The sequence below is a fragment of the Cryptomeria japonica genome, chromosome 9, assembly GCF_030272615.1.
Source record: "Cryptomeria japonica chromosome 9, Sugi_1.0, whole genome shotgun sequence".
Classification (NCBI taxonomy): domain Eukaryota; kingdom Viridiplantae; phylum Streptophyta; class Pinopsida; order Cupressales; family Cupressaceae; genus Cryptomeria; species Cryptomeria japonica.
The window spans coordinates 352,598,539-352,742,717 of NC_081413.1; the positions used below are offsets into that span (position 1 = coordinate 352,598,539).

Consider the following 144,179-nt stretch of genomic DNA (forward strand, 5'->3'; position numbering starts at 1 on the left):
AAGATCAAAAGCTAATGATGAATAGAATGATGGATGCATATATGGGCCCTAGGTACAAGGCCTGATGTGGTACTCATGTAAAAAGCTCTCATAATTAGAGAAAAGGAGAAAACCACATGGGAAAAAAACTCCTTTCCAAAAGAAATAAATTGAAATAATTGCATTAGTGAAAGAAGGATAGAAAGAGGTCTCAGTGTGATCCTCCAAGGATCAATTCTATCACATAAGTAAAATAGATGCCACCAAAAGAGAGATGATATGAGGATAGGAATCCTCCCATATAGAAGTAGCTCCTATCACAAAGGTGAAATCCTAAAGATAGAAAACAATCCATTAGTGATTATAGGAGCCCTTCCCATAAAATAGAAGAATTAGGAATCCAAATCCGAATGATGTGTGCCTCTAAAAATTACTCAATTGTACTCATGTGAAAAAGAGACAATAACAATCCATAGAACTGTAAAGACTCATGTAGAACAAGATCCATTAACGATGAAGATGGCATGACAATGCTAATATGGATATCATGAAAGAGAAGATGAATTCATCAAGATAATATTTCAAATCTACAATTCAATTCTATAAATTGGGACTCCATAAACAAGGATGATATGTCTACAAGATATGAATCCCAAGTAGCTATGTCTAGAAGAAGATAGATGAATTGTTGTACTAAATGAATGGGGGTCATGGTTATGGTGATATCAAGCTAATGAGGAATCATATATAATGAATAAAGAGAATCAATGTGATGAGTAGGAATTGGGATAAAAGCCTCTAATTCATTGGGGCATGCAAAGCTTGTGATATACTCAAGATTCTATAAAGTATCATCATAATAGAGTATTTAGTTTGCATGTGCAAGGGGAATGAGACAATATATAGAAATATCATTTAAGATTGAAGAGATATGAGTGTTTCCATGGATCTCCCAATGAAAATGAATATTTGATAAAGCATACATATTGTCAAGATCAACACTAGAAAAAATCAATCCTACAACATGGTGAATGATAATACTCTAAGTTGTTCTACCCTCAATGTGTTTGTTTAGGTACGAGTCCATACAAATAAGAAAAAATATTTAGCCACCTAAGATGTGTTAGGATGTCATTTCACCAAGACTCATAATTATACTCTTCAAGAATGACAACCAAGGATAAACAAAAACCCCATTATAACTCATTGAATTAAAAAACTAGAGACCAATAACCTTAGTGTATGGAAATCATATAAAATGAACTCGTCTCATACAAATAGATCCTCTCTAGATGCCAAAACGTCTAATTATTTGATCAAAATTTGAAAACAAAAAAATGAATGAAATATACCTAGGATAGCTTTAGAGAAAAGCGCAAGAATAGATATGAATAACTTTAAATAACATTTCCAATGTTGTAAGAAGCATTAAAATTGGAGATACTAGAAAATTTAATGAGATTAGAAGTAGAAATTGAAGATTTGAATTTGAATGAGAATAATAAGAACCATCAATGAAACCTGTGAATAAGATGTGCACCACTGAAAAGTGCTCAAAACTAACTTTTCAATGATATCTTATTTGCCAATTTGAACTCTATATATTAAAGTTATAACAAAATGAAAAAAAAAAATGGCCTCTTTATACCAAATGGGGCCCAAGAGGGATGAGAGATATCAACATCAATACCACTGGGAGCCAAGAGGGATGAGAGATATAAACATCAATACCACTAATGATTGAAAATATTCTCCTATCACAAAAAAATAGCCATTTTGAGAAAAATGTTCATTGTCAAAATATTCCTTACTTGTGCCAAAATATGCTTAAGATATGCATTGGTTACTAGTAAAGTTGCCAATGATAGAATAATCTTGCACGATTCCTCTATTGGACGTGGATGCTAGATTTTTTTGATAATTAAAAAAAAAGACAACTATCTATGGATTGAGGTGGTTGCTTGCTACTTTGAGGTTGCTAGTTTTCGCAAATAAAAGGGCTTCAATCGACTTGCTAATGGGCCACCACCAAAAGTACACTCACATTAACATAGGAAAACATAGGGGGGTTGCTTGGTACAAACCTTCTACAACTTCCAAGATCTTATAAAAAAGCTCCTTTTTATTGAAAATCTAGAAAATGTTTAAAATTTTTAAAAAACAAACCCCACCATACTAGCACTTATGAGCACGGATAATGGTGGCAAGGGTCGTTACAAGGCCATATGGTCATATGGATTTCTATGCACATATACGTCGCCTAAAAAGTCTACTTTTTAAAGAGTTTTGATTTCAATGATTTGATTGATATTTTTAATGTTTTTGGTCATTTTGGATCAAATGATTATGTCTATTTTCCTTTGGGATGAGACAATTTCACTAAAGGATGGATCTCTTATAAAATAAACATGAATTCATAAATTTGGTGCTTTGATACCATGTTGGAGTTGATAGTTAATCCCATAGCTCCCAGAATCACTTGCAACCTAATTTCCTATCATATTTGAACATAAGAAGCCATGATCGATGTGCTATGCAACCTTCAGAGAATTGATATAGGAGAAATATAGTAGCGGGATTAATCTAAATAACCTAGATACATTACAATGAATGCTTATAAAATCATAAAGATAGATCTCTAGATTGAAACCTAGGTGAGGATAAAATTAGAGCATGACAATGTTCTTGTGCTATGTAATGAGACAATGTGACCTATGATGTCATGGAAATGGGGACAAGGCAACAACAAAGTTCAATGTTAATAAGTTAGTTTCAACCATAAAACCAAAACAAAGAACTAAAAACCATTCCAAACATATCAAAAGAGATTTCAAAAAAGCGTGAAAGAAGTTTAACAAAACAGAAGAAAGGAGAAGAGCCTCCCTAAGATACTTCCACGATGCCTTTTGATGCTTCTCCCTTGTTTCTCCCCTCTCCAAGTTCCAAACTAGTGTAACTCTTAGCAACTTTTTGCACTATGGATTCTTATGGAGGTTCAAGATTGAAATGTTTACTCTAAAATGCTATGCAAATGTGAATAAAAGCTAATATTAGATGCTATGATGCTAAAATGATTTATTTTAGGCCAAAATAACAAGATATTAGTGATTTATGCTAAATGTTCTCTAAAATTCTCTATAACTTAGATGCATTCAAGTTTTTTAGGATCTGGATTATGAAGAAATGGGCTCTATTTATAGGAAAAATGGAGCAATGGATGGTTGAGATTGACTAATCTCAACAAAGGTTAGAATTGAATGATATTCAATCCATGTGATGGCTTTCAACCCAATCCCAGGATGACAAGTGTCCATATAAGATAGATTGAAAGGAGAGGGAATAAGCATTACATGCTTGACATGACCTAAGAGTTAACTTGGGAGTTAAGATCAAGGTTAGGTTGAGTGAATAAATTCTTTATTCAAATAATAAAGCTTTTATCCAATGGATAAACACTTGTGCAAAGGCAAAAGGGATAACCATGGTCAAAGCAATAAATGCTTGAGGAGACATATGAGTGCAAGTTGAATTAACCATAAATGGTTATGTAAGAGCCATTAATGGTCATGTAAGAGCCATTAGTGGTTTTGGAAGACTTTAGAGGTTAGATTGTTGAACACACAAAGCATTAAATGCTTTTCAAAGACTTTGAAGTCTTTGAGAAGTGACTCCAAGTTGCTTAGGAATGTGACAATAATTAGGGGATGAATTAGGTTAATTAGGAAGGGTTTAGAAGAATCTAGAAGGGGTTTTGGGAATGCAAGTGGATTTGGCGGGTGAGGGAAAATAGGATTTTAATTAAAATAAAATTCATTTATTTCAATAAATGTGTGCAAGTTGGATTTGTAGGAAAATGCAAGTCGGGGGGATAAATGATTTAAATAAATGTTTTATTTGATTTATTTAAAAGAGGAAAAGGGGATTAAATGAAATAAATATGATTTATTCATTTAATTGATTTGTGAATTTGGTTGAATGAATGAATTAAACTAAATTGAATAATTTATTTAATTAATAGGAGAATGCTTGAAGATGAATTAATTAAATATTAATTTAATTAATTGATGGCTAGTGGGTTTTAAATCAAATAAATAGGAAATATTCATTTAATTAAACTGGACAAATTTATGTGACTACAACCTGTAATTAGCTTTATCTAATAATAAAAAAACACTCATAAATTTAGCTTAAGGGTAATAAAGTAATAGGGGACCTAAGTAATTAATGATTGATTACTTAATTACTAACATGAGATCCTAATTACTCTAACCCACAACTCATAACCCAATCAGTTTATTATGAGGTGAAGCCAAAAACAAATAAGAGTTTAGAAAGAAAAGACCAAACAACCCTACTATAGGCATAATAGATGTCAAGCTTAATGGCATGACCTTATCCTTAGAAGAAACCATGGAATGAAAAAACAATAATAATACCATCCAAAAGTTGTCATCCTTGCACCAACCATCCTTGCTCAAGAGAAATAAGAGGATCCAAGCATTTATTTAATATTTGTGCAATGGGTTTTGAAATTATCTCACGAGAAATACTATAGAGAGAAATAGGTTGAAATAAATACAAAGAGGAGGCTCCCTCTTTCTTAGAATAAGATTTAAGAAAGTAGCGTTAATGAATTTGAGCATTTTCTTATCTCAAGTTGTGATTCTCTAACCACTTCTAATAGATTAAAATTTAAAATGTCCCAAAAAATCTTAAAGAATTTTATAGTAAAATTGTTACATCCAATATCTTTACCATTTCTCATTTGGAACATGACTTTTTTTAGCTCTTCAAAAATATGGAAGCCATACTATACCTATTTATGTCTTTAGAGACCAAGGAGGGGATGCAATCAAGAAAGAGCCTTTCTTCTTTGAAGGCCAAGGAATGTTTTTAGCTAAATAAAGAGGAAAATATGAGATATATTTTTAGCTACTTTTGAAGATCCATTTTCTCTTGGAAAACATTTCCAAAAGAAATTTTGTTCAACTTGTTGAGCTTTTATTTCACAAATTAAATCCTCTTAATAAATGAATACATCATAGTCCCTTAAGAAGGTTTCCCTTCAATTTAACAATTCTACACATGGTTTGAAAAGATGAATCTAGAAACCATGTGAGTTGAAAATTAAAAGGGGGATATTTTGAAATAGAAAAAGACTAAAGAGAATTTGATTGGACAATGATCACATCCTTCCCATCCAAGAATATTTAAAATGGAATCCCAACTATCAACAATCTAGTGATACAAATAAGGAATCTATCCAATCATTCTAAAATTGAGTCAACTCCACATCTTTTGTTAATCTAGGTGAAGGTACCATTTATTGGCACCACATCAACCAAATTAATTGATGCTATATTATCTCTTAATAGAGAAGAATAAATTCCAAGACGATGAATACCTCTTTTTTCTCATTCAAATTAGTTATATAATTGAAATACCTTGTTAATATCCAAGAGAGAGATGAAACTAGAGATTGAACAAATCAAATGTGTGCCCAAGAAAATATTACCTACAAGCTCCAAGGGCACATACACATTTTTGAGCAAAATAGTTTCTTCTCAATCAAAGGAGGATCCCACCAATGAAATTGAATTTATGCTCGAAGCTCCAGACTAGGGTAATGCTGTGAGGGTTTCAAAGGCAAGCTACTCCCCAAGAATTTCCAAGAGCCCCAATACATAAAAATATCACATTTCTAAATTTTATGAGAAATTCCAGCCATATCTTTCACACACAACTTTTTTTCTTGGATAAAAAGTATATTAAACCTATGTTCATGGATAAGATTTTGAGAAACATGTTTTTGAGGGAACCTACTTAAACCCCTAGCATTGTGAGATAACACAACCATTTCAAATTGTTATAAAAATGAGTGTCAATAATTCTAATGACACTTGATTGTACAAATGATTCACCAATTAGCTTAACCTTATCTTTATTCCTTCTTTCTTCCCACTTTTGAACCCTTATTAGGACCTCATTTATTAGTAGTTTTTGTTGAGCCCCTAATATTGACGAAAATCTTGTTCATCTCATCTTTTGCTCTAAATCAAGAATATTCTCTAGAATTTCATTATCCTCCTTTGACTCTCTTTAAGTCAATTCTAATTGGATAAGATCCTCCCCAAATACTTGTAAATTCAAATATTCCTAAATCCCAATATCATTTTCAATGAGTTTAGGATTAAAATTCTTACCTACCAAAGAAGGATCTTACAACATGGGAGGATGAATAGAATAAAAAATATCAAAATATTACTTAAATCCACCTCATGCACCTCTTAATTAGTCTTGATGAAATCATGATCCATTGTGGTCATCTCCTAAAATATTTCTAAAACATCAAAAAGGTTGCTTGAATTCCCCATAGAGAAACTTTTTTATTTATGAATAATCGTTTTCCCTTTGTTACATGACCTCACCAAAATAAAACCATTTGAGTCAGGTTGGTCATTAGTAACTAGAGTTTTGCCTTTTGCATTTTCATTTGTTGTGATCTTATTTGCACCCATATGGGGAGATGAATGTATCAAAATATGTTTTGGGAAATTTCTTTAGAGAAAACATCTAAATTAAAGGGCCACATAATTCACTTGTTGAATCAAGTTCATATTCCCTGGCAAAGTTCCCAATGAATCAAGCAAATGGTTATTGAAATCAATCTCAATATAGATATGGGGATATGTAGTTAATTTTTCTCTCAAGAGCTTGATGAGAAGGACAAAGGGGCTTCCCAAGAACAATAGCTATAGAGTGAATAATATAATGTATCTAAAATTCCATGGACATCTAAGAAGACAAACCCACATAGGGATTCAAGCGGGGAGCTCTTCTATTAGATCAAATTCAACATGCCAAGGCTTGATAAATAAACTAGATTGATTATGAAAATGCATTCCTCCTTCAAAATCCTTATGTATATTAACCATTCTAGTAAACAAAAAAGAAGTCATTTGTTGCTAGAACAACTTCCAGATCTTCCTCAAGTTGCCATGCATTATGAACTAGTTCTCTAAGAAAGGCATAATGGTTTAAGAATCCATGAACTCACAAAAAAGAGCATGTTATAATAAGTATATTATATCTTCACAACAATATCTGAATTTATAACCACAATGGGTCATTCAACACTCTAAATAAAACATGTGTTTGATCTAGAGCCAATCTCCATTTTTATTACAGATCTAGCATCGTGCATGAGGAAATTAATAACATTAATATGATCAAATATTAAAATATCCTCAATGTACAAACCACATATTTGAGAGAAAGAGGTAGGGGTCCACTTGGACCTCCTCCAGAACCATCCATTTGAAAACTTACACAAAAAAATTAGAAGGATACCATTCAAAGGAGGGCAAAAAGATTACCTAGGCAACCCACATCCTAGCATAGTAAACCTAGCCAAACCCCTATCATATCCAAAATAATACTCATAATATAAAAGAAGCAATAAAAGCATAGATAATACACCAAATCGTAAACCAAAAGATGCCAAATTTCCCACACATGCATGTAGAGGCATACTATAACATGTAGTAAGCAAAAAGAGGGTTGAATCATTCTATATACTTGAAAACTGATAATATTTTTATATTTTTACTTATTTGGGCTTGTATAATTACATCATTTGATATATCTTTATTATTTCATCTCTATTAATTGCACTTTGTTGCCCCCATATTTGTCCTACATAAAATTTGAACTTCAAATCGATCTCAATGTCAAGTAAAGGTCCAATGAGTGTTTACGCGTAAGTAATGAACGCATTGTCCAAGGTCATTACTAGTTAAAATCCAAAAAATGGAAGAATTTTGAGAATTACCACAAATTGAGGGAAATCGCTTGACAATCAGGATCTAAACGTCATTTTATATCGTGTGGCCAACTTTCACCTGAACCCAGTTCATACTTTGTCATATTTTAAACTTTCAATTTTTGGTGTCTGTTGCTCCCAAATGATTAAAATATCTCATTTAAGGCTTCTTCATGAGGTGTAAATAATTGTGTAGACCTTTTTCCCTTACATTAACGTGTGTTTCGAATTTCAGGACCTAACTCCCTACCGTTTGAAAGTTATGTCATTTTTCTCCAGCCAAAGCGATATATTTAAAATATTTAAATTATTTCTCAAATGATAATTTAATATTTTAAAGTATTTCAATATGTTTGGTCATTTGCGATAAGAAAAACATCTTCAGACATCGATGGCATTCCTCCTTGATTCATTCTCAATGAAAAATGGTTTCCAAGGTGTAAAGGATAGCTCGTTGAAGCACAAGGTTAGAAATGCTCACTTTTTGAGCATTCTTAACCTCATTTCTTAACCTTTTGCCAAAAATGTTAGAAATGCTCACTTTTTGAGCATTTCTAACCCATATTTCTAACCTTTCACAAAAGGTTAGATAAGCTTACTTTTTGATCATTTCTAACCTCATATCTTAACCTTGCGGGTCCCACTTTGTCAAAGAAGGTTAGAAATGCTCAAAAAGTGAGCATTCTTAACCTTTTTGAATAAGAGTTTAAAATAAAAAAAAGAGAGAGCTTCAACTGGCAGGTTATGAACATTCATCAATGTACTGAAAGAAGCATGGACATATCGAAAATGGAATATAGATGCGAAGTCTGAAAGGCGTAGATTGTCAGAATGAATGAATGCCTTTAGCTGAGGTTGAGTTAATCTACCGCGATGTTCATCATAGCATAGAGGATCAAAGAACTTTGTCAGGCGTGGAGTTGCAACTGCTTGGTATGATTGATATGCAAAATATAGGGGCGTAGCTACTGTTTTGAGAAAATATACATAAACTATTTTGGGAGACCACCACAGTCCATGTGATAATGCAAGCATAGACCAAGGAATTTACTCTTTGACAAGCCATCACAAAGGAAGAGAATGTCACCAGCGAATGCATACCATGGCAGCCCAGACAATGCATGTGAACCATTTGACATAATTCTTGAAAGAAATGTGGTCTCATGGAATGCGATGAATATAGGATATGCATGGAATGGAGTTTATGAGGAAGCTCTCAAAGTGTTTGGATTAATGCCGCTCACAGGTGTTTAACTGTTTGGAAGACCACCTCAAGGAGATATGGAACACGTCAAATGCAAATCATGGGAGCCTTGACGTGGCATGTGAATTGTTTGATAGAATATCGTGGTAGATAAGAATGTACCGGGGAAGCATAGAAAATGCGTTTGATAATGCATGTTAACTGTTTGGCATAAGTTCCTCAAAGAATACCGAGATTATCAGCAGTGCACATACACTATTTGGCATCATCCCTCACAGTTATGTGGTCTCAAGGCATGATAATGTGACAAGGTGTGTGAACTAAACGTTGTTTCCAGCAGAGCTGGTCTTTGATATCATTTTTTTATGCTGCTGCAAATCGTGGGAAAGGTGGAATGCACAGACAACGCACGTGAATAGTTTGACATAATTCCTCAAAGAAATGTGGTCTCATGAAGTGCGATGATTGTTGGATGTCTACCAAATGTAGACCGTGGGCATAGGGAGAGCGCGAACATCGCACGTGAATAGTTTGACAGGTGGATCAAATGGTATAGGTGCAGTCATGGCTAGGAAATTTGTGGCAGAAGGTGCTTATGTGTATGTTGTTGACATCGATGAAGAGGGAGGGGTTAAAGTTTTTCAAGAGCTCAATGGGAATGCTTCATTTGTGAAGTGTGAAGTGGCAATAGAGACCCATGTGAAAGGGGTCGTAGATCAAGCGATGGAGGAGAAGGGGCATCTAGATATCATGATGAACAATGCAAGTATATTGCATGCTCATGGTAATTCCATCGTACAGGTCTCTGTTGAGACTTGGGAAAGAGTGATAGCTCTGAATGTTACAGGAGCTATGTTAGGAATGAAGCATGCTGCAAGGGTCATGATTCCACGCAACTCTAGTTCCATACTCTTCAATTGCAGTGTTTTGGGACTGATGAAGACTGATAATGCCTCTCATGGTTACATGGCTTCCAAGAATGCTCTGTTGGGGTTTGATGAAGAGTGGTGTAGCGGAGTTGGCAAAGGAAGGAATATGTGTGAATGTTGTGTCATCCTTTGGGATTGTGACAAAGATGATTGAGGAGTGGCTAATGTGTGGGGTGATTTGCGATGACAAGTATTTTTCCCAAGATGCTTGTTGAGATATGAAAGGTGACAATGAAAATGAAGGAAAGAGAATTAGTCATACCTAATGCAAGCTTTCCCATTATTATTCAAGAAGGCATTATGTTCATAGAAAGGAAAGGTGCTTAGCAAATGCAGTTAGAATGTATGATTCGGGCATGTATTGGAAAAAGACATAATGGTCATCTTGACAAATCAAGTAACTTGCACTTTCTTTGGAAATATTGGTTTTAGGTTACCATTTTGGTAAAGGTGACTTTTTGTCACTCATTGTAACTAAAGGTTAGGAAGTTGACTTTTTCTGTGCATAAGTGTGTAAGTTACTAACTCTTTGAAATTCACGCAGAAAAGAGTTAGTTATTAACCCAGGATAGAGTTAGGTACTAAGGTGGTTATTCTGGGAAGCCTATAAATACAAGGCTATTGGTAATCTAAGGGGGGGGAGACTTTTTACAAAAGGGGAAAACTCTGTTGGAATTCCAAGAGAAACTTGTAATGACATTTTGATTTGCACTATGTATAGAAAGGATTTTGGACTTGTATATTTCCAAAAGGATATTGAAGAATACGTCTTAGTTCGTATGTTCTAAATGTATTCACGTGTTATTATTGCCGATTTCTCGTATGTCAAATTGGTAGTCTTTTTTATGCATATGTGATTTGTACAATTGATGTGATGATGCACAAGCAACCTTTGGTATCTCAGTTTGAATGTGTCGAAGTATCTTATCTCTGCGTATGTTGAGATTTGTCATTCTTCTTTGTCATCATCTCATGGCTAAGCATATTGCATTACAAACTCCCCTCGTAATTTGTTGCAAATGTTGAGAAATCTCAGTTGATGGTCGTATGTCTATTGTTGGGGTTTCTATCTTTATTTCCTTTTAGTTCTATGTTTTCTCCTTTATGTACTTTCAGGTTAAAAGTACACGAAAATCCTAAACACCCCTATCATACGAGGGAGCTGCCCCTCTCAAACACAGAGGAAGATCGTGTTTCACAGAACGATCTCTCCAACTGTTGGAATGTTTGTCACTGCTTATCGGGCAAACAAGGTTAGTTTCAAGTAAATGACCGCAGTGACAAATCTGTTTACCAACAGATTTTTGGCGACTATGCTGGGGAGTGACATACCAGTGTGCTTTGTTCCTCAGATATTGCAAGGTACCTGCTTCAAAATGAAGGTTGGCAACTGTTTGAAATATCGAATTTAGAACAATGGTTTGGTACAAAGGAAAGTTGGAAAGTGACAGTGAAAGTGATGATGAATATTAGATATATCCAAAGAGACCAGTTCCTGATGAGCCCATACAAGTCGACTTCTTGAAGAAATTTTATGGTGGCATGCAGTTTAGTCCTGATAAGATTCATCTCTCCTTATGTCAAGTGTTGCAAGACATTGAAGAAAAAGATGGAAAGGAGATTGGTTTTCTCGCTTGCCATCATTTACCCAAGTTAACAATCAAGAAAGATGAAGACAAAAGTGACCTTTCTCCTGTACAAATTGTTGAACTGAATCAAAGTCATGATGAACCTACACAAGTCAACTTCTTGAAGAGATTCAATAGTGGAAAGGAACTTGATCCTCATAAAATTAATCCTTCTCTACTTCATACTCTACAAAAGATTGAGGAAAAAGATGGAAGAGAGAACGAAATTTTTGCTCATGATTGTATTCTTGAATCAACAATGGATAATAACGATGATTCTCATTCTCCTTCACCTATTTCTCAACAAAATCAGGTTCTCACTAATTCACATATAAAGTTTTTGAAAAGCTTCTATGGAAATATGAAACTTGATCATGCCAAAATACATCCTTCTTTGCTCCAAACATTGCAAGAGGTTGAACAAAAAGAAGAGGGAAGAAATTATTTTCTTGAAGATGTGTGCACTCCTGATGAGATGTCTTGTGATCCAAATTTTGAAAAAGATTCATCACATTATGCATGTGTTAAGGAAGATAAAGCCGTATTAGCTCACAAGGATACATGTCAAAATAAAGATCAAGATGAAGTGTGTGAGGAAGAAAAAGAAGACTGTGTTCCTATATGTCATGAGCATTATGAAGATCACCATGGTAAGGAGGAAGTCTTCCATGAACCTGAAAACAAAGAGTTTGAAGGAAGAATAAATGATTTCAAGACTTCCATACAGCCCAAGCTTCAGGAAAATGGTGAAGAGGAAAGGTATAAACATGAATCTCCTATAGTTATCATTCCAAGTTGGTGTATCAATTCTTCTGACGATGACTTTTTATGTGGAGAGGATATTCCCATTCATCCATCACTAACAGTTGAAGATGAAAACTTTTCTGTGGAAAATAAAGGTATGAAACCCAATGGACAATCTTGTATGGATTTGACCAATGGAGAAGCAATCATAGGTAAAATTTTGCAGACATATTCTCTATCTTAAAAAACGGAGACTTTAAGTGAACTCCTAGATCAACCTCTAGTGAAAAAAGATGAACCATCAAGCATTCACTCTTTATCATATATGCCACCTGAGTATGAAGTTTTCAAATTTCATGAAGAGTGTGATGAAGAGGAATCATTGGGACAAGAGAACACAAAAATTAATACAAACGTCTATGAGTGGGTTGAAAATGAAATCCATGTAGGAATATCAACAAATGTCCCTATCTCGATGGAATTGCAATCTATGCCTTATGAAGTTTCCAAGGTTCAAAGCAATCCTCGTTTTGAATCTTTAAATCAAGAAGACTCCCCTATCAAAGAGGATAGTTTTGGGAACTATACCAGGAATGCAAAGATAAATGAGGTAATGGATGATCTAATGAAGGAAGCCCATGAAGTTGATTCTCATAACGATTGTATTCCAGATTGGTGTTTGAAGGCTTCAAATGATGACTTCTTCTATGGTGAAAGTGTGTGCCACAATCCTTTGTTTTCAGATGAGTGTATTTCTACAAGTATTTTTCAAGCTGTCAGTCATGAACAAGATTCGATGGATGTGTCAACTCAAATTTCTTCACATTACAAGTTATATGAAGGTTGTCCAATTCGTGGATTAATTTATTGCAAACTAGACTATCAGAGGGGTCTTCAGATAGAGGATATAGGTATACTTGGGAATATTCCACAAATTGCCAATAATGTTCAAAATGGTACCCAAATCTTTCAAGAGAGCTCACAGATTTATGATGAGATATGGTTGTTTGGTTCATCTCTCAAATATATTTCTCATCTTCTACATGTTGATCTTGCCAGCCTGCTGAGCTTACAGGTATCACATGGATGCACTCCACTGTTCCGCAAAGGTGCCTATTTCTCTCAGTCTGTGAATGGTTTTGTATGATAATCCCGGAGAAGTTTGAGGTGGGATTTGCCTACCATGTACATACTTTAGTTAGAATTTTTGTTGTGTTCATCCCATTTTTGGTTTGTGTCTGGTTTCTCCAGCTATTCCCTATGTTGTTTCCTCTTTGACTCTGTTGCCCAATGGATAGTGCACTAGTCTGCGAACCAGAGATTTTGAGTTCATCTTGCGTCCTTTGCAGTCCTTGTCCCCAGTCAGAGCCAGCTGTTTCCCCCATATTTGTCCTATATAAAATTTGAACTTCAAATTGATCTCAATGTCGAGTAAAGGTCCAATGAGTGTTTACGCGTAAGTAATGAACGCATTGTCCAAGGTCATTACTAGTTAAAATCCAAAAAATGGAAGAATTTTGAGAATTACCACAAATTGAGGGAAATCACATGACAATCAGGATCTAAGCGTCATTTTATATCGTGTGGCCAATTTTCACTTGAACCCAGTTCATACTTTGTCATATTTTAAACTTTCAATTTTTGGTGTCTGTTGCTCCCAAATGATTAAAATATCTCATTTAAGGCTTCGTCATGAGGTGTAAATAATTGTGTGGACCATTTTCCCTTACATTAACGTGTGTTTCGAATTTCAGGACCTAACTCCCTACCGTTTGAAAATTATGTCATTGTTCTCCAGCCAAAGCGATATATTTAAAATATTTAAATTATTTCTCAAATGATAATTTAATATTTTAAATTATTTCAATATGTTTGGTCATTTGCGATAAGAAAATCATCTTCAGACATCGGTGGCATTCCTCCTTGATTCATTCTCAATGAAAAATGGTTTCCAAGGTGTAAAGGATAGCTCGTTGAAGCACAAGGTTAGAAATGCTCACTTTTTGAGCATTTCTAACCCATATTTCTAACCTTTCACAAAAGGTTAGAAATGCTCACTTTTTTATCATTTCTAACCTCATATCTTAACCTTGCGGGTCCCACTTTGTCAAAGAAGGTTAGAAATGCTCAAAAAGTGAGCATTCTTAACCTTTTTGAATAAGAGTTTTAAAAACAAAAAAAAGAGAGCTTCAACTGGCAGGTTATGAACATTCATCAATGTACTGAAAGAAGCACGGACATACTGAAAATGGAATATAGATGCGAAGTCTGAAAGGCGTAGATTGTCAGAATGAATGAATGCATTTAGCTGAGGTTGAGTCAATCTACCGCGATGTTCATCATAGCATAGAGGATCAAAGAACTTTTTCAGGCGTGGAGTTGCAGCTGCTTGGTATGATTGATATGCAAAATATAGGGGCGTAGCTGCTGTTTTGAGAAAATGTACATAAACTGTTTTGGGAGACCACCACAGTCCATGTGATAATGCAAGCATAGACCAAGGAATTTACTCTTTGACAAGACATCACAAAGGAAGAGAATGTCACCAGCGAATGCAAACCATGGTAGCCCAGACAATGCATGTGAACCATTTGACATAATTCTTGAAAGAAATGTGGTCTCATGGAATGCGATGAATACAGGATATTAATGGAATGGAGTTTGTGAGGAAGCTCTCAAAGTGTTTGGATTAATGCCGCTCACAGGTGTTTAACTGTTTGGAAGACCGCCTCAAGGAGATATGGAACACGTCAAATGCAAATCTTGGGAGCCTTGACGTGGCATGTGAACTATTTGACAGAATATCGTGGCAGATAAGAATGCACCGGGGAAGCATAGGAAATGCGTTTGACAATGCATGTTAACTGTTTGGCATAAGTTCCTCAAAGAATACCGAGATTATCAACAATGCACATAGGCGTCATCCCTCATAGTTACATGGTCTCAAGGCATGATAATGTGACAAGGTGTGTGAACTAAACGTTGTTTCCAGCAGAGCTGGTCTTTGATATCATTTTTTTTATGCTGCTGCAAATTGTGGGAAATGTGGAATGCACAGACAACGCACGTGAATAGTTTGACATAATTCCTCAAAGAAATGTGGTCTCATGAAGTGCAATGATTGCTGGATGTCTACCAAATGTAGACCGTGGGCATAGGGAGAGCGCGGACAACGCACGTGAACAGTTTGATAGGTGGATCAAATGGTATAGGTGCAGCCGCGGCTAGGAAATTTGTGGCAGAAGGTGCTTATGTGTACGTTGTTGACATCGATGAAGAGGGAGGGGTTAAAGTTTGTCAAGAGCTCGATGGGAATGCTTCATTTGTGAAGTGTGAAGTGGCAATAGAGACCCATGTGAAAGGGGTTGTAGATCGAGCAATGGAGGAGAAGGGGCATCTAGATATCATGATGAATAATGTAGGTATATTGCACGCTCATGGTAATTCCATCATACAGGTCTCTGTTGAGACTTGGGAAAGAGTGATAGCTGTGAATGTTACAAGAGCTATGTTAGGAATGAAGCATGCTGCAAGGGTCATGATTCCATGCAACTCTAGTTCCATACTCTTCAATTGCAGTGTTTTGGGACTGATGAAGACTGATAATGCCTCTCATGGTTACATGGCTTCCAAGAATGCTCTGTTGGGGTTTGATGAAGAATGGTGCAGTGGAGTTGGCAAAGGAAGGAATATGTGTGAATGCTGTGTCATCCTTTGGGATTGTGACAAAGATGATTGAGGAGTGGCTAATGTGTGGGGTGATTTGCGATGACAAGTATTTTTCCCAAGATGCTTGTTGAGATATGAAAGGTGACAATGAAAATGAAGGAAAGAGAATTAGCCATACCTAATGCAAGCTTTCCCATTATTATTCAAGAAGGCATTATGTTCATAGAAAGGAAAGGTGCTTAACAAATGCAGTTAGAATGTATGATTCGGGCATGTATTGGAAAAAGACATAATGGTCATCTTGACAAATCAAGTAACTTGCACTTTCTTTGGAAATATTGGTTTTAGGTTACCATTTTGGTAAAGGTGACTTTTTGTCACTCATTGTAACTAAAGGTTAGGAAGTTGACTTTTTCTGTGCATAAGTGTGTAAGTTACTAACTCTTTGAAATTCACGCAGAAAAGAGTTAGTTATTAACCCAGGATAGAGTTAGTTACTAAGGTGGTTATTCTGGGAAGCCTATAAATACAAGGCTATTGGTAATCTTAGGGGGGGGGAGACATTTTATAGAGGGGAAAACTCTGCTGGAATTCCAGGAGAAACTTGTAATGACATTTTGATTTGCACTATGTATAGAAAGGATTTTGGACTTGTATATTTCCAAAAGGATAATGAAGAATACGTCTTAGTTCGTATGTTCTAAATGTATTCATGTGTTATTATTGCTGATTTCTCATATGTCAAATTGGTAGTCTTTTTTATGCATATGTGATTTGTACAATTGATGTGATGATGCACACGCAACCTTTGGTATCTCAGTTTGAATGTGTCAAAGTATCTTATCTCTGCGTATGTTGAGATTTGTCATTCTTCTTTGTCGTCATCTCATGGCTAAGCATATTGTGTTACAAACTCCCCTCGTAATTTGTTGCGAATGTTGAGAAATCTCAGTTGATGGTCGTATGTCTATTGTTGGGGTTTCTATCTTTATTTCCTTTTAGTTCTATGTTTTCTCCTTTATGTACTTTCAGGTTAAAAGTACACGAAAATCCTAAACACCCCTATCATACGAGGGAGCTGCCCCTCTCAAACACAGAGGAAGATCGTGTTTCATAGAATGATCTCTCCAACTGTTGGAACATTTGTCACTGCTTATCGGGCAAACAGGGTCAGTTTCAGGTAAATGTACGCAGTGACAAATCTGTTTACCAACACACTTAATGCATGCAATTAATTGGAGGGTCAAAATATTATCATTGCAATCCTTTATTGATTATGTTTATAATGATTAACTTATGGTCATGTTGATCATAACTTCTCAAGTAGTTCCTTATTAGATACTCATGGTAATATCCTATGATTATTGAGGTAGAGCTATTTAATATTATGTTAGCTACCATAAGTAGTATAATATTAGCTACTATAAGTAGTATCCTACATCTACTCCTTATAGCACCTTATCTTTATCCCATTTTGTTTTAGTTTTTATGCTTTTTGTTTGTAGATAATTTAGCAGTTATGTTCATGCTTATTTTAGATGCTTTTGATAGATGTCACTAATTAGACATTTTTCCTCTTATGCTACCAATTTTTTAGGTGGAGCACTCATTTCAAGAAATCATGTACTAAGAAGTGACGTACACATCATTTGTTATGAGTTCCTATCATTTACTTTCAAACAAGCTACATTTTATGTAGGCAAAAAGATACATTTCACATAAAAGTTGGTAATGACATGGGGTTTGGACTTGGTCCTTAATTTATTCATTCCTACAACAAGATCAAATTCATAGTTTATAAAAAAGGACACAATTTAGTTGTGTGATTTGTGGAAATGTCACTCAATCTATCAAATTTAAATATAAAATCTTGTGTTGAGATGTTTCCTTTTATTTGATTGTTATGAGCTAAAATGAAGTGGAAATATTTGAAAGCGCGTTGGGGTGTTATATCTAATAACACATCCTAATTCATTAGAACATTTAGTGAACATTTATAGAACAACCAACATCTAGTAAGAAATATTTATTATTCAATGCATTATATTTAAAACACCGATATTTGCATAACATCTTAGACATACTACATGAACAATTACTATTTTTTAATCTTTGTGTTGAATCACTATCATTAGGGGTTTGACCAATCAAAGATATATTCTTGACCATTGAACAACTCTTAAGCACACAACCAAGTTTTTATATAGGTATATAAGTCAAAGTGAGCATGTTTTAGATTTGAGAATTATAAATGTTTCTATTTGCATTGTTAGATCAAGTTTGCACATAAGAATTGGATCCACACTTTTACAAGATCATTTACATACTTACAAAAGTGACCTAAAAAGTTAGAGGTAGACTTTATTGAATTTTATACGTTCAACTTCTATTATATTTAATTCTTTGGTGTAGCGGTGAGCCAAGTAAAGATATTTGGTGGGGTATGAATCATCATTAGAATAAGAGCTAAACTATTTATTTAGCTATTTCAAATTTGGAGTTACCTTAACGCTTAAGTTAGATATCCCTATAAATTATTCCTTGGAATTATTTCTACAACTATAAGAATCATCATTCTCATTCCTAGAGTGGGATGAATAGATCATTTTTACTAATCGATGATTGATATTTGTGCTTATTCAATTCATTTTCTCTAAGGATAATTTGTAAAATTGCTATTTCTCATTCATGGGATAATAGATAATAATATAAAATGAAGGAAAAGAAAAATGGTGACCTTCTCCAAAGGAATTTTGGAAATTAAATATGCATGGGAACTCTTCAATAAATTTTTTAAAGAAAGATTGATTTTTATTGTGTAAGAAAACTAACAATGAAGTAGAATGGAATAAAATAATATTATGGCTTACCTTGTTAAAGGATAAAGGGTGTAGAAAGTTACCAATTGAAGGGCATTCAATGAGCATAATTAGAGGTTTACAAAAACATATTTTCTGAATTGAAAACTTTGCTAGTTATTGAAAGAAGCAATAATCCTAAATAAGAATTTTTATTCAAGCTCCTTTGCTTGTCGCTTTTTTGACGGTGATGGGGCAATAGATATGCTTGCTAATAAAGGAATCAACTTGTTATCTTTGATGCCCCTTGTTACCTTTAAGATGTCAGAGTTGAATTCTTTAAAAGAGATCATTAATCAAGAAAAGTTGCCATAATCATCATTTTTAAATGTTGTTTGTACTCATTGATTGGTTGTCTCTCACAAAGTCAAGCATCAAATTTTTGGTTTGAGTCTTGGGTTAGATACTTATGTCAATTCAAGAGGAGTTATGTGTGATGCATTGATATCTATAACACTTTCTTTCTCTTCCCGTAGTAGATGAATATAGTTTTTTTTGTGGTGGATAGTGATTTGTGGTTGGTTGGTTTAAAAATAGTGAGGTTCATGGTTAGGTGTTTCTTGTTATTTCATGGTTGCTCATAACAAATTGGTTGGTGGTAACATGGATCCGTTCTAACGAGGTCCAATGATTAACCATTGACTATGAAATATTTTTTGGCTTGTACGTTTCATCTTTCTTAAAATGGTTCAAAGCATTTCAAGCAAGCAAAACATATCATGCATTGCCTACACTCTTTTACAATTATTATTACTTTTGTGATAAGTATGCACATGTATTTCCTTGTGAAGAAGTGAGGAGGTGGTTGGAGATTCTACTCCTCTCAAAAAATGTGATAGTAGCAAAGGAGGACTTGGAAGTTGCTATATAGGATGAAGGTATCAGGTAAGGCTAAGCAATTTTGGCAGGTGTTGGATTGGATGAGAAAGAATTAGTTATGATCAAGATTGAGCTATGTGAGGTAACTATGGACATTGATATTTTAATAACATTTTGTTGGGGCTTGTGTTCTATAGTAAAGTTTTTTCTAGTTTCTCACAATAAGGGTATGTTGGAGGTTTTTAGTGCTTATACCTTGCCTTAGCTTTTGATTGATCGGTTGTAGAGGGCCACCAAATGATCATAAATTATCCATGGAATTAAATTTGAGGGGTTTGGGTAGTTTGCAAAGAGTGCTAATATTAAGTAGTTTGCAAAGAGTGCTAATATTAAACAAAAGTCTATGGTTGTGGTGATTGATAGCTAGAATAGCCAGTGATGAAGGAGTTGAAAATGATGTAGGTGTTTCATAACTTCCTTAACAAGATTGTAGATTATTGAACTCATATTTTTTTTTGCTTTCAAATAACTCTTGATTGCAAATTTTTATTATTTTTGACCTACTACAACCTACACAAATTATTCATATATATATATATAATATAATTATAATATCTTTTATTAGTTTGTAGCCCTTTATTATTATTATCTAATTATATATTTATTTAAATAAATAAAAGATGTTATCTATTTCTCTTCACACTAGTTAAAAACAAATAGTTAGTAGTGAATTGTAGAAGCTAATGCCCCCTCCCCTCCCGAAAAACTAAAATGTAGAAGGTTCTCAAGGGCTAGTAGGGTGCGTCGAGCAGGAGTAATGGATTACAATATTGGTGCCATTAAGGTGTTTGCCCGTCAGTTGAAGAATGCTCGTCCCATTTCTCCATCAACATCAATAACAGGACCTGCCATGACGCTCGGCACTCTTCTATTTCAGCGAGTGTGGCTGCAGGTATCATCAATATTTCTTAGTACTTCATTTCTTATATTTCATGCTACTTCACGATAACTACACTTGATGAAAACCAATCATTATACCAAATTTGCTTAACTGGATTTCCCATATAGAAAACAGGAAGATTCAAGTTTGTACTGCTAAATTGAAACTTAATTAACTTGAAAAACTTAACTGAGAGTAGAAACACAAGTTCGCTGTCATAACTACCTTCATCTGCATTTTCATCACCATTCTCATTGGCTGGTTGAAGAAGTTGCAATTCTGCAGTTCCTTGGGCAAGGATATGGAGACTTTGAATCTGTTATTTGACTCAGCAAAGATTCTGGCAAATTAAAAAAATGTAAAGTTACACATAATTTCGAATGGTAAGTAGGAGATATTTTCCACAGCAAGTCAAATTAGGATAATATTATCAAGATTTAATTGTGTTGTTTTCGAGTGAAATTCATTGACCTATGCGTCATGAATAGTGTGGTTCACAAGAAGAGAATGAATGGTACACTTAGCATTCATTGTATCTAGGTGATGCTCATAGAGGTGAAGTATTAGACCTTCCTGGGAGATCACCCATCCTGGTACTACAACTCTTTTCAAATTCATATATGAATTTAAAATATAAATTTGATTTTCTAAAATTGAGATTTGAAATTTATATTTGTAAAAGAAAATAAACTTTCTTAGGGTGATTTGGGCTAAACCAATGGAATGCATACAAATAAGTTTAGATTATCTTGGGTCTAATAGGTGTATAGACCAGACCTGTGGATTAGGCTGTTTAGAATTGAATGCCAAGGTATGAAAGTAAACGGGGAGGAAGATAAATTACTTAGCTCAATGACCAAAGAATAAATGCTGTTTGGTGAAGAATTGGAACTTTGACTCTTTCTGCCCTAAAATATGCAATCTAGCTGTCAGTGAAATGCCTCCAATCCTGCGTTGAATCTGTGCTTTGTTTGGGTTGAAGTCCACATGTCTAGATCTAGTCTACAATTGCAGATTCATTTTTGTGTTGAGATTTGACCCATGCTCTGCTATTTGCCTGATTGATCTTTGTCTGCCCTGCTCTTTTTTGATATATGATGACAGGCAATATTTAGAAATACCTTTAAGTGATTGCTGTTGTGTCGCAACGGGACATGTTCTCTTAGCTCAACTCCTAGAAAACTTAGGCACAAGATTGAAAACAACAAGCAAGCCTCCTAGAATGATGTATGCAGATTTGTTACTCATTTTAGTGCACCATATTCAAGTATTTCACTATTGATTGCTCCTTTAATTCTCCATAGAGGATGAGAGAGGATGAATGACAAATGGGAGATGTGGAATGAATACAAATGAATGCCATTAAATTATAGTTCACATATTTGAACTTGTCATACCCTAAACTTTTTACTCTGCAAAAACTTGGCAACTTAAAAAAATACTTAAATTCCTTAAAAAAACTAATTTTATACCAAAGGGGTATAGTTTTGATCTGCATTATAGGTAGGGTTGACATTATAAGTTATAAATTGCAAATCTCAAAATATTTGTAAAAAATTGCTTATAAAACAAAAAAAATGTCTATAACGTTCGTAAAAGTTTCCGTTAATGTTAGTAAACATCTGTAAAACATATGTAAAAACATTGTGAGGACATCATGGGAGCTTGGGAAGTCTGCAAAAATGAAGGGTACACATGTGAAGGCTGAATTTTTTCAGTATTTTAGGCACGTCTTTTGCAGGAGTCCCTATGTTTTTTTCTGTATTTTTTGAGTCTTGGTGTTAAGACTTGTCAACTATGCATGCAAGTTTGGCACCAAAACTTGCCAAAAAAATATTGCCGAGTACTCTATGAGTTTGTAAACTATGCTTTAAATGCATGAACATATCATCAAATCACACGTGTGATAAGTTGGCCCAAGAAAAGAAAATATTAGGTGATAGCGAGTCAAAATATGAATTTGATTTTGTAAAGCTAGAGGTCAAGTCCGCAACTATGTGGTTAATCTCAGTGGAAATGACCCTGGGTGGGAGAATGGTCGTGGCTATGTGCATAATGGAATATTTAGGTATGTTTGGAGTCATAATTGTTGTTATAGATTGAAGATGTATTGGTATATGTGTAGATTTGGGTATGTGTATGGAATCTTGAGATGACGGATTTGAGCCTAGGTGGGAAAATAGTTGTGATTGTATGGGTAATGAATATGTGGGTATGCATGCAATCATAAATCATGATAAATAGAAAATGTATTAGTGTATGTGCAAATGTGGGTATATATAGAAAAATGTGTATGTTTGAGTAGGTGAAGGCTAAAAAAATGAGCTTAGCTTTACACAAGTTTGCACTATTTGTTGTTATGTACATGTAACAACACATTCCTTTAAAATGGGTACAAAACAAAATGAGAAATGGTTTAAGTATGCAAATTTTATTGTTACAATGCATCTCAAAGTATGTAGTGCTCACAAACATGCATTGTCATGACCCCATCCTAAATCAGAGGACACATCCTTGGGAAAATTGTCTTAAGACTTCATGATTTTCCTAGAAATGTGGGTGCAAGACAACGATCTACAACAGCATGGAAGCAGGGAATCTAACCAATAATAGAGTGGATTACAAATAATTAAGATCGAGTGAAGTTTAGATGGGTTAATCTCCAAAGAGGTGCGATCAGCTAGAGGTTAGTTAATGATGATAGCCTTTCTGACTAACAGAGGACAGGAAACAAAAGTGGTAAAGCATGACATAATAATGATAGGAAGTTCATAATTAAAATAGGGCTTTCGATTACAACCACATTGACAATAATTCAAAAGAAGCAGAATTGGAATCCTTATTCACTGTTACCCAAAGTTTGTTTTACAAAAGGAAATTGATCCTTCTAAGGATCGGGCTTTTATCTTTAGACAGATCCATTTTTGTTAATCTCTCACGGACTGCTCTGCTACATTTAGATCTGCACACTCCTTCCGTCGATCTCTCAAGGCTCTTCCTTCTTCTCTTCAATCAGCTTGCTGTACACCGATTCCACAAACCTGTCCTTTCCTTTTGTGATGGTTGAACCCCTCCATACTGCATTTCTCTCCCTTTTATCACCGGCTCTGTAACTGATCGGTTGTGCTTGGTCCCAGATTGGTTATGGTCGATTGAATAACTGTCAACCAACCCATTCAGGGACCAATAGTCTGCCTTCCTGCTAGCGTGGAGATACGAAGTCTGTTCCATGCCCCACCAAGGTTAAAATCACACTCATTATGGAGAGTGAGTGCAAACAAACTAAGAGAAACTAATCAACTTCAAACAAAAATAAAAATCTTGCTTAACATAACAAACAAACACACCAAAAAGATAAACCAAAATTTGAAAGAGCGATGCTCCTGCATCAGGCTCCCCTGCACAAAAGGATTTATGAGCTCCTGCTCATGAGTTCAGCAATAGAATGACCCAACTTGGCGATTTTTGGTTCAGTTAACCAAGAAACATCCTCCAAGGGATGATTTCTTCACTTTACCGGATACGGGAAATATTCTTGCTTGCGGGTCTTCTTCAATAGCTGTCTATCAAGAATGCATTCAATATCTAGCGGAGCTGTTTGGACCACATGTGGATCCTCATGAATGTTGGACTTTGCCTCTGCTGCATCTTCATCTTCAGCCAGCTTGGCAATTTTTGGTTCAGTTAACCAAGAAGCATCCTCCAAGGGATGATTTTTCCACTTTACCAGATATGGGAAATATTCTTGCTTGCAGGTCTTCTTCAACAACTGTCTATCAAGAATGCATTCAATATCTAGTGGAGCTATTTGGACCACTTGTGGATCCTCATGAATGTTGGAGTCTACCTCTGCTGCATCGTCATCTTCAACACCTTGGTAAGGATATAAATCTTCAACATTAAAAATAGGAGAAACTCCCATGCTTGAAGGAAGGGCAATCTCATACGCATTGGCAGAAAACTTTCTGAGGATTTTACAGGGACCAATCTTCTTCATTTTCAGTTTATTGTAATCACCCGTAGGAAATCTCTCCTTCCTAAGGTGAGCCAACACAAGATCACCTACCTGCAAAATGCATCTCTCTCTGCTTCTTGTCAACATACTGTTTGTAGTGCTGATTGTCTTTCTCTATGTTCATTTTAACCTCCTCATGAAGGTCATGAATGACTTTAGGAAAGTCTTCCCCATCTACACTTCTCTTCTCATTATCACCAAGATTTTTAAGTTTAAAGACACCCCTTGGATGCACACCATATAAAATGATTGAAACCGGTATTCCTATTTGTGGAATCATTATAGGCTAACTCAGCTTGTGCTAATGCCAAACCCCAATTTCCAGGTGTATTCCCAACAAGGAACCTCAACATATTTTCCAAAGTCCTACTAACCACCTCAGTTTGGCCATCTGTTTGGGGGCGATAGGCTGAACTAAAACTAAGCCGTGTTCCCAACTCTTCCCAAGAGTCCTCCAAAAATGTCCCACAAACTTGGTGTCTCAGATATGATACTTCTTGGAATACCATGCAATCTTACCACTTCCTTGAAAAACAAGTTAGGAATATTGATAGCATCACTAGTCCTCTTACATGGAATGAAATGATCCGTTTTAGAGAACCTATCCACAACTATGGATATAGAATCATTGCCCCTTTGAGTTTGAGGCAAACCCAAAACAAAATCCCACGGTCTAGATGGAATTGGTAATGGCTGATACAAACCAGTATTTTGGCTCCTTCCTTTTGCATGTTGACAAATTCTACATCTTTCTACATACTTCCTGACATCTGTTTGCATCTTTGGCCAATAGTAATGGGTGCTCAACTGCAAATAAGTTTTATCTTGCCCAAAATGTCCAGCTAGGCTGCCATAGTGCTTCTCCTTCAGTAAATTGTCTCTCATGGATCCTCTAGGTATGCACAGTTTGGTTCCTTTGAACAACAACCCTTTCTAGAGCATAAAATCAGTTCAAGAACCTCTATCACGGGTGATAGGACTGCTGCACACTTCATATGCTTCTCTGAAATCTGTATCATCTACATACAACTCTTTCAAACTATCAAATCCCAGGCTATCAGCCTGAATTTCATGAAACAACAAGTTACTTGTACTTAAAGCATTAGCAACCTTATTTGTTTGTCCACTCTTATGCTTCAATACAAAATTCAAGATTTGAAGATACTCTACCCTTATAGCATGCCTTCGATTTAATTTATGTTGGCTGTTTATAAACTACAAATCATGATTATCTGTTTAAACAATGAACTCCTTAGGAAGCAAGTAATGCCTCCATTTCTTCAATGCTTGAACCAATGAATAAAACTCAAGATCATAGGCAAAATATTTCTTCTTAGCATCATTCAATTCTCCACTAAAATATGCCATTGCTTTATTTTTATGACTAAGAACAGCTCCTATTGCCAATCCACTAGCATCATACTCAACTTGAAATACTTTATTGAAATCGGGCAACGTAAGTATAGGCTGCTCACTCACCTTTTGTTTAAGAAATCTGAAACTTCTTTCAGCCTCCAATGTCCATTCAAATTGCTTCTTTAGACCCCTTAATTGTTTCAAGCATTGGTGCAACTACATGATTGAAATTGTTAAGGAACTTCTTGTAGAAACTAGCAAGACCATGAAAACTTCGTACCTATAATGCACACTTTGGTGTTGTCCAATCAATAATGGTCCGAACTTTTTCCTTGTCCATCTTCAATCCATCCTTGGACACTACAAAGCCCAAATAGATCAACTTGGTCTGCCAAAACACACATTTCTTCAAATTAATCTGCAATTTCTCCTAATACAAACTTGCCATCACCATCCTCAAATGCTTTTCCTTTGACGTGCTAAACACCAAGATATCATCAAGATACAGTGTACACAATGACAAACTTTCCTAAGAATGGTTTTAAAACCTCATTCATAAATCTCAAGAAAGTTCTAGGGCATTAGAAAGTCCAAAGGGCATAGCCAGCCATTCATAGAGTCCATCATTAGTTTTAAATGCTGTTTTCCACTCATCTCCAATTCTTATCCTAATATATGATAACCATTTTTCAGATCTATCTAAAATACATTGACCCACTCAAACAATTCATCAATTCTTCAATTCTTGGAATTGGAGATCTATATCTAATAGTTATTTTATTAATGTCCCTAGAGTTTGTACCTATTCTCCATTCACCACCTTTCTTAGGAACTAGAACTGTAGGCACAAAACAAGGGCTACAACTCTCCCTCATCAACCCCTTTTTGAGCAATTCTTCTACTTGCTTTCTAATCTCCCCATTCTCCTTGGGAGTCAATCTATATGCAGCCTTGTTTGGAAGGCTAGTCCCTTGAATCAAATCCATATGATGGCTAATGCTCCTCATAGGAGGCAACTCATCAGGCAACTTTGCTGTAACAATGTCTTTATGCTCCTCTAGGATTTCTTATAGCTCCTGAAGCAATTCATCCAACTTTGCTGATGTAAGAACAACCTCGGGCTTGAACACCAAAGCATATCCCTTCTTGTCATCCTTCATGGTGTGTAAAAACTTCTTCCCACTCACCAACATTATTGTATTGCTGCTGCTACTACTGCTGTCTCCTTCTTGTTCTTGCATAGGCAACAAGGTATGCTTGATACCGTCCTCCTCAAAAGTGTAGGTGTTATCTCTTCCATTATGTATCTCCTTGTCAAATTGCCAAGGTCTACCAAGCAAAACACACACACATCCATGGGCATAACATCACTTAACACACTATCCTTATAACTACCAATCTGAAATTCAACAAGAGCTTGTTCATCTACCAATAATTGATGCCCTTTCTGTAGCCAAGAAACTCTATAAGGAGAAGGATGTTTAGCTTTCTTAAGGCCTAACTTATCTACCATCTCTATAACCACAAGATTATACATACTACCACTGTCAATGATTAATTTGTAGCACTTACCTTTTGCCTTACACTTGGTTTTAAATAGAGCTCTTCTTTGAACTGGTTCTTGACTCTCCTTGGGTGTCTTCAACAACACTCTTTTAAACAGCAACGACTCTCTCGATTCCGATTCTTCTTTATGATGGACAAGTGACCCCACACTCTATTGGTTTGCTTGCACTATTTGATTGCTCTTTTCAAACTTTGTATGCCCTCCTTGTGAAGATTCTGGACATTCCCAACTTTTGTGGCCAGCATATTGCTTACATTTAAAACATTTACCGGCAAATCCTTTGCCCCTTCCCTGAAAACCACCTCTTACATATGATCTTCTTCCCTTATTTTGATAGCCTCCTCTTTTAGTATTGGCTTTCCCACTGGAGCTAACAGCCCCTTCTTCTTGATGATGTTGCTGTCCTCTCCCTCTAAATCCTCTTCCTCTCTTTTTTTCCTGCTGGTTTTGCTTCCTCAATAATTTTTCTTCTGCCTTGATGCTCAAATTGGTAAGCCTCTTCAAGAGTTCTAGCAGATAAAAAGACTCAACTCATCCTGCAAATAATACTTTAACCCGTTCAAATACCTTGCTACTTTCTCCATGTCCTCTTCCCTATGTCCTGACCAAATCACCAACTTATAAAACTCTTTGGTATAATCTTTTACCTACATATCCTTTTGTTTAAGGTTCTGCAATCTTTTGAAAAGATTAGTTTGATAGTCTCTCGGAAGGAACTTAGCCTTTAACTTTGCAACCATTTGATCCCAAGAAGTAATTTTCTCCTTATTCTTCTTCCGCCTCTTTGATTGAACATGATCGCACCACAAAGCAGTACAAGCAAACTTGACCTTCCTTTCTTTTGCAACTCCTTCATATTCAAAATATTTGTCAAGGTCATTGATCCAATCAATGAGTTCTTCGCCAGTCAAACTTCCAAAATATGTAGGGACCTCAATTGTTGGTTTGGCTCCCACATTTAATACTGTTTTCAACAATCTCTCTTCAAACCCCTTTGGTTATGCCAAAACATCTTCATTAGCAGCTTGAGGTTCCTCTTCATTTTCAACCTCACTAATCATCGAGTTCTACTCCTTTTTGTTGGGCTTGTTCCATGGCATCCATCCTTGCTGCCAGGTTTTGCAACATCTCCAGAACTCCTTCATGTCCTCTTCGGCTTCCTCCTCTAACACCTCCTCTTCTCATTCTTCTTGGTGGCATTTTGCCCACACCTCAGTCACCAATCACAACCTGGTTTTGCTTCCTCAATAATTTCTCTTCTGCCTTGATGGCGAATTGGTAAGCCTCTTCAAGAGTTCTAGCGGATAAAAAGACTCAACTCATCCTGCAAATAATACTTTAACCCGTTCAAATACCTTGCTACTTTCTCCATGTCCTCTTCCCTATGTCCTGACCAAATCACCAACTTATAAAACTCTTTGGTATAATCTTTTACCTACATATCCTTTTGTTTAAGGTTCTGCAATCTTTTGAAAAGATTAGTTTGATAGTCTTTCGGAAGGAACTTAGCCTTTAACTTTGTAACCATTTGATCCCAAGAAGTAATTTTCTCCTTATTCTTCTTCCGCCTCTTTGATTGAACATGATCGCACCACAAAGTAGTGTGGCCTTTGAGTTTGGTACAAGCAAACGTGACCTTCCTTTCTTTTGCAACTCCTTCATATTCAAAATATTTGTCAAGGTCATTGATCCAATCAACGAGTTCTTCGCCATTCAAACTTCCAAAATATGTAGGGACCTCAATTTTTGGTTTGGCTCCCACATTTAATACTGTTTTCAACATTCTCTCTTCAAACCCCTTTGGTTCTGCCAAAACATCTTCACTAGCAGCTTGAGGTTCCTCTTCATTTTCAACCTCACTAATCATCGAGTTCTACTCCTTTTTGTTGGGCTTGTTCCATGGCATCCATCCTTGCTGCCAGGTTTTGCAACATCTCCAGAACTCCTTCATGTCTTCTTCGGCTTCCTCCTCTAACACCTCCTCTTCTCATTCTTCTTGGTGGCATTTTGCCCACACCTCATTCACCAATCACAACCTGGTTTTGCTTCCTCAATAATTTCTCTTCTGCCTTGATGGCAAATTGGTAAGCCTCTTCAAGAGTTCTAGGGAATAAAAAGACTTAACTCATCCTGCAAATAATACTTCAACCCGTTCAAATACCTTGCTACTTTCTCCATGTCCTCTTCCCTATGTCCTGACCAAATCACCAACTTATAAAACTCTTTGGTATAATCTTTTACTGACATATCCTTTTGTTTAAGGTTCTGCAATCTTTTGAAAAGATTAGTTTGATAGTCTCCCGGAGGGAACTTAGCCTTTAACTTTGCAACCATTCGTTCCCAAGAAGTAATTTTCTCCTTATTCTTCTTCCGCCTCTTTGATTGAACATAATTGCACCACATAGTGCGGCCTTTGAGTCTGGTACAAGCAAACTTGACCTTCCTTTCTTTTGCAACTCCTTCATATTCAAAATATTTGTCAAGGTCATTGATCCAATCAACAAGTTCTTCGCCATTCAAACTTCCAGAATATGTAGGGACCTCAATTTTTGGTTTGGATCCCACATTTAATACTGTTCTCAACATTCTCTCTTCAAACCCCTCTGGTTTTGCCAAAACATCTTCATTAGCAGCCTGAGGTTCCTCTTCATTTTCAATCTCACTAATCATCGAGTGCTACTCCTCTTTGTTGGGCTTGTTCCATGGCGTCCATCCTTGCTGCCAGGTTTTGCAACATCTCCAGAACTCCTTCATGTCCTCTTTGGCCTCCTCCTTTAACACCTCTTCTCATTCTTCTCGGTGGCATTCTGCCCACACCTCAGTGACCAATCACAATTTGGCTCTGATACCAATATGTTGACAGCCTTTCTGACTAACAAAGGACAAGAAACAGAAGTGGCAAAGCGTGACAAAATAATGATAGGAAGTTCAGAATTAAAAGAGGGCTTTCGATTACAATCGCATTGACAGCAATTCAGAAGAATTAGAATTAGAATCCTTATTCACTTTTACCCAAAGTTTGTTTTACAAAAGGAAATCGATCCTTCTAAGGATCGGGCTTTTATCTTTAGATAGATCCGTTTTTGTTAATCTCCCACAGACTGTTGTTCTACATTTCGATCTGCACACTCCTACCATCGACCCATCAAGGCTCCGCTTTCTTCTTCTCTTCAATTGGCTTGTTGTATGCCAATTCCACAAACCCGTCCTTTCCTTCTATGATGGTCGAACCCCTCCATACTGCATTCCTCTCCCTTTTATCATCGGCTTTGTAATTGATCAGTTGTGCTTGGTCCCAAATTGGTTATGGTCGGTCTATAACTGTCGGCTAACCCATTCAGGAACCAACAGTCTGCCTTCCGGCCCGTGTGGAGATAGGAAGTCTGTTTCGTTGTAATTTCCTCACTTTGAAATAGAATTTAATAATGAATAATTATAATAAAATTAAAATATTAAAAATTAAATTGCAATATAAAAGAATTTAAAAGTTAATGAATGGTCAAAAGACATAAAATGAAAAGTTGTGTCTCCCTCAAACATGAGATATAAAAGGGAGAAGAGAACCTCATTTGAGGGGGGATAATTTGGAATGAGAAGTGTAGATTTGATCTAAATAAGAAGTGCAGATTTGATTGTGAAAAGTTGTGTTCCTTTTACAACAGAGCATAGTTCAAAAACTTGGACTGGGCAAAAACTTAGTATATCCAAATTTGATTCGGACTTGGTGACTTGACTAAAACTTGGCAACTTACAAAAATACTTAAATTCCAAAAATTTGGCACGCACAAGTTTCTCCTACAGATTCACTGAGTACTTGCTGTGAGTCGCTCTGTAAACTTGCTGGAAACTCATGAGTTTGAGGTTGAATTTGGCAAAGAAAATTACTCACAAGTATTTGATGAGTTTTAAAAACTATGCAATAGAGTACAACATCAACTTAGAGATGCATCAGAATCCTAAAAACACTAATCGGTTGGTAAACTGTGGTCATGATTGACACAAACCCTAATTAGCATTGTGAGATTTTGCCAAGATCAAGAGCTCAATGAAAAGTACAAAATAGAGAGACAAAATATAGGACAAGAATAAACTGTATTCTCATCAATAGATAAATGATCAAAAGATCAATAGTTGTTCCATACAATGAATATGAGCCTGCATATATAGGCAAAGCTATATGGATATGTGAGCACACAAACATGACATGTGGCTCAATAAGAAACAAGGGTAGGTAAGAAATAGGTGTGGTAGGTAGGAGAAACAATATAATATTCCACATGAGGTCGATCACCCACTGAAGGTGGAATTATCACTCCACAATAAGTGGATATGATAGAGTAGTAACAAGATCACACAATAAATGGTGGAAATTCTCCTACACACACTATCCCAATGTGGCACAAACACCCAAGTGACTCATACCCAAACTACTATGAAATGCATTATCTTAAGTAAACTTAAGTAAGGTGTAATAATATCCAACATGAATAATTAATTACACCAACACCCCCCCTTAAGTGCAACTGCACTTAAGGGAATGCACTTAAGTCTACAATGCAACTAAGCAATGCAAGATGGGTCTCGGCTACGAGGCTATGTTAGGTACCCATGTACAAATGCAAATGCAAAACAAACTAATGCAATGAAATCTCTCACAAAGCGGGGAAAGAGAGAAAAACCCGATGGGAAAAAACCCTCCCCCAAAAGAGAGATGAAAACTAGATACAAAGAACTCTCATAGAAGTATGTGAAGGACAAAACCCCATGTGAGGAAAAAGTCCCCCCCATATGAGAGAAGAAGAGAAGCTAGGTAGCCCCCCCTTAATGTAGAATCTGCACCAATGGTAGAAGCTCGAGAATGAATGAAGAAACTGCTCCATGAACATCGAACAACATTCCTCCCCTTAGGAAGAAACAAAACCAAAGGTGTATCCATGAAGTCTCCCCAATCATGAAGGGAAGATGTAGGAAAAAAACTCATGATGAATGAAGTCTCTAAAAACTGCTTAAGTGTCCCCATGTCGATGCTGAAAAATACCCCCTCCAAAGGTGGTAAACTGCGCCACACTGCTGAAAAAGGCACTCCAAGATCTAGTGGAGATGAATGTAGAACAAGTCCCAAAGACTCACATGTCTCCTCTAAACATAAAGAGACCTCCTCCAACTGCTGTACATAAGAATCCACAATCATATCAACCTCAAAAGAATGATCATGTAGAGAATGAACAAGAGGGTCAGAGTGTGCCCTCGCAACAATCGAAGAAGGATCATCTTTTTCAAAGAGAAGATGAATATCATCAATGATGTCTCCCAAATCTGCAATGTAGGACTCCACAAACAAACCTGCAATGTCTGTCAAGTAGTCATCCCAAGAAACTGAAGCTAGAAAACAAGATATATCCTGCTGCACTGAATCACAATAAGGCAAAACTGTCGTACTATCCGCATCATTAGGTGGAATAGGTGATGTGATATCAATAGGAGGAGATGAAACACAAGGATCAAGAACGGGGTCACATGTGAGAATCCCCAAGTTCAAGTACCCAAAGTTCTCAAAATCTGAATCATCATATGTAGATTCATCATGTGAAGAATCATCCTCATCAACAAAATCTGAAAAGGAGTATAACCGAGATGCATGATCAACCACCCCAGTCGCAATGATAGTCTCTAATGAAAATTGACTCAGTTGTGAACTCCACAATCCTCTTAGTTGCGCCATGTGTGATTTGATAGATGGAAAGAAGATTGTTTGTCAAGTGGGGTACACACAACACATCATTGAAGGAGTTATCCCCAATAGCAATAGTTCCTTTCCCAATTACATCCTTGTATGTATGATTGCCCATCAAAATTTGCGGCATGGTGCAAGGCTCAAATGAAGTGAACATAGACTGAGAAGACGCCATATGATGAGAAGCCCCTGAATCTAGAAGCCATCTCCTTGAATCATGACTTGTAGTAGCACAAAGAGCTTTTCCTTTTTTTGTCCCAAAAGAGTGAGTCTTCCCACTTGTTGAAGCCATGAATGCTTGTCCTTTCCCCTTTGAATGTGAGGAAGTCGAAGTTGATGAATCCTCCTTGTAGGCTTTAGGCAAATCAATGTTGTGCTTTTTGAGGATATGTGTGAGCTCATCAATCTTCTTAGAATGGCAACGACACTCCTCATGACCAACCTTTTTACAATAGGCACAAGTAGGTCTCTCCCTCTCTGGTGAATTGTCCCTCTTGGAAGAGGATGAATCTCCTTGTTGTGGAGAAGGTGGTGCTTTTTCCTTAGGCTTTGATTGCCATTTCTTCTTGTTTGAGTTTTCCTTTCCTTGATTTCCTTTGTTCCCTTGATTTGCCACTAATGCTTGAGACTTAGAAGTCTTAAGAATGCCCATGCTTATCAACTTAGTTTGTTCCATCATTAACATTTCGGCGAAAGCATCAAATGTAAGCATTGTGTAGCTTGAACCCATTGTCATCCTATGGGTTTGGAAACTAGAAACAAATGCTGCATATTCTTGTGGAAGTTTGCTCATCAAATTGAAGGTCAATTGAGTATCCTTCTTATCAATGCCACAATCCTTGAGTTGTGCCCTCAACTCTTTTGCTTTAGTGACATAGTCTTGTATGGTATCAAAGTTCTTGGGATCTAACATGGTGAGATCACTATCAACCTGATATCCCCTAATCTCATCAACTTGACCATACAAATCTTGAAACTTTTGCCAAGCATCCTTTATTAAGGTACATTTCTCAATATGAAAGATGAGATCCTTTGATACATACTTTCTTAAGGTACCAATTGCCATGATATTCTTAGTGAGCCAATCCAAGTGAGCAACAGGATCAGCCTTAGGATCAGCGGGAGCAAAAATAGTTCCATCAATGTAATGAGTTAGTCCTTTTTCCATAAGTTTACTCCATGCATCAATTTTCCAAGTAGCATAATTATGAAGAGTTAAGAGAGGAAACTTAGGAGAACCCATAGCAGCAAAAAAGAAGGAACACAAGAGCACAAAAGCACAAGATACCCCCCTCCAAATTCACTCAATCAAAGTACCCCCTATTGGTGTTGGAAATAAGCCACACCGAACCGACGATGGACTGGTCCAAGAGGGGCCAGTAGCTCAGTGATGATTTTGACACTTTATATGTAGTGCGTGTACAATAGGCCACTTGCAAACAATGACAAGGTGGACTTCTGATTTTGTTTTACAACTGCCCCAATAGGCTCAGAACTACAATGCAAAAAACCTGAAAGATAGATCTATGCAATACAAGTGCCAAATTGGCCAAAAAAGACCATATGATGAAAGTACAATTTCTACTCAAAATCACTGCAAAGGAGTTCGTATGAGCCCAAACAGAGTCCCAAAAGTTTCAGAAACAAGGATTGGACAGGTACAGTCACCAAAAACTGAGATTTCTGAAAAATTTGTCCATCAAAATCAGAAAATAATGCCACCACGAGAAAGTATACGAAAAATTAGCCCATTTCAAAAAAAATTGCACCCAAAAAGGAGCAAAAATGAGCAAGATATGGCCTTCCAAAGTTGAACTGTAAAATCGAAAAGCTCAACGGGAGGGGGCTGATAAATTTTTAAAAAATGATGACGTTAGCAAATTGCGCGATTAAATTTGACGACCGTATGGCCGTCGCCAAAACTTCACCTCCCTGCCTGCGTGGATGTCTGTACAGTACAGACTTGACATGTGTCACAACCCGATTTGCTGAAAAAGATGACGTGGCAGACTGCGTACGGTACGGTCGCTGATGTGGCGGCCATGTGGACTGCTGATGTGGCAGTATGAAAGGCTGACTGGCAGTGTGATGTGACACCTGTATGCTGACTGTGTATGCTGAGTGGCGGTCGCGTGGATGCCGCGTGGATGTCGCGTGGCAGTTGACGCAAGTAAGCCGGAAGATCGGAGGATGTGGTGGGTGTTGCCGGACGGGGGAAAGAAGGTCATCGGTTACCGAGATAGTCGGCGAAGGAAGGGCACCGGCGACCGAGACAGCCGGATGCAGAAGCTGGCGGGAGACTGGTCGTTGCCGAGACGATAGGGCACAACAGCGGTCAGTGGAAGAAGATGGAGCAGTCGGCGGGAGTTCCGGGGCAGTGACTGGTGGGTATTACATCACTCGGAAAGGTGGGAGCCCGCACGCAGGTGGCTGAAATGCTGAGTATGACTCCTACAAAATAAATCTCGTTGACAGTATGGACGGCGGGGTGAAATAATCCCCCCAAAAATAATAATGTTGTGATTTTATTTTATATATTTTTTAAAAACTTTTTCAAAGCCGTTAAACCTTTCATAAATAAACTGCGAAATATAAAAATATAAAATGATATTTAAAAAAAAGTTTTCGCAGAAAATAATTTATTTTTTTTGTTCTTTTTTATTTTTTTATAATTTTTTTCTTTTCGAAAATCCATACCATACAGCGTAATACGCTGATTTTTTCCTCCAAGCCCCAAATTTGACTTTCACCCAATATAGGCGAATTTATAGTCAACATTCATGGAAAGGGCCACCTGAACGCGATGGTGAGGTCGGATCTAGTCTAGGACGCCTCCAAAAGATGCTGCTCCTCAGATCTGCCTCTTGACGCCGCAATAAGGCCTTTCAAAGATGAATCAATGACGCTCTAATGGCTCTGATACCATGTGAGATTTTGCCAAGATCAAGAGCTCAATGAAAAGTACAAAATAAAGAGACAAAATATAGGACAAGAATAAACTGTATTCTCATCAATAGATAAATGATCAAAAGATCATTAATTGTTCCATACAATGAATATGAGCCTGCATATATAGGCAAGGCTATATGGATATGCGAGCACACAAACATGACATGTGGCTCAATAAGAAACAAAGGTAGGTAGGAAATAGGTGTGGTAGGTAGGAGAAACAATATAATATTCCACATGAGGTGGATCACCCACTGAAAGTGGAATTATCACTCCACAATAAGTGGATATGATAGAGTAGTAACAAGATCATACCATAAAAGGTGGCAATTCTCCTACACACACTATCCCAATGTGGCACAAACACCCTAGTGTCTCATACCCAAACTACTATGAAATGCATTATCCTAAGTAAACTTAAGTAAGGTGTAATAATATCCGACATGAATAATTAATTACACCAAGCAGCACAAATTCACTATTTGGTAAATTATTATAAGTCTATGAGCTTGAGTCCACATACCACAGATGTTAAACTTATTGATTTAACCCCACACATCACCTCATAATAGATGTGTCTAGTTGATTTCAAGTGCCATTTATTTTCAACACCATCACATAAGCAGTACACCTGATCAATTGAGCAATGCTTATTCAATACAATGGGTTGCAATAAATTATAGGGATTTTGAGATCAAAACTTTCAAGAACCTTCGTGACATGTCACCACAAACACAGATTTTCTAGAACTTGAAGATTGTAGTTTTTTGAATCTGCGGTTCGTCTCAGGAGTGTATATTTATTATTTACCTTCTATACTGCTACTCAAACAGCATTCAGCTCATTATGAGATGGCTGTCAAAAAGATGATTATGCCATCTGACAATCCATCCTGATCCCGATCCCAGAAGAACTTCTATTAAACAGTCTTCTTTCTTTTCTAAACAAAAGAGGCCTTCCATCTTCTGTGTCTGCATGGGAAATACAGACTCATAGTGGATTCGTCTGAACAGGTTAGAAGACAGCACATCGATACTACAACTGCAATTGGACTCATCATATTGGATTTGGATCACCAGATCATCTTTACTTCTATACAGAACAATAATAGCACTTTTCACTGAAGATAATATCACCGTCCATCATTAATCTTGGGTGCATATAGATACAGAGACAAAACCTTTTCCATATTTTTTTTTGAGAATATGGTAATTGCATTGGCCTCATAAGACTTAAAATCCTGTACAAGTTTTCATAACATGTAGCATATTAAGTACTTATTGCATGTCATTTGATTTGATCTACAAAGAACATGCTAATGCCCAGGGCAATGCTGTTTGTTCTGTAATGTATCTGTTGATTACCTCATGATTGCCACATCTGAATTCATTTTCTTTTGGTTGTTTTGGATAAGGACATAATGACATACTCTGAGCAAAAAAATACATCAGCCGTTATATCGGTGTACTGTCTCATCGTATTAGGTCAGTAATTGAAATTTTTTGTTTAACTTGAATTATTTTGCTTTAGGATAACTTTGTTTTGTGTAGCTCTGATTTTATGAATAATGTTTTTTTTCATTTCAAATGCTAAATATCATCCTATTACTTTATTTATTCATCATCACATACATGTCACAAATATAGTTGTTCTGGCTTAATAAATGTGTCACCCAGGAATTATTTCTAGATATGCCACACTGTCACAGAGTTATAATTACGTGCACTATGAGATGTCTACTGTTATGCATTGCAGGGCATGCTGGTCGCATGTAGAGAGAACGGATGTTTTGTTCTAGATGATGGTAGTTCTATAATAGAGATATTTCTTCCAAAGGATTTTCTGCAGCAACAGTGGAAAATAGGTTGTTCTTATGTTTGGAAGCGTTTGATTACTTGTGGCCTACTGAGACATGAATTTTTTTTTTCAGCTTTGCAGAAAGTATTTATTATAATTAGCATCCATATATAATGCAACAGGTATGTATGTGATGGTAATTGGAGCATATTCGGTTGGTGGGAGTGGTTCGCCAGTGATCAAGGTTCTTACTAATATCTTGAACACCCTTCATTTTCTTTTTTTGAATTTCCAGTGCTATTATTTAAATGGAAGTGATTGACTAGTTAAATGATCATCATCAATGTTAGCAGAATGTCGTCGATTTAGCCGCTGATTAACCTTAGAGTAAGAAAGATACAGACACTTGAAAAACCACTGTACGTTTTCAATGTCAGACAAGGTTCCATAAATGCAATTCTGCAGGCCAGATTGACTTGATGTCTACAAGACTTCCTTTTTTTGTGTACAATTTAGATGCCTGCACTGTTAATATTGTCTATCAACAACTAAAGTTGTATGCCATCTGTCTTGTGTACTTTGTCATCTTCTGATTTGCTATTTTAGATGGACTAAAGGGTGAATCCCTTATTTGGTCTCATTTGGAGCTACCTGGGTGTCATGTCCCCATCTTTGATCCAAAAAGATAACAAACAAAGAACAATTGTGGGATCAGGACTGGCAGCCTTGATAACAAAAGTTGAGTATTTAAGAGTAGAAAATAATGAAGTATACATAGTATCAATAGTAGGTTATATAATAAACAAGAATGATAAGGCATAAAGACTTGCAAGCATCCAAGTAAAGCAAATAGAATAAGGTAAAGTAGTTTGATATGCTATCTTAAACAAGGTGTGAAGGTATTAAGAACATACGGCATACTGAAGCTATAATCGTCTCTTATGCATCAATCTAGCAAGGTATATGAAGAGACATGATATTGATAGACAATCAGCAAGGAAAAGGATTGAACAAGTATTGATCCCATAAGCATCGACAGTAAGCATCCGTTCATCCCATACATATTTTTGATGATGGTTTGAAAATATCAATCATGATGTGTTCAACAGATCAATAAAGGTAAGATCATTGAGAAAAGGTGACGTGGCTGAGATTATCAAATCAGGAGTTGTATATCAGTGATTTGGGTAATATGGGAGCAATCTATATCACATCGGGCACATATTTCCATATTAAAATATTAAGCCATTGATAATATAAACAAAAGAGTACAAGACGCTAAGCGATCAAGGTCAGATGTTTGGCAATAAGGAAGCTGCGATAAAAGATTATAAGAACGATTTATTACCCCAGATCGACTAAGGCATATGATGGAGGTGATTGATAAGCATCGATTAATGACCTAAAGCAATTACATACATTCAGCCTATAGCATGAAGAGAGGAATAGTGGCGACTAGTCAAAGGCTACGATTTGTCTCCAAAGGAATGCTTTAACCAAGACCAAGTATAATGATTAAGGGATATCGGTGTCCACTAAATCTTCTATTCACCGCCTATGAAGATAAAGGTAACTAAGGCATCGATTAGACCTGCATAAAGATAGCAAATAATAATAATTACGGAAGGGTGTGGTTTGAGTAATAAACTGATTTGTTTAAGTTGAAGAGAGGTGTCTCTTAACATCCAAATAATGTAACTATTCATTCAACAAGATATAAGATGGCAATCAAATCCCTTCCATCATAGCATCAGGGATTAGGACGGGAAGATAGGAGATATTAATAGTCAGCAAGATCATCCAGATTAGATCAGAACTGTTATTAAGTTACAGGCATTATCCTTTTTTTTGGTGGCATGCACGGTGATGTGCTCAATATGATGATTAAGATTTGTAGCCCGATAATGATCGTGTGCAGAATTTAATAATAATATAAATATAATTATTATAATTATTATAATATCTTTTAGAAACTGCTCTGCAGTAATACATAATAATTTATGTAATTAGTAATTAATAAATATGTAAATAATTTATAATAAATCAGAATAAGATTAATTATTTAGTACGGTAAACTAGCAAGTACTTGATAGACAAAAGAAAGAATATCATATATTTGATTCATGTTAAGATAGACTTGTCTCTTAGTCAAGTTACTTTAAGTCATAAGTACATAGAAATAGATTAATTATTGGTTAAAACAGGTCGAAACTGTTGTCCTCATTTTTGTTTTTCAAAAATGTGGGCAACCCCCTTGAATTTTTCTTCAAATTCACACTTTCGCATCTCTTATGCACATTTTTCAAGGTTGAAATCTATCTTGATTAATGTTCATTCAAGTGTGCATGTTCCTTTGGTTTTCCTTGTTAAGTTTTAGTTGTTTTAAGCCTTCATTTTGCGTTTCTTAGTGCAATTTCGGGTTTTAGAGGTCTCAGTGCAAGTTGGGGAACTTTTTAAGTGCATTGCAAGTGAAACTTATTCACTTGTAGTCGGGTCTTTAAGACCCGATTACAAGTGGATAGGGTCTTTTAAAGTGTTTTGGTATGTGCAATTGGACCCTTAGGACCTGATTGCACATAAAGTTCTTTTCTTTTATTAAATCATAAATCACTTGTAATTGGGTTACAAACCCCCGATTACAAGTTATTTCATGAAGAGGAAAGCTTTAATATATCTCAATCCACTTGTAGTCGGGGGTTTGTAACCTGATTACAAGTCTTTTTCTTTCTTTTAAGTTCACTTGTAATCAGAGGAAAATGGCCCAACTACAAGTGCTTATGGCGCTCAAACCAATATCGTTTTCCTTTGCGTTTGTATCAAGCTTTAAAAAGCCCGATTCTCATGTTCTTTGTCTGCGTTTTTGAAGGGATTCAATTAATGCTTTAGTCTTTGAATCCAAGGAGGAGTATTTTTCCTCTAAATCGCTTATTTAGTTCCTTGCACATGTTTCGGAAACGAAAATTGTTTCGGGGACTTGGGGATGGCCGGAAACGTTTCCAAGCTGTCCCCGATTTCCGAAATTTTTTGGAAACTGTCCTGGAAACTCGGAAATTGTTCTTTATTTTATGGTAATGCGGATAACTGGGATAAAAATTTATTACTCTAGTTTTAAGTGCAGCTTGCTCTTTATGCTCAGCATGTTAGTTCTCGCCAATATTGAAAGAACCTTATAGCCATTATAATATTAAGAAGATCAAGATCAAAAACTTATCTGCTTATTGTCAATTTGTCTAGTTTAAGTGGTTATATATATATATAGCTGTCCCTTGTCGTCCCCTGTTTTGGGAAAAAAACAACCATCCCGGAAACCCGTTTCCCTGTCCCCTTGTCCCCTCGTCCCAGAAACTCGAGGTAACATAGCATATTAGCCACTTGTAATCGAGTCTCTAAGACTCAACTACAAGAATTCATCATCACTTGCCTTTAAACTTTACCATTCCACTTGTAGTCGGATCTTGGAGACCCGATTACAAGTGTGAATTGTAAAGGTTCCATTGCTTGCAGTCGGCTTCGTGAGATCTGATTTTCTCCCTATCGGTGTCAAAGCTTATCCATAAAGCATCTTTGAGTTAGTCCAAGTTGTTTCATGATAAAATCCTTCCCAAGCTGTGGTGTGAGCATTGGTTTTCAAGGGTTTTGGCATCATGGAATCCCCAATAGCTGCTGAAGATGTTCTTACTCTTTTAAGTTTTCATCACAGTGTTGTAGATTCTTGTTCGATGATAGAAGAGCCAACATCTCCTCCAAACAAGAAAATGAAATACAAATATGGCAAATACCAGAATGAGATTGCTCCCACTCAAGTGGTCTCTCTCATTGATGAGATCCGAGACACAAAGATCGGACATGTGGACATGTTTGAGTTCTTGGAAAGAACAGAGGGTTCGCCAACACATGGGATGCAGTTGCTCCTGAACAACCAGATTCATTTGGTCTCATCTTTCCTAGTAGCTGCCCTAGAACTTGAGTTCGTGTTGGGGTGTGCGTCTCATTTTGATAAGTAGACTAGAACAATCAGAGATGACGATGGGAACATCATTATCAGGTTGGATGCAGAGACCATTGATAAGATTTTCAAAGTCCCCGCAGCTCCTGTGTATGTAGACATCACAATGAAAAGTACCCTGGATCATTATAACCAGAGAAGATTTGATTGTATCAAATACATCAATGCCAAGTGGCTTAATACTCCCAGGATTTGCTTTTCAAGATGACCCAAGTTGTATCACGACGACTTCATTGAAGAATTTGGCGACATGATCACTCTTCTCAGCAAAATAATGGGGTTGAAACACTCTAACGTGTTTGAAATCTGGATGTATAAGTATATTGTGATCATTTTCTGGGGAGAAGTCAACAACGACAACCTGTGTGAGCAGTTATCACAAGTTCCCACTACCCTTACTTTCTATATGAATTCGTACTTGGTGTATATCGTAGTGTCACTCAGACAATTTCCTGGTCTTTCTACCAAGGGTGATAGATTGCTAGTGCTAGTGTGGAAGTACTATTAGCAACTGACTCTGAGACCTAGCAGAATTCATTACAGAAGGGTGTAGGATGCATTCTTTGGACACTTCATGTGTCTTTTTGACAAAACACTCAAGAACAAGAGTCTTTGAGGTAGCTTGGAAGAAGGTGAATGAGTATGGGTGCTTATTTCTGCAGTTCCCAACTTTCACCTATATGAGAGTTGGATGCTTTGAAGGTCAATCGTACATGCTGCCAAGATACCCTACAGATAAGATCATCTTGATGGAGTTGGCAAGACAGCTGATGGCAGTTCACGCAATACAACTTGCCATCCGCAAGCTAGGTATCAACATTTCCTCCCATAATCCATTGTAGATTGGTCGGTATTCTTTGAACACCTTAGCAAGAGCCAAGCCAATGGAGACCAAACTTCAAGAAATCAAATTAAGGAAGTTCAAAGAGAGGAAAGATTTTGATTATTGAGGGATGAAAGACAAAATCAAGAAAGCCTTCACTCACGTTCATCGCCTCGAAGATGTATGGGTTGACCTTCGTACTGAAGAAGATATCAGAAGGATGGATTACAACAGACTTACCTTGGAGCAGATTGTAGATCTTGATTTGACCAAGATCCCAAAAAGAATGGTGGATGATGGTAAAATCCTTGACCCAGAGTATTGTTGATGTGTTTCTTATGCACATGCGAACACATAATAAAATACCAAGGTATCTTATCCTCTCTTGAACAAATTTATTCGAATGCTGAAGATTTGCCTAAGGATCAATTGAAATAACTCCAAGGTTTTGGTATGTAGGGTCTCTACTTGTGGATAAGCTCTTGTGGTGTGATGTGATTATGCTGGAATCACAGGGGGACTTACATTCGAATGCTTGAGCGTTTGATTCAAGTTAATGCATGAACAATAGACGCATAACAATTTGAAGTTAAGCTCATTCAATGCTAGTTGACCACGCAAGGCGCACTTACAATCAGCAAGAGGCTAGTGGTTTGGACTAGGCGGATTCCACGCGAGTGCATTCAGTAACTTCATTCATTCAATCTAATCATTTACCATCTAACATGAAGATTCAACAAGAAACCATGCATATTGCAAAGAAACAACACACTTCACCATACCTTCAATGAAAATGGAGTTCATTTACAATCAAGGCAACAATTTCCTGCCTTCTCTTCCTAATCTACTCTAATTGCTATTTATTCTCTATTGATCACTAGCTATTCTAACCTTTATTTACTCACTATTAACCAACTATTAACCTGTACAAATGAAGAGCCAGAGCTTTATATAGAGAGCTCTTTACATTTCAATGGCTCAGATTGATTTAGAATCAATGGCTAGGATTACAAGATGAAAACCCTAATTAGGGTTTGTTACAACAAACTCTCTTAGCCAATGAGAAAATTACATTTCATGAGTGTGGACCAATAGGAAACTGGGGTAGGTGCCTTGGAGTTTGTGCCATCACTGGTGAGAGGTACATTGAATCTAGACATGCTAATGTGGACTTATCTGACTGGAGGAACAGTGACTGGGATGCCACCTTGTCCCACACTTGCCTAGTCAAGTAACGTTGTATCTCTTTTGATACTTATTGTGGATGATGAGAAGCTAACTTTGATTAACTCTTCTGAAACTATATGCTTCTTCAACGTATCCTTGCACCAACCTTGGTTGATCCTCCTTCGTCCTTGATGTACTTGATGGATGAGGTACCTCTCCTTGACTCTCTTGTGTTTGATGAAGCTTCTTCACAGTCAAGTCACCTTTTCTAATAGCTCATCTTGCCTTGAAATGTTTATAAGATCCTTCTTTTGATATCTTGTGATCTCACTGAGGATACTTCTAACACTTGAAGTCCTTTGATTTTAGCAACACCCTGGGTACCTTCTCATGCATCTAAGTGTCCTTGATGATGATGAAACTTGAAGAGGTCACCCTTGCCCTAGCCTGATCTTCCTCCAACTTGATTTGATTGACCTTCAAAACAAACAAAAAATGGTGTAAGCACTTATGATATATTCATCCTAACATGGTATTTCTCACTTCAAACCATTAACAAGAAGGCATTAGGATCAATTTGCTTTGGATAACTTTGGAAGGATAGGCCCTATAATGAAATTTGCTCTGGATCCTCTCCAAGGACAGGCCCTATAATGAAATTCGCTCTGGACCCTCTGGAAGGGTCAGGAGTGAAATTTGATAAAGTTGTTTAATTTACCTTACATAGACTTCATTTTCAACCTTACATTACCAAGATCAAATCATTCGCCTCCAAAAATACTTGAGAGTAGGTTTCACTCAAGGGCCTAGGCAAAACACTAGACCTCCTAGGAATTTTGCTTTGGAGCCTTTGGAAGGGTCAAGAGCGAAATTGGCATTTTTGGACAAATTCTTGACACTTTGTGACCACAATTCACTCAAATGCATGCCTAAGGATTCCTCTAAGTTCAATCAACCTCAATCAACATTAGGCCTTGATACAAAATTGAGAGCAAAAGGAGGTTTCAAGAGAATTCGCTCTGGATCCTTTGGAAGGGTTAGGAGCGAAATTTGTCATTTAGTCTCAATTCCATCATTTCCTTTGCTCCAATCCACTTCTCAAGGCAAGTATACATCAATCATCTCTCAACCATGCCTTAGGAACCAAGATTTCAACCCCAAACAAGGAGCAAAATAGAGGTTTAGGAAATTTCGCTCTGGACCCTTTGGAAGGGTCAGGAGCGAAATTATTCCTTTGATGCCATTCATCTTCCATTCATCATTACTTTGCCTTGAACTCAACTTATCAAACCTCCTCTTATCACGATCAAGTCAATTCGCCATCGATTTAGCTTAAAACAAGGTCCTTTTAGTGCATTAGGCGAAATAGGGAGTCCTAGGAATTTCGCTCTGGACCCTTTGGAAGGGTCAGGAGCGAAATTTTCTTTTCTAGACTCTATTCATACTCAACTTACCTTGGACTTGTCTTTTCCACCCTTACCTTATCATACTGAAGCCAATTTGCTCTCAAAGTGATGTCCACTCAATGCTCTTGGTGAGGAATTAAGTCTTTTGGAGGATTTCGCTCTGGACCTTTTGGAAGGGTCAGGAGCAAAATTTGCACTCTTGGTCAAATTCCTAACTCTTTCAAGGGTTAAGGGCATTCATCTGGATCTCAAATTCACTTTAAGTCATTAATCCTCTTCCAATCGCCATGGGAACAAGGTTTATGATGTAAATTAGGAGCAAGGGAGGAGATCCCAAGGAAATTCGCTCTAGACCCTTTGGAAGGGTCAAGAGCGAAATTTTGATGGATTAGTCTTGGACATCAATCAAACATTCAAACTTCACCTTCACTCACGTTACCTTGGTCTTAGAACATGCTAACAAATCACCTAAGGAGGCGTCTAGTTCAAAATGTTGGATCAAAAGCACATCCTGACAATTTCGCTTAGGTACCTTTGGAAGGACAGGACCTAAAGAGGAATTTCGCTCTAGACCCTTTGGAAGGGTCAAGAGCGAAATTTGCTTCTTAGCTCAAATTCTCCAATTTTCCTCATATCACTTGGTTGCAACTCACTTCCAAAGGCATGGATAGATCATTTTTCATTCACTCAAGGTGTGGAATCAAGGATTTTAACCCATGTTAAAAGCAGGAGAGGTTTTTAGAGAAATTCGCTCTAGACCCTTTGGAGGGGTCAAGAGCGAATTTTGCAATAATGCTCAAATTCCAAATTTTCCATCAACTTTGCTCTTAGACTTGGCTTTTGGGTCCTCCCTCCATCTCAATCAAGTCCATTCGCCCTCAAGTCTACTTGAAATAGGATTTATTCAACTATTTGAGTGAGATAAGAGGACCCTTGAAGGATTTCACTCTAGACCCTTTGGCAGGGTCAGGAGCTAAATTGATGTTTTAGGCTCAATTTCCTCATCCCATCTCGTTCCAACTTGCTCACAAGGCATAGATAGGTCATTCCTCACTCAGTCAAGGCGTAGGAGCAAGCTTTTTTGATCTAAGTTAGGAGATCTAAGGAAATTCGCTCTGGACCCTTTGAGAGGGTCAAGAGTGAATTTTGCTTCTGAAGCTCAAATTCTTATCTTTCCAAGGCTAAGTGCATTCGGCTAGGTTTCAATTCATTCTCAAGGCCTAGATAGATTATCCTCTCATCAATCATGACTAGAAAGCAAGGTTTTGTCCAAAATAGGAGGGCAAAGAGAACTAAGGAAGAATTCGCTTCTATCCCTTTGCAAGGGTTAGGAGCGAATTTGACACTATCACTCAAATTCCTCATTCAACTCTCAAGTTTTCAAGTCTAGGCTTCGCTCTGGACCCTTTGAGATGGTCAGGAGCGAATTTTGCTTCTAAAGCTCAAATTCTTATCTTTCCAAGGCTAAGTGCATTCGGCTAGGTTTCAATTCATTCTCAAGGCCTAGATAGATCATCCTCTCATCAATCATGACTAGAAAGCAATGTTTTGTCCAAAATAGGAGGGCAAAGAGAACTAAGGAAGAATTCGCTCCTGTCCCTTTGGAAGGGTTAGGAGCGAATTTGACACTATCACTCAAATTCCTCATTCAACTCTTAAGTTTTCAAGTCTAGGCTTGGTTGCTAGGCATTTTCTAAGGATAAATAGGCCAGTTTCACATCAATCAATGCCTAGAAGTAAAAGAACTTCATCATTAACTGGACCAATCTTAAACCCTCAAAGGGAAGAATCTTTGAGAACACATACTCACAAACCTCCATTCACTTCCTCAACTCAATGACATAGGTCTCAAAAGGCAAGACTCCTAGCATGACACAAAGACTTCCTTAAACTCAATCAAGAATCGACCCTAGAAACAAGACCCAGGCCTAACCAAGGGGAGGCTTTCAAAGAGACCTTGACCTGGACCACCTACTGACCCACTTCAATTCAAGCAGACCTTGCTATCCTAATGATCTGTCTAGCAACTCTCCAATGCAAAGACTAATAGTCAAGAACCCAAAAGACCAAGCCAAGAAAACCGACCCTAGGAAGTAAAAAAGGAGGGGTCCCCATTTGCAATGGGGCGATGTGTGAATACGTCACAACAAGTATATAAAGCAAAGGGTTGCTGAAGCCCCTCTTCCTTCTCCTTAGTGGTCAAAGAAGGAATGTGATTCAATTCTTGATAGGTTTCAGCCCATTCTTGCAAACACCAATGCTTCACTGAAGAACAATAATGTGAAGACCATAAAGATTAAAGGTGGAGCAGAAGGTGATTCAGCTAGACCTATTGGGCAAAGATCTGAGGTCAAAATTAAGTCCAAAGAAGGTGCCTCCTCTTCTGGCACAAGAGTCAAATTGAGGGTCAGCAGAGCTTTGGTTATTCCTCCACCAGAAGTGTCACTAAAAGGAAAGGAAAAGCCAGAAGTGCAGATATAGGTTATTGATACTGACAATGATACTCATGAGGAGAATATGGCAGAATCACCTCCTTCTATAGGCTCAGATTCTCCTCATATAGCCCTTCCCCAATTATCATTGGATGTACCCATGTCTCCAATTGATACTGATGTGGATTCTTTCTCCACCGTTCATGTGGAACCTGTGGAACCAAGCACATCTGCTTGTGATAGCATAGAAGTACATGTTGATATCTCTCATGGTGGCTTAGAGAATGTCTTCGATGTGAATGCCTCTTATGTCATCTTGCCTAGTGTTTATTTACTTGAGGTTGATACTTCTGCCATGAGTTTTGATAAGTTCATGATGAAAGCAAGCCATTATTTGTCATCCGAACAAACGCTTGTTGTTGTTCAGATAGAGGCTCCTCCTAGAGTGACAATTGTGGTATAGGTTGAACTTGTTTCTTCTCAAACCACGTTTACAATCTCAGATGCGAACTCATTAGAACTACCCCCTTGGTTGAGTTCGATCACACCCAAAAGGAAAAAGTAGGTCTCTCCAAACATATTTGATTTTCAGCAGCTCAGGAAACCTAAACCAAGGGTCAGTAAGAAGGCGAAAACAGTCTCGCGGGTGGTGGTAGATAGCAATAAAATGAAATATGTAGAAGTGGTGGAGCCTCTTATTGAGAAACCACCGGAAGAAATGCAACTGTTAGACTACAGGCTCACGAGGGTGGAACTTGGGAAACAAACGCATTCTGGTCTTTTGCATGATGCCCAAGATTCAGTAACTTCGTTGGTCCAAAGCTTTGATGAGCTGTTAGGAAAGAAGAATGAGCTCAAAGAAAAGAATTCATAGCTCATCACGGTGATCCAAAAGATCACAAATTCTTCAGAACAGGTTGATCCCTTGACCTCCTCCACATCTGAAGAATCTATAAAACAGTTGGAGAAAGCTGCTCAAAAGGCTAAGGCAATTGATTCTTGGGTAGATCAGCTGATTAATCAGAATACTCAAGTGGTGAAGAAAGCATTGCATGTGTTGAGCAATGTAAGAGCAAAAAAATTGAAACTAAATTAGACCTTGGAAACTTTTAACCATAGTCTAGTTTCACTTGAAAAAGATTTGAAGATCTGGCATGAGATGGATCGTATCAAATTAGAAATCCTGTGTGGCAATATGGTAATACCTGGCAGAGAGAGATATATAGAATTTGATGAACTTTTGTTAAACAAGTCATTGGTTATCAAAGACCTCATCAAGGATATATACGGCCCACTTGAAATGAGTAATGAGGTGGAACATGATATACTCTCTAATTTTGACAAAATGTCCTACAATATTTTCAGTCATGATGGAAAGTTGCTTGCAGCAGATTCAATACTTACTGGATTAGCATCAAGTCTTCACTAGGAGCTTGAATCAGAACAGTTTATTGTGAATTCAATCCATAAGTTTGTGAACTATCAAGTGTTCGTCAATAAGATGCAGACCATCCTTGAAGAACACAGGGAGGCAACAATAAGATATTATGATGTTATCATTAAGACTGTTGCGGTTGCCAGAAATACAGTGGGTCCTAATCCGAGTGAGTTGTAGAAATCCATCAACGATCTCCAATCCCTCATGGCCAGAGATGGAAAAGAATAAGAAGTGTCTTTTGACGAGTGTTCCACGGATGTTGGGGACGGGGAGACGCGGGGACGGGGGGACAAAGGGAAAAAGTTTCGGGGACGGGTTTCGGGGACGGGGGGACTTGGGCCTGGGAAGGGGAAACGCGTTTCCGTGGAACACTGCTTTTGACACTTGCTTTTGTGTTTATGCATTTTGTTTTCAACAAGTTACATGTAATGTCAGGATTCATGATTGCAAGTGAACTTTCACTTGTAACCTTGTAAATTGTAACTACATGTAAACAAATTACAAGTTGGTTAGCAATAGAATTGTAATTTGAGTAAGTCATAGTTAGTTAGTTGTGGAAAAAGTCTTAGTTAGTTAGACTTCTCCCACATTTTGCTCTCACCCCTCTCCTATATATACATGAGGGTGCTCTATGTAATTTGTATCTTTTTGGCAAGCAAGAAAACTTTGCAGAATTTTGCACTCATAAAGACTTTGAGCTTTGTAGTTGTAAACTGTTTTCTCTCAAGTAATATCAAAGAGTTGGAATTTCAGACTTTGTGTTGAAGCCATATTTTGTGTCCTTTGTGTTCTTATGTCATATTGGGACATTCCTTTGTACTTGCTTGAAGTTGTGGAAAGCTGTTGAGAAGAACTTCACTCTAAATAACTGCAGACTTTGTTTTGCAAATATTGTAGGTTGAATTAGTTTAGTTTGTGATTAGGAGTTGAGAAGAGTTGCAAGACTTTGTGCTTGTAGTAATTCCCATTTAAAGCGACTTGAAGGTGCATCATATTCGTAGACTTTGTGCTGCCATATGCTATACGTTGTTCTTATTTCATCATTTTGAAAAGGGTAGATAGGATTTTAGAAACTCAAGACTTTGTGCTTGGTTGCTGCTTTCTTGTTCTAGAGGAGGTGACGAAAATCTTTGTGTTTTCAGGAAACTTCATTTCTTCTCTTGGTTTTGTTTAACAGTTGCTGTTATTATTTCTTCAAAATTGTTGTTTTTTTTCTGTGAAGAGAAAAGAACATAATCTTTTCTGAAAAAAGAGGAAAGGTTGCTGTCCTATCCATATTAGATTAAATCAGTTTTAGTTAAGTGTTAGAAAAGGGGGAGCCTTCCCTAAATTAGGAGAGTTTATACTCACGTTCTGTGGTTGAAACCACAATTTTACACATCCTCCCCGGTGTACAAAATTTTCAACCAACAAAAACCTAGTAGGGGACATTACATTGGGATAATTTCTACACATTCTTCATCCGTACCCAATGCAAGTACACTAGGATGCTTCTATGTGAATAAGGAATTTCCTGATTGTTGGAATTTTAAATAAACAAGTCCAAAACCAAATGTCTTATAAGGTGCAATTAAATAATTGCACCCCCTTAAGTGCAACTTAGGAGAAGTGTGAAATATGAAATGGGTGTGTAATGTCCCCATTTTTAGTAATATGGTTTTGTGATCTTTTGACCAATTTTTGAATTTTCTTGTAAGCTTCCAAGTGAGTTGGGGAGAACTCCAAACTTCTTGGAGGATGTAGGTTTAGTCTTTCTTAGTTTCCATTGTTGGCATCGAGCTCAGTTGGCTTTCTGGATTGTAGTGATGCTTTTAGAAGCATTTTCAGACTCTTGGGGTGTTCTCCAAACTTCTTGGAGAGCATGCCTATTTTTAGTAAGCCACCTGGTTGGCTCTGATCACCATCCTACATCTTCAATGTCTGTAATGTCCCTTTTTTAGGATATCTTGGAATACCAGGACAATTACTTTCAATTCCTCACACTTCACTATCTAACCTTTGCAATTGAGCTATGTACTGGAGAGTAAGAACAACATCACTTGCTATTTCTGATGTATACAATAATATATATGCTAAAAATGAATTGATTTGATTTGCACTAAGTGCAATGATCTCTTAGGATCTCTGCTATGTCAAATATGGCAATATGAATATGAAATGAGATATGATATTTCTTAAAGAAATATGTATTTTGCTGTCTCTAATATGACTCTTAATACATGCAAATGTATGACAGGTAATATCATTTAAAGTGATATAGCTGCTGTTTCTGATATGGATATAATCACTTGCAATGATTATATGATATGCTGTTTCTGATCTTGGCCATGAATATTTGCAATGACAATGGGGCTGTCTGTGATATAAATCTGATTGGTATATGCATCCAATTATGGGCCTTCAGCCTTGCTCACTCTGAGCTCTTCCAAACTGGAATAAGAAATAATATAAAAACACAATCGATGATGTTTGAATAATGGAGAATGCCTTCTTATATCTTGTTTGTTGGATTGACAAGTCATGTTGCCAAAGGATGTGTCATTCAATATCACCTTCCTTACTAATCACACCACTTCATTACCATTTGATTATCGATTAGACTTGCCTTCTAATTGCATCCTTTCATTATGATTATCCTCCTTACCATCTGTTGTCTTCTTAAGCATATTGCTTAGTATTCATATCAATGGCTTTTTTATTGATTAGACATAATTGCTGTTTGTGCTTCTCCCTGAAATATTGATTAGTCGATGATTAGTTAATATTCTTGGATGATCTGTGTTTGCATTAGTTTAGGGATCGACCATTAATGGATATTGCCATCGTCGCTGTCCCTTGATTCATAATGATCTCCACCATTAATGGATATTGCCATCTATCTTATGTATCATTATATTCTTCCATCGATGCTTGGCTATATACTCATCTTTATTATTAATTGATGTACCTAGTCTTCATCGATTTCCATGCAATGTATATGCTTCGATTAGATATCTCACTTGTACATGATGATCGATATCTTCAAGGCAATCTTCCTCATAGTCGATGGTCACTAGTCTTCATTCATCATCATCCTCTCATAAATCTTACCAAACTGTTTAGAATCAATATTCATGAACCTTATCATAAGTATGCAATATTTATAGTTGCTTACAAGTCTCCTCCCTTAGTGTATGTGATTGGTCTTCATATTAAAAGAATACATAATGATTATTGTCCTTCATAGGGTGATTCTTTTATTTCTGTATACTAATCGATACTCACTACTTGTTCTTATCCCTTATATTTCTAAGGGATAAGAATACATAATCGATACATAAGAATAAAGTGGATAGTAATCGATACTCACTACTTGTTCTTATCCCTTATATTTCTAAGGAAAATTGTCTAATTTATTAGACTTCAAAATTTTCCTAAATGCTTTTATCCTTCTTAGTATCCACTTTATTGATATTATGATATTAGTGAAAGGATGGGGACATCACAGTTTCCCCTTTTTGGAGATGCTTGTCCACAAGCATATCTAAAATTATCAAATTGATACCCGGGTCCCAAGGTTGGTGACACCATTTGCTTAGGGTATGATATTGTTGTTCCCTAATAGGGATGATCTCTTGAAAAACCATCAGGGAGTAGAACATTCCAATGTCAGACAAGTTCTTTAGAGGAATGTATTTTGTTGATCTCAAACTTTTTATTCATAGATTGTCTAATGTTCCATAATTTTTGATTCCCAAATGATTACGGGATTCCAAATCAACCTTATGAGAGCACCATTACTTTGATGTCGTGCTACTTTGATTACCACAATTTGTATTTGCTTCCCAATGATCCTAATGATCTTTTGGTAGTCACGTTCAAACTGAATTTATCGCTGTTAATTTTAGTCCTAGCTTGCATTAGAGGTTTGTTCAACCATAGAACCTTAACATAATTCCTAAATAAGTCAAGAGGAAAATCCCAATTGAATGTCCTTAAGTGTGGGTCAGAATATTTGTTCATTGCCTTTGGTATCTTAACTCTTAATAGCTTCAATGGCACTTTTCTTTGTTTGTTTTCCTCAAGGTGATGAGATTGAATACAAGAAGTAAATTCTAATTCACTTTTACTGTAGTCATTACTCATTTCCTTCACAACCATGGATGCTAAGTCTTCTTCAGGAGGTGAAAGAGAATTTTGGTTGATATCTTTATCACTAAGCACTTCCACAAAACTTGAATTATGATTTCGAGACATAACCTCTATTATGTTGTCCTCCATGTGTGATCCTTGAAACAATGTGAGGTCAACCCCACAATCCTTATGAATCTATGCACTTATCTCATTTGTGATAGACAAAATGCATGAAGGATCAATTGCTTCTACTTCCTTTCCTTGTATTTGTTTGCTAACTATATGCTGATCTTTTTGTTCATGAAAAACTTGATGATGACTTGGAGCTGTTATACTTTTCAAGCTTCTCCCCATTGGTGTATTGACCTTCAAGGCTTCTAATGATACTTGTTGTGAAACTCTTGATGCTTGTAGTTGGCATAAAATGCATATTGTTAAGTTTGATAATTTTGGTCACCCGACAGTGTACTAATTAATTGTATTAAGTGGGTTGTCACTCTCGGGTAGTTATGTGTCGGTTGGTTGACGGTTGTGTACCTCTCGGCAACCGTTGGGTCCTTTAAATATGTCGTGTACCACCAAGGAAGTAGTACAGTATAGTCGGGTCTATTGTAATTCTTGGCCGACCATTTTTGGTCTCTTCTCAATAATAATTGCATGTGCGAATAAAGATATATTTTACTGTCGTGTTTGGTATGCATTGTCATGTACATTATTATTTCTTGTATTTAATTTATCAGTTGTACCAACAAACATTTTGGTGCCGTTGCCTTAAAAGAAATTGGGTCAGCCTTGAGTGATTCATGTCCGTAGACCCCATTAAAGGTGAGAAGAGGCCACAGGGTGGTCAAGACCAACCGATTAGGTGATTCGCCGACCCTCGGCCGAAGGGAGCACAGAGACGAGTCGGAGCCTTGTAGTACTCAAAGTGTTGGGACGTTGGAGGTGGACGTGTAGAAGACGCGCATGTGTCTGAGAGTGCAAGGAAAGCACTGGAACGTAGCGGTTAGAACAGTCCACTGAAGTGTTGGGGACGTTGAAGGTGGACGTGTAGAGGATGCCTGTGTGGCTGAGAGTGCAGGAAAGCATCGGGATGTTGCGGTTGAAATAGTCCACTCAAGTCCGGCACACAAGGCGAATACACACGGTACCTTCTGAGTGAAAACAATGGTGAACACCCAGGAGAAACAAAAACTGCCGAAGTTCATGGGGGATGGATCAGAGGACCTTGCATGACATTGCAAAACATGTATAACCATTTGGGAGGCAAATGGCCAAGACGAATAGGATTAGTGGTTGAAGGTGTTTTCGGTCACCCTTTTGGGGATGACAATTGATTGGTATACCGACCTCGACGCCCAGTACAAAACAAGATGGAATAATCTGATGAAGGCCTTCGAAGATGAATTCAAACTCCTGAGGGATGACAACAAGATCGTGGCCGAAATCTATAATACCAAGCAAGGGAAAAATGAGAGTGTACGCGCTTACAACCGTAGGCTCAAAGAACCGTTGAACAAGATGGAGAACCAGCTAGCTGACGGGTTGAAGAAGAGGTGGTTCACGGAGGGACTGATACCCTCACTGTGCAAGAAGATGAAAGTAGTGCCTCCGTCCTCGTACGCCGATGCTTACAATCGGGCGATGGAGATTGAGAGTGAAAACAAAACCTCCTCCCTAGAGAAAAGGAAGACCGACGATGATGAGAGCACCAAAGGTAGCAGTGACGAAGAATCCAAAACCGTACGAGCCTTTCAACGGGATATGTTGAGAATGATGAAAGAATTGATGGCTGAGAAAGGAACCAGCAAAGAAGGTAATGAACTATGGTGTATTGAGTGCGAAAGTGAGGGGCACACGAAAGGTAATTGTCCTAGAAATATATTTTGTGAGATTTGTCAAGTGCTAAGGCATTCAATCAAGGAGTGCCCGTACAATTTGAAGATGAGAAGTACACAAGTACTCTTCACACAGGGAGAGTCCAGCCCATCGTAATCACAGAATGTATCACCAAGTGGCTATGGAAATCAACGAGGGCGAAACCAAATAAGAGGACGTCCTATCATACAATGCCGACAATGTAGTGAATGGGGACACTTTGCTAGAGATTGCTAGAACAAGAAAGACACCTTACAATTATTGTGCAAATGGTGTGGACCAGGTGACCATGAAGACACCAAATGTCCAAAGCAGAAAGGGGTAAATATGCTGGACGTCAAAGAGCTAGACGAGGAGGTACTCGCAATCACGAGGTTACAAAGCAAAAAAGTAGTGTACCCCGATCCCCATACGGAGAAGGAAAGACTTTGAGAGGCAAAGGCGAATGTTGAACGGGCGATGGCGGAGGAGCGAAGGGCCTCTCATGATGCCGCTAGTACTCCACCACGGTTGGAGTCCGAGAAAACTGTCATAAAACAAATGTTGCAAGCTACTGTACTAGTACGAGTATCTGACCTTCTATAGACTATGCCACAATTGACAATGGCCCTCACAAATATTGTCGGCAACATTCATCGGCTAGGAACGCCGCGAGCTAGTGGCAAAATCACTTGGCACATCTGCCAGGTGTTGATGATATAGTTTTAGTCGGAACCTTATAGAGCCGACTTGGCAAGATCAAATGTGTAATTGGCCTATCAGCCTTACACATTTGATCAAATCAATCAACCTTCTTAATCCTATTAATTAATCTTTATTCTGAAAGTACACAATCAAGATTAAGCAGATCAATAATGGATAATCGATAGACATACAAGCAGTGATTAATATATGTTCACAGCAATAATCATATCACAGATATAAATGCAGGAAACATATCGATTATTGTCGTTGGTTATCAATTGACATTAATTAATATATGTGATAAAGATTATTAATCTAAACAATTACTAATGAAGCAACTAAGGTAAGAAGCCGCTATCATCCGTGTGGGGTGACGACTCTTGGAAGAGTCGAACTCACACATATGTGATAAATAATTGTAAAACAAAGTTGTACAGATCAATCTTTACATTAGAGAGGACGAATTATTGATCGTGAATATTATATTGGTGATAAATAATTGTAAAACAAAGTTGTACAGATCAATCTTTACATTAGAGACGAACCACATATAATGCATAGTCGATATTTCCAGCACCATAAGCAAGATCAATTTGAATATCGACTGCAGCCTATCATATGATTGCAGATTGAATAAGTCATCAGATCAATAACAAGGAAATACAAACAGCATATATCGTGGTAGACAATCAGATAAAAACATATAATTATCAGTTCCAATAATATACATATTAGCAGACCGAAAGAATACTACAGCAGATCGGATATAATTCTGATAAGATCAAATTCATTCATCCATATAGATCGTATTTGGATTTCATTCATACACATCAGTAGATCGAATATAAGTCCGACTGAAGAATATATATCACTCATAGATATCAGAGTTTGATCAAGGTAAAAATAAAAATTTAAAATTGCCTGCCTATTATAATCTGATCTAAATTCAGCATGGTATCAGAGCCAGCATAAGAAAAAGATCAGATCAGATTTATATAGGCGAGACTATTCTCTATATATCCTCGAATTCTTCTACTCCCTTCTATACATCAAAATGGTGAATGGTGTTAGATTTGAGGATCGACTTGAAGGAGCATTAAACTTTGTATCTTGGAAGTTTAGAGTTATGCTTGCTTTGGGGGAAAACGAATTAGACGAATTAGTTTAGGATGCGGTACCGGAACCAAAGGAAGAGGATGAGAAGCTTCAATGGAAGAGAAAGAACAACAAAACAATGAAAATGTTGGTCGACTCCGTGAAAGATAACATTGTGCCAATCATCTCCAAGATGACGAAGGCATGTGACATGTTCAAAACATTAGAGGAGATGTATGAGATCAACAACACAAGTCAAGCTCTCTCACTGAAGCAACAACTTCACCACATCAAGATGACGAAAGGAGAATCCATCATGTCTTTCTTCGTGAGGATTACCGAATTGAGAGATCAACTCTCTACCATTGGACACACCATAAATAGCAAAGAATTAACCATGTTGGCTCTTAATGGTCTTCCTTCATCATGGGAGTCATTTATTCAAGGGATAAGCGCAAGATCAAAACTCCCTAAGTTTGATCGATTGAAGACAGACTGCATTCAAGAAGAGTCAAGATTGGCTACAAGAGGTATTGGCCAAAGCTCCACAAATGAAGATATTCATGTTCTTGCCGTGCACTCCTCAAAGAAGAAGGGTAAGAAAGGACACTCCAAAAGAGAGAAAGATAAGGAATCAAATGATGCTCCTACACACAAAAAAAGAAAGGACATTTCAGAAATCCAATGCTTCACATGTGACAAATATGGTCACTACGCAATGAAATGTCCAACCAGGACTACGCCTCAAGCTTCTATTGCGGATGTTGGTGAGACGATTCCACAAAAGGATTCAAATTGATTCATATTCTGATTTGAGAGAGATAAGTTTTCTTTTGGTTGAATAATGTTCATGAATTTTATTTTTAGGTTTTTTGTTAATTCATGCAATTACATTATGCATGTTATTTGTGAAAAAACTTTGTCAGTAGATGTTCGCTTATGACAAGTTGCATTTGGATATCTTGTGTTTTAAATTTCTTCAATTTACTATGAGAAATTTGTCCCCTACATTTAGGACATCTTTAGAATCAGTCTGTTGCTTTTTAGGCTATAGAGTTTTGAAGTTCTATTTGTGATGAAGAGATTGAAATTCAGGAGGAAAATGCAGAGGACTTTAGTGGAGATTCTGAGATTTTGCATTTCCATTTTTTATAAAACAAATATCTACCTGCAGAGGTGCAACAGTTCACTTGTGAAAGCCATAGAGGCACTTGTGCTGGTAATGATAGCATCTAGGGTTACAAAGCCCAGATTGAGACAAGAGGGCTCTCTTAGTGAGAGGGAGCATACTGAAAGGGGATTTTGCTCTAAATCTCAAGATGATCATATTCCTGCCTAGGGCTTGATCTTATGACAGTAGATCCATGGTGGTTTTGGATCTAGCACTTCCAACCATATGAGGATCATACCAGATAATAAGAGTCTCCTAAAGCAAGATATCTTCCATGATTGGGACCATGTGAGCAGGGGATGCTTCCATGACAGAGGGAGCAGCTAAGAGGATGTGCTTCTATTGATATCCGAGGATCTTGGTTATATTGGTTCAGAGGGGAGTGGACCATGTCAAGATGGTTTCTCTAATGATCAGTCAAAGGACTATGATTCATGAGATGGAGTCCCATTTATGTAGGCTGGAAGGCCTATATGCTGACTTTTAGGTCATGATATTTCTGGATAGATGAATACTTGGTGAGCTTGGAATACATCAAGAGTGATGCAGACTCCAACCTTGTACTTCATGAAAGGTCAAAGCATGTGGAGATCAACTATCACTATGTTAGAGACATGGTGGAAAGGTATGCTATTCACTAACGTATTCTTCTTTTCAAAAGATGTTTTAGAGTGTAAACTCTTGTGACTGCGTTTCTCTTTGAGAGAGACTTAAGGAGAAAGCCCTTATCTACACCCTCTGATATGGTTCATGGTGGATGTCATGTGTGTGACTCCATGACAATTTTGGTTCAGTGCTTGATGAGCCCCTGTGAACATTATTGTGAGGTGACGATCTCTCAATAGTGAACACTTGTACATCTGATCATTATCGTAAGGTGACGATCTTACGATATTGATTGATCATACCATTATGATGGATATCATGGGACGTGATATCTATGGATATGTCATAATGGTTTATATCTCTAGTAGTAATATCTATGGATATGCCATAATGGTGGATATCATGAGACGTGATATCCATGGATAAGCCATAATGGTGGATATTACATAAAGAGATATTCATGGTGAAATCCGTGGACATGCCATGTAGTAATATCTTTAGATATCTATGGTGGATATCATGTGAAGTGATATCCGTGGATAAGCCATAATGGTTGATATCACGCGAGGTGATATCTATGGATGAACCATAATGGTGGATATCACGTGAAGTGATATCTATGGATATGCCATAATGGTTGATATCACGTGAGGTGATATCTATGGATAAATCATAATGGTGGATATCACATGAGGTGATATCTATGGATATGCCATGATGGTTGATATCATGTGAGGTGATATCTTTCCTTTCCACATATGGATGTAGCCATTGTGGTCAATCATTACAAAGAGGTAATGTGACTAGTAGAGATCAAGAAGGATTCCTCCCTAGCTAAGAGGGAGTGTTGATGATATAGCTTTAGTCGGAACCTTATAGAGCCGACTCTGCAAGATCAAATGTGTAATTGGCCTATCGGCCTTACACATTTGATCAAATCAATCAACCTTCTTAATCCTATTATAAATCTTTATTCTGAAAGTACACAATCAAGATTAAGGAGATCAATAATGGATAATCGATAGACATACAAGCAGTGATTAATATATGTTCACAACAATAATCATATCGCAGATATAAATGCAGGAAACATATCGATTACTGCCGTTGGTTACTGATCGACATTAATTAATATATGTGATAAAGATTATTAATCTAAAAAATTTGTAATGAAGCGACTAAGGTAAGAAGTCGCTATCATCCGTGTGGGGTGACGACTCTTGGAAGAGTCAAACTCTCACATATTTGATAAATAATTGTAAAACAAAGTTGTACAGATCAATCTTTACATTAGAGAGGACGAATTGTTGATCGTGAATATTAGATTGGTGATAAATAATTGTAAAACAAAGTTGTACAGATCAATCTTTACATTAGAGACAAACCACATATAATGCACAGTCGATATTTCCAGCACCATAAGCAAGATCAATTTGAATATCGACTGCAGCCTATCATATGATTGCAGATTGAATAAGTCATCAGATCAATAACAAGGAAATACAAACAGCATATATTGTGGTAGACAATCAGATAAGAAACATATAATTATCAGTTCTAATAATATACATATTAGCAGACCGAAAGAATACTACAGCAGATCGGATATAATTCTGATAAGATCGAATTCATTCATCCATATAGATCGTATTTGGATTACATTCATAAACATCAGTAGGTCGAATATAAGTCTGACTGAAGAATATATATCACTCATAGTATCAGAGTTTGATCAAGGTAAAAATAAAATTTAAAATTGCCTGCCTATTATAATCTGATCTAAATTCAACACCAGGGACCAGCCAACAACAAAACCATTTGGAACATCAGCCGTGGATCTCATGCTGCTCACTGTGAGTATTAGTTGGGAGACAGCTGTAGTAGATATGGAGATCATGGGACGAAAGCCGACCAATACCATTGTGGACGGCGGCTCTGGAGTAAATGTATTGCCAAAAGAAACATGGAGGGGTCTAGGCAAAACAACTTTCTAGCCACCAACATTCCATCTTGTAGGTGCCGACCAACATGGTATCAAACCCTTGGGAACACTTATGGCACAAAAGGTTGTTATCGACACCCAACATTTCTTCCTTGACTTCATCATTATTCCATTGGAGTAAAAGGCCTATGATGCCCTCCTTGGAAGAGGTTGGCTGTTCATGGCAAAGGCAAATCATAATTGGAAGAACACACTCTCCATCGAGAGTAAAGGGCATAAGTATGTGATTGACTTGAGAAACCAGGTGGTGAGTGAAGAATTGGCATCCTCCAACTCAGAGTTTGAGGGTGGAGATTTTGGTATGGACGAAGAGAGGAAAGGCATGGAACCCAATGATGAAGGGGTGCTTGAACTGGAAGATTGCTTTGAAGATGAGACGAGTTCCCTGAATGGACTATTCCATTGGTAGATGGAAGATTGAGGTATTTTCGCCAACATGTAATTTCCTTGAAGCTACAACCCAAGGTGAAGTGAAACCAATGAAAACATGTAAAGTTAAGGACAATACATCTGACAATATGACGATGGAAAATGGAAGCAAGAAGAAAAGGGAATCAAAGAAAATTAAAATATTAGATGGCAAAATATGGAATTGGCCAATGCGAAAATATTTAATAATGGAGTTATTAAACTGGTACAGGAGGGGAGGAGTGAGGCTACACGAGGAGGAGATAAGGAACAAAATACTTAGCCATATGGGTTTGGTGGGAGCCCGCACGTGGGTAAGGAGTTGCATCTATTGAAAAAGTTGTACATGGCTAAGGAGATCAAACAAGTGTCATATAGAAGAGAGGGGCTCAACCCATACGTGAAAAATCATACACGAATAGAGAGAAGACACCGTACAAAAGAAGGAAGTTTGAATTGGAAGATGAGCTGTACGCGAGGGTTGTGAAGGAAGACCGAGGGCCAACCATTAATATTGTCTGGGGCAAGGAATTTGTATGGAGGACAACTGTACGGGTAGAAGCAACACTGGAGAGCAGTGGCACAACTATACCCACATGCAGCCATCGATGCTTGTTACCAGTTGTGCCGTTAGGACATCAGGTTGTACGAGCAGGAGGAGGCCGCACGGAGTTGGGGAGGCTGTACGAGGTGAAGCTGTATGCCACATGCATCAAGTTGAACATATTGTACAAGGAAGCATGAATGTCGTATGTGGAGGAGAAACAACATAGGGAGAGGGTGTTGTACGACTCGCACGAAGGTACGCTGCATGAACAAAAGAAAGGAAGATCGTACGCTACAGTGAAGAAGTCATGCATAGAAGTCAAGCCATACGTAGAGGTTAAGTCGTACGCAGAAGAAGTCACCACACAAACGAAGAATCAGTATGCTGTACGGGGTTGCGTACATGAACATCATCAACCCGTACATGAACAACATTGACAGGAGGCTGCCGTACGAATCCGTACGGATTTTGGAAGTCAAGGGGAAACCATACAAATCCGTACAACAGGGGCAACACATTGACAAGAGGCTGCCGTACACACCCATACGGATTTTGGAAGACAAGTGGAACCTGTACAAACTAGTACGAAAGGAGCGAGGTGTTGGCGGAAGGTGGTTGTACGAATCTGTACGGTGGGAGGTGATCGTAGGGAAGACAAATTCATCGTACGAACCCGTACGAGAGGATGACATTGGCAAAGGCGAGTTACCGTATGGAAAGAAGGGCATATGCAACTCAGAATCGCCGTACGAATCCATACAAAATCATCATCTTGGCAAGGTAGCATTGTTAGGAATCCGTATGGAAGAGTTGTACGAAACCGTATATGAAGAGCATCAAAACCGTGCAGATTCAGTTGTACGTAAGGACAAGCCTAGGCCGTACGGGACATCCATCAAACCGTACAGGCACATAGGTGTGCAGGTTGTACGTGTTATGTTTCAAACCGTACGCAATATGTATCAAGACGTATGTGGTCAGGCCGTATGGGAAGGACAGAAAAATTAGGTTGTGGGAGTGAAATCTGGATTTTTTTGGCTTCATCGACGATGTTTTTGGCGTCTTAAAAAATCATGTGCCCCATGGAGTTCTGTGTGGTTTTTAAGGTTGTAATTTGGTGTTGGCGGCGAGGGTGTTGCCCATCGACCCTGCCCTGTACTGCGATAGGGAGCACGCCTTGGGCGCTGCCTCGAGACCTTGCGAGGGGCGCTACCCCTTGACCTTGCTGGGGGTTCTGCCCCTAGACCTCTGCAAGGGGCACTGCCCCTTGACCTCGTTGGGGGCGTTGTCCCCAAACCCCCATTTAATTTGGTAGGTACATTACAAGTTGAGGTTGTCCAGTACAAGTCATTTCCTACACTCTTGTCATTAGTCTTTCTAGGTGTTACTTGATGTTTACTTGTCGTCTTGAAGACGACTTTTTCTTTTGGGGGGGGGATAATGTAGTTGGCATAAAACGCATATTGTTATGTTTGATAATTTTGGTTACCTGACAGTGTATTAATTAATTGTATTAAGTGGGTTGTCACTCTTGGGTAGTTATGTGTCGATTGGTTGACGGTTGTGTACCTCTCGGCAACCGTCAGGTCCTTTAAATATGTCGTGTACCACCAAGGAAGTAGTACATTATAGTCGGGTCTATTGTAATTCTTGGCCGACCATCTTTGGTCTCTTCTTTGTAATAATTGCATGTGCGAATAAAGATATATTTTCCAGTCGTGTCTAGTATGCATTGTCATGTACATTATTATTTCCTGTATTTAATTTATCAGTTGTACTAGCAAATAATGCCATTTTTGAATTGCAATCATTCATCTTTTGTTCTTCAAAGTATTCATGCTTTCTACTTTCCCTTCTTAGGTCCAAATGATGACTTCGTTGTTCTTTAGGTGAATACTTCACCCTTAGCTCTATATAGTCTTCTAGGGGCATATCATGATGCAATCCACTTTTCACCCAATCTTGTCGGATTTGCTCATGTAGATCCCTCATTGCTGGTTCATTGCTTTGATGTTTGGCTCCGGATGGGAATGTTAGCATTAATGAATTTGTTGTAGACATGTATTTAGTTGGAGTTTGAATGAATTGATTTCTATTGTCTCCTTTGTTGCCATTATTGTATATTGGTGTTAGCTTACTCAACAATTGATTTAATTTTTCTTGAGTGCTGCAATATTTTGTCATAGTTTGGATCAATCTTCAAATGATCTTCATCTTCTGCTCATTTAGAATGTTCTTCTCACAGGCTGGAAGGATTATAAGATTTGATACCACTTGTAATGTCCCTTTTTAGGATATCTTGGAATATCAGGACAATTGCATTCAATTCCTTACAGTTACACTATCTAATCTTTGCAATTGAACTATGTAATGGAGAGTAAGAACAATATCACTTGCTATTTCTGATATATACAATAATATATATGCTGAAAGTGAATTGATTTGATTTGCATTAAGTGCAATGGTCTCTTAGGATCTCTGCTGTGTCAAGTATGGCAATATGAATATGCAATGAGATAAGATATTGCTTAAAGCAATATATATTTTTCTGCCTCTAATATGACTCTTAATACATGCAAATGTATGACAAGTGATATCGCTTAAAGCGATATAGTTTCTGTTTCTGATATGGATATAATCACTTGCAACGATTATATGATATGCTGTTTTTGATTGCAATGATGATGGGGCTGTCTCTAATATAAATCTGATTGGTCTATGCACCCAATTATGGGCCTTCGGCCCTGCTCACTTTGATCTCTTCCAAACTGGAATAAGAAATATTATAAAAACACAATCGGTGATATTCGAATGATGGAGAATGCCTTCTTATATCTTGTTTGTTGGATTGACAAGTCACGTTGTCAAAGGATGTGTCTTATGTCCATTTGGTAGTACCAATGAATTTCCCAAGTATAATCATGCATGAAAAGCATAAGGTTGCACCAAATCAACTTAGAACTGCTTGGAAATCACCTCCAAGCAATCACCAATTGAAAATCCTCACTACCTTGATAAAGAATAGTTTGCCAACTTCCTTGAATGAGAGCAACCCATGAAATGAAATGACTGACTTGCAACCAATCAACAAGCTCACAACTGAAAATCCAAGCCATTCTTTGCCAAGGAACATTCCCAAGAGCATCAATGCTCCAATCCTTACTTAGAATCTTTCTCCAATCTACCTATAGATGAAGCAATGGAATCACATAGTGGCTGGTAAGAAAAAGAACAACACGTTTAAGTATGAAATTTTGATCCTTATCGCTCCAAAGGTCACTCCTATGACTCCCAATAATCTCTATCAATTCTTGTTGAGAATCCCAAGCATGGATGCCCAACCAAGAATAATCTCTTGCATACCTAGAAAGGTGCACACCAAAACTCCAAGTGCCATCCAAATCAACATGCTTATCAAAGGAATTGGTGAACCTTCTTTGGTAACCTCATGTAGCCCATCCATGAAGGCATCAACAACTAATGTGCAAGGAGCAACTGTTATCTTCAAAACCAACCCCCAAGAAAGATTAGTATGGTATGTAACATAACTCTACCCAAAGAGTGGATTGTCAATTATGTAGATGTTATATTTATGTCCTCCTTTCTCCAAAGCTATATAAGAAACAAGTTGGAAACTTCTTTGACTTCCTTCTGTTCTAAAATTTTCGGCAAGCTCAAGAACAAGGTTTGGAAACCTTTCAAAATATGAAATGTTGAAGTCTCCAAGAATCAATATATCCCATGAAGAATTTGCATTTCCAACTACATATGTAAGGCATGCCTTAGCATTACCACTCATCAACTTAAACAAAGTATGAAATGTCCCACTTGTTGGCCAACTTCCAAACTTAAGACCAAACCTCATGTCAGAATGAAGCAACTCAAAATGAATACCAACAAGGAAATATCTCTCAACTGAAATCATTAATTTGTATACCGTATTTACCTTCCAATTCCTCATGTTGTAAGCCATAATGATGCCTCCTAGTGTCATATCTCTCTCTATGCAATCTTTATCTGTCTTCTCCTTTGTATATTTCATTTCTAGTTGTCTCCCAAGAGGGTAACCAATCACCTCATTAATTGAAGTTCGATCATAACCAAGCTGAAAACCATACTTGAACTTAATTTTTGATTCTTCTCCTGGACCCCATACCTTGGTATTTTCACTAAGTGCAATGCTACAACCAAGGGTCTTTCCATCATCCAACTCAAAAAGAGAATTGTCAATTATCTTGTCAACGCCCATCTCAAACAATGGGTTATCAACAAATTGATTCTTCCAAGCACATTCAATAGAACTACTACTCTGATGAATGCCAAAATTAGAACTATCATATCTGTCATCAAAGTTTCCAAGGCTGTCCAAAATCTCCTCAGCATCTCCAGTATCATTTTCAGTAGTAAATTGTGGATCCAAATCATCAAAGTCACTAAAACTATGTTCAAATTTAGCTCCATGCAAAATTAAAACAGATTTTGTTTCAAGATCATCATCAAAAGAATTTCATCCCTTGTAAGATCCTCATCATACTTAGGTGCTAACACACCTAGATCCCAAGTGCTAAATGGTTGATTTCTTTGCAGAGAAGAAATGTGCTCATTGTCTTCCTCATGAATGGTAGCCTCAGTAAATAACTGTCTCTCCAACTCATTATTAACGCCATCATAGTCAATCCTATCCATGGGCTTGGTTTGAAAGTCAAACCAAAAGCCATCTATGCCATCATCACTGAAATAAGATTTGGAATCATCATTAGCTGGTAAAAACACATCATCATCTCTGTTCTCATTATGCCCATCATTTGGAGGTGTACGGATGGTCTTAAGTATTCCAACATTCGCACTAGTGTCATCAGTTTCATTGGAAAGTTCTAAATATGTAATTGTTGTGACCATTTCACACATCGCCCCATTAGAATGGGGACCCCCTCTTTTTGCTTTTGTTTCGCTTTCTCTCTGCTTGTTCTTCTCTCTGCTTTTAGGGTTTTGAGTGAGTGAGTTGCCTGTCTGGGCTAGGGCTAAACCTTAGGGGTTCCTTTTGGGCGTCATTCAGGCTGAGTCCAGCTAAATTTTGGAGAATTGTTAAGTGTCCTCCTGAAGAACTGAGATTGTTGAAATAAGGTAAGCCTTTCAGGGGAGTCGAATAGGTCTCAGGTTAGGTCTAATAAGGGTTTTAGGGTAAAATCCAATTTTGACTAGGTGTTAGCATTTTGAAAGAGAAATTGTGTGTTCTTGCCTGGGGAAGGTTTGATCAATTTTTGGAAAGTAAGATGATGCCTGAAACAGAGAAATCGCTCCTGACCCTTGCTGAGGGCCCAGGGCGAATTTTATCTTGAGTGCAATTTCTTGTTTTTGATGGACTTGCTAGCTGGTTCCTGGCCTTGAAAATGACCTGACTTTGCCTTGTGAAGTGGTTTGAGACTTAAATTTGAAGCAGTTTGGCCTAAAAGGGTAAAATCGCTCTTGACCCTTGCTGAGGGTCCAGTGCGAAAATATTGTTTAAGTCATATTTGTCACTGACTTTTCTAATGTGTTTTGTGCAGGGTCTCCTGGGAGGATGATTGGACATCACTAAAGGCGATTGAAGTTTTGAAGATAGGAAAAGTGATGATTTTTGGAGACTAAAGGTAAAATCGCTCCTGACCCTCAGAGAGGGCCCAGGGTGAAATTTTGATTTCCTTCATTTTGCAGTGGAAAGAGACCAAACTTTGAGCATGAAGGGGAAATAAATAACTTTCTCCACCCACCTGAAAGAGTTTTGACTTGAAATGATGGAAGACCTTGTTGAAAATAGGAAAATCGCTCCTGACCCTCAGAGAGGGCCCAGGGCGAAAAATCTTATGGAGATCATTTCTAGCCTTGTTTGGTCACTTTGAGATGTCAAAGGCATGGTGGAGGATGAAATGAGCATCATGAAGTATCCAGACTTGATTGAAGATGATGAGATGAAGGAATTTTGCCCAAGAAAGGTAAAATCGCTCTTGACCCTCAGAGAGGGTCCAGAGCGAAATTCTTTGCAAACATATTTTTTTGACTTTTTTTGGACATGAGAACTTATTCATAGCATGAAACAAGATGACATCTTCCTTAGCAAAGAAATTTTGAGATGAAAAGTGAAGCATTTTGGTCACAATAGCAAAAATCGCTCCTGACCCTCAGAGAGGGTCCAGAGCGAGATTTTCAAATGTGCATTTTTCTTGTAAGGTCAAAGTGATTTTGATGATTGGAATGGATGAAGGAAAGCATGTTTTACCCGTTGAATATAATTTGGATGATCAACAAAAGAGGCAATCAAGCCAAAAATGAAAAATCGCTCCTGACCCTCAGAGAGGGCCCAGGGCGAAAAACCTAATATATGATTTTTTCATCCAAGTTTGAGAAAAGACAAGCCTAGACATGAGCTTGAAATGATGTTTAGATTGCCTTGAAGTGAAAAAGGATCGTTAGGAGTGGAGATTTAGAAGGCAATTACAAAAATCGCTCCTGACCCTTGCCAAGGGTCCAGAGTGAATTTTCACGATTCTCTCCTTTGTTTGTGAAATTGAGACAAAATCTTGTATGGATAGGAAGAGGATGTGATGTTTTGTGCCTTAGAAGCAATTTGGAGTCCAAAGGATGGAGAAATATGCCTAAAACTAAAAAGTCGCTCCTGACCCTTGCTGAGGGTCCAAGGCGAAAATCACAAAAATTGCATGTTTATTTCAAAATTGTGCTAAGGCAAGGATAGGCTAAGGCGAAGAGACCTCCAAAAGCATGATGAATAATGTTTTGCTTTTGAAACTTGATGATTTTGGTCACAAAATGAAAAATCGCTCCTGACCCTTAGAGAGGGTCTAGGGCGAAAAACATCAAACTTGCACTTTTTCTCTCAAATTGGATGGAGCAAAGTCTGGAAGTCAGTGAGGAAGCCTATTTGAAATGTCTTGAAGAGATTTTGGATGTTGGGAAATGCTAATTTTGAGCAAAAAATGGAAAATCGCTCTTGACCCTTGCTGAGGGTCCAGGGCGAAATTGCCTTTAAAGATAGTATTTCCTTCAAAATTGTTGATGAATTAACTCTATAGTGCAAGGAAATGGATTTTAGAAGTGAGATTGAAGGGTCAACAATCAAGTTAAGGTGGATTCCAGCTTAAAATTGAAAAATCGCTCCTGACCCTCAGAGAGGGTCCAGGCCGAAATTGACATTTCCACCTATTTTCCTCATGAAAAGAGTCAAAATTTGAAGTGCAACGCCTTAATTGGATATCAATTTACCCTCCAGGAGATTTTCAAGTCAAGATGCGAAATATTCAAGGTTAAAATTAGAAAATCGCTCCTGACCCTCAGAGAGGGTCCAGGGCGAAATCATCATGAAGGTTTATTAAGCCTTGTTCTAAAAATTAATATTCTCCAAATTGCATTTGATCGCCAGAATTGCTAATTTTGAGGCATTTGGAAAATTAAAATTAAATTAGCATTAAATTAAAAGCATTATGGCATTTAATAAATTGATTTTAAGCCTTAGAAAATCGAAATTTATTTTGGAGGCATTTAAAATTAATTTTTATTAAATTAAAATTAAAAAATAAAGCGCTCAAGGCCTTATTTTGTTTTTATTAGCGAAGTCGGCCCCCTTTTTTGAGATTTTATTTATTTTTTACCTCCTTTTTGCCAAGTCGGCCTAGAGGAAGCAAAGTGGTGAGCGCTCTATATATTGGAGGAGTATTTTCACATTTCAAATCATTCAATCATTGCCTTAAGTGCGAAATTGGAGAGCTAATTGGAGGTGCGAAATAGAGTTGGTTTGGAGTGAATTCCTTTCAAGTGTTGAAGGCTAAAAAGAAGTGGAGTTTATTCTTTTTCAAGCTAGAGGAGGCGCAATTCATCCAAGAGAGGACTTTGATCTACACTTTGCCTAGCGAAATTCATCTATTTCTACATCATTTCCTAGAGTTTAATACTCAAGAGGAGGTATGGCGAAATCATCTTAACATCCTTGTTGAAGATTTGATTTTTAGATTTTTTTTAGAAAAATCTAAGTATTGCATGGTTAATTGGAAAATGATAACTCAAGATTTATCATGAAGTTTCCTAATTAAAATCTTAAATCTTCCTTTTAAGTCTAGATTTCTACACTTTAGGATATATTACTAATTGTGAAATGTTGTGTAGGTGTCAAGATGGCGACTCCAAAGGCGGGAGCATCTACTAGTCGCCCGGCTCTCATCAAGGAAGATCAGAAGGACGACGAATTGGAGACCAGGATCGTGTCCAAATGGAGTAATATCGGAGATAACAACTTGGGAAACTTCAATGTGAAGAAGTTTCGAGAGGTCCCCTACATTGGCAAGCCATCGCCTGTTGCGAATAAGATAATTGAAAGTGACATCATTAAGGCGGCAGGTTTCCCTCCAAGCAGTCAAGTGTCATGAGCTGATGATCGAGTGTGCCCGCCATTATGACTCACAATCAAGATCGATCGTATCCAAGGAAGGGAACACCTTAGCTTACCTTTCAGAGGAGGCTATAAGTGAGGCTCTTCATCTTCTAGAGCATAAAGATATGATTTACAAAAGTTTAGAAGGAGCCAAGTCAATGTATGAAGATGATCCCGACACCTGTCTGAATCTCATCAACAAGAATTGGTTGCTCAAAAGTTGTCCTCCCCTGAACAAGATTCCCAACACACCACATAGGATTGACTTCCAAGAGGAGTACAGAGATTTGATAACTTTGCTCAATCAAGTTATAGGGGCTCCTCAAGCCTTCTACTTCGAAAAGTGGATGTTCTTCTTCATTCAAGTGATAGTCCAAGGAAAAGGAATGCTTCATTGGGCCAGAATTATTAGCAATAGCCTGGATGTGCAGTTGAGAAGACTAAGGCCTACCAAATCATTCCATATGAGCTCATATGTCATATATGCCTTGATCAGGAGTTTCGAGTATGCAGGGCTACCTCACAGAGGAGTGATCGGAAGAGGACCCGGAGAAGTGAGAGTTTGTGACTCTTATGTTCATCTGCATCATCCACCTAGAAGTGACTACAAGTTAGTCAATGATACCTTCACGATGAACATCACTAGGATTTTGCAAGGTGGAATCCATAATCGACTATCTCTGGATGCACAAGAACTTGTGAAGAAGTATGGTGCATGGTTCATCCAGTTTCAAAAGTTTACATACATCAGAGTTCATGGGTGTCCTTCACCTCCCTACATGTTGCCGAGATATCTGACAGACAGGATAGTGCTACTTGAGGTAACCAGACAGTTGGCAGCTTGTGCAAAGGTATCCAGACACAAGCATGGAAATGGAGTCCCCGTACCTATCATATTGGGGAATTCAGTTGAGGTATGTCCTAATACTCAAGCTTCGGAGGATGCAGAGAAGGAATTAGCCTTGTATTCATTCACCTTCTTTGCCCCGCGGGAGAATTTTGATCCTTATGGTTATATGGAGGAGACAGTTGCTAGGAAGTACGGACATGAGTTTCAGGTGGAAGACTTTTGGATGAATCTCTCAAGTGATTTAGAAGTTAAAAGGAAGATGCATTCCAGATTGCCTTTAGATTTCATCAGGAAATGCAAAGTTTACAGAGTAGCTGATCAAGCCCAGGACAATGGCAGATACCTCCAGTCGTCCTATGACAAAGAAGATAAAAGAGTGAAGATAGATTGGAGCGAGCCTGAGATTTTTGAATTGAGAGCTTTGATGGCTCCGGTTTTATCATGTACTCGCAGATGGGTGGATGTATAACATCAGAAGTTGAGAGAGCAGAACGTATCAATGACTTTTACTTTGGAGACAAGGCCAGAAGAAGGAGAAGCAAGCATGAGTGAAGACACTGCTCATCCTAGAGGCGCAAAGAGGAAAGAAAGACCTGAGAAAAGAGAATCTTCCAAGAAGAAGCAGGAGGCCAATCGAGATCGCCCATCAAGCACATCTTCTCGACATGGAAAGAAGGCAAGTCAAGCTGAAGGTCAAGAGAAGATGATACCTGAGGTTGATGAATCTATGGAATTCATGGTGCAAAATGATAAGCCAGACAAGGGACAGACACCTCAGCATTCATCAAGTCAATCTCCCCGAATTGATGAGCTACAGGAAGATCAGAGAAATGATGATGAAGCGACATCCCCTCTTCGAGAGGACGAACCACTACCGAAGGAAATACAAGTTAGAGAAACAAGATCCGCCATCCCGGATTGGTTGAAAGAGAGACTGACAAGGGTGATTGTGATTGAAGAGGAAGAAGATGTAATTGATTTGGAAAGCCTTATAGGAAATTCTCAAGAGATAACGGAAAAGAAGAAGGCCACCAAGATGTCCAAGGTGATAAGAGATGAAGCAGGATCAAGGAAATTGCAATTAGCTACACCAGTGGTGGACAAGTATGAAGGTGAAATTCTTGCAGATGAGTATGACGTAGAAACATTTGAGCTTGGTCCACTCACTACTGAACAGGCAATGGATGAGGCAACCGATTCATTTGAAGCACTTAAGGACAAACTTAAGGAAGAAGTGGAAAAGAATAGGAAGTTTGAGAGAGAGGTCAGTGCTTGGAGAGGCTACTTTAGTCATCTCAATCAGCCCTTGAGACATCAGGATCCAGCAGTATCCCCTTTACAAGCACTTCCTCTTGAATCAATTGGCGAAGCAGAAAGGGTCAAAAGCTTGGTTCAGCTTATGAGCTCTTGGATTGATAAATCCCACATGGTAGCTGTTGAATTTACAACAAGAATGATGAAGACAATTCACCGAGCTATCCAGGTCCTTGAGATTATTCATAATCTAATGATAACTGTAGCCGCTTTCGCTCACACTAGAGATGTTATCATTCCTGTCTTGCAAGTAATAAGACAAACACCAAGACAGATCCTGGCACAAGAAAAGATAATGGATGGAGGAACTCATAACCTCCTACAGTGGTCAGCTCTGCTCCAGATGAAAGAGGTCCTTTTTGAAGACATCAGCACCAAATGCAATCAAGTTGAAGGTGTCATCCATCCAATTCAGGAAAAAGTGTTTGTAGTATTGTGTACCATCCTTGGCCAACGGATCGAGATTGAGACAGATGTGGACATCCAAGAGCTGGAGGATAGAGTCAAGGTCATCTTTTGCAAAGAGGAGAATGTCATCACAGATGAGCAACGAGACCTGATGTTCACTACCATGCTCCTGATTGAGAAGATCAAGGAACTCGAACCTGGATGGGAAATAGCTCTTCTCAATGCTTTTGATCAGGTCATTCACTAGGAGGAACGAATGAAGAATCTTCCGGAGATTCCTATTGCTGAGATTGAAGGAATTGTGTCTAATAGAATATTAAAATAATATTAATTTTAGTATTAATGCTCAATAGTGTATATTCTATTTTGGTTAGATCGTCTTCGATCTTCTCAGCAGTTTCTTATTAGAAACTTGCTATTCTTGTAAATATCCTTGTATTATTTATGAGCGTCTTGCTCATTCTGATATTGAATCAATTCTTTGAAATCCATTGCGTGTCTCGCATTGTTTTATGGTATTAGATCTATAGGAGAAATTTTTTCGAAATTTTTTTAATCCTAATTTCCAATTAGTGGAAATTTTCGAAATTATTTTCTGAAAAAAATTCATCAAAGTTTTTTGCCTATCTTCTGGGGTGGTATCGTCGGTTTTTTTTCTTTCCGCGACCTGTGTTCTCGATCTGCAGGGTCGTCCCGTGTTGCCGCGACCTGTGTTCTCAACCTGCAGGGTCGTCGCGTGTTGCCGCGACCTGTGTTCTCGACCTGCAGGATCGTCGCGTGTTGCGGCGACCTGTGTTCTCGACCTGCAGGGTCGTCGTGTGTTGTCGCGACCTGTGTTCTCGACTTGCAGGGTCGTCGCGTGTTGTCGCGACCTGTGTGCGACGTCGCGGACTTCGAACACACTTCGGCGTCGCCTCCACCGCCCCCGTGACCTGCAACAGACTTTGGCGTTGTGCGCGTCTGCAGGCTTCGGCGTCGCCACCTCCAGCGTCGCCACCTGCAACTCGCCCCCTCTGCAAACGCGTGATCTGCACCCCGCGACCTGCATCTTCGGCGACGACATTTTTCGATTCAGGTGTTAACTTTCAGTTTTTATTGAAAACCAATTTTTTCTTGCAGATTCGTGGTGGGTTTTTCGAACCCTATTCTGGGTAGTTGTCCGTTTTTTCTGGGTGTCTCGATTTTCGTGTCTCGATTTTCAAGCCCGCGGATTCAGATTCTGACAGCAGATTCCTTCTGGGTTTTTCGCACAAATTTGTGGGTTGTCTTTGGATTTTTCTGGGTCAGCCGAATTTTTTTTTGGGAAACGTGCAAATGGCTTCTCTCACCAATCTGATGTTAGAAGGCAGTCAACGCTTTAATGGTCACAATTACAACATCTGGAAATAACGTATGTTGACCATTTTTGAATATAGGCGTCTTGACCAGCTTGTGTTGGGAAAAGAGCTCAGTCCTGGTACACCTGGTGCAGATCAAGATAAGTTTGATGAACGCAATCGGGAGGCAGTTATGCTTCTCAAACTCTCAGTGACTGATGATCAGTTACCGCAGATTCCTTCCGGCAAGACAGCTTCCGACATCTGGAAGCATCTGAAGGAACTCCATGAGACATCCAACAAGAGCCGAGCATTCTTTCTAAAGAATCAGCTGTTCTCCATTATGATGGACGAATGTATGTCCTTATAGAAACACCTCACGAGGATTAAGGACATTCGAGATCAGCTCGAAGCTATTGGTCGGACTATGGAGGAAGAAGACATGGTAGTAATCACTCTAAAAAGTCTTCCGAAATCGTATGAACACTTCATTGAGACCCTCAATATTACTTCCACTAATGTTGATCTGAAGTTTTCAGAATTGTGCACCAAACTTCTATAGCAGGATCGCTGGAAACAGCAGTTTGGTAGTGGTACTACATCAGCCTCTTCAGAAAATGCCTTCACAGCCCAATCCTTTCACAAAGATAAAGGCAAATTTCAGTCCTCTCAGTCTTCTCAGCAGAAAGGCTCTTCTCAGACACAGGATGGAGCTAAGAAGAAGAATGTGCAGTGCAATTACTGTCACAAGTACGGCCATATGAAGAAAGATTGCCGTCAGAGGCTCGCTTCTGAACAAAAGAAGCAGGGAGGGTCACACCAGAAGGCGCATGTTGCTGAACATTCCGAGCAGAAAGAGTCTGCCTTTTATGCCTTTATGGCTAAGAGGTCTTCAGATCATGCCAGGTCTTCTGCTTGGTACATCGACTCTGGTGCATCACGTCACTTTTCTCATCGGCGTGACTGGTTTACAGACTTCTCACCTTTCAGTGATTCCGTTGTATTTGGCGGAGGTGAGGAGTATACAGTTGTTGGCAGAGGCACTGTTCAGATACAGTCTGGTGGCAGGACTCTCCTTTTTCTGAATGTATACTATGTTCCTGGAATGGAACTTAATCTGCTCTTTGTCAGCCAGATTATGAGGAATTCTCCTCAACTAGATGTGGTGTTCAGTGCTCACAAGTGCTCCATCATTGATCGGGAGACTCGTCTTACTATTGCTGTTGGTCTAGAGGATCATGGCCTATATAGGCTTCTTGACACTGGTGATTCTCCTGAAGTGGCTCTGGCAGCTCGTGTTTCTCCTCTTAGAACTTTGTGGCATCAGAGATATGGACATCTCAACATTCAGTATCTCTCTCAGCTCTCTAGGGAGGGACTTGTTTCAGGGTTACCTGATATTCAGACTCAGCATCTTGGAGTATGTGGCGCCTGTCAAGCTGGCAAACAGCATCGGACTTCATTCACACATGGAAAGTCTTGGCGCGCATCTAAGGTACTTCAATTACTTCATGCTGATATTTATGGTCCTATGAATACATCTTCTGTTACTGGTTGCAAATACTTTTTGCTTATTGTAGATGATTTTAGTAGAAAGATGTGGGTGTACTTTCTTAAACATAAATCAGATGTATTTAGTATCTTTCAAAAGTTTAAGTCCTTTGTTGAAAAAGAGTCTGGACATAGTATTATTACTCTTAGGACAGATAACGGGGGGGGAATTTTGTTCTTCTGCATTCTCCAACTTCTGTGATACCCATGGCATCAAACGCTAGTTGACTACACCCTACACTCCTCAACAAAATAGTGTTGTTGAGCGTCGCAATCGTACGGTTGTTGAGATGGCTCGCTCTATGTTACAACACAGGAGTGTTCCGAATAAGTATTGGGCTGAAGCAGTGTTTACTGCTGTCTACCTTCTTAACCGTTCTCCTACTCAGGTTGTTAAGGGGAAGACTCCAGAAGAGGTTTGGTCTGGTCGGAAACCTCAGATCAGCCACCTGAAGGTTTTTGGCTCTGTTGCCTATGTTTGGATTCCAGATGCTAAGCGCTCCAAGTTGGATTCCAAAAGTCAGAAACTCATGATGACAGGATACAGTGATCACCATAAGGCCTACAGACTGATAGATATAGACATTGAACGTCTTATCTTCAGTCGTGATGTTGTATTTGATGAAGACAGAGGATTCTTTCAGTCACCTTCTTCTGAGCAGAGTTCTAAGGATCAGCCTCATAGTGTTCTTATTCCATTAGGTTCGCCTGATGGGAGGGATGATGCAGAATCTATTTTCGATGATGCACTACCTGAGTTCCCTCCGGAGAATAATCCTCCTCTTGCTGCTCCTGTTCCTGATCTTGAGCCTCTTCCAGCTCCTCCAGATGTTCGCACTTCTACTCTCCGGCCAAAATGGTGGGCCAAGACCATTGGTGATCTCAAGGATACTGAGCTCATTGAGGGTAGAACCTCCCGTAATAAGAGCAAACAGCAGCATACAGTCAATTTTGCTCTCATGGCTAACATACACAGTGTTTTTGAGCCTTAGACATACTCAGAGGCTAAAGGTATACTTGAGTGGGAACAGGCTATGGAAGCTGAGTTCTAGAGTCTTCAGAAGAATCACACTTGGGCCCTTTCTGATCTTCCTTCAGGGAAGAAGCCCATTAGTTGCAAATGGGTGTACAAAGTAAAATACAAAGCTGATGGAACCTTAGACAAGTATAAGGCTCGCCTTGTTGCTCGTGGGTTCTCACAGAAAGAAGGCATTGACTATGAGGAGACTTTTGCTCCTACAGCCAAAATGAGTACCATACGGCTCGTTCTTGCCTTGGCAGCCCAGTTCAGTAAGAAAGTCCATCAGATGGACGTCAAGAGTGCTTTTTTGAATGGTGACTTACAGGAAGAAGTCTACATGACGCAACCCCCAGGCTTCAAGGTTGCTGGTCAAGAACAGAAGGCCTGTAGACTAGTCAAAGCACTCTATGGTCTGAAACAAGCTCCTCGGGCTTGGTACATGAAAATTGATAAGTACCTGACAAATCATGGTTTTCAGCGGAGTCCATCTGATGCAAACTTGTATATCAAGCATTCTAGTAATGATATTCTGTTTGTAGTTGTCTATGTGGATGACTTAATCATTACTGGCAGTTCAGCACATTTGATCACTGGGATCAAACAGGATTTGTGCCGCACCTTTGATATGACAGATTTGGGACTTCTACATTACTGCTTAGGAGTTGAAGTCTGGCAGACTGAGCACAGTATCTTTCTCTCTCAGTCCAAGTATGCCAGAAGTCTTGTGGACAGGTTCAGAATGCAGGATTGCAAACCTGCCTCTACTCCTATGGAACCCAGGCTCAAACTTTCAGCTCAGTCATCCTCACCAGTTGTGGATGAATCTCTGTTCAGGCAACTAGTGGGCAGCCTCATCTATCTTACTGCCACTAGACTTGACATCAGTTTTGCAGTGAGCTACATTTCACGCTTCATGACAGCTCCCAAGGCTGATCATTGGATAGCAGCGAAGCGTGTGCTGCGTTATGTGAGTGGCACTCCTGATTATGGACTTCTGTACACTCGGAGTTCTGATCCTATACTCAGTGGTTACACAGATTCTGACTGGGCAAGTTCTGTTGATGACTGTAAGTCTACAGCAGGGTATGTGTTTAGTTTGGGATCTGGTGCTGTCACATGGACTAGTAAGAAGCAGCAGGCGGTGGCTCTCTCCTCGACAGAAGCAGAGTATCGGGGAGCAGTTAAGGCATCTTGTGAGGCGGTTTGGCTTCGACGAATGCTTGCGGATATGCATGTCTCCCAGGAAGGTCCTACTCCCTTGTTCTGTGATAATCAGGGAGTGCTCAAACTCGCCAAGAATCCAGTCTTCCATGAAAGAACCAAGCATGTGGAAACTCATTGTCACTATATTCGACAATTGGTTGAAGACGGATCCATTCAGTTGCTGTATGTTCCTACCTCGGAGCAGCCAGCAAACATCTTCACCAAGCCCCTTGGTCCTGATAAATTTGTAAAATTCAGGGGGTCTATAGGTGTAGTTAATAGATTGAGCATTAAGGGAGGGTAATAGAATATTAAAATAATATTAATTTTAGTATTAATGCTCAATAGTGTATATTCTATTTTGGTTAGATCGTCTTCGATCTTCTCAGCAGTTTCTTATTAGAAACTTGCTATTCTTGTAAATATCCTTGTATTATTTATGAGCGTCTTGCTCATTCTGATATTGAATCAATTCTTTGAAATCCATTGCGTGTCTCGCATTGTTTTAGTGTCCAGATTCGTTGGATATGCTAAGAAAGAGCATAGGAAAGGGATCAAAGTTCTAGAAGAAAGGTTGTTATAGGATGATGTGGCATCTTAATTATCATTGGTCTATGTTTCCTCGACTTTTGTGCCAATTAAATATTTGGCTATGCATTTAATAATGTTCATCTAAAAAGGGAACTTTTTGTAACAAGCCCTAATTAGGGTTTAGGTGTCAAAATCTCAGCCATTGATCTTCTTTTGATCTGGGCCATTCATTGTAATTGAGGATGCTATATATACCCTCACTCATTTTCATTTTAATGATTAGAAATTAGAAGAAGATATTAGATATTAGATATTAGAGAGAGAGATTAGAAGAGCTTAGAGAGAAAGTTATTGTGTAGCAAGATTGAGTGGTGAAGAAAGAATTTTGAACAATTGTTGTCCATTTGGCTTTGAGATCAATAAAATATTGAAGTTATGGTGTTTTATTGCAATACTTGTGGCTATCTTCATGGTTGTTTATCTTCTTGAATCATTCTCAGTCGAAGTAGTATTTAAGTTTGAAGGACTAAGTGTTGTGCTTGATCTTTGGTGAGATTCATATCCAAACCACTAGCTTCTACAGATTGTAAGGATGCCTTGTGTGATCAACTGGAGATATTGAGATTGCTTGAACATTCGATCATTGTTGAAATATTGATATGTATCTTTATGATAGTATCTATATTCTTGATGATCTGAAAATCATTAATCACCTTAGAAGATCGCATCAATTCCAATAGAGTTGTAATTCCTTGGCAATACTGAAATTGGTAGAATCTTACTAAGTCTAGCTTACATTGAGTCATTCTTAGGATTAGATTAGAATTCATCTCTTGAAACCCCTATCTTTTGATCTTTTTTGGAAATTGTTAGTGTTGGGAAATTCCTGTTCTTGCAGTCGAGTGAGAGCAACACGGACCAGCTTTCTCAGAAAGTGTGTAAGAACCCTTGAAGAAACAACATTTACAACGACCACTGGTGCTTATCCACACGTAGAGATCCTACAACGAAGAACCTTGAAGTCACCCTGATTGATCCTTTTCGCGATATCTTCAGTATTCAGAGGCTTTACTCAAGAGAGGATAAGGTACCCTTGGGTATTTTATTCTTTGTTTGATAGTGTACAAAATACACGTCAACAGTAATCAAGGCTGCTTGTTTGTCTTTCCCTTCATGCCCAAACTCATCAACAATAACTGCATGCATGTCCAAGAAGTCTTCATGACTCTGTCATATAGTCTTAAATAATTTGCTTCAAACCTCCTTTTTTTTGCATCTCATTAGCTCTTGCATTAGAAGAATCTTTTTTATTTATTTCTGCTTTGTTTTTAAAGATGGATCTTAACCACTCACGATGTTCACACAAGTACTTTAAATTTTCGCAATTCCCTATATAACTTTGACAACTCTCACTTTATCTTTGATAAGTTTGCTTCAATTCTATCAGCCTTCTAGTTGTTGCTCTTCAAAAGTTGTCATCTACTTACTAGACCCTTCAGGATGACAAGATATGATGTTCTTATACCACTGTAATATGCAACCTAGTTTTGCCTTTTTTTTTTGTTTTTGTTTTATTTTTTGCAATGTTTTTGAGATGATAAATAAAATGTAGGCAATAAAGCAACTTGCAGCAATTTAACAACTCAAAATATTTACAAAACTTAGAAATGTATAAAGCTGTAAATTCTAGATTTTATTTATGATCTGAAAATACACCTTTTCTCAAAAAAAGAGCAACCCAGATCATTAAATAACATTACATATTTATTTCAAACATACCCAGAAAATGCAGTAATGATATAGCTTGAGTTGTTCTCAAAATATGCAATCTAGATGCGCCAAAAGTGGATGCTAATCTCCAAAAACTCCACCAAAATCCATGCATAGGATAAACAAGATAAAAGAGATCCAAATCACCTCCAAACAATAGCTGTTAATTAATTAAACCCTAACCACCCAACAAATAAAGAATATGGCCAACCACAAAGAGGTATGGCCAACATATGAGAGTACGACCAACCCCAAAGAAATAAGAACAACAACAAACTCCTCAATATCGATGTCTCTTAATCATATTTCGTAGTGAAACTCTGATAAAACTAAACAATAGAATCTTTAATTAGCTCGACTGTGTTTCTTGAATGAAAAACATCAAGAAATTCTCCAAATTATGTTTCTCAATAACATGGAGAATGTTGCTTGCAGGGGGTTTCATCCTCACAAACCAAAAAGGAATAATCTCCTCTGACAGAAATGACAATATCAAATATCAAACTCAACATACCAAACAAGCTCTCAATTTCCCTTTTTTAAGCCTTTTAGGGAACATTCCAGAAAATCTCTTTTAAGATCACTTTATTAATTTATTAAGCCTTTTAACTGTAAAAAGTGATTTAATTTACTTTTAAAACATTTTTGGCACTCAAAGTCACTTTTAAGTGTCCTGTCATTTAAAACTTTCAATTCTCTTTTTAACGAGCTATAACACTGAGGTGCCTGATAAATAAATTTAATTAAAAGGCAACCTTAGTGAAAATAATAAAATATAGCTTAATAATGTACCCAATTAGTGACAATGGTCAAAATGTATTGGAATTGAAATCTGAATGTGTAGGAGCACTCCCTCCTGTTGATGGTGTTTTTACACACTATGCAACACAGAATAAAATACTAAGTATTCTATCCTCTCTTGAATAAAGATTCCCAAATGCTAAGTTGCATGATTAAGTGAGACGACTCCAAGGTTCTCGAATGTCAGGTCTTGACATGCTCTTGGATAGACTTAGTTGTATCTGATGTGATATTGCTGGTTTCACAAGGTGGACTTACATTGAATGCTCGAATGATGCTGGAACGTAGGAATTAGCTTGATTAAAAAAAGGAAAAAGGATAGGGTTTAGGAAGGCTATTCTAACTCTAAGAATGTTAGAGCAATGGACAATCTTTGGTGGAATTCAAATAAGTCTTGCTTCGACATTCAATGAACATCTCCACAAGGCTAGTGCAATCTCCTAAGGATAGCTTTAAGATTCTCAAATCACCACCACAAGCATAAACACCATCAAGTTGATGCATATCAATGAAGAAGTGATAATTGAAGTTAAGCTTTAGCTAAATGATTCCAGTTGACCATGCAAGGCACTTTACCATCGACAAACTGTTAGTAGTACGGATATACGAATTTTACCATTGATCATACACAAAGTCTTCCATTCATCTAAACAACATAAAAATCAAATTGAGAATTAGAGACCATGCAAATTGTTGAATCTACACATAGAATTCACCATATCTTCAATGAAGTTTACATGCTTTTTGCAACAATGTCGTGGCAACAATCTTTGCCTTCTCTTTCTACTCTTGAAGTACTATTATTAAGTATTAACTTTACAAATGAAGAAGTGAGGCCTTATATAGTGCTCACATTACATTTAGTGGCTCAGATCAATTTGAGATCAATGACCAAGATCGAAAGATAGAAACCCTATTGCAAAGAATTTAATGCTTGACCAATGACAAAATTACATTTAATGGGACACATGTCCTTCTGTGAAAATTCGACCAATAAATGACGAGGGTAGGTACATCAAACTTTGTGCCCATGTGGTAGTTGTCTCTTTGTAAGATGAGTCAAGTTCATTGAATCTAGATGCCTTATCATGAAATGATGTGATTGGATGAATGATGACTGGGTGCCACCTCATCTTGCTCTTTGTAACTCATCGCAAGTGTGTGAATAAATGAGGCATATCTCTTGATACTCAACATTTCCAAGCTTGATCAATGAATGACTTAGCTCAAGTTGATCTTCTAACTTTGATTAACTCTTCTGAAACTGTCTCTTGTCTTGATCACTTGCATTTTGGAGCTTCCATCTGGCTATACTGACAATGATTCTTGGATTTCCGAAAGAAATTCAAGATTGTGAAAATTCTTCTTTGAGTGCTTGATGTCGATGCTATCCTTTGCCTTGATGATGCTTTTCATTACTCTTCATGATGATTGCTTGCATCAAAGCCTGTCATTGCCTTGGACGGATTGTTCTTGGCTAGGACTGTAATGTCCCCTACCTGATTAACATAATTAATCTATTTCAATCTACATATGACTTAAACTAAATTGTTTAGGAGACAAATCCGTTTTTACATGAATCAAATCTGTGCTATCCATAGTTCAATTAATTTATCAATTATTAATAAGTAAATTGTTCATCAACCATATTAGATAATAAAGGTTGTCTTCCATAACTCTTAATGCAATTACCAACCTTTGTTACTACTTCAGTTTTAAGGAAGGAGGATATGCGTGTTACCAAAGCGCTTAGAGACCAACTACAATAGGTTCCCTCAAAGTTTACAGATCCAAGCTCTTACCCTATCTTGGGACTATGCCCTCAAAGTTTACGGGACGCTGATCCCTACCCTATCTTGGGACTTAACCTATTGCTTGGATTTAGACTGCCCCTCTTTGGAACATCTCATTCCCATCTCCTTAAATACTAACAGTAATAGCAAGAATGAATAGTATATTCATCTTCTCTTTAATGTTTATTTAAGAGTTCTGTCTGATTTACAATCTATTATTGATATATATGTATATACTCTTTCTGATTATCATTATTAAATTTTTCTGATTTAGAAGACTGTTAAACTGCTTATCTTAATTATTTTATATATTAGTTTGCATTACATGTCAGATATTTCTGACTTATATTACTGTTTATATTGCTTAAAATAGACAACATATATACCTAATGAGAGCATCATATTATATGGATCAGCCAACGTACCAGGCTGTTCCCTTTTACCTTGGCAAGCAGATCTCAAATCTCAAATTGTAATTTTAATTTTCTGAGACACGATTCTCAGCCTTTTCCTTGTATTTTCCTTCCATGCCTTCAAACTTCATTTCTAATCTTTATTTATATCCTTCTAAGATATATGCCTTTTCAGATTAAGAGACGTATCTTTCTCTTTGTTGATAGTCACAATAATAATATAATCTCTAATGCAAATCGTACCCTTTTTTAAGGAAGACAATATTCTTTTTTTCCTTTAGGAATCGCACCATTTGGAGAGTATTTAAAGTCAAATCGCACCTTTTGGAAGTGCACATTGGTCAGCACATGGACCATGTCCTTTCACTTACTAATTCGATGCCTCTCTAATAACCACTTTTAACGCACTGCTGTATTCTTTAATACTTCTTTCTTGAATCGATCATGCTTTCGTAATATTTAGTCATTAATTTATTAAATATTTAGACATTAAATTAATTTATTAAATTAATATTTAGACACTAAATTATTTTTTTAAATATTAGGCATTGATTAAATATGAATACACTTAAGGCATGAAGCATACATGTAGAGCATAAAGCATGAAGTATGCACATGAAACATAAGATGTGAGTCATACACATGAATACGCATAAGGTGTAAAACACGCAAAACATGAATCATATATGTAAGACATGAAGTAATACGTAAATACACACAGGTACAAACATATATGCACATGGAGTAAACACTCTGAAAACACATCAGTCATGAAGTAAATATGTTTAAGATATGAAGCTTTTGAGAAAGGCATACATAAAACGCACATCGAATAAACATGTTGAAAATACATCAATCATGATATGAAGTATATTCAAGACATAAAGCACACGTGAAGAATACACGTAGACAATGGAGCTATCATGTTAATGCATGGTAGCTTATGCAAGATAAGATCTTCCTAACCTTCCTTGTTCTGTTATTTACATGCTTCATGTCTGATTTATATTGCATATGATTATCGGATTGTACAAACACTGCTTATCATTATGCCATCGGGCTAACAACCCGATAGCATATTAATGTCAATTGTTAATTGGCATTAATATGCTATCGGGGTATTAACCCGATAGCATATTAAATGCTATAAGTTATCGGGTTAAATTCGCCGATACATACTTGCTATCGGGTGCATAACCATTGACACCGATTCACATCTGTTATCGGGCTTAATTATATCGGGCATATTTGTTATCAGGTTTAATGAATACACCGCTTCATTTGGAATTAACATTGGTTAACAACTGCACCGGTTGGATTACATACATCGTGCACTTTGAATCATCGGTGTTTATATGAACCGATTCATTATATTGATCAGTCATTATATTATGTTATTACAATATGCTATCGGGGGTTTTGAACCAATAATCAGCATTGTGTTAATGGTATAATTACAAAGGCACCGATCAATTGGTGCATTGATCGGTCATGCCTAAAAGGCATGACCGGTCAATACACCAATTGACCGGTTGTCTAAATGATATATATGCCAATTGAATTCATTTGGAGAAGACATATAAAAACATTAAATGATCTCTCTCCTTCAGACCTGCAGATAAAAATCAGAATTATTAGACATTGACATAATTCCTCATATCCATATATAGCATACATAGTTCATAACTTGTTCTTTAATTGAAATTGAAATAACTTTACATATCATACTGAAGACACATCAGATATATAGCAAACACATAAATATCTGCAAACTATGGAGTATATATATGTGAAACATACGTTTGAGAGAAATATACCTAAGACATGTGAATACACTAAGGTATGAAGCATGCACTTAAGGCAAGAAGCGTGTACATAAAACATAAAGTATACACATAGGGCTTAGAGCATGCACATGGATATATGCAAACACAGAGCATACACACAAATACATTTATTGTTATATTCCTTCTTATCAACTAGAATGATTCATTGATTCGTGTTTACCTTGCAGGATGGCAGGATCAAGTCCCTGATACCATTTCTAATGTCCCCTACTAGATATAAGCCTATTTAGCAATAATTACCTAATTTCAATACATTCGTAACTCAAATCGCTTTGCTTAATTAAAAGACAATTTCTATCTAAACTTAATAATAGTAAATCTTAATCAAATACTTATCATAATGCTCAATTAATTAGTCATAATTTCATAAATCAGAGATAGGCCTTGAAGCTTACCTTATATTTGGAGAGTGGAGACTCAATTAAGATAATCTGCACCAACAAGGAAAGGCACACACCTACAAACATATTCATTCTTAACTAGTTATAATCTATTCTGCTGTCACAGGAGAGAGTAAATGAGGCATGAAAGGATTGCTTGGGTTTGTTGTCTACCGAGCCCAAGGAATGGTTGCTTCCAACCTCCTTGCTAGACTTGGTGGCCCGTATTGCTGCACTTTCAAGATTTTATACCCTTACACACATCTCCATCTTGGTGAGAGTGGTGTGGGAGGAGTAACTGGTTCCTTGACTCCATGGGTCCTTATGACCACATGTGAGCCCCTCGTCACCACTGGAATGCTCCCCCATCCTTCTCACACATGATGGTCTTAACAAACACAGTTTCTAATGAATTACATTATACTGATTGTATAATGCCTACTGTAAGAGTTAATGAATTTTCAGTACAGCAATGACTTTGATATAAACTGACAATACAGATTTTCTTGTATTCCATATTATTATTTGTGTAGTCTCTAATGTAACTAGACATAATCAAAGACTGATAGGAACCCCTCTATAATCATGACGTATGTAATGCAAGGGATATGTTGACTTACCAGTCGATAATAATGGATGGCTGACCTTTCACGGTGATTGCTGATTGTTTTCTATTACTGGCAATAGTCTCTGCCGCCTTCTATATTCCTTCCAACTACTTACTGTATTAACTTAAGAGTTCTTTCTGATTTACATTCGAATATCATTATTTGTCTGGTCAAACATCTTTTATATATATATATATATAATTTATGACTGCCATACGTATTGCAGTTTATATTAATATTACTATTATATTCTCCGTAAGAACATTATCAGGCGTCATATATTAAGCATACATATTAAACACATTCCCATGCACACCACCAAGAACAAGGATGTTACTACTTGTAACTAATAACAGTTCTGATCTGATCTGATCTGATCGATGGTGATTTACTAGAAGAGGATTGATGTTGTGTTCTCTGATTGAGTGTTGATTCCTTGATGATTCAATCTTCTTTTTTTTGTTCTATATTTATTGTTGAGTGCTGCCAGTATTCTGCCTAGGTGTCCTCCTTATTCCTGATTGCCAAACTTCCATACAAATCTCTTCTTAAGATGGAAGAGCCATAGTTCACGTCTCTTCCCTCTAGATTGGCGTCTCCCACTAGGTGACCTGTATCTTTGATTACCGTTGATTATTATTAACTTAACAAATCCTATCTTCCTCGTGTCTCTTTAATCAGGACACCCGCTTGTTGGAATATAATCCCATCTTCTTTATTAATGCTTGCCTTGATAAAGGCTATGCCTGAATATTTATATCGATGCAGAATTATCCTTTTCGATTTAGTAGCCTCAGAAAATCGGGAAGTTTCATAAATGAGATGATTCTCTGCTTAATGGTATTTCGTAATTTATTTATTTGTTTTCTATTTCCTGCCTGAAGACAAGTAAGGGGTTGTTAATAGGCGGGGCATGACATTTTAGCAAGAAGATTGGAGGATTTTACATTTGCAATTATGACTCTGCGTGACATCTTGAGGAAATATACCGAGGAATGGAGCTGTGGGAAAAATCCTCGTGTTAGTACTGCTATCCACTTTCCGATCAGCCTATACGTGACTTTAATTCTTGGGTCGTAGACGAGTTGGATGGCTTCTTCAAACTTGCAATGAGTACTTCATGGTTTTGTTTGGTTGGTAGAGGTGACTAGATCATAGGAGATGACTCTTCAATTAATTCCATATTCATATTCGCTATGTTTTCAGTGGTATTTCAGATTGATTGTTGTTGTCCTTATATTTTCACATTGGTTATGGTGACATCTTTTTATGAGCAGATTGATTATGAGCCTCGGCAGGCTTTAGGGCATCTGGTTGTGAGTGTTTTTCTAGACACAATTTATTTATTTATTGCTTCCACTCTAGTGAGTGACAGTCACTGCAAATACTTTATGGAGATGGTATGCATATCTTTAGGGATTATCAAAAATAGTAAACTCAACATACCATATGAGATCTTCATCCCCATATTTATAATCATTTTAGGGAACTTTATGTGTATACTAATCCTATGCAATTCTCTAAGTAAGCTTTAACACTTTATGTCTTCAACTTCTACTTTGAGAGCAAGGATAGACACCACAAATGCCATGAGTGGAAAAGCCAAAAACCTTCTTTATCTCTCACCAATCTATACCAAAATTCACTTCTATTTCCACAGTAAAGACAAGGGAAGTCTCACGCCATCAAAGAACAAACTAATGCCTAGAACACAATGTAGCCCAAAACTTCACATCAAAATTGGGAAGGGTTTCCATGCCAAGAAATAGAGCCTTAATTACACCCCAATGAAGTGCCAAACCCTCATGCCATTATAAGAAGATTTCATGCCAAGAAGAAGTGATATATCCACGCCAAGAAAGGTGTAATGCAAACCAAGTGAATATGTTTCTGTTGAATCCCCCAAACCCCAATGCCAAAATCTCGTACAATCCAAACATTGAAAGAAACATGTGAAAGCACTATGAAATACCTATGAGATATCTCAAACAAATGCCAACTAGAGTAGATCTTTCATTACCATAGCTAGTCTTCTTCAATAGGGTTTTTGTCGTCAAGAAAACAAAGATGGACAAAGTCCAAACCTCCAAAACCACGTAGGGTTTTCTTTGAGGATTATCAAAAATAGTAAACTCAACATACCATATGAGATCTTCATCCCCATATTTATAATCATTTTAGGGAACTTTATGTGTATACTAATCCTATGCAATTCTCTAAGTAAGCTTAAGTAAAGCGTAATTATATCCTAAAGATAAATAAAATATATTAATTACACCAACAAAACCAAATTGCTTTTCAAGTTTGAAGATGACTTAATTATGTAAAATAAATATTTATTTATGGTGCATTTTTGGAGATGTGTTTAGCCACATTAAATATGCATTTGACCCACTTCTAAAGTTGTATTGTAAGATGAGTTAGATATTTTAAGTTTGGGTTGCACATTAGAAAAAAATTAATATTAGGAAAGCTTAGTACCCAAAAGAAAATACTGGGGTCAATTGTTTGTGCTCAATTTTGAGACACATGATTTGAGTTTCTATGAGTTTTCCATAATACATGTTGTGGATGCAAGCTTTTGTCTTAAATTGTGTATATTTTTTGTTCAAAACTATACATAGTTTAAGCCAAAAGCTTGTATACGCTAACATATGGTTTTGTCATCCTGCACTTTTATTTGTGCGAGATTGGTTTTATAAAAGCAAACACGTTTAGTTTTCGGGTTGGTTGTCATTTGTATTGAGCTCTCTTGTAGAGTGTAAATGTGAAGCATAAATGAGATGTGTGGTTGCATGGTTACCCATTATGCTTGGACACATGGAGGATGCATTCAAGGAGCTTGATGTTTCAAAAATATTGAGATGTGTGGCTGCATGGTTACCCATTATGCTTGAACACATGGAGGATGCATTCACGGAGCTTGATGTTTCAAAAAAATATTAATGGGGAATTTGTAGGTGTATTGCAATGTTTTATTGCTAAATAACACAATGAGTGTGGAAGCTTTTAGAGGTTGGATTTTTCCCCTCATGAAAGTTTTCCTAGGGTATATATTGTGTAATCTTGTGATATGTTTTTGATCTTTGCATTTTAGTTATTTTGTATGCTTGTATGCATGGTTGTCTCTCACAAGGTTATGAGGAAACAATTTGATCAACTTTAATTTCCTAACAAGTGACATTTGGAACAAAGTTATCTAAAAAAAGATAGGTGCAAAGTTGAAGTCATGGCAACATTGGAGAGATTTTAGACATTTGAAGGTATGAGATGTGTTGTGTAGGTTGTGAGAGTTGTAGATATTTTAAGGTTTGGAGTTTGCAAATTTTTGGTTATTATGACAATTCTAGGTTTTGAAAAGACTTGATAAAAAAAAAACGAAGATTTTTCTAGGTGGTCATTGTAAGAATTTTGTGGAGGAAGTTATAGAAATGAGCTCTTGGAAAAAAAGATAGACCTTACAATTGGATCCAAGAGGCTCAAGACATTAAAAATGACATAAATTTTGATATATTGTTTTCACTAACGCACAACTTATGTACTACCGTCATTGCCAATGTATGACTTGCTTACGTCATATTGATGCCAACATCTTTTGGGCCCCTATCTAGCTCTCAAAGACTAATTTCTCCCATGAAGCATAACTTTCACATATAATATTGGATTTTTCATTTCTTATAGACATCTGAAATCTCTCTTATAACTACACAACAATATAAGTTTTCTCATCAAATTTTGTTGGTTCTGTCATAGTTTGGTGCATGAAGTTGATATTGTTCTAGAATGTTTAGCATGTCATATCTTTTACATATGAAGTAACATTTTTTATTTTGAATATAGATGATGGGGAGCATTAATAGTATAATACACAATGGATCAAGTTGTTTTTACTTGTATAAGTAGAGAGACTTGTACTTGTTTGATCACTTAAGGGCCTTCAAGATTCAAGGTGTGATTTTGTGAGCATCCAAATGAATTTGTGGGTGAAAAAATTGTGGGAGTGCATGTTTTTATTGTTGGCATTTGCATGAAGATTGCATTAATGAAATGTTGTATGTTGTCATTGATGTCAATTAACCGGTAATGATGTTGTTATAATGTTGTTTTGTAACCGGTAGGAAGGGCTAGTGAAGGGAACTGCAACCGGTAAGTGAGTTTGTGGAGGAAACCGATATTACTTGAGAAGAAATGAGATCAACCGGTAAACCCTACCTGTTGATATGATAAACCCTAACCGATGAAGTTTGGTGAATTGGTTGTATTGGTTTATGATCTGATGATGAGTGGTAATGATTATGACACGTATGCATGTTGTATGAGTAGAGTTTCAAATGGTTTTGGGCGCGTTGAGATAACAGTTTTTATCTTGGGAATGAGCAAGTATATTGCGTGTAATGCAAACCACGTGATGAGTTACAGAGTTCGATGAAGCGGTGATCAAGGAGTGGTCGAGGCTATCTTGAATGATGTGCAGAGATTGTTATGTAATCCAACGGTCATACTTGAACCGACTTGTTTGTAATCTCTATGAGAGAATTAGGTTTGTGTTGTGTTACCGACCTATTGATTTGTTTATAAGGTCGATGAGTTGTTTTGTTGAAGTGTTGGCGATTTGTAATTGAGAGTGAAAGTGTGGTTGCTGAACGGAATGATGTATCTGTAGTTTGTGTAAAGGCAGATAGGAGCATGAAAAGGATCTGAACAAGAAAGTGTAGTGCTATTCAAACAGATCAGCAAACCCGTGTTGTTTTCTAACTGGGTAAGCTCTAACATGCTTAGTGTTATTCAAATCCTCTAACCAAGTGGTCCATTAGCTTGGATTTCAAATCCTCTACCGAGGTTACTCCTCACAGTGTATTGCTTTTAATAGGGCATTATAGTCAATCCCTTAACTGGGTGGTCCCTAACAGGATATGTTCTTAACAGGTCTTTTTGTAAAGCTTTAACAGGCTTGGCTCCTAACAGGGCGAACTTCAGAAGAGTTCAGAATACTTGTGGTTAATCATCCCCACTGTGGTTTTTCCCATTTGGGTTTCCACGTCAAAAATATTGTGTCAAGTGGTGAATGTTTTTGTGGTTATGTTTACTATGGTTGAATTGCTTAACTGCTAAATCCACTTTGATGTGTTATGTTAACCGACAACAATTTGAAATGAGGTTTTACTTATGTCAGTAATTTATTTGGATGTTTGTGAGTTTCAAGTTGTTTTACTGTTAGTATGCTATAACAGTTAATCAGTTTAACTTGACAGTGATATTGCATTTTGTCAGTTTAGAGTTTGCTTTGAGAGGTTGATTCTTTGTTTGGTGAAAAATTTATATCAGTTTTCTATCTACTGATTCACCCCCCCCTCCTCTCAGTAGTTGACCGGATCCTTATTTTTTCATCATACCATCAATTGGTATCAGAGCATCTTAGGTCCTCTAAGGTCTAAGCCTAACAGTTTGAGGTAAGGATCTTGTAGAACACGATGAAGAAGGAAGGTTCAAAGTTTAATAGAGAGAACTACATGATATGGAGTGATAGAATGAAAATTTATATTAAGAGTCTAAGAAGTCAATACTGGGAACATGTTGGTACTCAATATGTTGCACCTAGTGGGATTATGATTGATGATCAGAAGAAAGAGCAACAAGAAAACAATCAAGCACTGAAGGCTATTATCAGTTCCGTCTGATGCAAAATATGTTGATGTCCATGGTCTAGAGACTGCTTATGAGGTATGGAAGAAACTTGAAGAGATTTATAGCGGTGATGGACATGTGAAGATTGCCAAAGAAGAGAGTCTAAGAGGAAAATTTGATGACATGCGGATGGCTGAAGGAGAGAATATACAACAATATGGTCAGAGGATAAAAGAGATAGTTGGTGAGATCAAGAGTGTTGGTGGTAAAGTGGAAGATGCCACAGTGGTTAGCAAGGTGTTGAGAACCCTTCTATCGATCTATGCTATCTGAGTTGCAGCCATTCAGGAGCTAAAGTCAATTGACAAAACTAAGGTAACCCTTGATTCCATCATTGGTAATCTTACTGCTTTTGAATTAAATGGTTATGATGGTAGTGTTCAGAAATCTGAATCTGCATTTAGAGCTTCAGTTTCTAACCCATCTATGAGGAAAAGTAGAGATCCCAGTCACAGTTATGAATCTAGATCCAACAGAGAAGTTGATGATGAAGACAGTTTGGTTGAGCTTGAAGCATTGCTGGCCAAGCGGTTGCCCAGAGGTACCGGTAAGTACAAAGGTAAATTATCTTTGAAATGTTTTACATGCAACAAGATTGGACACATTGCAGCTAACTGTCATAATGGTGACAATGAGCACAAGCGAGAAAAGTTCAACAAGTACAAAGGAAAAGGCAAGATAGATTGTCTTATTGCAATTGATGGTGGTATCACCGATGAGGAATCTGAGGGTGATGCTAATGAAGACATTGTTTTTGTAGCCATTAAAGAGGAGACATCTGATCAGAAAGCATTAGTTTCTCGCATGGATAATTCTGATGATTGGATCATTGATAGTGGTTGTTCACATCACATGACCAATGACTGGAGCAAATTTATTTCTTTGAAGGAATTTGATGGCGGAGTTGTGAGATTTGGTAATGACTCACCTTGCATGGTAAAAGGTAAGGGAACTATTTTTCTTAATGGAAAGAGTAGTACATATGATGTCTACTGGGTTGAAGGACTAAAGCACAATCTTTTGAATGTTGCTCAACTCAATGACAGAGGATACCCATTGGAGTTTAAGAATGGTATGTGCAAAATCTATGGGAGCAAAGGTGAACTGATTGCAACCGGCAAGCAAACTAAAGGTAACCTGTTTCACCTGAATCCTAAAGTCAACAACTGTTTAATTGCTAAAGTAGATGATAGGTGGCTTTGGCATAGGAGATTTTGTCATATAAATTTTGATAGCATTGTTAAAGTGAGTAAGTCCAAGACAATGAGAGGTTTGCCTCAGTTGGACAAACCGGTTAATGCTTTGTGTAAGGAATGTCAGTTGGGAAAGATGACATCCTCAACTTTTAAGAGCAAATCCTTTTCAACAGAAGATCTGTTAGATTTGGTTCATACAAACCTCTGTGAACCAATAAGGACTAAAAGTATTCAAGGTGACAGATATTTTATGATCTTCATTGATGATTGCTCAAGAATGATGCGGGTCACATTCTTTAAGGTTAAAACAAAAGCATTTAGTAAGTTCAAGGCATTCAAGGCCTTATCTGAAAAGGAGAGTGGTAAGAAGATAAAGTGTCTGAGGACTGATCAAGGTGGTGAATTTACTTCTAAGGAATTCACTAGATATTGTGAAGAGAATGGTATCAAACGACAACTTTCTGCATCGAGGACACCACATCAGAATGGTATTGCAGAGAGGAACAACCGGTCAGTTGTTGAAGCTGCTAGAACGATGTTGATACAAGGAGGTGTAGCAAAAACTTTCTGGAGAGAAGCTGTTAGCACAATGTCTACACTATGAACCGGATTTTGGTAAAGAGAGGCAAGGATAAGACTCCTTATGAATACTGGTATGGTAGATAACCTAATGTTAGTTATTTCAAGATATTTGGCAGTAAATGTTTTATTAAGAGAGGTGACTATGTTAGTAAGTTTGAGGCTAAAGGTGATGAAGGTATATTTCTTGGTTACTCCACCAAGAGTAAGACCTACAAATGTTACAACAACTGGACACAGAGAATCATTGAGAGTGCTGATGTTCAAGTGGATGAGTATCCTGAAGTCTCAGGGGAAACCAGTGTGGAGAAAAAGGATGAAGATCCTTGCATTCTGTTTTTGGAACCAGAACCGGTGAAACCTGAAACTGGTAGTGAGAATGTTGTTGTACCAGTTCAACCGGAACATGTAGATTCAGAAGAAGATGATGATAATGAAGAACCCGAAGATAATGATCATTTTATTCCGAGGTATGTGAGACTCAATCACAATCCTGACCAGATTATTGGAGATAAGGATGCTGGGGTGTTAACCAAAAGAAGAATTAGAGAAAATTCTTGCATGATCTCCACTATTGAGCCTAGAACTGCTAAGGAAGCATTTGGAGATGATCATTGGATCAAAGCTATGGAGGAGGAGCTTGATCAAATTGAGAAGAACAATACATGGACCCTAGTACCTAGACCGGTGAATAAAAATGTGATAGGTACTAAGTGGGTATTCAGGAAAAAACTGAATGAAGATGGTGTAGTAATCCGAAACAAAGCTAGATTGATTTGCAAAGGTTATGCACATGAAGAAGGAGAAGATTATGGTGAGACTTTTGCACCACTTGCTAGACTGGAAGGTGTCATAATTTTACTTGCATTTGCAACACATAAGGGATTCAAAGTATATCAGATGGATGTGAAGTCAGCATTTTTGAATGGAATACTGGAAGAAGTATACATTGAACACCTAGATGGTTATGCTTTGACTGATGAAAAAGACATGGTATGCAAATTGAACAGGGCACTATATGGGTTAAAACAAGCACCTAGAGCATGGTATAAAAGGCTTCATTCACACCTGATGAAGATAGGTTTTCAAAGAACCAATGAAGATAGCAACACATATCTCAAATCTGAAGGAGGTAAGATACTGGTTAGTGAAGTATTTGTGGATGATATCATATTTGGAGGCAATGATGACATGAGCAATGACTTTGCAAATGAAATGAAAAGTGAGTTTGAAATGTCTCTAGTGGGAGAGATAAAAAATTTCATAGGCTTGCAAATACAACAAATGAAGAGTGGTGTTTTCATCACACAATCTAAATATGTGAAAGAGTATTAAAGACATTTGGAATGAGTGACTGTAAACCAGTTGGGACACCAATGGTTACATGATGTAAATTGTCTAAGGAAGATGAAGCCACATCTGTTGATGAAAATGAGTATAGGTCAATGATTGGGAAATTGCACTATGTTGTTCACAACAGATCGGATATAGCTCATGCAATTGGTCTAGTTGCTAGATTTCAGAAGAATCCAAAGGAAACATATTTGATAGCAACTAAGAGGATATTCAGATATTTGAAAGGCACCATTGACTATGGATTATGGTATCCGTATGCAGGTAACTTTGATTTGAAGGTGTATACAGATGCAAACTGGGTAGGTAATGTTGATGATAGGAAAAACACAACCGGCAGAGCATTCTTTCTTGGAGGAAGACTTGTTTCATGGAGTAGCAAGAAGCAGAGTTGTATATCACAGTCTACTGCTGAAGCTGAGTATGTTGCAACTTATATGAATTGTACCCAGGCTATCTGGATGAGACACATTCCGGGAAGGTTTCAAGATGAAGTTTACAGAATCTGTAAAGGATCTTATGTGACAATACCAGTGCCATAAATATTTCCAAGAACCCTGTTTTGCATGCACGAACCAAGCATATTAAATTGAAGTATCATTTCTTGAGGGAAAAAGTGCAGAGTAAAGATGTGATATTGGAGCATGTTTCTACCAAGGAGCAGCTTGCAAATATCTTTACTAAACCTCTGCCTAAGACTACTTTTGAGTATCTTAGAAGTCAGCTAGGAGCTGTACCCCTTCATGGGGTCAATTAAGCATGATATAGAGTACATCAGTCTCGGAGCTACTTGCAAAATTTTACAGCAGAATTGGTGTAGAGTGGAGTTATTCCACAGGGGGAGCATCAAGTTGCATGTTGTTGATGCTGAATAGTGAAGTTTGACATTGCATGGTTTACTTTCACTTTGACATTGTTGTCAAAGGGGGAGAAGAACTATGTGATTATTGGGGAAGAAGAATTGTATGATTGACAGAGAGAAGATCTATAGCTAGTTACCAGCTGAAGACAAGGAGAGTACATGGTAAAATGTAAACCATGATTCATATTCACAATCATATTAATCAAGGGTATTGATACTTGTATTGCCATCAATGCCAAAGGGGGAGATTGTTGGCATTTGCATGAAGATTGCATTAATGAAATGTTATATGTTGTCATTGATGTCAATTAATCGATAATGATATTATAATGTTGTTTTGTAACCGGTAGGAAGAGCCAGTGAAGGGAACTGCAACCGGTAAGTGAGTTTGTGGAGGAATCCGGTATTTCTTGAGAAGAAGTGAGATCAATTGGTAAACCCTACCTGTTAATATGATAAACTTTAACCGATGAAGTTTGGTGAATTGGTTGTATTGGTTTATGATCTGATGATGAGCAGTTATGATTATGATACGTATGCATGTTGTATGAGTAGAGTTTCAAATGGTTTTTTGCGCGTTGAGATAGCGGTTTTTATCTTGGGAATGAGCAAGTATATTGCATGTAATGCAAACCGCGTGATGAGTTACAAAGTTCGATGAAGCAGTGATCAAGGAGCGGTTAAGGCTATCTTGAATGATGTGCAGAGATTGTTATGTAATCCAACGATCATACTTGAACCAACTTGTTTGTAATCTCTATGAGAGAATTAGGTTTGTGTTGTGTTATCGACCTATTGATTTGTTTATAAGGTCGATGAGTTGTTTTGTTGAAGTATTGACAATTTGTAGTTGAGAGTGAGAGTGTGGTTGCCGAACCGGATGATGTATTTGTAGTTTGTGTAAAGGCAGATAGGAGCATGAAAAGGATCTGAACAAGCAAGTGTAGTGCTATTCAAACAGATCAACAAACCTCTGTTGTTTTCTAATAATTACAACAGTAAAATCCCCTAACCAGGTAAGCTCTAACAAGCTTAGTGTTATTCAAATCCTCTAACCAGGTGGTCCATTAGCTTGGATTTCAAATCCTCTACCAAGGTTACTCCTCACAGGGTATTGCTTTTAATAGGGCATTATAGTCAATCCCTTAACCGGGTGGTCCCTAACAAGATATGTTCTTAACATGACTTTTTGTTAAGCTTAACAGGTTTGGCTCCTAACAGGGCGAACTTCAGAAGAGTTCAAAATACTTGTGGGTATTCATCCCTTCCGTGGTTTTTCCCATTTGGGTTTCCACTGTGAATGTTTTTGTGGTTATGTTTACTATGGTTGAATTGCTTAACTGCTAAATCCACTTTGATATGTTATGTTGACCGACAACAATCTGAAATGAGGTTTTACTTATGCCAGTAAAGTATTTGGATGTTTGTGAGTTTCAAGTCGTTTTACTGTTAGTCTGTTATAACAGTTAACCGGTTTAACTTGACAGTGATATTGCATTTTGTCAGTTTAGAATTTGCTTTGAGAGGTTGATTTTTTGTTTGGTGAAAAGTTTATATCAGTTTTCTATCTACTTATTTAGCCCCCCCTTCTCAGTAGTTGACCGGATCCTTATTCTTTCATCCTACCATCATTTATGAGACCAATATTATAGTATAGTAGGTTATCAAAGTTGGTGCTCCTTGATACAAGTTTATTTTTATTTTTAGTGTGTTGACTTAAATAGAGATAGGTACACAGGTTGTCTTTTGGCTTGAGGATAAGGTTGAAACATGTGTGAGATTGAGAGTCTTGATTTAGTGAGTGTTGAGTATAGGTACAACAATGATGATGCCATGGATATTCATGTACATTTACGTATTAATAGACATGATCATGCATGCGGTTGATAGGATTGGGTTGTTGTATTTGAATCTAGTGTTAGGATACCGTTCTTATCTCCTAGATGCTTGTTTGCTTCCTTACTATATTTACTCATTTGTGGATTTGTTTGGCAAATTGAATTTGTAGATGATTTGGTGCTTGAGTCTTGACATCTAAATGCTTGGTTTGTAGGTTATTGATGTGATAGCGGATTTATATATTGCATTGATTTGAGATCGATGAGTTATGCAGTTTTGTCGGTTGGCCACCCTTTGGTTGTAAAGATGACTTAAATGTAGACTGTTTATATCCATGTCTTTTTAGTGTTGATGCAAATTTAGTTAGTTGGCCTTATTTCTGGTCATTTGTGCATTGGTATATTGCATTCAGAAGAGATAATAAATTATTAGAGTGCTTGGGTAGTTGGTTATTGGGACTAACAATATGGTTGTTCATCTCGATCTCATTGATAGCTTGGTTACATGGTTTAAACTTTAATGGGAGCTTTTGACAATTATGTTTTGGTGGTGGTTTACTTCTTAGCTTGGAGATTTTGGTTTACTTTATTCTTTGAAGTTGGTATTGCAGTTGAGTGTGTAAGGACCATGGGTGAGATTCATTTAGGAGATTATTATCATGATTCCATGGATAGCGCAATATCATAGTTTAATGGGAGTTTTGACAATGACATGGATTCATCGCTTGGTGATGGATTTTCTTTTGTAACAATTGTGGGTGCCATGGAAAAGCTCTTGGTGTATGTTTTTTGTATAGAGAGAGATACTTTGACATCTTAAATTCCATTGACATGAGATAGTCATCTTCATATGATTAGAGATGTCAACATCTTGGTTTATCATGGAGGATTCTTAGTGTCTTTGGTGAGGTGTTAGTTTATGATGTCAATTTTTATAGGCGATTCTTGGTAGAGAGGATGGTTTGGTATTGTGCCATGATAGAATCTTATCACATTTTAAATTTTTGGCATGATACAAGTGCTCTTGGGAGCATGGTATATTCATTGGAGCATGTTTATCTCTTAGGAGATGTTACATCATGATGTCATGGTGTGTTACTAATTTTTTTAAACATGTAGTGGTACCTTTAATGGTAATCTAGATAGTTCTCTTGCGATTGAGTACATTAATCTTTTGATTGGGAGCTTTATGGTAGTGTAGTTCGTTTGGATCTTAGTATGGATTGTTCAACTGTAGATGCTCATGGATAGTCAGATAAGGGTGAGGTTGGAGTTTTTTTGAGTTTAAAGACATTTGTTGCAATGGTTATTATTGAGATGATTTGTTAGGAATTACAAGGAACCTTCACCTGGATGATGGTTGTTATAATCAACAAATGATGTGGACAAATGAACCAATGTGCTACATAGTTGACGAAACTTTACAAATATCATACATCATTTAAATGGTTGTATAAAATTAAAACTAATAGGAAATATGCCCGTAGACACAAAAAATTGTCCAATGTCTATGCAACAACATTTTACTAATTTTCGTCTTAAGTGATTATTATTTAATTAGTACTAATAGTCTTCTTCTAATTCCCTATAATTAAATACTTTTTAATTATTTAATTATTGTTCTTCTAAACTTTTAATTAAATAATCTTCATTATTTAAATAATATTCATCATTATCTCTTTCTAGTCAATCAATCTTGATCTTAATCACATAATCTTGATTAAATAATTCCCTTAATTATTAAATCCCTTTATCCTTAACTCATCATTTTTCCAAGATTAAGTAATCATTTTGATTATTTATTCTCTTTCTCCAAATTCTTCTAATTAAATAAATATTTTGGATTTATTTAATTATCTAAATTGTGGGTGAAATAAATAATTATTTATTTATTTTCAACTCCACATGTCTCTTCCACTTGCTAATTTCATCTCTTCACTTGTCATATTTTCTTTTAGTTGAAAATAAATAGTTTCTTTATTTATTTTCGCTCAACTCATATCTTTTTCCACTTAACACATTCCTTGCTCCTCCTTTCCTCCACTTCCAAATGGCACCTTTGAGTGTCATTCAATCCTATTTGTCGATTTCCCAAAATTGAAATCAATCCTAGCCATCGATCAAAATCCAAATCTTCTATATAAATCACTCTTTCAATTCATTTCATTTCAATCGTACCACAATTCTTTGAAACTTGTGTAAAATCAATCATCATTATCAATCTTTTGAGCTTTTATGCAATCTTGTGCACATGCGAATCTGAGAGCAACAACCATTCAACTCACAAAGTGGAGAAGAACAATAAAGATAATTTGACATGAATGCTTGAAAGCATAATTTTGTTTTTGTTATTTCTTGCTTTTGTTTTCATTCTTCATTCATAGGATTAGATCTTTTAACATGAATCTAAGGTTTTGTGGTTGCCTATGATGATTTATGCAATTTCTTTTCTAATTTTTGAGCTTACAATGCCTGTTGTGTTCGGTGGAAAAATTACATATGAGAGTCATAGGAAAACTATTAAAAGGTCGTGGCCAATGGTTATCATATCTTGGGTTACGATAGGTGGGAATGCTTTAAGTTCAAAATTTGTAGATGTTGAATATGGACTTTCGTTTGACACATAATTATTAATGTATTTTTCGTAAATGGTTATCATTTTATTGGATTTGTTTCTTTTTTTGAGCTAGTAGTTGTGTCATGAAGGAATTCCAACCTTAACATTTAAAGATGATTAGAAATCATTTAGATTTGGTGGGAGTTGGAAATGTTTGACAAAATTAATATTTAACCTTAGTTCAAATTTGGTTGTGTGAAATACTTATAGGAGCCACTTTGATGTGATTTTGGTTGGCACTAAACAATTTCACTAATAATTTGACATTAGATAAAAGGACATAAGAGAGGTCTATTTATATTATGGTCTTTTAAGCATGATGCTAAGCTTTTAACATACACGTATTTGTTTATTGTATGTCTTCATAATCAAATTTATAGTACATTTTCTTCTTTTATGGCACAAAATGGATATTTTTATGAGCTTGCAAATTGCATAAGTTGTCACATCTTATCGAATTTCATAATTTGGATTTTTTGAGTCTATTTAAAACACTTAAATCATATGGGACCATCTTTTGTATATTTGAAGTTTGCAATGTAAAGATATGTTTAACTACTTGCAACTTAGAATCATTCACGTTTCATGATTTATAGATTGATAATTTATAATGTAAATTTGATTAGATTAATTTTGTTGTTAATTGATTAGCTTTGTACTCCACAGGGGCATAAGATTGTTGATTTATCAAACTTCCCTGATCGTGAGGCCATGTGGCATTTAGAAGTTATTGAGGCATATGAGATGTTTTACAAGTCATCTATGGTTGAAGGATGACTTCATTATTGGTACTTGGTACTTGTGATTGTATCAAAATTTTAATGTATTTTTTTTAATGATAATGTGGTTATAACATATATAATTTTACTTTTATCTATGCCATAATTAATTTGTTCCAACATTGTTATCTATATTCTTTTGTTTTAGTTATTGTTAATGCATGGTAGCTTATGCAAGATAAGATCTTCCTAACCTTCCTTGTTCTGTTATTTATCTACATGCTTCAAGTTTGATTTATATTGCATATGATTATCGGATTGTACAAACATTGCTTATCATTATGCTATCGGGCTAACAACCCGATAGCATATTAATGTCAATTGTTAATTGGCATTAATATGCTATCGGGGTATTAACCCGATAGCATATTAAATGCTATAAGTTATCGGGCTTAATTATATCGGGCATATTTGTTATCGGGTTTAATGAATACACCGCTTCATTTGGCATTAACATTGGTTAACAAATGCACCGGTTGGATTATATACATCGTGCACTTTGAATCATCGGTGTTTATATGAACCGATTCATTAAATTGATCAATCATTATATTATGATATTACAATATGCTATCGGGGGTTTTTGAACCGATAATCAGCATTGTGTTAATGGTATAATTGTAAAGGCACCGATCAATGGGTGCATTGATCGGTCATGCCTAAAAGGCATGACCGATCAATACACCAATTGACCGGTTGCCTAAATGATATATATGCCAATTGAATTCATTTGGAGAAGACATAGAAAATATTAAATGATCTCTCTCCTTCAGACCTGCAGATAAAAATTAGAATTATTAGACATTGACATAATTCCTCATATCCATATATAGCATTCATAGTTCATAACTTGTTCTTTAATTAAAATTGAAATAACTTTACATGGTATCAGAGCCAGGTCCAGGCTAGGAGCCCCAAGCACACGAGAGGTGTGGCTTAAGGGGGTGGTGTTGGTGTTGGAAATAAGCCACACCCAGACCGACGATGGACTGGTCCAAGAGGGGCCAGTAGCTCAGTGGTAGAGCACTCCATCAGCGTTATGGAAGGTCCTAGGTTCGAGTCCTAGCTGGTCCATGTCTCAACATGGTATCAGAGCCAGGTTAATCGAACCTAAGGCTATTCAATTTTGATAAAATTCAAGGACTAAGTTACAAACTACATCACATTTCCATAATGGCCAACGCTATCAGATTCGAAGATAGACTCGGAGGTAGCGAAGATTTTTCAGCTTGGAAGTTTAGAATCAAAATGATTTTAAGAGAAAACAAAGTTGATTCATATGTCCAAACTGAAAGTGCACAACCAGAAGATGAAACCGAGAAATCCACATGGATCGAGGGAAATGATAAGGCTATTAAAATAATAGTGGATGGGGTAAGAAATAATATAATGCCCATCATTAGAAAGCAGGAGATGGCTTATAAAATGTTCAAGGCACTTGAAAGGACATTTGAGATATCAAATGCAAGTCGTACTCTGGCATTAAAACGAGAGATCAACCATATCAGTATTAACAAAGGGGAGACAATTAACTCTTACTTCATGAGGATATCAAGCCTAAGAGATGACCTAGCTTCCCTTGGATACGACATCCAAAGCAAAGAGTTAACACTCATTGCTCTAGATGGATTGCCTAGTGGATGGAACACATTCGTCCAAGGCATCAGTGCTAGGTCCAAATATCCTAAGTTTGAAAGACTAAGAGATGACTGTCTACAAGAAGAATCCAGATTGAACAAGGTAGGAATAAAACAGAAGAATATAGATGAAGACTTGCAAGTCCTAAATACAAACATCAATAAGAAGTACAAAAAGAAGCAATTCAGGAAAAGAAAAGCTAAACAAGGCAAGAACACTTCTAAGAAAGACCTATCACATGTTCAATGTTATAGGTGTGACAAATTCGGACACTGCTGCAAACTGTCCGGAGAAAGGGAAGCAAGCCACATTTGCAAAAGTGAGGAAATCTAGAAGAGAAAATGACTCCGAGAACTATGTCCTCTACTCAGCACTTACAAGCCATGCTTCAAACAAATCTAACTCATGGGTGATCGATAGTGGTTCATCCAGACACATCACCGGCTTTAGAGAAATACTAGACTCCATGATAGAGAAAGATGATGAGGAAGTAACCATCGGAGACGGTTCTTCACATCCAGTCAGAGGAATTGGAACCTGCACCATCAAACTGAAGACAGGTATGTCACTATGACTTGAAGAAGTACTATATGTTCCAGGTATCAAAAGAAATCTAATCTCCATATCAGCACTAGAAGATCAAGGATATAGAGTGACCTTCATGGAAAACAAGGTGTTGGCTTGGCCAATGAGATCCTCCATCAAAGACGCTAAGGTCATTGGTCGAAGACAAGGCTATTTGTATGAGCTATGTACAGAGCCCAATCTAGCATTGATCCATGAAGCAACTAATGCAAATGAAGTATGGCACAGGAGATTAGGCCATCTGAATTATAGAGCTTTGTCAACCATGGGAAACCTTGTCACGGGTTTACCTAAGTTGAAGCAATATCATTTAGAGGCATGCAAAGGGTGTGCCTTAGGTAAAAATACCAAAAATGCATTTCAGAATAGTACTAGAAAAACTAGCAAAGTTTTGGAGTTAATTCATTCTGATGTATGTGGACCTATGTCCGTACCCTCGCTAGGGGGATTTTTGTACTATGTAATTTTTGTTGATGACTACTCTAGGAAGTTGTGGATCTACTTTCTGAAATGTAAAGAATCAGAAGAGATCCTAAGTAGGTTTAAAGAGTTTAAAACATTAACAGAAAATCTCTCTGAAAACAAAATTAAAACCTTAAGAACTGACAATGGGGGGGAATACACATCAGGACTATTTAAAGACTTTTGTAAAAATTCTGGGATTAAGAGGGAGTTGACAATACCTTATAATCCACAACAAAATGGAGTAGCTGAAAGGAAAAATAGGACCATAGTAGAAGCTGCCAAAGCCATGATACTAGATCAAAATCTAAACTTGAACCTTTGGGCAGAAGCAACTAACACTGCTGTGTACATACAAAATAGATGTCCTCATTCACACCTTGAAGATAAAACTCCTGAGGAAGTCTTTACCAAGACAAAACCAGATATCAGCCATCTTAGGATATTTGGGTGTCCGGTCTATATTCATGTACCTAAAGAGAAAAGACTAAAACTAGAACCCTCTGGAAAAAGGGGAATACTTGTAGGATATAGTGAAACTTCTAAAGCCTACAGAATCTATGTACAAGGGCAGAGAAATATTGAACTCAGTAGGGATGTAATCTTCGAAGAAGATTTAGCCTTCAAAAGGGCCCAAAATACAACAGAACTTGAAATTCATAATCCTACTCCTGAGCTTCAGAGGGAGTATCTTGACGAAACTATAAGTGAAACACAAGACCCACCTATAGATAATCGCAAGAAAAGACCACTATGGGCCACCAAAACTATAGCAGAAGCTCAAAAGTTCGCTGCTCCTTCAGGAACCTTCAGGGAAAGCAAGAGGCCTAATAAATTCATCAACTATGTTGCACTTATGAATGATCTCTCTAAAGCTGAACCTAACAATGTTTCAGATGCACTCAAACATCAAGTATGGATAGATGCCATGACTGAAGAATATCAATCCATTATGAAGAATGATGTTTGGGAGATTGTTCCTAGGCCAACCAAGAAGTCTGTTGTGTCTTCTAAATGGTTGTTTAAAATCAAGCATGTTGCAGATGGCAGTATTGAAAAACACAAGGCCAGATTTGTAGCTAGAGGGTTCTCACAGAAGGAAGGAATAGATTACGAAGAAACATTTGCACCTGTTGCCAGGTACACATCAACAAGAGCTGTCCTAGCCATTGCAACAACAAAGGGGTGGAAGGTACATCAGATGGATGTTAAGATAGCATTCCTAAATGGCGAGATCGTGGAAGAAGTCTACTTAGAGCAACCTGAAGGGTTTGAAATTCATGATGCAAAGTCTCATGTGTGTAGACTCAAGAAAGCTCTTTATGGGCTCAAACAGGCTCCCAGAGCCTAGTATGAAAGAATTGACACCTATCTCTCAAAGTTGGGTTTCTCTAAGAATGATGCAGATCCTAATCTCTACCTCAAAAGAAATAAAGGTGATATGTTAATATTAATTTTATATGTTGATGCCTTATTAATCATAGGAGATGATCACCTAATAGATCAATGCAAGAAAGATCTATCCACAGAATTTGATATGAAAGACTTGGGGCTTCTTCATTACTTCCTAGGATTGGAAGTATGGCAGAATTCTGATAATATTGTACTGAACCAAGAGAAGTACACCTTGGACATATTGACAAGATTTGGAATGCTAAACTGCAGACCCATGACCTCTCCTATGGAAGCCAACTTCCGTAAACTTAAAGAAGCAGCAGCAGAATCAAGACCTACTGACCCCACTCAATACAGGCAGATGATTGGGTCCTTGATGTATCTAGTAAATACAAGGCCAGATATCTGCTATGCTGTTAATGCCTTAAGTCAGTTCATGTGTGAACCTAAGGAGATACACCTGGTTGCAGTAAAGCATATAATGAGATATCTACAAGGTACCCTAAAGCTTGGTCTTAAATATGAAAAGGTTGACATAGATCTACATGGATTTACAGATTTAGATTGGGCTGGCAGTGTGACTGACAGAAAGAGCACTTTAGGGTGCTGCTTCAGTTTAGGGTCAGCCATGATATCCTGGATCAGCAAAAAACAATCTTCAGTAGCTCAGAGTTCCACAGAGGCTGAATATATTGCAGCTTCAATGGCTGCCCGAGAAGCAGTATGGCTAAGGAAATTGCTCGTGGGATTATTTGGAGAACCTATGAAACCTACAGTCATTCAGTGTGATAATCAAAGCTGTATAAAACTCTCTGTAAATCCAGTATTTCATGACAGGTCCAAACATATTGAGATTCCATATCACTATGTACGAGATATGGTTGACAGGAATGTGATAAAGTTAGAATATGTGTGTACAGGAGATCAGACTGCAGATATTCTGACCAAACCACTTTCCAGAGTGAAGGTTGATCACTTCAGAAAGGGTTTAGGTATGATAGAAAGGTAATCTACTTTGTAATCTATACTTACATATATTTAAGATGTTTAAGGTGTAAACTTCTTTGTCATGTTTGGACTATCTCTTGGCTTCTTGCCACCTATGTTCATATCTAAGAGGTGATGATTTCTTAGATACTGAACACTTGTATGTAGACATCATAAGGTGACGATCTTATGATAGTCAAACCAGTAATCATGTTGGATCACTGGTAAATAATGGATGTGCCATGACTATGTTGTGATACAACATTTGTACAAATGTTATTGCATTATCACAACTTGGATATGATGAGAACTTAAGCACTTCTCATATGGTTATCTTTGTATTGCGTGTTAGGCAATACTGATATCACGTGTAGGTGATATCTCAACCATTGATCATGTTGGATCTCTGGTAAGTCATGGATGTGCCATGACTATGTTGTGATAAACATTTATAAATGTTATTGCACTTATCACAACTCGGATATGATGAGAAACTAACCTTTCTCATAGACTTATCCTTAAGTATTGCGTGTTAGGCAATACTGACATCACGTGTTAGGTGATATCTTGATGAATCTTACAGATCACATGTTTTGGTGATTTCTCACATGATGAGGTGATGATTCTCTTACTTTTATCACATGTTAAAATAATACTTTATGTCACATGCTCAGGGGATGTTCTTCTATTTTGTATCATATGTCTTGATGGTACTTCTCATGTATAAATGATTTTTGCTGACTGACATTATCTTAGTTATGAAAAGGAAATGTGATGCAGGTTGCCTTATCTATCTTCCAAAGCTAAGAGGGAGTGTTAATGCATGGTAGCTTATGCAAGATAAGATCTTCCTAACCTTCCTTGTTCTGTTATTTATCTACATGCTTCAAGTCTGATTTATATTGCATATGATTATCGGATTGTACAAACATTGCTTATCATTATGCTATCGGGCTAACAACCCGATAGCATAATTGACATTAATATGCTATCGGGGTATTAACCCGATAGCATATTAAATGCTATAAGTTATCGGGCTTAATTATATCGGGCATATTTGTTATTGGGTCTAATGAATACACCGCTTCATTTGGCATTAACATTGGTTAACAAATGCACCGGTTGGATTATATACATCGTGCACTTTGAATCATCGGTGTTTATATGAACCGATTCATTAAATTGATCAGTCATTATATTATGATATTACAATATGCTATCGGGGGTTTTTGAACCGATAATCAGCATTGTGTTAATGGTATACTTGTAAAGGCACCGATCAATGGGTGCATTGATCGGTCATGCCTAAAAGGCATGACCAGTCAATACACCAATTGACCAGTTGCCTAAATGATATATATGCCAATTGAATTCATTTGGAGAAGACATAGAAAATATTAAATGATCTCTCTCCTTCAGACCTGTAGATAAAAATCAGAATTATTAGACATTGACATAATTCCTCATATCCATATATAGCATTCATAGTTCATAACTTGTTCTTTAATTAAAATTGAAATAACTTTACAGTTATTGAGGTAGCATATATTATAGAGATTAATGATTAACACTCTTTTAATGTTGCACTTCAATCTTCTAATATATAATTGTAAAACATACACAATGCGTGCAAAAAAGAACCATACATCCATAAATTAAACCTTGATTTATGTGGAGAATGCTTTATTTTATTAAGAAAAATCAATGGAAAAATATTATAGCTCTATTCCCTTGCAAACATGTAATTCTACAAACGCTTACTAAGGTTTTTCTCTAATCACAAAATAAAAATATTCTAGTGTTTTTATTGCAATAATTAGTTGGTCTCCCCACTATTGTTATATTAGTTACCCCCCCAAAAATACCCTTTCATGAAGATCCATTCATCTAAAGAGAATATTATTAGTTTGAGCCGAATTGAATCTCATTATTTTACATCTTGTGTAACCTTCATCTTGTCCATATTTGTTCTAGGATAAATTTTCATGCACACACTCTCAAATTGCTTAATAAAACTTTTTACTAGACAAGGACTTGGTACATGAGCTTGCCAACTGGAAATGGGATAGCTTGACATGAATAATCTTCTTGTTAGAATTTGCTTGTGTCCTTACATTTTTTCCATCACCTTGTCCATACTTCTAGTCATCTTAGCATACTTTTTTTTATTATTTATACATTTGATTGCATGGTCTATATCAGATTGATTTGTCACTTTGTGTGCTTGGGTTATTTCAATTTAGATTGTTTTTGTTGATTGATTAGACCTCAATACAATGAGCGTTTAGCTATTTTCTTCTAAAAGAAAATTGATTAATTCGACCTTAGATGGTAACATAAGAGTAGTATAAAAACACTTTATTATAAATTTGAGGCTTTTATGCATTATTTTCCAAGGCATTAACTTGAAGTTTCAAATAATCTAGATTTTTCTTTGTCCAAAAAGAACAATAAATCCTTGATTAAATATCTTGAAACGATCTTGTTTAATCTATTGGTCAGTAATCCCAAAAGACAATGGGCTATTTGCTAAAGCTAATTTTTTTAAAATAAGTGACACAAATATGCTCTTCATAGATGGTGTTTTAGACAAAAAGAGGGTTGACACCTCTCAAAGTTTTCCCTACCATTTGTTTGTCTTCTTACCATAAGGTGCCAACATAAAAGCACTCCTCTTAAAAGAGTTCTATGCAACACATCTTATCGAAATATTTTGTGATGCCCAAGCCAAAGTGAATAACATACTTTATATGTTTAAGGGAGATGATATATGCCAAAAATTTGTCATTTTGAAATGTTCCAAGGTTTGAGAAACTCTTGACATTCATCTTCTATATATAATCTAACAAACATAGTGCTTTATGTACAATTAAACTCAAAGGTTGACATAACATATTGATGTTGTGTGAAAGACAATTTTAGAACCAAAGAAAATAAAGGTTGAATGTTTTCCTTGGACCCATGATCATTGATCAATTTGATATTGGGTTTGCACCTACCATTAGATATGAAAAAAATTAGAAAAAATGGGTAGAGTTTATAGAAGCTTGCAAAAGATTATACACAATAACTTGTGCTTCTATTTTCATGTTGTTAAATATAACACATTTAAAGTATTTTCATGTCCTATATAATAGGAAGGTTGGTATACCTCCTATAACCACTCCTTTACATAAACGAGTTGTTTTAACAACTCATGATACAAACACTCATACAACCATTATAATATCCTACACGATATTCTAACAAACAATAAGAAACCTAATGATGCAATATGCCTAATTAAAAAGGCATGTCTATTAAATAGTTATGGCTAATGGGTTTCCAACCCTCAAGCAGACATGGCATATCATGCTTCAACAAATATCTTTTGCATAGGATTTGAAATAATTCCAACAAACTAGGCTAGAGCTCAAGTGAACACATTATTATGAAAGGAAGAGGACCCAACATTGATCAAGAGCAATCAAGGACAATTTGATGGATTTTTTATCCTTGTCATCATGTCTTTTATTCTTCAAGGTTTTAGTAATTTTTAGCCCTAATATTTACTTTTTTGTAATTTGGTATTGCTTAGCCTATAAATGTGTATTTAAATATATACATTTAAAGCACACAGTCAACATTATATGGTTTCTTTTTCCAGTTATGGTCTAAAGTTTTCTACAGATGGTTAATTTGCTTACACTATTAAATCTTACCTCCTAAATTAAAAGTGACTTATGCTTAATTTTAACATAAGATTTATAAGGTTAGGTGTATTCTGTTATCTTATTTTATTGAAGGGATTTTAGATCTATTATCTTAGCACACTTCCTTTTTTGGGTTTTTTGTTTTAACGTAGTTCTTTTTCTATTCACCCTTTGCATTTTGGCTACCATTAAGAAAGGGGAGACAACCTTTTTAAGATGTTTCAAGATTAACTAAGTATCTTAAAGCTTACTAGTAATGTTATCACTATTAAACATATCTTACCATGGATAACAATCTTGTGGAGTGAACTTGGATAATATTATTGAGGGGCTAGATTCAGGGTTGCCTTTTAACCCTGAGATCCTGAAGAATGATGTGGACTTCCCGGAAGGAACTGGCAAAGAGAGGAAATTTAAGACTAAAAAGAAAAAAGACAAGGATGGGGACCCCAAGGGCGATGGGAATACATAACCCACTGATTCCATGAAGGAAGAACTACAAAACTCCAACACCCACAGGCCCGAATTGGAGCATGAAATCCAAAAACTGAAAGAGGAAATCAGGGCTATCAACAACAAGTTGGACGTAAGAGATGAACAATAGGTCAATATCAATGAATTCTACATCAGGGTCCTACACAACTCAACTTTGACACTCTCCCTACTCTGCGACAAAATAGATGAATATGAGAACGATAGGCAAGCGGCCAGGGATCTCTTCAAATTCCTCTTTGAGGACTAGGAGAAGGTCATAAGTATGACAAGGGCTCGTTATTTGGCCCCTTAGTTTCTAAGTTTTTATTGATGCTTAGTTTAATTCGGGGTATGCCCCTGTTGTTGTTAATTTTTGTTGCACTCATTTCTGGTTTTTTGCTGATCTTCATCTGAACTCTCGTTTGGTTTTTGCTGATAATGTTTTGTTGATAGTCATAGACTATGTTAAGGGTCAACGCCCTAGATATTGCTTCTTTTTGAATAAAAAAACAATCTTGTGGAAACCTAATGGCACATAAAAGAAGGGTTTGGACTAAAATTATAAGCACACGACAAATATGGAGCTATACTACCAATATATAGAGAAAATCTTGGCAACCTTATTAAATAGAATACAAACTTTATTGACCCATCGACACTTTCATTTATTCAATTCAACAACAAAATGGTACCCTTTGAGAGTCAACTAGGACAATATCCTAATATTTTTTGGAGTTCTCTCTGTGAAGGAGGTCTAGGTCAACAACTAGACTACTAATTCTACATAAAAAAATTGCTCCTTGTTTTTGCTTAGAAGCTTACTTTCTTGTATGAAGGCAAATGCTGACACTCTCCGTAATTGATCATTTTATTTCTTAGAATTTTGGCAGCCCAGTATTGATAAAACAACAAATTGATCTACCAATTTCAGCCTTGAAGGTGTTTGTAACTTGAAATATTGGGCACAAAACTACAACTTTTTTAAAAATGTGAAGTCATAATATAATGCATGAGGACAATGTTATTATTCCTATTAAAGGTTAGGTCAATGTCTACTTTCAGATACCACATTAATCTAGATTAATTAATTACTATCAATCCTAACTTAAATAAGTGAACTATATTATTACTAAGGGAACTGCCAATAATGTCGAGGGTAAAGCTCCCCTAAGGTTATTGGTGCTATAGTTTAGCCATACGGTACTTCAATCTCGATTTCAACAAGTCATTACAACATTAGGAGTATTGATGTTATAAAATATCACTTTTAGGTCCAAACTATATATATATATATATATATACACACACACACACATGTACTAATAAAGGTTAACCAACTATCGGTAAGATGCTTAAAGTGTAGTGTGTTCCATAGAAGTAAACTTGATACTCATCAAGAATTATATGAGAAGACTCATTGACAACTAATTTTATTTTAATTTTACTATTACGTTATTCATGCAATATAATTTTTTATTTGTGATCTAGGAGGATCCTCAAAATGGATCCAAATTGATGGTGTCAAATGTTGATGAAAAGTTTTCCATGTTGTAGAGCTCATCAAGAGCTTTCCAATGCATTTTGAGCTAACTCATACGGATGTCGCATGTATGGGCTTTGGTAGTTGAAGGCAAAATATGGGTTTAGTGAGATTTCACATTCTCACAAACTGACACGTGGCATGATAGGGGATGACAAGTGGCATGATGTGGATGACACGTGGCATGGTGATAGTATGGCATGTAGCATGGTTGAGGTTGACACAAGACACAATGAAATCTTGACATGTGGCACAATGTAATATTGACAAGTGACAGTGTGAGAAACAACCAGAGAGTATCACATGGACAAATCAAAAGCTGACACATGGTGAGTTGGTTTGCAACAAATTTATTGGGATTCTAACCAAAACTTATCCAAAATACTTCAAATACCTTACCATTGCACCATGTGCTTTGTGAGCATTTAGATAAGGATTAAATTATAATTAAATAAGATAAATTGAAATATATTTAAACAAAGAGAAAATTTGGTGGGATTTGATCCCATAATGTATGCTACACAATCTTAACGCCTTAACCAATATGCCATGCATTTAAATGTGTCATCAAAGGGATTGCTCTTTATTTAAAGTATTTCTATTTGAACAGATCTAAGGGGATTTGAACCTTGAACCTTTGGGATAAGATGTTAGTGGATTGACCCACACACCATATGCCTTGCAAAAAATATAAAAGGTAAAAAATTGTATTTAAATGGACACGACCCAATGTTGGAAAAAAAACAAGAAGTGTTAATTGTTGTTGAGAAGAGATTATTGTAGATATTCATATGACCATTGCCTTTCGAGAAGAACATCATAGACCCTTTTGCAGATTGAAGCCGTTTTGATGTATTTTTTCATTAATATTAATGTTCAATTCCTCATTTGAAGTTGACTCAGAGATGCAGCCCAGGAAGGAGTGAATTATGTTAACATCTGTTGTGTATTGTCTATATCTTAGTGTTCTTTTCTCAATTTTGATCCTTAAAATTTCTTATTCAGTTTTATTAATTCAATAAAGTAGTTGGGAAAATGAATAAAGTAGTTGGGAAATTGAATAATGATATCTAAGAAGTTTGAATTCAAATTAGTGTAATGAAGTAGTTTGTTTTACTAATTTCAGATCAATTTGATAGACCCAATTCAAACTCACAAGGTGAAATTCGCATCTTATCATTCATTAGATATGATACACATATCTATATATATGATTATAAGGAATTGCCCCCCACTTCTATATTCACATATATAGAATTAACCTATTAATTATTATTATTTTTATTATTATTATTAAATTTCTAATATTAGTAACCCTTTATTTATATTCCTCCAAACCCACTTTAAAAACGGTATCAATATTCCTTATTGAGATTGTTATCATTACTAAGATGGGTTACACTCAATTGTAATTAATAAATAAATCACTTGCATTGAATTAAACTTATTTTAACCCATCTTTACTTATTACTATCACCCAATTTATATTTATCTTGAACAAAATTTGTTGGCATTGCATGAAGATTGCATTGGAGAAGTATAGTGTTGTCATTGATGTCAATAGTAACAGGTAATGAAGATGTATTGCAACCGGTAATGATGCAGTAAGGCAACCCGTAGTATTATTGAAGCAAGGAGATCAACCGGTAACCCTAACTAGTTGATAAGCAGAACCCTAGCCGATGGAGCTTGGAGAATCGATAGTGATGTGTTACCACCAACCGACACTATGGCGGTAATTTGTGTCATGTTAAGGAAGATTGTCTAGATTCATTGAACCTAGGAAATTGTGTGAAGGTTCAGGAGCCGACATGAAATCTAATGTCTATAGAAAGACATTGTGATGAGTTATTTTCATATAGGAGATGCAAGTTATGTTATGAGTTAGAGTTGATGTGATTTGTTGAAGGAGTTGCAGAGTATGTCGGTGATGTAGTAGTGAGTGAACAGAAAAGGATCTAAACAAGAAGAATGTTCTATTCCTAGATCATACTACCTGTTGTTTTCTAATCACCACAACAGTTTAAATCCCTTAAGCGGGTAAGCTTTAACAGGCTTGTTGTAGAAATCCTCTAACAAGGTGATTCATTAACTTGGATCTAAATCCTCCACTGAGGTTACCTCTAATTGGGTATTACCTTTAACAAGGTATTGTAGTCAATCCCTTAAGCGGGTGGTCCTTAACCGGATCTGATCTTAACATGACATTATTGTATAAGCTTCTAACAAGGCTTGGCTCCTAACATGGCGAACTTCACAAGATTTCAAAATACTTGTGGGTATTCATCCCCACCGTGGTTTTTCCCATTTGGATTTCCACGTGAAAAATCATTGTGTCACTGAGTATTAGGACAACCGGTAAAGTTTAACAGTGCAATTGTAGATTTGTCTGAGTGTCTCAACCGATATATTTTATGAGTTGATTTAGAGTTGAAAGTTTATTTGGTGAAAGTTTAGTTAATTTTCTATCTACTGATTCACCTCCCCTCTCAGTAGTTGACCAGATCCTTATAGTTTCATCATATTATCAATTGGTATTAGAACCTAACTTCCTTGAGGCTTAATCGCTTGGAAGGAAACCCTAAAGCTATTATGGGGGATAGGAGTTATAGAGAGATGGCTAGAGAACTTGCTGAAACTAGGGATGAGCTAGAAATCCTGAGAGGTAGATTGAAAGCCTCACAAGCAAAGAGGAAAGAAAAGACTAAGAAATTATTGGAGATCTCTGACAACAACTCTTCAAATGAGGCCAATATTGATGCACCGGTTGAAGAAGTAGAGAAACTGAATGGTAAGAGTAGTGCAGATGATGTCTACTGGGTTGAAGGACCGAAACACAATCTTTTGAGTGTTGCTACTCTCAATGACAAAGGTTACCCACTGGAATTCAAGAATGGAGTGTGCAAGATTTATGGAAGCGGAGGTGAACCGATTGCAACCGACAAACAAACCAGAGGTAACTTATTTCACTTAAATTCTAAAGTCAACAATTGTTTGATTGCAAAAGTAGAAGATAGTTGGCTTTGGCATCAGAGGTTCTGTCATATAAATTTTGATAAAATTGTAAGTCAATAAGTCCAAATCAGTAAGATGTTTTCCACAGTTGGTCAAACCGGTGAATACTTTGTGCAAAGAATATCAGTTAGGGAAAATGACATCCTCAACCTTCAAGAGCAAATCTTTCTCAGCTAAAAATTTGCTAGATTTGGTTCATACCAACCTATGTGGACCAATTAGGACTAGGAGTATTCAAGGAGATCAATACTTCATGATATTTACCGATGATTGCTCAAGGATGATGTGGGTCACATTCTTGAAAGACAAGATAAAAGCATTTAACAAGTTTAAGGCATTCGGAGCCTTAGTTGGAAATGGAAGTGGAAGAAAGCTTAAGTGCTTTATAAGTTTATCATTTGGTATCATTTTTGGAGGAAATGATGATATGTGTCATGATTTTGCTAGTGAAATGAAGAGTGAATTTGAGATGTCACTGGTAGGTGAGATAAAAAATTTCATAGGTTTGCAAATCCAATAGATGAAGGAAGTAATTTTTATCACAGTCCAAATATGTGAAAGAAGTGTTGAAAACTTTTGAAATGGGAGATTGTAAACCAGTTGGAACACCAATGGTTACAGGCTGTAAATTGTCCAAGGAAGATGATTCTGCACCAGTTGATGAAAAGGAGTACAAGTCCATGATAGGTAAACTACATTATGTTATCCACAACATACCGAACATTGCTCATGTAGTAGGATTGGTTGCTAGATTTTAGAAAAGTATGAAGGAGACACACATGGTTGGAACCAAAAGAATTTTCAAATATCTGAAATACACAATTGATTATGGATTATGGTATCCATATGCAGGAGACTTTGATTTAAGTCTATACAGATGCAGATTGGGCAGACAATGTTGATGATAGGAAGACTGCAATCGGAGGAGCATTTTTTCTTGGAGGCAGACTAGTGTCTTGGAGTAGCAAGAAATAGAGTTGTATCTCTCAATCAACAGCAGAAGATGAATATGTTGTAGCTTACATGAATTGTACCTAGACAATCTGGATGAAACACATATTGGAAGGTTTCAAGTTGAAGATATCAGAACCAGTAAGAATTTTATGTGATAACACAAGTGCTATAAACATTTCTAAAAACCCGATGTTGCATGCTAGAACAAAGCATATGGAGCTGGAGTATCATTTCCTGAGAGAGAAAGTCCAAAGTAAAGATGTGTCACTGGAGCATGTATCTACTAAAGAACAACTAGTAGATATCTTTACTAAACCTCTACCTAAGGCTACATTTGAGTATCTTAGAGGTAAGTTAGGGGTTGTACCCCTACATGTTCAATTAAGTAGGCATGGAAGACATCAATCCCAGAGCCTATTGAAAATCTTGAAGAAAGATTGGTGAAGAATGGAGCTACTCCACAGGGGGAGCAACTAGTTGCAGATCGGTTGTAATGCCCCTCTTTGACCTGGTTGGTGCGGTACCTGTGATAGGTTCGTCGAGGCCCTTGAAGGATGTTCAAGATTTCGATTAGGACATTAGCAATTATGGGGACTCACATTATCTATTGGTTGCACGGATGATGGCGCAGAGTTTCCCCTTGAGCAAATCCTCGTTCCATTTTCGACAGACTTGATTGGAATTCCCATTTTTGTATGATGGATATGATTAGACATGTATGATGTTTAGATTGATTATGGGTTCTCACATTTCTCAGATGATGATGCTGGATGACAAACGTTACATGATTTTGTGATATTTGATTTTCTAGACTTTGCTCATGAGTAGTTATGATTTTATATGATTTTGATTTGCTATGTGAATTATGATATGTGAATGATGCATAGATGGTTAGCAATAGTTTCTTGTTATCATGTACTTGATAGAATTTATGGATTATGCTTTATTATGAAATAGATTTACTAACTCCAATTTGATTTACTTATCATGCAACGCTTCATGAGTTGTGTGTGTGTCTTCTATATGGATGTTGTTTGACTATCTGTGTCGGGGAAATCATCGTCACATCACTCATTGCGAGCGGGATGTGACGTTGTGAAATCCCTCCACTTGTCTATTATGTATGGATATATGTATATGTATATATATGCACATGTATCATTTGTGGTTGCAAGTTTGCAGGTATTAAGGCATTTATTCCTCCCGGGCAACTGGGTGTGAGCTCCCCTGGCTTGATAGGTGCGAGCATGCCTCTTCCCAATGGCAATATGTGGTCAGAGATGTCATTAGCTCCTACTCACACACTAGGTTTGGTTGGCCGCTAGCATTGTCCTCGGTCTTGGCAAGTTTCGCCATTTTGTCATGTCGTCTCGGTATGAGTATGTTGTATGGTGAATCGTGCATTCATTTTTGTTTACTCGGATTTCCTTAATAATGTCGCTTTAAATTATTTAATAATGTTATTTTAAGTTATTTAATAATGTCTACCTTGATTTATTTAATATCGGGTATTTTGATTTACTAATATTCGATATTTGTATAATCCTTGATTACCTTGTTATTTGTGCTTTGAGTTTAATTTAATGTTATTTTGAATTATTGTGATTTAGCAATTTTTTTTATTGTGGCAACTAATAACTATTTGAATTATTTCGCCCAAGTACTTACTTGATTTTGGCGATAATTAATATATTTAAAATAATAAAGTAATAAGGGTGAATAGTGGATAATTCCCTCTTTTATATTTGTTCTTATATTTATTTTTATATCTTCTCCTATATTCGTTTTTATATTATTTAATGGTTTCATGTTATATTACGTCTCCAATTTGAAATAATGAAAAAATAAGCTCATATATGTTTTATGGTTTTATTTTTTTTAGATGAATTCCCTTGAAATGATATTGGGGAAAAACAATTTAAGTAATAAGAATAATAATAAAATACGAGATGAGGAATATTTTATTAATAAAGTTAGGGCATCTTATTTTGGGAAAAATAATAGTGTTCCCGTGAATGCATTGTGGACAAATCCTCCTTCCTCAACGTGGTGAAAAATTCTCTACACTTTCCCTTGAATTTTCTTTCTTGCCATAGAAGAGTTTTGGGTTTTATGGATTGGAATTGGTTGGAAGATTCGAATCAGAGAAGATTGGTTGTGGTTGTGCTGGAGATGAGGAAAAAAAAGGATTGTTTCAGATCTTTCCTCCATCACATAGGATTAAGGTAGGTCTCTTCTATTTCCTTTGTTCAATTTCATTTATGTGTTGCCATTTCATTGTTTGGGTAAAATGAATTTGTTGTTTGATTTTGCTTTGGATAATGGGGTTTTGGTTTAAGAGAAGAATCTGAAAATTGAGGGTTTTCTTTTTATCTATTGTTGTAAAAATGTGAACTTCTTGCTGGCTGTGGGATGCAACCGTGGATTGTATTTCCTTCTTTGAATCTGAATCTAATTAGTTCACTAAACAAATCTGTTTACTCCCCTTTTAATTTACATGGCAAATGTATTGTGTGCACCCCCTGTTAGGATGCTGGACTGCTTTATCATTTTATTGTCTACGTGGGAAATTTGATTTAGTTTGAATGTTATTTATTCTGTTTTTTTTTTTAAGAAATATATAAATTTGTTTTGCTGCTGTTATTATAATAACCCACGTTATGGGGGTAGTGTTGAGCACAATTTATGACACTTCAATCTGATATATATATAATTGACGATTTTTAATTTGCAACAAGTTTGTGTTCATTCGTATAAACATAGTGTTGTAAAAATAAAACCCAACAACCTGTGAAATGGCATTTTATGATGATTCCACCTTATAGCGAAACTATTGTCTTTCCGGTGAAAATTAGGAAAAACTCACCCAGAATTTAACCAAGTCCTTTTTTGGCATGTAACATAGTGTAATTAGTTTTAGTTTACTGTAGTTAGCACGAGAGAGAGAGATAAACCTTTTCGGAATCAATAATGATCTTTGCTGCCCCATATTAGATGGTTGGGCAGCGAAACCACACCAAAGAATTGTATGAACTTTGCTTGCGAGGTATAGAATTTGGTTTTCTTTTGATTTCTGTTGTATGCAACATGTTTTATCATGCATGTAGATGAGTTTTCAACTTGAAATGATTGTTTAAATTTATTTATTTATTTTGTCTCAGCTAGATATTAGAATACTTGTATTGAGTCAAATAGAGTCCAGCCCGTGAGTTTCAATGCGGGCTAAGAGCGATGTACTCGCTGCCCCATATAGTCATTTATTTCAGCGTTAGTCACATGTCAAGAGTTGGTTATTTTAATTCTAGAGGTCATTTAAACTGTTGTCATAATTTGATTAAGTTGCTTTTCAATTGGTTCTTTTATGGTTGTGTGGATTTTGTTTCTTGCATGCCCTCATGATGGTTCATGCCATGAGGTTGTTTTCGCTCACTACTGCTTCTTGGACAACGAGTGTGGAGACACTGCTGCATTGTTTAGTTTTGTTGCAGCAGTCTTATACTTGGATTTTCACTCTTTGTTCAAGAAGCTCATTGTATACTTGTAATGTCAAATTGCTTGAATATGTGATTGTGAGTGGTTATGTACGACATACCATTTATGTCAGTTTTCTTTATCTTTGTAAAGCCTCTTGCATTTTTATTATGGATCCATGTCAAGGGAGTGGGCTCCTTTATGTTACTAGTGGTCATGAGAGATGGGCTATCACGAGGTTCCTTGTAAGGATGCATGAAGTCCAGACCTCGTGGGCATAAGGGAGTTTTCCGTTTTATAATTAAGTGATAAGTAAATAATGAATGGGTATGGGTAGTTAGATAATATAAAAAGATAATAGCTTATCAGTGCCCCATGACTCAGACCTAGGGAGGATATTTTAGGCTAAGCACGAGAAGACCGTGGAGATGGTAAGTCAATCTCCTTTGGTATCTCTCCCAAGGTCGAGATGGCTTCGCATGCCCATAGGCTTGTGCCCGTTTTTTTTTTTTTTCTGGCATGCGATGTCACTCCCTTGAGCATGTTAGTCCCTTGTGCTATTTTCATGATTTGCTTTATGTTACCAAACTTTGGAGTTTAATGTTCTTTGTGTTGTTTGGAATCATATTGAGTATGTGATGTGTTGAAGTTAGTCCTTGGGTCGAGCATCAACCCGACTTCATGTGTGAGTTGGGACCTAGTGACATCTCCCAGCTCGGGGGGTGGTTCCTTGTAGGTTCCACATTTGGTTGGGTGGTTGGAGCTTTTTTCCATTGGGGTTTTTCCCTCTTGCTGGTGTTTTTCTTTGTGCGTGGTCTTGGAGCTTTCTTCTTGTGCAAACTTGAACCTTTGGAGAATATTTTTGTATCATATCATCTCATAGTTGAGAACCTGTCATTATGAGGTAGATTAGGAATATTGTAAAAGTGAGAAGTTCTCACATTTGTACTTATTGTAACAACAACAATATTGTAATCATGAGTTTATGTATTAGTTTGGACTTCCCACGGAAGTGTTGTAATCCTATATCATGTAAGTTGAAAGAAATAGTTGAAGACTCTTGTAATGATAATTAGTATTTGCAGCATAGAAGTTATTGATATAGTACATGTAACTTGTTGAATCCAATATGTTCACTTATGAGTAGTTTAGTTGTCGTTTAATATTTCATTATTCTATGATTATGTTTAGTTGAATTTCATTAGCTTATTCATTTATGTAAGCTACTATGTTAAAATAAATGACGCAAAATGTGACTATGGCAATGAATGGAAATGCTTAACTGATTACATCATGATACACTTGATGCATGAATGAAACTAAAGCTAGACAAATGGATGCATTACATGTATACAATGCAACTAAGAACATACATACCTTATGTGACACTATAACTTGATTAATGGCATAAAACTAAGACCTTGCTGAAATGACCAAAATTGGCCATAAGAGTGTACCCATGATAATGAAGTCCATAGTTCAATGGAAACCAAATCAACCTAAGGCTGAAATCCAAAATTAAATGAATTAGCTTGGCATATTTAGTGTTTTAAATGAGAATGCACATGGTAATATAGCTTCTGCAATAAAATTAATAAGGTTTAGTGGTTGTCCTTGATTATATAGCTACATTAGTATGATTGCATGCATGTAATAATAAATTAGTGTTGTAGGATAACTTGTTAGTGCTGTATTAATGAGCGGGAAGCAATATAGAGGTTGTCTTTTATTTATAGTAGCTCATATTTTTATCATGGTAGTGTATGGCATAAAGTTCTAGGGTGCATTTGTTATGTTTTAGATCATGATTGGATGCACAAAAGTCTAGTTTTGTCATTAATATTTGAGATGGAGGCAATTGTTCATAAGTACCATGCTCACATATATGCCATGTTCATGTTCATGTGGGAGATGGGTTAGTAAGCATTGTGCTTTAAGGGGGTTTTCAACATATAGGGTGCATTATGTATGTAGTTGTACAACTAATTTTAGTAATGCAATGGCTAATGGAAGGGTGCTCTGGTTGCATAGTGTGTCTCATGTGGAGTAGTGGTGTTTTAAGTATCATAGTTAGTTGTATGCACTAAAAGTGTTAGAGGGAAGTAGCGATAGAATGTTTCATATGAAAATACATTGAATAGTTGCATATGTGTTTGATGGCTATGGACATGGTGAGGTCAATCATCTAGATGCATAGAGGTGCTTGATAGGTCATTACTTCATGGTGGCAATTATAAAGTGATAATCGTAACATATTTGACATTAAGATTAGTAGTGGAACCAATGCCCTGGGGAGACAATGGTAACTTGTAAACACTAATTTGCTTGTGTCAAGAGCATAGTATGCCAATTTCTAAGTAAGTGATTAACTTAAGTCAAAAATATTGAACCAATTCTCTAAATCAATGCATTAACCAATCAAATGTAGACCACATTAGTAAACAAAAAAATAATTATTCCACTCTTTTAGGAAATTTGTTGTAAATTTCCCTAGGGTTTATTGGTGGCGTTACATCGGTGAAGCATGAAACATAATGGTTTACCTTCACTTTGGCATTGTTGTCAAAGGGGGAGAAGAACTGTATATGATTGATAGCCAGTTACCAGCTGAAGATATGAAGATACAGTTGAAGGACAAAATGTAAACCAAGATTCCTATACCTGTGTATATGCTTTACTCTCATTCATGACAATCAATCTGTATTGATATTTGTATTGCCATCAATGCCAAAGGGGGAGAATGTTGGCATTGCATGAAGATTGTATTGGAGAATTATAGTGTTGTCATTGATGTCAATAGTAACCGGTAATGAAGATGTATTGCAACCGGTAATGATGCAGTAAGGCAACCGATAGTATTATTGAAGTAGAGAGATCATCTGGTAACCCTAACCGATGGAGCTTGGAGAATCAGTTGTGATGTGTTACCACCAACCAACACTATGGCGGTAATTTGTGTCATGTTAAGGAAGATTGTCTAGATTCACCGAACCTAGGAAATTGTGTCAAGGGTCAGGAGTTAACATGAAATCTAATGTCTATAAAAAGACATTGTGACGAGTTATTTTTATATACGTGATGCAAGTTATGTTATGAGTTAGAGTTGATGCGATTTGTTGAAGGAGTTGCAGAGTATGTCGGTGATGTAGTAATGAGTGAACAGAAAGGGATCTAAACAAGCAAAATGTGCTTTTCCTAGATCATACCACCTGTTGTTTTCTAATCACTACAACAGTTTAACCAGGTAGGCTTTAACAGGCTTGTTGTAGAAATCCTCTAAAAAGGTGATTTATTAACTTGGATCTAGATCCTCCACTGAGGTTACCTCTAATAGGGTATTACCTTTAACAGGGTATTGTAGTCAATCCCTTAATCGAGTGGTCCTTAACCGAATCTGTCAAAGAGATACTGAACCTTACATGATTACAAACAAATTCTTGAAGAGAACATGAAATTCACTTCTCATGCTTGTACAATACCCCGAGTGGCCGTAATCTATATCCAAATGAGACTCTTGTATCACCGTATTATAAACTAGTTAGTACCTCGTTGTTTACAATATCAACTTCTCAAGTTTCTACAATACAAATACTCCTTTAACTCTTGTTTTACAAACCAATAAGTAGTTGAGAATATAACCAAATAAAATCATGAATTAATTTATTTATTTTTGATCGATGAGGATAAATATATTGATATTATGATTACCAGAAGTAGAAGCAAAAGAAAAAGGAGTCGTGAGCAATGAAAACAAAAGAAACACATATATACACTTTGCCATGTATGGAAAGGCAATTAATGTTAGTGTATTGCGTGAGAAAAATATTACTAAATACTTAAAAGATTACTAAATACTTATTCAAGTTGGGACACCAACAACTCTCCTTCATGTGTTCCACCCAATTTTGTCTATTAATTTTATCAACGATCGATTCAAAGATTCTTTTGGAATACTTAAATATACCATGATACCATATGCGATAATATCTAATGTGATTATAGATCATGCGAGAAATACCTAGTGAATCTCCTTTTGGGTGGTGGCCCTGCCTATGTGGCATTGGTTACTTATTTGACAAGATGCCTTAAAATAATGTGGCCCCGCAACTTACAATGTGGAAGAAAAAAATAGTAAGTGGATGAACAAGTGAGACCTAAATATGAATGACTATCCTAGCACTAAAGAGGAGATAAAAAAGTGGGTATTAGAAAACTTCAAGAATGTCACGTGGACAAAACAATTAGACAGAAAAATAAAAATAAAAAACATATTATATTAAAGAGTTTAACTATACTTGGGATCATGATGAAAAAGTTTATATATGATCAATGATCAACAGAAAGGCCAAAATTTTAATTGCTTAGTTGAGGACTCGATCTCATCATTTTGTTGGCTACATGTTGGATTTGGTTAAGTGTTGCCATTGATGTCAACACTATATCCCGGTTGGAGACTATCCCGGTTAGTCATGGTGATCTTTTTGGATGCTTATTCTGATGGTTATATGCTTGCTATATTATGGTGGCTTCATGGTTTGGCTATCACTTTTGGTATTTTTGGTTACCGATTGGTTAATGCCTTTACTGACTTCTAGCGTTCCCTGTTAGCTTTACCAATATGTTGTTTTGGTGACTTGGTCAGTGGATTTTGGGTCCGGCTTATGGAATCGGTTTCTTTCATGATGTTGGTGCTTCTTGATCATATCCCAAACATTTGCTGACTTTGCATTGGATGGTGTTCTATTATGGTGGTCCTATTTGGATCCAGTTAACTTTCACTGAGGGTTTCTACCAACAAGTGAAGCGCGTTGGATTTTGGTCTTAGCGGAATCCCTGACGGATATAATTGTTTGGTTACTTGATTTAGGTCCATACTATGCAATGCAAATCATAATATTTGTCTGATGGTATGATGCGATGTAATTTTTTTAATTATGGCTTAAGGTTTTAGCCGACCTTGTCAATAAGGTTGATGTTTTGTATTTATAGGTGAATTGTTCATGTAATTCAGATATACATGTGATATCGATGGTTGGTTATGTTTGCATTATCAGAGAAGGATTAAGTGTGAATAAATTCATATCATTCAAGTGAAGGATGGAAAGGTTTTGTATTGTTGAGCAGACATCAGTGCTTAATCAGAACTATATCAGGCATTAGTAGATGCTACTTTCACAATTCATTGTTTTCTGGATTGTAGTTTGATGATTTTGTAAGTCAGTGAGACTTCCCTTTGTGATGAGCAGTGCCCTCTAGTTTGTTGGCCTTCCTGCATGTGTAGACCCCATTTTAATTATTCACAATACTACTAGAGAGTATTCATCTGATTGTGGGTAGGGTTTCCCACCGTGGTTTTTCCCTTTCCGGGTTTTCCATGTCAAAATATTGGTGTTATGTGTGTTGTGCTTTCATACTATATTCTTCATTGGGTTGTGCTTCAGTTTAAGGTTTATAATTGAATTCATTACTGTTATTGTTAGTAAACTGATTCACCCCCCCTCTCATTTTACTGTCGATATCTATGCATTCCAATAATTGGTATCAAAGTGAGGTCCTCTCTGCAGAAGCTTAACTACTTGAGGAGATCCGATGGCAACTGCATCTAGTTCTGCATTCAATCCTTACCGGAAGGAGAGTGCCAGATTTGATGGTACAAATTACAATATATGGAAAGAGAAAATGAAGATTCATCTCTGATGTCTTGGAGTTGAACTTTGGGAGATAGTGGAGAAAGTGTATATACCTCATGATCCTAATTCTGGAACACCCACACCTGCTGATAAACAAAAGAGAGTTGAAAATGATGTAAGAGCAAAATAAGCATTGTTGAGCGCCCTATCTGATGAAAAGATATTGAATGTCATAGAGTTGGACAATGCTAAGTTGATCTGGACAAAGCTTGAAATTCTTTATGAAGGTGACCAGGCTATGAAGATTGCTAAACTTGAAGGTTTCCGGGTAAGATATGAAACTTTAAACATGGAAGAAGATGAGAAGATAAGTTATTTTATGGATAGAGTCAATGAGATTGTCATGGGTATCAAATTTTGTGGCGGATCTATTAGTGAGGATGAGATAGTGTCAAAAGTTCTAAGAGTTCTACCTCTGGCTTACAAGATGAAGGCTATTGCTATTAATGAATTTTGAACAATGTCAAGTACCCCTGTGACTAGAGATACACTACTTGGGAAATTGACTGCTTTTGAACTTGAAGAACTTGGAGATCAAAGTGTTGCTAAAAGTAAGACTACATTTAGAGCATTTGCATCCAGTAAACAAAAGATAGATTGGAAAGAGATGTATGCTAAGGATATGGAGGAAATTGAGAAAGAAGAAAGAGAGCTTGAAGAGCTGGAAGCCCCGATTGCTAGAAGAATTCCTAAATGACCATCTCGAAGTAAGTATGAAGGAAAATTCCCTTTTAAATGTTTTTCATGCAATAAGATTGGTCATTTTGCATCTATATGTCCTGAAAGAGCTACCAGGAATCATAAAAGATTTATGAGAAATTATAAGCCTAATCATGAATATCAGAGAAAACCTACATTCAGAAGGAATAAGGATAAATCATGTTATTATGCTGGTGATGATGATGGTATTTCTGATGATGATGATGATGAACCTGTGAGTGGATCTAGTAATGGTGCCTCATCCGACAAAGATTGGGTCTTTATTGCTATCAAGGATGATTCTCCGGAATCTGTCATTGAACCAACACATACTGAGGAAAAGGCCTTGGATGATAAAATTGAAGAAAAGGATGAATGGGTTATAGACAATGGATGCTCACATCACATGACTGGTGACAAAAGAAAGTTCTTATCATTGCAAGAGTTTGATGGTGGATTGATCATATTTGGAGACAACAAGACATGTAGGATCAAAGGAAAAGGAACGATATCATTGGATGGTAAGACTAATATTGATAATGTTTATTATGTTGAAGGATTAAAGTATAATATTTTAAGTGTAGGTAAGATGGTGGATAGAGGATTTCATTTGCTTTTCAAGGATGGAAAATGCAAGATCATTAATAAATCTGGATTGGAGATTGCTTCCGGAACTCATACTAATGGTAATATATTTCATTTGAACTCCGGTGAGAAGGCTTGCTTGATTGCTCAGATTGATGAAAGTTGGTTATGGCATAAGAGGATGTGTCATGTTAATTTTGATTGCATAGTAAAGATCAGTTCAATATCGGTTGTCAGAGAATTGCCCAAGATTGTTAAACCTCATAATCTAGTATGTAGAGAATGTCAAATGGGTAAGCAAGTTAGAACTTCCTTCAAAAGTGTACATGATAAATCTTACAAAATTGTTGATCTTATTCATACTGATTTGTGTGCACCGACAAGGACTAAAAGTTTTCAAGATGATAGATATTTTGTTACTTATTGATGACTATTCTAGAATGATGTGGGTGACATTTTTGAAAGAGAAATTTGAAGCTTTTGATAAATTCAAATTCTTTAAGGCTATGGTTGAGATTGAGACATGATTGAAGATAAAGTGTTTAAGATTATATCATGGCAGTGAGTTTACATCTGGTGAGTTCAACAACTTTTGTGAAAGGAATGGTATTAGGAGACAATTTTTTGCACCTAGGACCCCACAACAGAACGGATTGGTGGAAAGAAAGAACATAACAATTTTGGATGCTACAAGGACTATGATGACTGAAGCTAAATTACCTGATATCTATTGGAGAGAGGCTGTCAATACCGATGTATAAACTTTCAACAAAGTACACATTAAAGGCAATACCGATAAGACTTCTTATGAATTATGGTCTGGTCATACTCCTACTGTCAGATATTTCAGAATTTTTGGAAGCAAATGCTACATTAGAAGAGATGATGCATTAGGAAAGTTTGATCCTAGAAGTGATGAAGGAATATTTTTGGGTTATTCTACTAAGAGCAAAGCATATAGATGTTATAACAAAAGATTGAATAGGATATTGGAAATAATAAATGTCAAGGTGGATGAGCATCATAGTAATCAGATAAGAACATATGATTATGGACCGGAAGATGAATTTATCAGACCTGAACCGGTAATGCAAGAATCAGTTCAGAACAGTGAACCTGTGACACTGGTAGCATCAGGAAATTCAACAGTGAGAGAGGAACAACAAAATGAGCCAGCAAATCAAGAAAATTCAAAGACTCCCAAGTATGTAAAGCTGAATCATTCTGAAGATCAGATTATTGGAGATAAAAGGAAAAGGGTGTTGACTAGGAGAAGGTTAGCTGCTGAAGAGGTATGTTTAATTTCTCAAATTGAACGAAAATCTTTCATTGAAGCAAGTAAGGATAAAAATTGGTTAAAAGTAATGGATCAGATCTTTGGGGTGTGCGTCCTTGGTTTCCTTGTGTTGTGTACCATAGTGCTTGGATTTATGGGATGGTATGCAATCTTTCTTGGGAAGAAGTTGGTTTCATGGCTTAGTAAGAAACAATCATGCACTTCATTGTCTACAACTAAAGAAGAATATGTTGCAGCTGCTACCAACTGTACCCATATTTTATGGATGAAACAAATGTTAAAGGATATAAAGGGTAAGTTATGATGAGCCTATTGTTATTCATTGTGATAATACTGCTACTATTGATATCTCAAATAATCCAGGATTTCATTCCAAATCAAAACACATTTTTATAAGGTATAATTTCTTGAAGGAAAAGGTTGAAGCAAGGAAGTCAAATTGATTTATGTGCCTACTAAGGAAAAAATTGTAGATATTCTAATGAAGCCATTGCCTAAAGACACTTTTGAATATCTCAGAGATCAGTTGGGGGTTACCAACCCTCTGGAAGAGACGTAGTGATGCAGAGATGCATCAATCCGGTGAGCTTATCATACATACTTTTCTGATCTAGGTTGATGAAGATGGTGCTACTACTTAGGGGGATTAGTCAGTTGTTTGGTTCAGTATTCTTGGTTTAGTATCCATCCTTTGTCATTGATGTCAAAGGGGAAGAAGGTATTCATGTGAAAATTTATAGATTTTTTGATGGTTTTGGAGTTTGTTGGCATTCCTTGGCACTTGGATGTTTTTCAAATTCAGTGTTGCCATCAATGACAAAGGGGGAGATTGTTGGCTATATGATGGATTTGGTTAAGTGTTGTCATTGATGTCAACATTGTATCCCGGTTAGTCTTGGTGATCTTTCTGGTTCTGGCTTTCATTCTGATCCAGTATGATCAGACCTCTGCAATCGGTTTTGGATGCTTATTCTGATGGTTATATGCTTGCTATATTGTGGTGGCTTCATGGTTTGGCTATCACTTTTGGTAGTTTCATTTATCGGTTGGTTTATGCCTTTACTAGCTAGCTTTTGCCCTTACAGGCTTCTGGAGTTCATGGTATTCTGTTTTGGTGACTTGGTCAGTGGATTTTGGGTCCGGCTTATGGAATCGGTTTCTTTCATGCTATTGGTGCTTCTTGATCTTATGCCGAGCATTTGACGACTTTGCATTGCATGGTGTGGTATTATGGTGGTCCTGTTTGGATTTGGTTAACTTTCACTGAGGGTTTCTACTGGCAAGTGAAGCATGTTGGATTTTGTTCTTTGCAGAATCCCTGATGGATATAATTATTTGGTTACTTGATTTAGGTCCATGCTATGTAATGTAAATCATAATATTGGTCCGGTGGTATCATATGATGTAATTTTTGTAATTATGGGTTTATGGGTTTAGGGTTTAGCCGACCTTGTCAATAAGGTTAATAATCTATATTTATAGGTGACTTGTTCATGTAATTCAGATATACATGCGATATCGTGGTTGGTTAAGTATGCATTATCAGAGAAAGATTAAGTGCGAATAAAGTCATATCATTCAGGTGAAGGTTGGAAAGGTTTTGTATTGCATAGCAGACATCCGTGCTTAACCAGAATTGTATCAGGCATTAGTAGATGCTACTTTCACAGTTAATTGTTTTCCGGATTGTAGTCCAATGAATTTGTAAGTCAGTGAGCCTTCCCTTTGTGATGAACAGTGAGGTCTAGGTTGTTGGCCTTTCTGCATGTGCATAACCTATTGTAATTATTCATAATACTACTTCAGAGTATTCATTTGATTGTGGGTAGGGTTTCCCACCATGTTTTTTCCCATTCTTGGTTTTCCACGTCAAAATATTGGTGTTATGTGTGTTATGCTTTCATGTTATATTCTTCATTGAGTTGTGCTTCGGTTTAAGGTTTATAATTGAATTGATTGCTGTTATTGTTAATAAATTGATTCAACCCCCCCCTCTTTCTCCGTTTATTGCCTGTATCTGTGCATTCCAACACATATGATATGTGAAATTGGTAGGTGGAAGCTTCCCAAAGAAGATTGGGAATAAAGGACATGCATTTTCTGTAGCAAGAGAGCAGTAGAAACAGAATGACATTTCATCAAGGAGTGTGAGGCATATGGGGATATTCATAGTCAGTTTGAGAACGAATTAAAGGTGGACAATTTGAATGAACCTTTTGAAGAGACAAAGCTTCACAAAACATCAAGTTTCTTACTCAAAATTCATAATAGAAGAATCAACATGGAAATGAGCTTGATAATGGGTTAATTTTGACTCTTGGTCCCTTAGGCTACTAGGTCTCGTGGACATCATCAAAATTCCATTCATTCAATAGTTGTAGCATAGTTTGGTTGGACTATTTGGTAAAATACTTAAAAGAAATGCATTCATTCTCATTGAATGTAATGATTGTTGAACGTATAAAAATAGAAGTAATGTAATGAAATTTTGTAGCAATTGAAATTGATAGATGGAAATTTAATTTTTATAATTATTGTGTATCTAATTATAGTTTGAATTTATTATTTTTATTTTATTTCACGGGTTACATTTATTTGAGGTATTTGACAAAATAATTCATATGTTGTATATACTTTTACATTTCACAAGCATTTCCATCAAAGTGCTTGTAATCACAATATCTAACAAAAATCTATTTTAGATTATGATAGATGTTAATGTCCTATTCCAAAGATTTAGTTTTATCAAATACTAAAAATATTCTTATTGCATTGAAACTAATAAAAACAATCACTTACTTTTACTTGACTCTTGCACTCTTGCAAGACACATTTAATTATAGGTAATAAATGATTGTTGTTTAATTTTAGTTGAGAAATTAGTTTCTTTCTATGATTAGCATGAATAGACAAGGCGCTCACACCTAACAAACAAGTGATTGGTTGATCACTCTCCATAAAACCATGAAGAAAAACAACTACATTTCAAGGTATTTTCTTTGTTTCTACTTCCATCTTGTATTGGATTTTTTTTAAAAAAATTTCGATAATTAAATAGCTGCTAAGGGGAAACACCCAATACAATAAAAGTAAAGCCTAGAAATAATAGAACACAAAAGAAGGGGGGAAAGAAGAAACAATTATCCACACATCGATGACTACCAACTAGCACAAAAAAACCAACTCCACCAAAACCAAAGTTTGATATCCAACCAACTATATTGGCAACCAACTCAACTAGGAAATTCACTAAGAACCTTTATAAAACTATAGAACCAAGAAAAAGCAACCCACTGAACCTGAAACCTTGATTTATTCTGCAACTTGAAACCTTGTATTGGATGTTTTTAAATCTATCTCTTTGAGATCATTTGTTCTACTTAAAAAATACATCAACTTGTGTATCACTTGTAATGGAAATTGATAATTATTTGTGATGTTATTTATTGAGCTTGAATCCTTACAAGTTCACAAATCACGTCCTTTTGTTCTCATAGAATATAGACTCAAAACTCTCTAATCAATCACTTTAACAATTCTTAGAATTGCATTGTCAACCCTTAATTTTCTACCAATGTCATTGTAGTAAAATATTTATTTTGTGAATTTTCTCCCATATTAAATTTCATATGATGAAGATACACCTTAGCAGTGGCAATTCCTCTACCATATTGTCTAATATTATGTCATTATATTCTGTGAGATTTTAAAACTTCTAAATATAACTTACTACCTTACCCTACATTACAACATACTTTATTAATTAATATCAAACATAATTTTTTGACATTCAATAAACCTATGTAGTGCCTACCATCCACCAAATAGACTCTAATATTACAACATGTTGACAATTCCCTCTCTTTCAATAGAGTTGGAAAATGTTTTAACCATTTCCCATTACAATGTAAGTATTTTCTCTAACATTATCTATAGTTTTCTTCCATATTAGCATTATCTTTACAATAAAATATGACACCCTTTAATTAAAAAAATATTACATAACAATTTGACATGATATGATCTTATTTTGGACTTAACTAAATATTGGTGTATCACCAATACCTTATGTTCTTTCTGCAACTAATAAATAATATATAAACTAAAATAGGTTTTAAAACCCTATTCATATAAATTGTTTCAGATTCAAACTATTTTGAGAGATTTCACTAATGAATTTTCTAGTCTAAACCAATTCAATATATATAAATTTTTATTATTGTATAGATTTTATGGAATTCATTTTTAATTTTCATTTGAATTTTTCTAATGATGCCAATCATTGAAATACCATCAATTCAATGGAATGTAAAGATTTTTACTTTATATTTTACCATGTTAAATTTGCTAAATTATTACGAACCATTTGTTATAGAATTAATGGTGAAATCAAGGATGATAAATTTAACTGGACATAAGCCTATTTCACTTACTCTTACTTGTGTCCTTCCCTTCCTTGCCCTGTGATAGTAGGCATATTCTGAAAATTGAACAACTCTCTTCAACTTCAAGCTAAGGTCTATTCAGTTGGAGTTGTTGTTGTCATAATGCAGTAGGGAAGGCAGCTAGGACACAAGATCGATTTCAAGATTGTTTGGTTCAAATTCTTCTGCTGCCATCTTACATATCATAATCAACTTTCTCTTTGAGGATTATATTTAGTTAGTTACTCATTCCTTTCCTTTAGCCAATCTATGGAGAACATAGAGATCAACTTAATCAAGTATGGTTGGATGCCTGAAAAATTATTTCACAACTCCCAAAATAGACCTTCATATTCATCTCACACAATGCTAAGCTGATGAATATTTGAGTTAGCAACAACATCGATAGACTAGATGAATTTTAGTATATAAGGTTACATCAATCCTCAATGAGGCCACATCTTACAGTGCTCACATAAATTTTATATGAAATAGTTCTACCACTTTGATAAGCTACATACACTATCTTGTGAATATTTATGTTATACACATCACGCATTTTGATTTGGTCCTAAGATTACTCTTAGTGTCCTTAGGAAGAAAAATCCATGATTTCACTAGAGGTTTAACACTCAAGTTTTTTTTTATTGCGATGCTTTAGGTAGATTATGACCAAAAATATTCCGAGGCCATATTTTGATAGTAACCAGAGCTATCATCTTAGTATATATCCACTATTTCCTTGTATGCCATGTTGGGGCTTGAAATTTCCAAATAATTTAGAGCAACCTACTATTGAAAATGGTGGTCACTTTATGGAAATGGCACAAATGGATGATGAATGATTTGAGCACCTAGACCAAAGGAGGATAAGATAAGGACATGCATGAATTAATTACAATGGACCTTCATGAAAGGTTGTTAAGCTACCTTGTATTTCACATATACATCCATTCCCTTCAAGTCAAAAACAATCTATATATTATAAGCATATTGAACTCTCTATCCTACTTCATGCGTGAGTTAAGAAGTCCATATAATCCTTCATCACCCCATCCTCATAAACCTAGGCATCATATATATTTGTTCCAACAAGTGCTATCATGAGCCATTTTTCTTATGAGGATTGTAGACGTATAAAAATGACCGTATTCCTAAATGAATATTTAATGTTCATTTTATTCTCATTCCTCTATTTAGTTAAATCTAATTTAATTAAATCACCCACATTCTTCTATTTAATTAAATAAATTATTCAATTTATTTATTTAAATTCACTCAAGTCCTTTACATCATTTAATTGAATAAATCATTTAATTTAATTAAATCCCTTCTCTCTACTTTTTAATTAAATTAACATTTAATTAAATAGTTTACCCCAATTTAATAAATCTAATTTATTTAATTTCCCAACTTGCAACCAAATTGAAATAAATTAATTTTATTTTAATTAAATTCTATTTTCCCCACCCACTTGCATTTTCCTACATCTCCCACTTGCATCCTAACCCTCTTCCTAATCTCTTCTAGAATCCATCTAATCCTAATCAATTAGCCTAAACCCATCCATTATCCCCTTTCCCTAAATTTGAGGAGGTCACTTCTTAAATTTGGAGTAAAGTCTTCAAAAGGCATTAAAGCCTTTATGCCTTCAACAAGCTAACTTGTTGAATACCCCCAAATTTGGAAGGACTCTTACAAATTTGTTCCCAAAGTCTTAAAACCATTAATGGTTAACTAACCCTTAGCGGCATGGTTAGAAACTTTTTGCCTAACTTAACCCTCATCTAACCCAAGGGTCTCATCAAGCATTCATTGCTTTGACCATGGTTATCCCTTTAACCTTTGCACAAGAGTTTATCCTTTGGATAAAAGCTTTATCCAATGGATAACCTTAACCTAACCTTAACCCTTACCTCCTAAGGTAACCATGAGGTCTTCTCAAGCATTTAATGCTTCTTACCTCTCCTCTCAAGCAGTCTTATGTTGACAATTGTCACCATTTCATTGGTGAAAATTGTAAACATGGATTGATAACTTTCAATCCTAACCCTTGATTCTCTCCTCCAATCTTGACCATCCATTGCCCTATTTTCCCTATAAATAGAGCTCTCATTCCTCCATTTCAAGATCATCCAAGCTTTATTATCTCATTTATGCTCAATTTTATCAATACATCTAGCCTCTCTTTATAATAGGAATTAATCTAATAAGCATTTTAGAGTGTTTCTGTTATCATTAGCTTAAATCATTAACTAGTATATCATGTTAGGATAGTATTGCTACTAACCTTGTCATCTTATAATCTAGTTTAACTCATTTATAGAATCATGCATAAATAGGATGCATTCATGTTAAAATCAATCTAAAGCATCCCTCGTTCTTGCATTCGTCATCCCTAAGTCACTTTGCTCGGTGATCTAAGAGCAAAGGTATTGACTTGAGGGACCTTGTGAGATATAGAACCATGGAACCTACCTTGGGAAGTTGAGTCATTCTTCATGACTCCATAACTTGCACCAAGAAGTCCTGTGGGTGTGTGGACAAGCTCTTTGAACATCATTTTTCACATTTTGAGTTTCATAGCCCCACTTCTCCCGCATACATTTCTGGTACCCACCGTGGGACTCATCCCCATAAATCAAATCAATTTTTGAATCTAACCACTTTTGCAGGTACGCGGGAAACAAGAATTAGTGTGTGGGGAACATCCCTTAGTGCATCGGGTTAACATTATAGCGCATCTGATACACTATTCGGTGCATGAGACTCATTTCCTAGCGTGTAAAAACTATTCCTTAGCGCATATAATTTTTAACATTTTCCTGTACGTCTCGGCACGGGAACTTAACAGAGTAGTGCATTCGGAAAACATTATATTGCTTCCAATCTGTGTGATAGTGCATCCTGGTTATCCTGTAGCACTTACAATCTTTTCTTTAGCGCATCACAGATAGAAGAAAAAAATAATTTGTAACAGAGAACCCAAAAGTTAGACTTGTGGAAGTCCACAAAGCCATCATTTTTCTAACTGATTGAACTATTTGTTTTGTAGCTTACTAATGGTTTAATTGCAGGTTTGGAGCTTATTTTTATTTAAGCTAGATTTAAAGTATTTGGAAATTTTCTTACTAACTTAGCTAAGTTAGTTAAAAATTTGAATTTCTTTCATTTCTTGTTAAAGTTAAAAATGAACTCACACTTTATTTGGGAACTTAAAAAGAACCACAACAAAAAATTTTCTTGCCTTCCTAGGAGAAAAACTTTCATTTGGGCATCTAAAAAGGACAAAACAATCTTTCATTTTGCAAAAAAGCTTTAAAACGAACCTCACCATCCTTTGGTGCATAAAAGGATTAACTTTTAAACTTTGCAAAATAAAAGAACCACACTTGTTTAAAATTTTGTTTCAAGTTAAAGAGGGAAGATCTTCCCCTTTTACCGATTTTATTTTGTTGACGCCAAATCAGAGTTTTGCTTTGTTGACCAGGTTCCTTTACTAGATCAAAAAATCATTGCTTTGAAGAGATAAAATAAACACCATGTTTTTGTGGAGCAACATCTCCATATAGATTTTACCAAATCATTGCAATAAAAGTTAAAAAGAAAACTTGTTTGCTTTGCTACGAAAGTGGAAGGAATATGCTCTCCTCTTAACTGGGTGATCAAAAAACTAGACCACTCTTACGCTTTCAGTGTTTAGTGGATTAAATCCATAGCAGGCCTGCGTTCCCGAGGGGTTGAAAAACTCTTAAAGCCATTCTTTGACCAGTGTGAAGGGAATGACCTAAGTGGGAAATGACTTTGACGCCAAGTGTTCCAACCCACTATAATCAAAAGTGGAAAGTGATGAAAGTCCTTTTCAATGGTTGCGCGCAGCGATTAGCCTTCCCCCAGTATCCTTGAGATACGTAAAGCCTTTGTTCTAAAGGTTGGGAAGCCTCTTGAGGGAGTTTATCACTGACGACCGAACGGGAAGCCTAATTATGAACTTTAGCATAGAAAATTTGAACTGAGTCAGTATCCAAACATTTGTAATATAATAGTGCAAGGGCGGAGAAGAATCTGCCCCCAAGATCGCTCACCATATATCTCCCAAGATAACTACTCAATTGTGAAGCAATTCACTTTGGGTTAATTTCTAGAAAAAGGCAAAAAAACGAGTGCCCCTTAGGGGGTGACAAGGCTGTTTGAGCTGACGGAGTATCGAGACTAGTGGGCTATGGTATTACTTATGACCCTTGAATAAAGAGTCTGACTGAATTGTATGTTGTTGTATCTAAACCTGTTAAAACATCGGGGATTTGAACATATCCTCGTAGAACATACACTCATTATTTAGATTAGGCAAAATGGTTGCTTCTTTTGTGCTGTGCTTTCATTTATTACTTCAGAAAATCATCCATCATTATTGAAAACAAAATCCAAAAATTAAAGAAAAACAACCAAGTCAAACTATCAGTGCAGTTTAGCGCGTAAGAGAAACTTCTTAGCGCGTATAAACCATCCTTTAGCGCACTCGAGCTTCACTTTAGCGCATTCATTCTGAACTTTAGCGCTTCATCAAAATCCAACACTAGAAGTTTAAACTTGGTGCTTTTTGAAAACATTCTGGCACGTTGAAGCAACGGCTTAGCGCGTGGGGATCAAGAATTAGCGCATCGAGACCAACAGTTAGTGCATAACCTTTTAGACCAATGCAAATTCAAAACAAACTAGTTAGCACCTCACATAGGGTAGCTTAGCACGTGGAGTCTATTCTCTAGTGCGTTGAGGAAATTCAGTAGCGCATTGCGTCTCTGTCTTAGCGCATAGCAAAAACTGAGAAAAAAGGGGGCAAAATAGAGGCTATTTTTGAAAAATCTGAAATCAATTTAGGAAGCTTTCTTTCCTCAACTTGAACTTCATCAAACAGAGTATCAAAAACTATTCCCAAAGCAATTTCTCCGTAAAAAAAAGTTGTCAAAATCTGAAAACTAGTCCCAAGATAAAACACATATCTCCTATCAAAATCAGGAAGCATCATCACAAATATCAACAGGTCCTTCAATCAAACAGATTTCTATCCAAAAACACACTTGTTTTAAAACTCCAAGTTGTCAAATCGAGTTTCCATATCGAGAAAGCTCTTATTCCATATCATTTGACACACTTTGTCGTGAGGGGGCATCTAAACCTTCATTTGATAAAGTAAAACTTGACTTTCCAAACAAGATAACTAAATCCAAAACAAATCAAAGGAAACCATTGATCGCTTGTGCATGACTAATCCTCATATTCTAAGAAGAAAGAGTATTTATCATAACACTAAGCTGAGGAAACAACAAGCTAGTTCTCTGAAACTTGCCAAACAAAATAAATTTTTATACATCAATCGCCAACTCTTCAAATCTCATCGAACATTCCTTTGTCATATCCGCTTGTATCTTCAAGACAAAACCAATGAATTTGACAATGAACCATTGAGGAGTAGAGCATTCTGCCAAAAATCAGCATTCAGTCAATGCCTAAATCAAGGAGGAAAGATCAATCTGACCTTATTTCCTGAAGAGTGCATCACTTACAACATACCACGGTTTGAACCACCAACCCCTGAGCAACACATCAAAGAGGAGTTCATTCCCTTTGTCACATAAATTTTCTACTAGATGCCTGCTATTACTCGCTCTCAATGAAACAAACAAAACAAAATACAACCAGAGTCCAACATGGATCGAAGATTATCAAATCCTTTCGAGTGTCCCAATCTAGAAGACACCAAAATTTCTGAGGAACTCCTCTAAGAGTGTCAAGAAAGCGCTTCATTTCAAAAACTTGTGGAAAGACTCATGGAAAACGACAAAGAAAAATATCTACTCAAGCTCACAAGCAAAGGGGTTAAGCTCCCTGACGACTTTGACACTGACATATTTAGAAAAAGGTCTCAACATTATGACTATGAAGAACGACAAAGAGAGGAGGAAGCACGTGGCCCTGAACAAAACATACTGGAGCAAAATCTACCAGAACAGAACTTGCCCAAGCAAAACATCCGTGAACAAAACATACCCCACCACACACCATTTCAGCTTAGAAATAATGCAAGGGAAGAACTCTTCCCTCAGCAGGAAAATGCATCTTTGATTGCTCTCACTCAGCAAATGCAAATGTTGCAAAGGCAAATGCAAGACATGCAACAAGGGACAACAGTATGGTACTCCTTGACTGAAATTTGTCCTTATCCTTTTGACAGATGGTTAAACATGGTACCTTTTCCCCCAAACTTAGATATTCCCAAATTTGACAAATATGATGGGAAAAGCGACCCTCATGATCATGTTCAATAATTTTGCACCATGAGTCTTGAATTTGCCCATGATGACACCTATTTGATGAGGTTATTCCCAAGAAGCTTGGGAGAACAAACAATGGAATGGTTATCCAAAATCACACCTCCTGTCAGATCATTCGATGAATTAGTCAACAAATTCATAACTCAATATTCCTACAACATTAACATGCTATCACTATGCTAGATGTTTGTAATACCAAGCAGAAAAACAATGAAACATTCATGGTATTCCTTCAACATTGGCGACATATGGTTTCGAAATATCCTCGAGATGTGCCCGAAAAAGAAAAGATGGGAATTTTCATCAACAACTTGAATAGTGAGATGAGTTACATAATCAAACTTCAATGCATACCATCTTTTGCCAAATTGATTGAAAATGGCATCCAAATAGAAGAGGCATGTGTCAAGAAAGGAACATTGAAATTCTTCAAAGAAGGAACAAATTCATCCAACTACAACAACCCAAACAACAACCTAGACAAATCCAGATTCTGGACTAGAAACAAAAACACTAGAAATGAAGGAGGAAATGAATCAAATGATATAAAATCCAAACAACCAATGCTAGCATTATCAGGTAATCCTCAAGCTACAAAGAATCCAAAAGGTGCTAACCAAGGCACTAACACTTATGGACCAAATGCCAATCAAGATCATCTCAATGCAAACAACACCAACAATACCCAAAGAAATAACACTAATCGAGGACCTAATACAAACTTGCGAGATAACACCAACAACTTTCCAAAAAGCATTTACACACCACTAGGGAAATCCTTGGAGTCAGCATTCAGAGAACTCCTAGCAAAAAAAATTATCTCCTTACCAGAAATCAACAAATTTGAATCACAAATCAAACCACCTTGGTGGAATGACTCACACTTTTGTGATTTTCATCGCAACAAAGGTCATCAAAAAAATGATTGCATGAGATTGAAGAACATTGTTCAAGACATGATTAATAGAGGCGATTTAGCAGTCGATGGTCTCAAGACAAATGGTGACCATGGAGCCTTTAAGAATCATCTTCCAAACTACAACAAGGATGGAGCTTCAACCTCAAACGATTCAAGTGGAGCTCGTATCAATCATATATACAATAACACCATCAATCATATATCAGCCAAGGACAATCAAGTAAACGTCATCATAATCAAAGACAAGCATGAACATAATTCCGTCAATGTAACAACCAGAGCTCAAAAATATGTCTTGAAGGGGCATACGTCAACAACAAACACCATACCCAAAATTCAATATGATCTAGTCAGTCAACTGCACAAAAATCCTGCTCAAATATCTATACTTGAGTTGCTAAAAGTTTCCCCAAAACACAAAGACATCTTGGAACAAGCTCTATTAGAAACAAGTGTACCTCAAGATCTGGATGCTGGAAAATTCCAAGCCATGGTAGCTCACATGATAGGGCCTCATAACCTTACCTTTTCTGAGCATGATAATATCTCATTAAGCCATCCACACAATACTCCACTCCACATTGAAGTCTTGGTCTACAAGCATCGAGTCAAAAGAGTATTAATAGATGGAGGAGCTAGACTCAATATCTTTATCTTGAAACTTATCCGTGCATTAGGCTTCTCTGAGCAATCTATTGATCCACGCAAAAAGATCACTATCAAAGCATATGATGATGAAGAAAGATCATCCAAAGGAGCAGTAATGTTGCCAAGTCAAGTAGGACCAAAAGGACACTATGTGCCAAGTCTTAGACATAGACCTCACATATAATATCTTATTGGGTCGACCTTGGATACATGAAATGCAAGCAGTACCTTCTACTTATCATTAGTGTGTTAAGTTCCCCTACAATGGACAAGAGATTTCTATATCAGCAGATCATAACCCATTTCAACATTGTAATGCTATGGGGCAGCCCAAGACAACTTGGTTCTACATAATAGAGAAAAACAAAGTTCCTCAGCACCAACTATTCAGCAAGAAAAGTCTAAATCGCTATCTATGGATTTCAAGCAGAAAATGAAAATCAAAGAGCAAGGCATGGGAGAATACTCTTTGGAACCTTTGTGTTTAGCCAACTTACCAACATCGCCTAAATCTCATGGATTACCTACAACATCAACACATCAAGCAACACAGCCCATCACCAAGTTTGATGGCAAATTTATCCAACTAGGCACTCTAGCACATGAATTAGAGGAAAAAGACATCCTTAGTTGGCTATAGAAGGTGAGGAAGAAGACAAAGCAACTACTATGGAGGTAGCTATACCAACACACCTATATGGAAAAGGCTATTTAATCATGCAACAAATGGGAAACAATGGCAAAGGACCTATTGACAAACGTCAGGAAGGCATCATAGAACCATTAGATCCTCTTTCACAATTCAGTAAAGAGAAAATAGGATTGGGCTATGAACACACTATACCACCCAAGAAGACACCAAGAAAATACCAAAAACCTCAGTGGAAGGCAAAGAAGAAATACAAGGAGGACTCATGGTAGGAAGCACTATTTGAATCAATAGAGACAATACGTAAAGAATGAGAATATCAAGAAAGAAAGCAACATCAAGGGAAGCCCATCAATCAAAAGAAGGAAGCATCTACTATCGAAGTACATCATGTTCAAGAACCAGTGTCTGACAATGAGGAATCACCTCCTGTTAACATCATTCCTCCCCGAGAAGAGACAATATATGAACAAATGCAAAGAGTGGAAGCAGGATCTGACACAGAATCAGAGAAAACTACCAGACTCGTATCAATAATCAAAGACCTATTTTCACCCTACAACAAAACCATCCACAACACTGCCAGAATCGAGGATAATACCTCTGAGACTGATTCAAATGACTATGAATGGGGTAGCTGTTCTAATGTTACTGAAGATATTGCTGCAAATGATAGTCATACACCCATTTCTCAAGAAGAACACGACATAGAACCTAGACTCCTTCAATTTGGTCCACAAAATATCTATGACACCAAAGAAAACAAGCAGCAAAATTACGAGAAAGTCTACATAGAAGATGATACCATCGAAGACCTCGACGAAATCCTTAACATTTTTAATATCTCGGCCAACCCTCATGATACCTCCATCCTAACACTTATAGCAGCTGAACTTGATCCACCTAATGACTCTTTACCACTTACCTTTCCTGACCTCATAGACTGGGACGAACCTGAAAAATCATGACATACCAATTTTCCCACATGCCAAATCCATTATCCATTACTTGTATATCGTTAACCTAGAAACAGACTCTACCAGTGAACAAAGCAATGACTTCTGCAATCAGGGGAGTGCCAAGTCTCTCAGTCACAAAAATGAACAAAATAAAGGATCTATTGCTGAAAACGAGTCAATGGAAGCAATAGATCACAAAAAAGTAAAAAATAAAGGATGCATCTGAGGGTGAAAACCTTTTTAAGGCACCTAAAGATGGGAGACTTGACACTCTTCCCGAACATTATCAGGAGCGATCACCCATATTGATTGAACCCACTCAATCAATCAACATTGACACAACAGAAGCAGCCAAAAACATACACCTTGCAGAATCTTTGACATAGGAAGAAAAATCAGAGTTTATCCAATTTTTCAAAGAAAAGCAAATCAACTTTGCTTGGTCATATGCAGATATGCCCGGGATTGATCCATAATTAATCATGCATCACTTGTCCATTAATCCAAGAGCTAAACCAGTCAAGCAAAAATTAAGAAAGATGAATCCACATGTAGCACTCATGGTCAAAGCTGAGCTGAAGAAACTATTAGACGTCGAATTTATTTGACCTATCGACTATGCTGCATGGATTTCCAACATCGTACCAGTATCTAAACCTAATGGCAGCATCAGGATTTGCACCGATTTTAGAGATGTCAAAAAAGCCTGTCCAAAGGATGACTTTCCTTTTCCCGGTATCGACATAACTATAGACCTCACAACAGGCCATGCAATGCTATCCCTAATGGATGGTTTTTTAGGCTATAATCAAATCAAGATAGCCCCAGAGGATCAAGATAGAACAACGTTTACCTGTCCTTGGGGAACATACTATTGGAATGTCATGCCTTTTGGCTTAAAGAATGCTGGGGCAACTTATCAATGAGCAATGATAACAATCTTTCATGACATGATGCATACCTTCATGGAGGACTATGTGGATAATTTACTAGCTAAATCATTTACCCGAGCATAACATCTATGCTTCTTAGAAAATATTTTTGATAGATTGGAGAAATTCCAAGTCAGGCTCAACCCTAAGAAGTGTATCTTTGGGGTAACATCAGGCAAATTACTAGGCTACATAGTCTTAGGAAAGGGCATTGAAGTGGATCCAACAAAGTTACAAGCCATAATGGAGATGCCACCACCAAAGAACATCAGCCAACTCAAATCTCTACAAGGACGACTCCAGTCAATCAGGCAATTCATTGCTCAACTAGCAGATAAAAGTCTACCATTCAACCATTTGCTACATAAAAATGTACCATTCAGATGGGAAGCCAAATGTGTAGAATCATTCTATCAAATCAAGCAATATCTAATGAATCCACCAGTTCTAATATCACCAATAGTAGGGAAGCCACTCATTCTCTACATTTCAACAACAGATATATCATTGGGGGCATTATTAGCACAAGAAGATCAACAAGGCAAGGAACGAGCTATCTATTACATCAACAGGACATTAAACGGATATGAACTCAACTATACATTCATTGAGAAGGCTTGTCTAACAATGGTATTTGCTTCTCAAAAGTTCTGACATTACATGCTAGCTCACACAATTAAGCTAGTCGCAAAAATTGATCCTCTCAAATATTTGCTTAGCAAAGTAGCTCTTACAGGCAGATTGGCTAAATGGGTCATGATTCTCAGTGAATTTGATATCCACTACATAGAGCGACGAGCTATCAAGGGACAAGCAATTGTAGATCAACTAGCTAAAGCACCACTACCGAGAAAACAACCAATGGAGATCAAATTTCTAGATAGGGATGTTCTTACTATTTCCACCAAATAATGGACCCTATACTTTGATGGATCCTATACTCAACATGGCTCAGGTGTTGGCATTCTGTTCATCACTCCTGACGGGCACACCATACCAAGATATTATAGGCTCATGTTTCCATGCACAAATAACATTGCTGAATATGAGGCATTGGTTATAGGCATCAAAATGGCCGTAGAATGGAGAATCACAGAATTGAAAGTCTACGGGGATTCACAACTACTCATCAATCAAATCAACAATGACTATCAGACGAAGGACAACAAGCTGCTACCATACAAACGAATGGTGGATGATTTCAAACAATATTTTGTACACATCACCTTCGAGCAAATACCAAGGTTGGACAACAGACCAGCCGATGCAATGGCTACTATCGCTTCACTATTGTAAATTCCAGAGCAACAGAGTCGTTACGAGTTTTTGGTAGAGCAACTTTTCTCCCCAGCCTATGACCATTTTGATTCTCATGTTATCTATGCCTTAACCAGTTTTGACTCTCCGTTATGCAGACTGATATACGACTATCTTAAAAGAAATATCCTACCTATTGACCTATTTCGAAACCAAAAATGCAACTTTATCTGGCAAGCCACCCGTTATACTCTCACTGCTGATACTTTGTATTGTCGAGGTCTAGATGGTACTCTTCTTCGTTGCCTTGATCGTAATGAATTTGACTCCGCTTTAAAAGAGCTTCATGAAGGTACCTGTGGCACACATTCAAGTGGTCCTACTCTTGCTAAAAAACTTCTGAGAATGAGATATTACTGGCCAATGATGGAAAAAGATTCTTACCATTTTGCAAAGAAGTGTCCTAAATGCCAAATCCATGACAATCTTATACATGCACCAGCACAGGAACTGCAGCCATTCACAACATCCTGGCCCTTTTGTCAATGGGGACTGGACTTAGTCGGAAAAAATCATCCTTCATCTTCAAATGGACACAAGTTCATTATTACTACAACAAAATATTTTACCAAATGGATTGAAGCGATCCCCATGA

General features: G+C 36.8%; 2 protein-coding genes, 1 long non-coding RNA gene and 1 other non-coding gene across 4 annotated transcripts; all 4 read left to right on the forward strand.

The window, feature by feature from the left end:
* Positions 1 to 9,569: 9,569 nt before the first annotated feature.
* LOC131858390 (secoisolariciresinol dehydrogenase-like) lies at positions 9,570 to 10,088 on the forward strand. Its single transcript, XM_059211622.1, has one exon. The coding sequence runs from the start codon at positions 9,570 to 9,572 to the stop codon at positions 10,086 to 10,088; it is 519 nt and encodes a 172-aa protein (XP_059067605.1).
* A 10,280-nt stretch (positions 10,089 to 20,368) lies between these two features.
* LOC131029814 (uncharacterized) lies at positions 20,369 to 101,042 on the forward strand. The gene is made up of 4 exons (XM_057960472.2): positions 20,369 to 20,604; positions 37,969 to 38,077; positions 38,193 to 38,254; positions 100,808 to 101,042. The coding sequence occupies exons 1-4, from the start codon at positions 20,470 to 20,472 to the stop codon at positions 100,916 to 100,918; spliced, it is 417 nt and encodes a 138-aa protein (XP_057816455.1). The 5' UTR covers positions 20,369 to 20,469; the 3' UTR covers positions 100,919 to 101,042.
* An 879-nt stretch (positions 101,043 to 101,921) lies between these two features.
* TRNAA-AGC (transfer RNA alanine (anticodon AGC)) lies at positions 101,922 to 101,994 on the forward strand. Its single transcript has one exon. It is a non-coding gene; the product is annotated as a tRNA-Ala (tRNA).
* Positions 101,995 to 117,650: 15,656 nt separating this feature from the next.
* LOC131029805 (uncharacterized) lies at positions 117,651 to 124,172 on the forward strand. Its single transcript, XR_009102827.2, has 2 exons — positions 117,651 to 117,887; positions 123,776 to 124,172. It is a non-coding gene; the product is annotated as an uncharacterized LOC131029805 (long non-coding RNA).
* The last annotated feature ends 20,007 nt before the right edge of the window (positions 124,173 to 144,179 follow it).

What these genes read in the sequence shown, in the direction of transcription:
- LOC131858390 (XM_059211622.1), top strand. Translation starts at nt 9,570, where the DNA reads ATGGCTAGGAAATTTGTGGCAGAAGGTGCTTATGTGTATGTTGTTGAC.
- LOC131029814 (XM_057960472.2), top strand. Translation starts at nt 20,470, where the DNA reads ATGGATTACAATATTGGTGCCATTAAGGTGTTTGCCCGTCAGTTGAAG. An exon ending in TTCAGCGAGTGTGGCTGCAG is followed by an intron (nt 20,605 to 37,968) that starts GTATCATCAATA and finishes TATGCATTGCAG; the next exon opens with GGCATGCTGGTCGCATGTAG. An exon ending in GTGGTTCGCCAGTGATCAAG is followed by an intron (nt 38,255 to 100,807) that starts GTTCTTACTAAT and finishes TGTACTCCACAG; the next exon opens with GGGCATAAGATTGTTGATTT.